General features: G+C 38.7%; 1 long non-coding RNA gene across 1 annotated transcript; it reads left to right on the forward strand.

Moving 5' to 3' along the window:
- Positions 1-57,944: 57,944 nt before the first annotated feature.
- LOC121817520 (uncharacterized) lies at positions 57,945-116,621 on the forward strand. The gene is made up of 4 exons (XR_006057469.2): positions 57,945-58,078; positions 81,531-81,634; positions 114,087-114,174; positions 115,217-116,621. It is a non-coding gene; the product is annotated as an uncharacterized LOC121817520 (long non-coding RNA).
- Positions 116,622-144,179: the final 27,558 nt, after the last annotated feature.

Consider the following 144,179-nt stretch of genomic DNA (forward strand, 5'->3'; position numbering starts at 1 on the left):
TATTTGTCTTTCTGACTTACTTCACTTAGAATAATAATCTCTAGGTCCATCCGTGTTGCTGCAAATGGTATTATTTCATTTTTTTATGGCTGAGTAGATCCGACTGTATATATATACCATATCTTCTTTATTCCTTTATCTGTCAGTCAACATTTAGCCGTGTTTTGGTTGTTGTGAATAGTGCTGCTGTGAACGTAGGGGTGTGTGTATTTTTTTGAATTATGGCTTTATCTGGAAATATGCCCAGGAGTGGGATTGCTGGATAATATGGCAACTTTACTTTTAGTTTTTTGAGGAATCTCCATACTTTTTTAATAGTGGCTGGAGAGATAAGAAAGCCTTCCTCAGTGATTAGTGCAAAGAAATAGAGGAAAACAATAGAATTGGAAAGACGAGATCTCTTCAAGAAAATTAGAGATACCAAGGGAAAATTTCATGCAAAGATGGGCTCAATAAAGGACAGAAATGGTAGCGACCAAACAGAGGCAGAGGATATTAAGAAAAGGTGGCAAGAATACACAAAAGAACTGTACAAAAAAGATTTTCACAACCCAGATAATCACGATGGTGTGATCACCCACCTAGAGCCAGACATCCTGGAATGTGAAATTAAGTCAGCCTTAGGAAGCATCACTACGAACAAAGCTAGTGGAGGTGATGAAATCGCAGTTGAGCTATTTCAAATCCTAAAAGATGATGCTGTGAAAGTGCTACACTCAATATGCCAGCAAATCTGGAAAACTCAGCAGTAGCCACAGGACTGGAAAAAGTCAGTTTTCATTCCAATCCCAAAGAAAGGCAGTGCCAAAGAATGCTCAAACTACTGCACAATTGCACTCATCTCACAGGCTAGTAGAATAATGCTCAAAGTTTTCCAAGCCAGGCCTCAACAATATGTAAATCATGAACTTCCAGATGTTTAAGCTGGATTTAGAAAAAGCAGAGGAACCAGAGATCAAATCACCAACATCCGCTGGATCATCGAAAGAGCAAGAATTCCAGAAAAATATCTATTTCTGCTTTATTGACTATGCCAAAGTCTTTTACTGTGTGGATCACAATAAACTGTGGAAAATTCTGAAAGAGATAGGAATACAGACCACCTGACCTGCCTCTTGAGAAATCTGTATGCAGGTCAGGAAGCAACAGTTAGAACAACAGATTGGTTCCAAATAGGAAAAGGAGTAGGTCAAGGCTGTATATTGTCACCCTGCTTATTTAACTTATATGCAGAGCACATCATGAGAAGCACTGGGCTGGATGCATCACAAGCTGGAATCAAGATTGCTGGGAGAAATATCAATAACCTCAGATATGCAGATAGCACTACCCTTATGGCAGAAAGCAAAGAAGAATTAAAGAGCCTCTTGATGAAAGTGAAAGAGGAGAGTGAAAAAGTTGGCTTAAAGCTCAACATTCAGAAAACGAAGATCATGGCATCTGATCCCATCACTTCATGGGAAATAGATGGGGAAACAGTGTCAGACTTTATGTTTTTGGGCTCCAAAATCACTGCAAATGGTGACTGCAGCCGTGATATAAAAAGATGGTTACTCCTTGCTAGAAAAGTTATGACCAATCTAAACAGCATATTAAAAAACAGACATTACTTTGCCAAAAAACATCCGTCTAGTCAAGGCTATGGTTTTTCCAGTAGTCATGTATGGATGTGAGAGTTGGACTATAAAGAAAGCTGAGCACAGAAGAATTGATGCTTTTGAACTGTGGTGTTGGAGGAGACTCTTGAGAGTCCCTTGGACTTTAAGGAGATCCAACCAGTCCATCCTAAAGGAAATCAGTCCTGAATGTTCATTGGATGGACTGATATTGGAGCTGAAACTCCAACACTTTGGCCACCTGATTCGAAGAGCTGACTCATTTGAAAAGACCATGATGCTGGGAAAGATTGAAGTGGGGAGGAGAAGGGGATGACAGAGGCTGAGATGGTTGGATGGCATCACCAATTCAATGGACATGAGTTTGGGTAAACTCTGGGAGTTGATGATGAACAGGGAGGCCTGACGTGCTGCAGTTCATGGGGTTGCAAAGAGTTGGACATGACTGAGCGACTGAACTGAACTCAACTGTACCAATTTACCTTCCAGTAGCAGTGTAGGAGGGTTCCTTTTTTTTCACACCCTCTCCAGCATTTGTGATTTATATTTTTTAATAATGACTATTCTGACTGGTATGAGATCACCACATCATAGTTTAGAAACAAAATTTTTTTTATTGAAGGATAATTACTTTACAGAATTTTGTTGTTTTCTGTCAAACCTCAACATGCATCAGCCATAGTCATAAATATATGCCCTCCCTTTTGAACCTCCCTTCCATCTGCCACCCCATCCCACTCCTCTAGATTCATACAGAGCCCCTGTTTGAGTTTCCTGAGCCATACAGCAAATTCATGTTGGCTATGTCTTTTACGTATGGTAATATACGTTTCCATGGTACTCTTTCCACACATCTCACCCTCACCTCCCCTCTCCCATGTCCATAAGTCTGTTCTCTGTGTCTGTTTCTCCACCGCTGCCCTGTAAATAAATTCTTAAGTACCTAGATGTCCATCAACATATCATAGTTCTGATTTTAATTTCTCTAATAATAGAGGTCTTGAACACCTTTTCACGTGCCTGTTGGCCATTCTGAAGACATCATATGTTTTCTTTGGAAAAATATCTATTTAGGTCTTCTGTTCATTTTTCAATTGGATTGTTTGTTATTGAGCTGTATGAGCTGTTTGTATATTTGGAAATTAAGCCCTTGTTGTTTGCAAATATTTTCTCCCATTTGGTAGGTTGTCTTTTCATCTTGTTTATGGTTTCCTTTGCTGTACAAAAGCTTGTAAGTTGATTAGGTCCAATTTGTTTATTTTTACTTTTATTTCTATTGCCTTGGGAGTCTAACCAAGAAAACATTGGTAGGTTTTATGTCAGAATGTTTTGCCTCTGTTCACTTTTAGAAGTTTTATGATGTCATGTCTTGTACGTTAGTGTTTAAAGCCATTTTGAGTCTATTTTTGTGAATGGTGTGAGGGTGTGTTCTATCCACATTGATTTACATGTGGCTGTTCAACTTTCCCAGCATTATCTGTTAAAGAGAGTGTCTTTTCTTCATTGTGTATTTTTGCCTCCTTGTCTAAAATTAATTGACCATAGGTGTGTAGGTTTATTTTGGGGCTCTCTCTTCTATTCCATTGATCCATATATATGAACTTTTTTTTTGTTTTTGTTTTTAGATTCTACATATAAGTAAGATCTTACAGTATATATCTTTCTTGGCCTGTATGATCTTACTTATATGTAGAATCTAAAAACAAAAACAAACAAAAAATAAGTTCATATATACGGATCAATGGAATAGAAGACTTATATGCAGAGTATATCATGCAAAACGCTGGGTTGGATGAAGCACAAGCTGGAATCAAGATTGCCAGGAGAAATATCAATAACCTCAGATATGCAGATGGCACCAACCTTATGGCAGAAAGTGAAGAAGAATTAAAAAGCCTCTTGATGAAAGTGAAAAAGGAGAGTGAAAAAGTTGGCTTAAAGCTCAACACTCAGAAAATGAAGATTATGGCATCTTGTCCCATCACTTCATGGGAAATAGATGGGGAAACAGTGGAAATAGTGTCAGACTTTATTTTTCTGGGCTCCCAAATCACTGCAGATTGTGACTGCAGCCATGAAATTAAAAGATGCTTGCTCCTTGGAAGAAAAGTTATGACCAACATAGACAGCATATCAAAAAGAAGAGACATTACTTTGCCAACCAAGGTCCATCTAGACAAAGCTATAGTTTTTCCAGCAGTCATGTATGGATGTGACAGTTGGACTATAAAGAAAGCTGAGTGCTGAAGAATTGATGCTTTTGAACTGTGGTTCTGGAAAAGGTTCTTAAGAGTCCCTTGGACTGCAAGGAGCTCAAACCATTCAGTCCCAAAGGAAATCAGTCCTGAATATTCATTGGAAGGACTGATGCTGAAGCTGAAACTTCAATACTTTGGCTTTCTGATGCAAAGAACTGACTCATTGGAAAAGACTGTGATACTGCGAAAGACTGAAGGCAGGAGGAGAAGGGGATGACAGAGGATGAGATGGTTGAATGGTATCACCAACTCGATGGACATGAGTTTGGGCAAGGTCCAGGAGTTGGTGATGGACAGGGAAGCCTGGCATGCTGCAGTCCATGGGGTTGCAAAGAGTTGGACATGACTGAGCGACTGAACTGAACTGAACTGATAAGTTTCAACCCATCGCACTTTTTTAGGAAAGCTTATATTGCTTCATCATTAACCAGTGCTATCCTCTTCTTATTGACTCCTGAATCCTGCTTATAGCCTCCTTGCTGTCTGGTGTGTTAAGATATTACAGATTCTTCTTGTACATTTTCTCTCTTAGACTTGAGATCAACAATTTCTTTAAGAAACTTTGGTTTCTTTTAATAAGAACTAATTGCATTAACGGGATTTAGCTACCATGCTGATCATTTTCTAGGCTTCTTCAATGGACAGGACATACATAATAACACATGTATATGTATATTTGTGTATGTATACAAAGATATATATTTTTTCTTGAAATAAATACCTCACAGCTATTTCAAGTTTAGTGCTTGCTTCCTGTACACAAGTATTTTTATTGAGGCAAAGTAGAGAATCTGGCTAATACTATGTCAGCTGACTCTGAAACCACTTGATTAAATAATAAGTTCCTAAGGCTTTCAAATATTTGATATAACAATGCAAAATTACCTCAAATATGTGCATAATGCTATTAACAGTATATTATTTCTGTACACTTGAAACTTCCAGGTGTTCAAGTGGAAAATACAGAAAGACTGCAAGGATATTTATAGTAGACTGTGCTTCAGTTTTACAATTCAATTTAGCCTGTGTTGTTATAACAGTATTCTATTTGGTACAGCCCTAAATAAACAGTAATCTGTAAGCTCTCTGGGTGCTTGCTCATCAGTTTATTCCCAGCACCTAGTATAGTGAGCTTAGTGGGCTCATAACAGGTGCTTAACTAATGCTTATAAAATGAATGTTATTGCTGGTAAAACACTGATGAGTAAGTTGGGAGACACTGTCCTTTCTTGGCTCCCTCTCAAAACATTAATCATAAGCATTGGCATTAGTTTTAAGTACTTTATTGGATCTGTCTGACCTATGCTGGCAAGTGAATTGAGAGTTTTAAAAGCTTATGAGATGTTTAACCTAATAAACAATATTAAGAGGTTCTTACTATTACCGTTAGGGTCTGTAAATTTCCTAAATGCAGTCTGTCTGTGGTTTGTACCTTGTATTTTTCACTACATCATACAGGTTAATTTGGTAAAACAGATGATAAAAATGCATTTTAAGGCTAATACTAATTAAAAATTAAAAGAAATAATGTTGATGAATAAATTCTAGAATTGGAGAGAATGTTAACATCTTAAATTTTTCATTAAATGGCTTTTAATTAACTCCTGAAAGATTACTCATTCTTCAAAATCATGTAAAAAATTATCAGTCAGTTATCAGGAATTTTTTCAGAATATTTTGTTCTGCTACTTTTTTCTTCTTTTTTTTTTTTTACCTTTATAACTAAATTATTAAATTTAAATATGAGTTATTCATCTCCCATTTCCCCTTTGGTTATAGTATATTTTGTTTTGTTTTTACTTGGTGATTTCAAGCATTCTGGTCCTATTAATATTGGGAAGCCATAGGATGGCTTGATCCTTTCAGATTTGATAAAACAGAGAAGGGAGGGAAAAGGAGAACAATGTTAGCTTCATTGTATATAAAGATTGAAGGGAAAGGGTAACGACTCCATTTATCTTTCTATTTCAATATTGCCCCAAGTGAACTTACACTGACCCTGGACCAGAGATCTCTGGTTTTGTTGTTTAACTAGGAGTACAGATATTTTTCTGGAGAGTTTTGGAAACCAGTATTTAATTACTTGCTGCTGGAATCCTCTGTTTCTGTGGGAACCTCTTAAGTATTTTAAATTAACTTTGTATTTAATATGGTAACATCAACAACAGAAATACTGAAGCCTTTATTGGAGCCTCAAATGGATCTACTATAGGCTGTCCCTGGCCAGTGATGTGTTTTATCTGAGCTATATTGTATTAGAAAAAAAGTGAATTATTTGCCAACATTAAAATTTTTGAGTTTTTAAAAATCTCAAATGTGTATTTCTGGTGCCTCTTGGAAGATCAAGATATTTCATTATAGTGGACCCACATTTTTATACCATAGCTATTAATTGGAGGTGGATAATGGAGTTGCTCTTCATATAGTCTCTCTGATGTTGAGACTGAGTGTCAGTTACTATTTATAAAGAGAGAAGCAGAACACTTCTTGTATCCTTGTCTCCAGCACCAGAAGCAAGGTAAAAGATAGACCAAGAAGGTTGCCTATGTCAAGAAAAATGGTAGGGAACAAGAGAGAATATTTTGTGTGTGTACATGTAAGAGAAAAATATTCCATGCATTTAACATCAAAGTATGTTTGCTTTGAAAGAATACAACTTAATAAGACCTTAAGGAAGCAACCCATCCTTAGGACTGTGAATGGTAAAAGGTAAAGATAATTGATATTAAAAAAAGAAAATCATAATGGTCTAATAAAGGAACTCACATTTCAGTACAGTTTGTTTTAGAATGTGGACAACATAGGTGCAGATGCTGTAAAACACAGTTAGTTATTAATTGAAAATAAAAAAACTGACCAGGTATCAAAACTTTTTGCAGATGATAAGCTTATATAAGCTTATCTACTGAATGTAGCAGAAATCATGTTCTAAACAGAAGCAAGCCTTTACAGATGTAAACCTCTCTGGAAGTGCTGCTTCTCAGTATGCTATAGTATATAAGGGAGTATTTACAGAGTTTTAAAATTGTGGATGCAGGGAACACAGATATTTGTATTGGAATTAAGGGAAATTTAGATGTGACTGAAGAACTTTTAGATATGGTACCTATGACAACTATAACATCAGGATATGTGATAGTATGTTGAGAATGATATAGATATAATATAGGATGGTCAAAATTAATGGTTGGGACTCTTCAAATGGTCAGGGTTAATCTGTATTTATTATGATTTTATAACATTTATGTCCAAGGTGGCAGCATTTTACAAGGATATGAGACTTAGGTCCATTCATTACAACATCATCAAGAGTCATTTGTAGTAAAAAGTGAAATATGGTGCAGACCATTGACTGAAGGTACTCATGGCATGAACTGTGGACAGCTCAATCAGTGACTGGAGTCCCTGGTCAATGGTCTATTGTGCTTAAAAGATTTGTTTCTGTTTCTGAAGGAAATTAACTGCTGAGGAAGAATCCCTACCTTGACTCATCAAGTAGGAGTGGAATATAGACTTAGCATTTTCGGTTGTTTCTTTGAATATTTTCTGTAAACATTTACATGTAATTGCAATAGTAGGATTTGACCTGCTCATTCTTAGTAAAATTCTGTTTTTGAGAACTGATTAACATCATTTTACTACTCCCTCACATAGAGGGCTTTCCATGGGCTGTGTTGGAAAGCAAGGCCTAGGCCTGAGGCTGAACTAAGTCTTTTCATTAATACTTTCTGCCCCCAAATGTAGCCCTTGGGGCTGCTTGTTTGATGGTCACAGTTGACTCTTGTTCACTCAGTAGCATAGGAGACATGCAGCATGTTTTACATCTCAGTGGCCAGAGAAGCAGAGAAAACCATTGAGAGACAAGAGCCAAACCTGCATTGCCCTTTGTAATTGTTGGTTTTATCATATATTTGATATATATGATATAGCAATATACCAAGAATAAAAGTAAAGCAAGCACCTGTGTACTTCCCATCCAGCTTAATAAAGAGAAATTCTGTACGCTCAGTTCATCCTACCCTTCTCTCTTAGCATCCAGACTCTTGATTTGATCAAGAGATCATCACTCTCTTGATTTTATATTTTCTCAGTCTCTCACTCTTGTCTATAGTTTTAGGGGATGGTCGTGTATCTCTAAACAATATGTTGTTCACATTTCACATTTTTGAACTTTACATAAAGGGGGTCATACTACACATATTCTTTAGTGACTCACTTTTTGCTTAACAATCTGTTGTTAGAACATGTTGATGCATATAGTTCAATTTTTTCGCCATTGCATGATATACATTTGTAGGAATATGCCACAGTTTACCCATTTTAATGTGGGTGGACATTAGGGCTATTTATTTATTTTTTCCTGCTAAGACAAGCAAGACTCTATATTATTTCAGTGGCACATCTACTATATACCAGGTACTGTTCTAGATTCTAGGGATGTGTCAGTGAACAAAGACACCAAAATCCTCACTTTTACTGAATTTATATTCTAGTTGGAGGAAGCAGACAAAATAATAAGTAAATTTTATGTTTTGTCATAATGTGATTAAGTGTTATAGACACATGGCAGAGAAAATGATAAGGAGTACTTAAATTGGGGATGGAATTGGGATTTTAAACAGGATGATCAGAAGGGATCTCATTAAGCATACGAATGAACAGCTGAAAACAGACTTGAAAACGAAAGAACTGTGGTCTAGGGAGAGTGTTCCAGGAAGAGGAAACAGTACAGAGGCCTCAAGGGGGTTGCTTTTCTTAAGTATGTCCTGGTGCACATGTGTAAGAGGTTTCTGAGATATATTACTAGGCATGTACTGTTATGTACATCCTTAATTTTATTTGTGTATTAATTTGTGTGGACTAATGATTGAGACATACAACCCAATCTTTAGTTTCCTTTTCCTCTCATTTCATCCCCTCCGTCTCACATTCGTTTGGAAATTAAACACTCAGTGCTTCTCTGAAAATTATGACTTACACGCTTAACAAGTTTAAAGTTGACCAACAAAATTACTTCATGAATAATGTAACTTTAAATGCAATGATTCAGTAATCCCATTTTATATACATTTCTGTGATATATTTTAGTTCTTAAAAAAAATCGCTAGCTAGACACTATTGCTATTGTTTTGGACAGGTTTATTGTTATTTTCTGCAACAATGCTTATTCACATAAACATTCTAATCTCTTTTACTAATCTCTTTTTTCATCATTTCTTCTCACATCACATACTTCAACCTAGGATCATTTTATTTTTCCTTGTAATTATGTAGAATTTCCAGAATTCTGGCAAAATTTTCCTATTTATTGGATGAATATACCTCCTTTCTCAATTTCCAAATAAGCCATATTTCATTTCTAGCAGTTTTATGATTTCTTTTCAGTGATCATTCAAGTTCGGAAATCTTTTTTCTTGCCAATGAATGCTTGGTGAGGCTGGCAGTTATTCAGAATTGTAGTCAGACATCTGGAGAGCAGGAGGTACTAATAATTTTCTTGTTCTATTTCTTTGTGCTTCTATGTATAAATATTATGTAGATGTGGTCATTAGATAGTGCTTCAAAAATAATAAAATGTTAATTCATAGAGTAAGATTAGATATCATTGTTTTTGAAAAAGCGGAAGTTAGGGCAATGTATTTTAGGACTATTTCATGAATCTGGGTTTATAGGACACTTGTTTTCTTTTTCAGCACATTAGCTAGATTCTTTTAACGATCTTGGGACCAACTTTGCTCGACTGTCATAAATTTTCTGATAATAACTGTGTCAGCACTGGAAAATTCTAGTAAAAGGACTGTATTTTTTAACAGAGATTAAAACAGATTGACTGCATTTTATACTTTTTTATGATTCACTTCATTTTTTAGCATAACTTCTCCACTTGCTTCTGACAAAGCAGATTCCATATTATTGGCGCATTAATTCTTGACTTTTTTTTAAGTGCCAAAGGGAGGAGAGGAGTAATCAAAATTTACATACTTCGGCATTTTCAAGTACCCTTTTTTCACTGCCTTCCTGAATCTTGGCTCTTTTAATTGTAAATGGCATGACCAACTTTGGACAAATTAGCTGAACTCTCAGTTTTCTCTTTTGAGAAATAAATGTAATTAATAATAGTACCTAATTGAGAGTAATACTGTCAGGGTTAAATAAGACCATCACATAAAAATACTAAGGCTATTTCTAGCAAATAGTGAGGGACTAATAAATGAACATGATTTTCGTTACTCTTAATTCTGGAACTGTTGCTGAAGTGATATGAAATTGAATGCATTGGAATTAAGGAAATGAAGGCATTAAGAGGAGAGTGTAATGAGTGGGTTGTCCACATGAATGTCAGAGTCACCCATATGGCAGGAGAAGGCTAGAAGGTCTAAGTTGTCTGCCAATGTCTTTGGTTAATTGGGGAGATGTGGATGGAGGCAGGTAGCAACAGTGATGAGGAGTAAGAAAGTAATGGTCATAAAGATTCAGAGATTTTTACCTGAAGGCAGGGGAGAAGGTCTTCAGACAGCAGACTGAGGAAGGAGGAAAAGGCTGATCCAGATACCTAAATCTGGTGTATATAGGAGTATGGACGTTGGACCCTGAGTGCCTGTGGGAGGGCTGTGTACTTGAAGTGTATCCAAGATTCATGTTAGGCAAGGAATTGAAAGAAGCTGAGGATTTGTAAAGATATTTTTAATCTGAGGAGAGTTTCTCTGAGATACAATAAATAAGTTTTAGAGGGAGAGAAGCATTATGATTGGTTTAGAGGAAAGAAGTGCAAAGAAAAATGGAACTGAGATAGTGGAAGAGAACTGACTAGTGGGAATTTTGATGATGATCAAGAGCAACGTGAGTGTAAGGTCCAAGGTTTTCAGGAAGAATTAAAATGGTTTCTTGGTTCCTGTTAAAATGGAGAAATCAATCTTGAAGAAACTATAAAACGAGGGAGTGGAGCGAAGGTTATCTTGCTTTGGTGAGTGTGGTGGCTGCAGCTCAAGGCAGCAGGTTGCAGAGGCAGTGAGGATGGAAGGAAGCTTTAAGTTATGTTCTTGCCTCTGTTCCATTTCCTTGGGACAATCAGTGCCCACCCTTTCTGCACAGAAATTGGCAGCAAATGCCCAGGGGCAATAGTGAAGTGGCACACAAGTTCCACTGAGGTGAGATGTGGCCAAAAGCAGCCATGTAGAGACCAACTGCCCTTGGACCTTAATTCCTCAGTCCCTTTCCTCTCCAAAGCTCAGGGATGATGGGATTACAATGTAGGAAGACTTCCTTCTTTCACTGGTACTTCTTTCCAAGTATTTATGAGAAACCCAAATCAGAGGATCTGCCTGTGGAGTGACAGCAAAGGGGAGTATCAACAGTAGTTTGTTATGTCTGCAACTCTCTACCCTCTCTTCTCTCAAATAGAGCCTGTCTTTGAAGTGATTCTCATTACACAGTTCCAGACAGAATAGCTAATGCTGTTCACAAGCCACAAAACAGATACTAGGTCCCTGAAGAGTTGACTATGACAAATGAAAGGCAATAAACTGAACAACATATACCATCTGGAGTAGCATTATCAGAAAAGAATGTATCAGTAATTTTAAAAATGCATGGAAATATGCTTTTTAGTAATATGAAGCAAGAAGAAAAATTATAAATAGAATTAAAGGGAAATATTCAGAGTAAAGAATGTGATATTGAAATAAGGTATATAAGCACTAGTATCAGAAAGGATGTAGCCAAGGAATGAATTAGTGAAAAAGAAAAGATTGAGGAACTTACCCAGAGGAAGTAAGATAAAATACAGAGAAAAAAATTAAATAAATGCTGAAAGATAGATAAGGAGGGGAAGTGCAAATATCCATTTGATACAATTCATACAGGAAGAAAAGAAAAAGAGGGGATAAATACTTGAATACATAATGAGGCTTAATTTCCCATTATTGATGATGGAAAAATCTCAGCTTGAGAAAGAAAAGAGAACAGTCATGCACAGAAATTTAATAGTGGAATATAGGAACATGAAAGACAAAGAGAAAATTCTAAAAGCTTCCAGACACAGATTCTTCGCCAAGGAAAATGAACCAGATTGAGACCACGTTTCTCAACAACAATGTTACATGTAAGAGAATAATAATGTTTTTAAGGTATTGAATAAAATTAATTTTGAACTAGAATTTGTTTATTCAGCTAAATTTTCATTCAAATGTGAGAATATAATAAAAAATACTACTTGTTTGTAAGGACTTGTTGTACAAACTCCTCACCAAATACTCTTGGAGAAAAATCTCTAATCAGAAGAGATTGGGGGGTTAAGAGTAATAAAATATCATGTAAATTTGTTGTAAAACATAAAATCCAGTATCAAAGGAATGAAGATAGGAAAGTACAATAGAATAAACCAGGAAAAAATACTTAAATAATTTTATTAACGGACTGTTTGTGGAGGAATTAAAAAGACATAAGTGCATGCCGAAGGACATTTGTTGAAGGGAAAGATGTCAGTGTTGATAACTGAGAAATCAATGGAGACTTCCTTGGTGGTCCACTGATTAAGACTCCATGCTCCCCAATGGTTGGGGAACTAAGATCCCACATGCCACATGGCACAGTAAAAGAAAAAAAGAAGAAATCATCAAGGATAAATAAATGTCTTCTATCGAAAGCAACCACTGTAAGAAAAAAATAGTATGTTTACTTTTTAAACCTATGGAAAGAAACAGTTATATCCAAATAAAAATCATGGAAGGAGGAAAAAAGGGAAAATAAGTAGAAAATATGAAATAAGGTGGCTGAAATATATATGAAAATAAAATAAAATACAAATAGTTTAAGATCATCAATTAAGAATCTACAGTCTCAGATTGGATTAACAAGATCCAATACAAGACTAACATACTGTTACAAAAATGTACCTTGTGTTAGCCCATAAAATTTCAACAAATGTTAAATGAATAATAGGAGCTATGTTCTTTGGTCTCAGAGCAATAAAATTAGAAATTATTAACAGAAAGATAGCTTAAAAATCCAAATTTGTGTTGAAAACTACATAATTACTGTTATTTATTATAGTATAAAATAATTCTTGGATTAAAAAGGAAACTATAATGAATTAAGAAACATTTAGACCTAAATGATAATGAAAAAATTTGACATTTAGATTTTTGGGGCACAGCTGGAGAAGTGCTAACTTGGAGAGAAATGTATAGGCTTAATGGAACTGGTAGGAAATAAGGTTTAAAACAGATAAGATGAGCATTCAATTTAAGGAAGTGGAAAAAGAGCAAACCCGAAGAAACCAGAAGGAAATAATGAAGACAGAAACAGAGAAAGATAGACTGTGTAATAAAAAAGTTTTCTAAAATAAAAAATTGGCTTTTTGAAAAGGTTAATATGACAACTATATTTCAGACAAGACTAAGCAGGAAAGCATCAAAATTCATATAAACATGAAACAAAAAGGCCCATTCAAAACCTTCTTCCCTTTTTCTTCATGTGCCTGGTGGAAGAAAGGATTGCCTGAGATCCACAGAATGGGCCATCTTGCTCATCTAATTCTTAAGATTCTCCTCTGCTAAGAGGACACATATTTACACATTGTGTCCCCAATTGGAGAGATCTGTCAAGATGCTTCCCCCTTCCACACACTCATACCCTCCTAGACAAGTGCGCAGTGAATTAAATGTACACTAAAATCCCAGGCTGGAAGTGGTTTTGAGCTGATACAGGCATGCAGTGTAGTTTGTATATAGAAAAGCCTTTGAGAGTTGAAAATGAATACAGTCAAGAATGATGACAGGCTTGAAGAATTCCTTCCATCCAGCCTGGTCCAGCATGGCTTCCTTAAACACCCCTGCTTGCATCTTTCTTCCCTACTCTTCAGATATATAAAGGGCAAATCCTGTTCAAAGGCAGAAATAGCAAATCTCTTTATGCTCTCATACTTCCCACATTTTCTTTTTGATTATTTAGGGCAGCTATCTCTTCTCTTGCCTCTCTTTGGAGTTGGCCTATAATGCCACTTCATGGGAAATAGATGGGGAAACAGTGGAAAGAGTGTCAGACTTTATCTTTTTGGGCTCCAAAATCACTGCAGATGGTGACTGTATCCATGAAATTAAAAGACGCTTATTCTTTGGAAGAAAAGTTATGACCAACCTAGGTAGCATATTCAAAAGCAGAGACATTACTTTGCCGACTAAGGTCCGTCTAGTCAAGGTTATGGTTTTTCCTGTGGTCATGTATGGATGCGAGAGTTGGACTGTGAAGAGGGCTGAGCACCGAAGAATTGATGCTTTTGAAGTGTGGTGTTGGAGAAGACTCTTGAGAGTCCCTTGGACTGTAAGGAGATCCAACCAGTCCATTCTGAAGGAGATCAGCCCTGGGAGTTCTTTGGAATGAATGATGCTAAAGCTGAAGTTCCAGTACTTTGGCCACCTCATGTGAAGAGTTGACTCATTGGAAAAGACTCTGATGCTGGGAGGGATTGTGGGCAGGAGGAGAAGGGGACGACAGAGGATGGGATGGCTGGATGGCATCACTGACTCTATGGACGTGAGTCTGAGTGAACTCCGGGAGTTGGTGATGGACAGGGAGGCCTGGCGTGCTGTGATTCATGGGGTCGCAGAGTCAGACACGACTGAGCTACTGAGCTGAACTGAACTGATAATGCCACTTTCCCAAATGGGACCCTGGTTGCCCTCCACTGTGAATTCCTCTTGCATCCTGGAAATAGATCCTCAGGTCATCTCAAATGATACCCTACAGGTATTAGCTGCTTCTTCATGACCCAAGTCTATGCATTTTCATCTGACTTTGTCCACTCTTTTAGGGGAGTTTGACAGCTTTATCCAAGTCACCCCAAGGTAGTACATGGGTCTGCTTTCAACAGAAATATATCATTTATTTAGTCTATCAACTGTCATTGAGCACATGGCACCCTTCTATCTAGTCACACTTTTTAAGTGGATTTCTTCTCAATTTCTTGATTGCCAGAAGAATAGAAACCAACTCTATTTGTTTCTTCTGTTTTTTTCCTTAATGTCACAGGGCTTCTAGAAATCTCAAGAATAGAAAAGAACTTTTAGTATATTGACTTCTGGGGACATGAAGACTTCTGTTACTCATGTCAGAGCTGTTTGTTTTGAAGATAAATTTTGTGTCAGAGTTATCAACTATTAATATTTATGGTTTCAAGTTCATGACATTATTTTTAAATAAATGAGACAAAACCAAAGAAGCATTCTATCAGCTAATTAGAATTTATTCCAAGTTGTAAAAACTGTTATCAAGTTGATGCAAGTTAATTTAGAGACCTTCAGAAATGAGTTTGAATTAAGATGTAATAAATCTATTACCATTATCTCATTCTTCAGGTGATCGTGGCTTTGGTAGTTAAAATATGGCTCATAAAATTTATATTTGTAGTAAGGTTAATTGGCTTTGAAACTTTTTAGAAGGACACCTTCAGAAAAATATCAAGTTGGAGTTGATGAATGTAGAAAATATAAACCAAATGAATCAACATAAGACTCAGAAGAGAATCTTAATGATAGGTCAATCAAATGGTACATCCACACTTATTTCAAATGACGTTCTAGATATGAATCATTCATTGGCATAAGATTCTGGGCAAAAATACGTTCTCTCCCAAAAGGTGATTGTAGAGTTGTGGGGGCCCCTTCTTATGGGAGTGGAGGTAAATGTAATTACTTACAAATATGGGTCTTAAAATATTTTCCAGTATGCCAATGGAGCACAAAGCTGGAATAGCTAGGTTACAGCTACCCAAAGACAGATTTCTTCCCCACCCAATATAATTCCTGGAATTACTTAGAAGCATTTAGGCCCTTGTGGCTAGAAACAAGATCTGTTAGGTTTCAGTTAGGGTTCCTCTGAGAAGCCAAACCACCATGAATATTATGGAAATAAAGGATTTATTTTAGGATTAGACCTTACACAAATATGGGAAAAAAGCAGAGAATGTGAAAGTCTAAAAGGGGGAGTTGGAGGATCACTGAGCATCCTTCTGAAGTACTGGAGTGGGTGGAGGAGACTCAGTGTGCAGACAGTTTTGAAAGGCCAAGCATATCCAGCTGTTGAAGTGGGACTTCAAAGTGGGAGAGGTGGAGAGGTCTGTTGCAAATGGTTGCCTCTGTGAATCCACAGCCAAGATCCTGGTGTTAGTCCTAGGGCTGCTGGGTCAGGAGGGCCAGTACTTTGGAAGACAAGCTGAATGAGGAACAGATGAGAGTGATTTACATGCTGGCCGCCTCTGCCTCTGTCCCTCTCTGTGTTTGTGATGAACTTAGAATAATAACTGCTGCTTCACTTCTGCCTTCCAATTCTTGCACAAAAGGTACTAGGAAGAGGATTCTGGCAGTTGTAACTTGCATTTTAAATAAATGCACCTCTTATTTATTGGCATTTATACATACTTTTGACCATGTTTAACACCCAAAAAATTTCAGTACAAAATCATCCTTCAAGCTGATGTGATGCAGTCAGTCATTCCTCATACAAGCAAAATCATGCTAACCTTCTTTATTCATTGGAAACTCCTTTATCTATTTTTAACTTTATCCATTTTTAAACTCCTATCTGTGTCACACTTATCTTTTGATAGTCTATATCTTAAATACTGAAACATAAAACAGTATTATGTTCAGTAGGAGGAAAATAAGAAAGGAAAAAATAGAAACAAAAATACTTTATAACACTCCAGTTGGTCATACTTCATTTGTTAGCATGACTCAAATCTTCCTAATTGAAAGACATGAGCCATTAACAGTCCTGTCTGTATTGAATAGAGATTCCCTGGTGGCTAAGACAGTAAAGAATCTGCCTGCAATTCAGGAGATTTGGGTTTTATACCTGGATATAAAGATTCCCTGGAGAAGGAAATGGCAACCCAGTATTCTTACTTGGAGAATTGCAGGAGAGAGGTGACTGGTGGGTTCCATGGGGTCACAAAGAGTTTGACACAACTGAGTGACTAAGACTTTCACTGTACTGAATTGTTGTTTTCTATTGACTTAGATCATAGATCTTGGAACTCCTAAGATGCACTTCAAGGGAATTCTTGCATTTTATTTTTTAATTTTTATTTATTTTTTAAAGATATTTTTGATGTGAACCATTTAAAAAGTCTTTATTGAACTTGTTACAATGTTGCTTCTGTTTTTTATGTTCTGGTTTTTTGACCCCTAGGCACATGGGATCTTAGCTTCCTGACCAGTGATCAAACCATCACTCTCTGCATTGGAAGGCAGAGTCTTAGCCACTGGCTGGTCACGGAAGAATTCTTGCATTTTAGGCATACTCCTCCCCATTTCCATTTTTGAGTAGCAAGCCAATTTTGATAAGCTAGGATCAGTCACTCCAATTATCTCATTTCTTATTAGTTTACTGGTGTGAGAAACACAAAGTGATCATTTGACAGTCTCAACTCCCACTTTAAAGGAATCATTAATGTGTCACTTGGTAGAAACACTCTTCTTTGGGGAACTGAGCTCTCTAACCCAGCAAAGCTGCAGGAATGGGAAGCAAACTTTTGCTAGTGGATTACTAGAGGTAATAGGGAGAGGAGCCACTCTATTTTCAGCGCTTGATATTTTGACTCATGCATCCTGCCTATGGGAAAAATAGAACTACATATTGATGACTGATTCAGAGAAAATACTGCATTCTGATGGCATCACTGGAGGGGCACTAAGTGCTTCCACATAACTTGCATTGGAACCTGAGTCTTGCTATCTCTGTCTAGCCAGCAATGCCAGGGTGATGGGGAAAATGACAAGAACACTGAACTTCATGAGCATGAGTCACACTTCACTTACTGTGAAATGAGTTCTCTGGTTAGAAGCAATGCAATATGGAATCTGATGATGATGAATAAGGCATTTGTAAATCCATAGATTAGCAAAATTGTTGAGGGCTAGAAGGACAAATTCATATTCACCGTGTCTATTCCAGCGAGAACAAAATTCTGCGTCTTCTTTGATGGAATTAGTCCAAGCTAATCAACCTGCTGCCAGGTGACTGACTAGTTCGCTTGAGGGATGGTACCATATTGTGCATTAGTGGTGGTCTCTGTTCTTGATAGGTTTGGCATTTCTTCAGCTGTTATAGCTAAATAGGCCTTGGTGAGTGAAAGTCCAAATTGTTGAGCTCATGTAGAACTTCCATCCTTTTGTTCTTATACCCGTCATGGGAAAGACTGCCTGAGATCCAGAGAATAGCCATTTTACTAACTAAGATTTTCCTCTGCTGATGTCACTGAAAGAAACTGCTTCTGATGGTCTTCACTAACGGTTATGGAGGAGTAAAATCAACAGATCAATAACTGCCTATTAGAGAGAGTGTTGATTTACTTCAAGTAAAGAAACAGCATCTGGAGCAGTAGCTGGATTTGGAGTTGCCACCTGATTAAGTTTATGAAAACATGCTATCAGTTTCCAAGCTACAGCTGAAGAGGTAAAACAGGTGATTTGAATGGGGATGTGGAGAGAATCTCTGCATCCTTCAAATTCTTTATGATGTAATTAATTTTCAGTTCCTCCAGAAATACCATATTATTTTTTAGAGTACTGCTTAGCTTTTCCATAGTAGCCCTCATCTCATGACATAGAGGACCAAATGTAGGATTTTGCTGGTTGCTGATGATGTCTATTCCAACTATGCATTCCAGAAACTGGGGAAATAAACACAGTGTGAGTTGGGAAGCACTGAGCTCACTGTATAAAGATGTACATTTAATAGAATGACCTACCCCAAGCCAAAACTCTGTTGATCACCTACTCTACATAATCTCCTCCTCTGACAGGTAGACTCCACTGGAATTTGAGCTAGAAGGAATTGTTGCCAATACAGAACCAATGTCCAGTAATACCTCATAAGTCTAATAATTTTTTTTCTCCAATTGCACAGTCACCTCTAAGTCCCTTTGGAGAAGTATAAAATTGGAAGTGTAACTGAGTGTAAAGTGTTCTGACTCACTTTTTTTTAATGTAGAGATGGTATATATTAGTTTTTTTTACTAGAAAAACAGCATTATTCAGATATAATTTACATAACATAAATTTCATCTCTTTAGAGAGTAGAGTTCAGAGTAGGTTTTTAGTATTAATACATTTATAGAGTTTTGAAACCATCACTATGATATAATTTTAGGACATTTCAGCATTGCCCAAGGAAACCATGTATTCACTGGTAAACACTCCACATTCCCTGCTCTCATTTCCCACTTTCACCTCCCAGCCCTAGGCAACCACTAATATATATTTTATCTCTATAAATTTGGCTATTCTGAATATTTTATGTATGATGATGCAATATGTGGTCTTCTGTGACTGGTTTGTTTCACTAAGCATAATGTTTTTGAGATTCAGCCTTGTTGCAGCTACCAGTACTTCATATTTTTAAAAATTCTGAATAATATTCCATTGTCAGGATGTACTATATCTTATTTGTTCAATGGATGAAGGATATTTGGGATATTTCCATTTTGGCTATTTTGAATATACTTCTTTGAAGATTCACGTATATATATATATATACATGGTATCCTTTGAAGCCATCCAGCCATCTCATCCTCGGTTGTCCCCTTCTCCTCATGCCCCTAGTCCCTCCCAGCATCAGAGTCTTTTCCAATGAGTCAACTCTTCACATGAGGTGGCCAAAGTACTGGAGCTTCAGCTTTAGTATCATTCGTTCCAAAGAACTCCCAGGGCTGATCTCCTTCAGAATGGACTGGTTGGATCTCCTTGCAGTCCAAGGGACCCTCAAGAGTCTGCTCCAACACCACAGTTCAAAAGCATCAATTCTTCAGTGCTCAGCTTTCTTTATAGTCCAACACTTGCATCCATACATGACCACAGGAAAAACCATAGCCTTGACTAGATGGACCTTAGTCGGCAAAGTAATGTCTCTGCTTTTGAATATACTATCTAGGTTGGTCATAACTTTTCTTCCAAGGAGTAAGTGTCTTTTAATTTCATGGCTGCAGTCACCAAACCACAATAAGATCCTGCTTCACACCTATTATAATGTTTGTAGTTAAAAAGACAGACAATAACAAGTGTTGGTGTGGAGGATGTGAAGTAATTGCTGGTGGAAACACAAAATGGTGCAGCCACTTTAGAAAACAGACTGGCATTTCCTCAGAATGGAATAGAGTTACCATATGATCTAGAAATTTCACTCTGAAGTATTTAATCATGATGACTGTAACTCCTTGAGAAACTTATTGAAAGTCTTGGTTTAAAGCATCTTTGGAATTAATTGAGCTGGTTCTGGTTCTGGAGCTCATTTTGAGTTTCAAAATTAAGAAGACTGAAAATTTGGAAAATTTTAAAATTATGGCAAAATGTTAATCAAAAAGATGAAGACATCTTTGGAAAAATAGTTGTTTACACTTTTCACTCCAAAAAAAAAAAAAAAAAAAAAGGCGGCGGGGAATAATGTAATCTGAGTATTCTCTAGCCCCAAAATCTAATCTAGAAGTCAAAACTACCACAATAGCAGGTTGGCTAAGGGATGTCAATGTGAGTAATCATGGAAACCAGTCAGTAAAAAACCTCTGAAAAGAGAAATAACTTCAAGATTTCCTTGTGGGCTTTGCCAGTGTTTTCTTTGATGTTGTTGCTGTTTGTTTCTCTGGTTGTCATACTTCACCCTTGTTAGAGGTAGGATTTCATAACATCACTAAATATTTTTCATGTTAAAGCAATAAAAAATTAGAGTCTAATGGCTATAATTATTTTGTTCTTTTGAAGAAAATGCTAATTTGATGCAAAATAGTTAGATTTACAGTGGGTTTCTATTTCAGGCTCCAAGATTTCTTTTGAAATACAGAACAGTAAATTGTTTCTGAATTTATAAAAAATCATCTCATTTAACTAAGTGGTTTATGTTACAGTATTTGCCTTTATGGATGATGATGATGTGGTAGTAAGACTGAATGTTTAAGTTGAAACAGACTGAGTTACTGCAAATTTAAAGTATTTAAAAACATACTGTTTATAAGGTCTCTAGTTTTAGTTCTTAGATGCTTACAAGTGAAGATCAGTTTTACCTTGAGGATAGATTTTAAGTGAAATGTAGCAGAATGTCTTTAATTTTACATTAATTATCTTTGAAGAATGTTTCTTTTTACTGATTTGATAAAGTAATATATTTTGCAATGAAATGTTAACTTCCTGTTATAGCCTTCACTGCTTACTGATAGAATAAGTTAGCAATGAATAATCACATATACCAATCATTTTGATGCAAGAAGAGCAAACCTATTCCAAAGTTAATCTATGACAATTTTTTCCCGTGAAATTCTTTGGGGTAGAAATCTGGAAATACTTCTCTTAAAGAAGGGCACACATAGAAAATGCAGGCCAGTGAAAAGGAGAATATATACTACCAAAGAATCAAATACATTATTAGCATTAAGATTGCATTTTGAAATTCGAAGTTTACTGAAAGGCAATGTCCAAAAGCAAGTGTGTAAAACTAGACAACCATTTAAATTTTTTAGCAAATAAATCTCAAACTCATTCTAGATTCTATTAAACTAAAATTATTTCATAAATCTTATATGTGGACACATGCATTTATCCTGAATGTAGATCCACTAGTCCTCATAAAGTCAATTCTTTTTTTTAATTTTTAGATTATTTATTTATTTATGATTTATTTTGGCTGCACTAGGTCTTAGTTGAGGCATGTGGGATCCAGTCCCCCTCCAATGAGAACTTGGAGTCTTGCCCACTGGACCACCAGGGAAGTCCACATCAGGTCAGCTCTTCACTCTCTTCTGATTTTCTCTCTGCTCTTTTCCTCTTCTTTTTTCCTTTCTCTTTCTCCTATACTCTTACCTCTTTCTTATTTCCTTCTTTTCTCAATGTCTCTTTTACTTTCCATTCTCTTTCTTTCATTTCACTTGTTGTCTCTTCTCTCCCTCCTTCTCTTCTTACTCTCCCCATATCTTTCAGCTTTTATCTCTTTCTCATCTTACCTCTCTTTCTATCTCCTTTTCTCCCTTCTTCCTCCTCTACTTCCCTCCATCTTTCTCTCCCCATTCTCCTCTTCTTCCCTGTCTTTCTCTTCTTTTTCCTTCAATTCTCGTCCGTGTTTGAGTTTGGTGTACTGATAAGATAACATTGCTAGGACTCTATTACCGGAGAAGGCAATGGCACCCCACTCCAGTACTCTTGCCTGGAAAATCCTATGAACGAAGGAGCCTGGTAGGCTGCAGTCCATGGGGTCGCCAAGAGTCAGATATGACTGAGCGACTTCCCTTTCACTTTTCACTTTCATGCATTGAAGAAGGAAATGGCAACCCACTCCAGTGTTCTTGCCTGGAGAATCCCAGAGACGGGGGAGCCTGGTGGGCTGCCATCTGTGGGGTCACACAGAGTTGGACACGACTGAAGTGACTTAGCAGTAGCAGGAGTCTATTGCAGGAGGAAACAGGTGGCCCTGATGTACCCGTTTGTACAGGGGTAACTGAGGAAATTGTGATTCACACAGTCAAAGTCTTTGGCATAGTCAATAGCAGAAATAGATGTTTTTCTGGAACTCTCTTGCTTTTTTCCATGATCCAGTGGATGTTGGCAATTTGATCTCTGGTTCCTCTGCCTTTTCTAACACCAGCTTGAACATTTGGAAGTTCACGGTTCACATATTGCTGGACTGAAAGAAAGCTGAGAGCCAAATAATTGATGCTTTTGAATTGTGATGTTGGAGAAGACTCTTGAGAGTCCCTTAGACTGCAAGGAGATCCAACCAGTTGGTCCTAAAGGAGATTGGTCCTGGGTGTTCATTGGAAGGACTGATGCTGAAACTCCAGTACTTTGGCCACCTAATGCAAAGAGTTGACTCATTGGAAAAGACCCTGATGCTTGGAGGGATTGGGAGCAGGAGGAGAAAGGGATGACAGAGGATGAGAGGGCTGGATGGCATCACTGACTCGATGGACGTGAGTTTGAGTAGACTCTGGGAGTTGGTGATGGACAGGGAGGCCTGGTGTGCTGTGATTCATGGGGTCTCAAAGAGTCGGACACAACTGAGCGACTGAACTCAGAGAAATTTCAGGGTGAGCCATATAGGGATTCAGTTTCCCAAGGGATGAAAGTGCCTCCTTGGAAAAAATCTTTTTGTAAGGAAAATATATATATGAACTCAGTTCAATGTATATAATTAATATTTATGGAGGGCTGTATGGTTCTTAGTAAGCTTTATAAAATAGAAATTCAGAATCTTTACATGATCAGTAATGGAATGACATGAAATATATCAGGACAGTGAGGGGAAAAATAAGAAAGTGAATTATCATTACCAGTATTTTTTCTATTCTTTTTCACAATCAAAGAAGGTTATCTTAATACTCTGAATTCATTAGGAAGCTATTATTGCTTCTTATTCATCAAACTTTTCAGGTCTCTTGTTTGTGTTCTTTCCTTGCCTGGCTATCTTATCTGCCCTTCTGATCTTTTCTTTACCCTTTACCACTCAGCTCTTAATTCGTCTCTTGAAGCCCACTCTAGCTCTTCAGTTCAGTTCAGTTCAGCTCAGTCGCTCAATTGTGTCTGATTCTTTGCTACCCCATCAATCACAGCATGCCAGGCCTCCCTGTCCATCACCAACTCCTGGAGTCTACTCAGATTCACATCCATCAAGTCAGTGATGCCATCCAACCATCTCATCCTCTGTCGTCTCCTTTTCCTCCTGCCCCCAATCACTCCCAGCATCAGGATCTTTTCCAATGAGTCAACTCTTCACATGAGGTGGCCAAAGTACTGGAGTGTCAGCTTTAGCATTAGTCCTTCCAAAGAAATCCTAGGGCTAATTTCCTTCAGAATGGACTGGTTGGATCTTCTTGCAGTCAAGGGACTCTCAAGAGTCTTCTCCAACACCACAGTTCAAAAGCATCAATTCTTTGGCGCTCAGCTTTCTTCAAAGTCCAACTCTCACATCCATACATGACCACAGGAAAAACCATAGCCTTGACTAGACGGACCTTTGTTGGCAAAGGTCTGCTTTTTAATATGCTATCTAGGTTGGTCATAACTTTTCTTCCAAGGAGTAAGCCTCTTTTAATTTCATGGCTGCAGTCACCATCTGCAGTGATTTTGGTTGGAGCCCACCAGATACATGAGTTTCTCCTGGCTTTGTGATTCTGTAACTATTTGCATATACATTTTTTTCTTTTTTTAAGATAAATTTATTTATTTTAACTAGAGGTTAATTACTTTACAATATTGTATTGGTTTTGCCATACATCAACATGAATCTGCCACAAGTATACACGTGTTCCCCATCCTGAACTCCCCTCCCTATCCCTCCCCGTACCATCCCTCTGGGTTGTCCCAGTGCACCAGCCCCAAGCATCCAGTATCATGCTTCAAACCTGGACTGGCGATTCGTTTCATATATATTATACATGTTTCAATGCCATTCTCCCATATCATCCCACCCTCTCCCTCTCCCTCAGAGTCCAAAAGACTGTCTATACATCTGTGTCTCTTTTGCTGTTTTGCATACAGGGTTATCGTTACCATCTTTCTAAATTCCATATATATGCATTAGTATACTGTATTGGTGTTTTTCTTTCTGGCTTACTTCACTCTGTATAATAGGCTCCAGTTTCATCCACCTCATTAGAACTGATTCAAATGTATTCTTTTTAAAGGTTGAGCAATACTCCATTGTGTATAAGTACCACACTTTTCTTATCCATTCATCTGCTGATGGACATCTAGGTTGCTTCCATATCCTGGCTATTATAAACAGTGCTGCGATGAACATTGGGGTACACGTGTCTCTTTCACTTCTGGTTTCCTTGGTGTGTATGCCTAGCAGTAGGATTGCTGGGTCATAAGGCAGTTCTATTTGCAATTTTTTAAGGAATCTCCACACTGTTCTCCATAGTGGATGTGCTAGTTTGCATTCCCACCAACAGTGTAAGAGGGTTCCCTTTTCTCCACACCCTCTTCAGCATTTATTGCTTATAGACTTTTGGATCACAGCTGTTCTGACTGGTGTGAAATGGTACCTCATTGTGGTTTTGATTTGGATTTCTCTGATAATGAGTGATGTTGAGCATCTTTTGATGCGTTTGTTAGCCATCTGTATGTCTCCTTTGGAGAAATGTCTATTTAGTTCTTTGGCCACTTTTTGATTGGGTCATTTATTTTTCTGGAATTGAGCTGCAGGAGTTGCTTGCATATTTTTGAGATTAGTTGTCAGTTGCTTCATTTGCTATTATTTTCTCCCATTCTGAAGGCTCTCTTTTCACCTTGTTTATAGTTTCCTTTGTTGTGCAGAAGCTTTTAAGTTTAATTAAGTCCTATTTGTTTATTTTTGCTTTTATTTCCAATATTCTGGGAGGTGGGTCATAGAGGATCCTGCTGTGATTTATGTCGGAGAGTGTTTTGCCTATGTTCTCCTCTAGGAGTTTTATAGTTTCTGGTCTTACATTTAGATCTTTAATCCATTTTGAGTTTATTTTTGTGTATGGTGTTAGAAAGTGTTCTAGTTTCATCCTTTTACAAGTGGTTGACCTGTTTTCCCAGCACCACTTTTTAAAGAGATTATCTTTAACCACTGTATATTCTTGTCTCCTTTGTCAAAGATAAGGTGTCCATAGGTGTGTGGATTTATCTCTGGGCTTTCTATTTTGTTCCATTGATCTATATTTCTGTCTTTGTGCCAGTACCATACTGTCTTGATGACTGTGACTTTGTAGTAGATCTGAAGTCAGGCAGGTTGATTCCTCCAGTTCCATTCTTCTTTCTCAAGATTGCTTTGGCTATTCGAGGTTTTTTGTATTTCCATACAAATTGTGAAATTATTTGTTCTAGCTCTGTGAAAAATACCTTTGGTAGCTTGATAGGGATTGCATTAAATCTATAGATTGCTTTGGGTAGTATACTCATTTTCACTATATTGATTCTTCCGATCCATGAACATGGTATATTTCTCCATTTTTAGTGTCTTCTTTGATTTCTTTCATCAGCGTTTTATAGTTTTCTATATATAGGTCTTTAGTTTCTTTAGGTAGATATAGTCCTAAGTATTTTATTCTTTTCATTGCAATGGTGAATGGAATTGTTTCCTTAATTTCTCTTTCTATTTTCTCATTATTGGTGTATAGGAATGCAAGGGATTTCTGTGTGTTGATTTTATATCTTGCAACTTTACTATATTCACTGATTAGCTCTAGTAATTTTCTGGTAGAGTCTTTAGGGTTTTCTATGTAGAGGATCATGTCATCTGCAAACAGTGAGAGTTTTACTTCTTTTCCAATTTGGATTCCTTTTATATCTTTTTCTGCTCTGATTGCTGTGACCAAAACTTCCAAAAGTATGTTTAATAGTAGTGGTGAAAGTGGGCACTCTTGTCTTGTTCCTGACTTTAGGGGAAATGCTTTCAATTTTTCACCATTGAGGATAATGTTTGCTGTGGGTTTGTCATATATAGCTTTTATGATGTTGAGGTATGTTCTTTCTATTATTGCTTTCTGGAGAGTTTTTATCATAAAAGGATGTTGAATTTTATCAAAGGCTTTCTCTGCATCTATTGAGATAATCATATGGCTTTTATTTATTAATTTGTTAATGTGGTGAATTACATTGATTGATTTGCGGATATTGAAGAATCCTTGCATCCCTGGGATAAAGCCCACTTGGTCATGGTGTATGATCTTTTTAATGTCTTGTTGGATTCTGATTGCTAGAATTTTGTTGTGGATTTTTGCATCTGTATTCATCGGTGATATTGGCCTGTAGTTTTCTTTTTTTGTGGCATCTTTGTCAGGTCTTGGTATTAGGGTGATGATGGCCTCATAGAATGAATTTGGAAGTTTACCTTCCTCTGCAATTTTCTGGAAGAGTTTGAGTAGGATAGGTGTTAGCTCTTCTCGAAATTTTTGGTAGAATTCAGCTGTGAAGCCGTCTGGACCTGGGCTTTGGTTTGCTGGAAGATTTCTGATTACAGTTTCAATTTCCATGCTTGTGATGGGTCTGTTAAGATTTTCTATTTCTTCCTCGTTCAGTTTTGGAAAGCTGTACTTTACTAAGAATTTGTCTATTTCTTTCAAGTTGTCCATTTTATTGGCATATAATTGCTGATAGTAGTCTGTTATGATCCTTTGTATTTCTGTGTTGTCTGTTGTGATCTCTCCATTTTCATTTCTAATTTTATCGATTTGATTTTTCTCCCTTTGTTTATTGATGAGTCTGACTAATGGTTTGTCAATTTTATTTATCCTTTCAAAAGACGAGCTTTTGGTTTTGTTGATTTTTGCTATGGTTTCTTTTGTTTCTTTTGCATTTATTTCTGCCCTAATTTTTAAGATTTCTTCCCTATACTAACCCTGGGATTCTTCATTTCTTCCTTTTCTAGTTGCTTTAGGTGTAGAGTTAGGTTATTTATTTGACTTTTTTCTTGTTTTTGAGGTATGCCTGTATTGCTATGAACTTTCCCCTTAGCACTGCTTTTACAGTGTCCCACAGGTTTTGGGTTGTTGTGTTTTCATTTTCATTCATTTATATCCATATTTTGATTTCTTTTTGATTTCTTCTGTGATTTGTTGGTTATTCAGCAGCATGTTGTTCAGCCTCCATATGTTGCCATTTTTAATAGTTTTTCTCCTCTAATTGAGATCTAATATTACTGCATTGTGGTCAGAAAAGATGCTTGCAATGATTTCAGTTTTTTTAAATTTACCAAGGCTAGATTTATGGCCCAGGATGTGATCTATCCTGGAGAAGTTTCCATGTGCACTTAAGAAAAAGGTAAAATTCATTGTTTTGGGGTGAAATGTCCTATAGATATCAATTAGGTCTAACTGATCTATTGTATCATTTAAAGTTTGTGTTTTCTTGTTAATTTTCTATTTAGTTGATTTATCCATAGGTGTGAGTGGGGTATTAAAGTCTCCCACTATTATTGTGTTATTGTTAATTTCCCCTTTCATACTTGTTAGCATTTGTCTTACATATTGTGGTGCTTCTATGTTGGGTGCCTATATATTGATAATTGTTATATCTTCTTCTTGGATTGATCCTTGTAGTGGATCTACATTATGTAGTGTCCTACTTTGTCTCTTTTCACAGCCTTTGTTTTAAAGTCTATTTTATCTGATATGAGTATTGCTACTCCTGATTGCTTTTGGTCTCTATTTGCATGGAATATCTTTTCCAGCACTTCACTTTCAGTCTGTATGTGTCCCCTGTTTTGAGGTGGGTCTCTTGTAGACAACATATATAGGGGTCATATTTTTGTATCCATTCAGCCAGTCTTTGTCTTTTGGTTGGGGCATTCAACCCATTTACATTTAAGGTAATTATTGATAAGTATGATCCCGTTGCCATTTACTTTATTGTTTTGGGTTCGAGTTTATACACCCTTTTTTGTGTTCTCTGTCTAGAGAATATCCTTTAGCATTTGTTGGAGAGCTGGTTTGGTGGTGCTGAATTCTCTCAGCTTTTGCTTGTCTCTAAAGCTTTTGATTTCTCCTTCATATTTGAATGAGATCCTTGCTGGGTACAGTAATCTGGGCTGTAGGTTACTTTCTTTCATCACTTTAAGTATGTCTTGCCATTCCCTCCTGGCCTGAAGAGTTTCTATTGAAAGATCAGCTGTTACCCTTATGGGAATCCCCTTGTGTGTTATTTGTTGTTTTTCCCTTGCTGCTGTTAATATTTGTTCTTTGTGTTTGTCTTTGTTATTTGATTAATATGTGTCTTGGGGTGTTTTGCCTTGGGTTTATCCTGTTTGGGACTCTCTGGGTTTCTTGGACTTGGGTGATTATTTCCTTCCGCATTTTAGAGAAGTTTTCAACTATTATCTCCTCAAGTATTTTCCCATGGTCTTTCTTTTTGTCTTCTTCTTCTGGGACTCCTATAATTCGAATGTTGGGGCATTTAACACTGTCCTGGAGGTCTCTAAGATTGTCCTCATTTCTTTTAGTTCATTTTTCTTTTTTCCTCTCTGATTCATTTATTTCCACCATTCTACTTCACTAATCCTATCTTCTGCCTTTGTTATTCTACTATTTGTTGCCTCCAGAGTGTTTTTGACCTCATTTATTGCATTATTCATTATATATTGACTCTTTTTTATTTCTTCTAGGTCCTTGTTAAACCTTTCTTGCATCTTCTCAATCCTTGTCTCCAGGCTATTATCTGTGATTCCATTTTGATTTCAAGATTTTGGCTCATTTTCACTATCATTATTTGGAATTCTTTATCAGGTAGATTCCCTATCTCTTCCTCTTTTGTTTGGTTTGGTGAACATTTATCCTGTTTTTTTACCTTCTGGTTATTCCTCTGTCTCTTCGTTGTGTTTATATTGCTGAGTTTGGAGTGGCCTTTCTGTATTCTGGTAGTTTGTGGAGTTCTCTTTATTGTGGAGTTTCCTTGCTGTTTGTGGGGTTGTACAGGTGGCCTGTCAAGGTTTCTTGGTTAGAGAAGCTTGCATCGGTGTTCTGGTGGCTGGAGCTGGATTTCTTCTCTCTGGAATGCAATGAAGTGTCCAGTAATGAGTTATGAGATGTCAATGGTTTTGGAGTAACTTTGGGCAGCCTGTATATTGGAACTCAGGGCTGTGTTCCTGTGTTGCTGGAGAATTTGCATTGTATGTCTTGCTCTGGAACTTGTTGGCCCTTGGGTGGTGCTTGGTTTCAGTGTAGGTATGGAGGCATTTGATGAGCTCCTGTCAATTAATCTTCCCGGGAGTCAGGAGTTCTCTGGTGTTCTCAGGATTTGGACTTAAGGCTCCTGCTTCTGGTTTTCAGTCTTATTTTTACAGTAGTCTCAAGACTTCTCCTTCTATACAGCACCACTGATAAAACAGCTAGGTTAAAGATGAAAAGTTTCTCCACAGTGAGGGACACCCAGAGAGGTTCACAGAGTTTACATGGAGAAGAGAAGAGGGGGGAGGGAGTTAGAGGTGACCTTAATGAGATGAGATGGAATCAATAGAGGAGAGAGCAAGCTAGCCAGTAATCACTTCCTTATGTACACTTCACAACTGGACCACTCAGAGATGTTCACGGAGTTATACAGAGAAGAGAAGAGGGAGGAAGGAGACAGAGGTGGCCATGAGGATAAAAGGGGGAAATGAAAAGGAGAGAGACAGATCCAGCTAGTAATCAGTTCCCTAAGTGTTCTCCACCATCTGGAACACACAGAGATTCACAGAGTTGGGTAGAGAAGAGAGGGGGTAGGGAGGAGACAGAGGGGACCTGGTGGATAAAAAGGAGAGTCCAAAGCAGGAGAGAGCAGTCAAGCCAGTAATCTCAGTCCAAAGTAAAAATGGGTACTGAAGATTGGGTTCTTAAAGGTACAAAATTGATAACAAATACCAAAAAGCAAAGATTAAAAATCTAGAATAGAGTTTGGAATTTCAAAAATACAATATTAAAGAAAAGAAGAAAAGAAAGAAAGAAAGAAAAAAAAAGTCACAAAAGTTATAAAAAATATATATATATATATATGAAGTCAGCTTTAAAAATAGTTTTTTTTTTGCAAAGTAATAGTAGGTTATAAAAGTGAAAATTAAAGGAGTAATAGAGGACTTAAAAATTAAAAAAAAATTAAAAAAAGAATGATCATAAAAATAGTAAAAATATATCTAGGACTTTCTCTGGTGTTGTGGGTATTGTGGGGTCAGTTCATTTTCGGATATTTCCTTGGTCCGGCTTATATTTCTCAAGATCTATAGGCCCCTTCCTATGTAGTCAGTACTAACAACAGGGTTTTAATCTATTGCACCTGTCACTTCCAAGGCGGTTCCCTCTGTTTTAGCTTCTTCTTTTTGCTGGTCTCCACAGTGTCTGATTTCCACCCTGACACAAAGGAGGTGGTGGATACTTTTTTTAGGCTCACTTGCTCAGTCGTGCTGTGGGGAGGGAGGACGCTGCAAAGAAATAACACTGGCGTGTGCTCGCAGTGCCTCAGCCACACTGGGCCTGCCCCCGCTCCCAGTGCATGTGCCCTCCCTGCCCACTGCTTGCTAGTGGTGGGTGCAGGCGTCTGCGCTGCTTCTCCGCTGGGGGAGTTACCGCTGGGCTCATAGTCTGTAGGTTTTAATTATTTATTTATTTTCCCTCCCTGTTATGTTGCCCTCTGTGCTTCCAAGGCTCGCCACAGACTCAGCAGTGAGAACGTTTCCTGGTGTTTGGAAACTTCTCTCTTTTTAAGACTCCCTTTCAGGGATGGAACTCCATCCCTACCTCTTTTGTTTCTTTTTTTATCTTTTATATTTTTTTCTACCTCCTTTCAATGGGCTGCTTTTCTGGGTGCCTGATGTCCTCTGCCGGCATTCAGAAGTTGTTTTGTGGAATTTACGCAGCATTTAAATGTTCTTTTGATGAATTTGTGGGGGAGAAAGTGGTCTCCCCGTGCTATTCCTCCGCCTTCTTAGGACTGCCCCTTGTATATACATTTTTTTCTGCAGTGATAACTACAATTAGTCTTTTAAAGGTCGAGGTCTGTTTTACTCCTATTTCCCAGAGTTGACAAAACATAAAAGAAAGAACTTGATATTTATCCATTTACATGTGTTTATGGAACACATACTATTCAGTGGAAATTGGGTTAAAAATGTGTATATTTGTGGAAGGATATCAAAAGGCTATTTTTTTCCCTCAAAATGAACTCAATGTCACTTTTGTCTCAATATATCCCAATAAGAATTCAGTGAAATAGCTTTTTACGTATTAATTGCTCTTTTCTCACAGTCTCCCTTCCCCTCCCCAGAAACCCAGGTTTTAATATGTGTGGTCTGAGCCTGATGATAAGCTCAGTTATAAATTCAAAGCCATACTTCCCCATCCCTGAATCGGTATCCCTGGACCATAGAGCTTGAGAGCAGTATTATAGGTAAGAGAAGTCAGATAGAGAAAGACAAATACTATATGATTTTACTTTCATGTGGAATCTAAACAAGCAAAAAGAAAAAAAAAGTAGCAACCCCGCCCCCCCAAACTACACTGATAGGAAAAGAGATTTGATTTGTGGTTATCAGAAGTAGCGGGGTGGGATGGTGAGAATTGGGGGAAGATGGCCAAAAATTACAAACTTATAGTTATAAGATATATAAGTACTTGAAATATAAACATAATGACTGTAGTTAACATGGTTGTATGACAACATGAAAATTGTTAAGACTTCTCATCACAAGGAAAGTATTTTTTCTTTTCTTTCCATTGTATCTATATGAGATGAAGGGTGTTAACAAAACTTACTGTGGTAACCAATTCATGATATATGTAAGTCACACCATTATGGTGTACATTTTAAACTTGTACACTGATGTGTGTTAGTTATTTCTCAATAAAACTGGAAAAAAAAATCCCTGTACAGTTTTGATGTTAACTTGGGATGAGGATGAGTTTTTCTCTAGAAGGCTTCTGCACCTCCTGTGTAAAGAAAATTCTGCTGGATCCACCTAATTTCTTATACACAGTTGAATCCTAAAGTCAACATAATTTGAGTTCTCAAGTTGGGACTCCTGAAATAGCAATCAGAAACATGCTTAGGTCCATGAGAATGCTACAATGATTTTCTTGAGATCTTTTTTGAGAGCAGAACTATGACTTACATCCTCAATGCTAAACCCAGTCTCTTACATAGAGCAGAAACCTACATAACACTTGTTGACTAAATGAATAAAATTATAAGCATTTCCTCACAGTTGTTTTCCTAATTGTAAAATCTATTTTGCTTCCCAACATTTTAATCCAGTTTGTAATTAGAAAGTACTTCCCTTGACCGTCCACTAGAGGCAGCACTGCCTATGTGGAAGCTTTGCTGGGTCATGTTCCCAGCACATTCTTTAAGAGATAAATCAGTCTCATGTGTAAATCTCCACACTTACAGAGATAGCGTTCTATTATACCCTGCATGAAGGACTGGAGAGAGAACTAATATTTATTTTATGGTATTTTGTGCTGAAGGGCCCTTAAATGTATTCCCAGGAATGTATTTCTCCCTCTCTGTATCCAGCACAGACCAGGAAGCTCTAGACTTAGCATTCATTTTAAGAAATCAGTTGACTCCAAGCTTAAAATAATTCTGAATTAAAAAATATCTGTACATTTTGTAATGTATAGAAATATAGGATCACTATGTTGTACACTGGTAGTTAAAATAGTGGTGTAAGACAGTTACACTTCAAAAACAAAGAAACAAACTCATAGAAAAAGAGATCGGACTTGTGGTTACCAGAGATGGAAGAAGCAGCAGGTGGTGGTGGGGGGAGGAATTGGATGAAGGCAATTAAAAATTACAAACTTCCAGTTGTAAGATACAAAATTTCTAGGGATATAATGTACAACATGATTATTGTAATTAATATTGACATATCTTATATGAGAAATTTTGAGAGCAAGTCCTAAGAGTTCTAATCACAAGGAAATATATATTTTTCTTTTTTTCTTTTTTATTTATGTGAGATGATGGATGCTCACTAACCTTATTGTGGTAATCATTTTCTGATGTATATGAGTTTATGTACACCTTAATCTTATACAGTGCTGTATATTAAATCTCAATAAAACGAGAAGAAAAATAAAAACATTTAGTAAATGCCTATAGCTCTGGATAAGAACTATAAGATATAAAGGAAAGATGGAAAGAGGAAGAGGAAACTGAAAGAAAGCAAAAATAAATAATTGGAAAGTAATAATTGCAGACTGATTGAAACCTAGTTTAATTGGCTTTAAAACTAGAAATTGTCTTTCTATGTTGCTGTATGGATTATCATTTTAAGACTTTTGAGACCCAGCAGATGGAGGTGTTGAGAAGTTAATGGTTGCTACTGCATTTTGTATATCATTTCACTGTGTGGTTGTTGAAACTATGCAGTTGGTGTTGAAAGATGTGCAAACGTTTGGTTTAAAAATGTTTTATCTTAACATGTATTTGGGAAAGTCAGTTTCTAATTATGGTAAGGTTAGAGAACTAACGTGGAAAATTCTGCAATTTATTTTCATCATGAAATGAAAAGAGGAAATGAAACAGGATATTAGATCATTAAATCTAATTTTCTTTCTTTTTCAGTTAAAACTGAGACACGAGGTGACTGACTTAATTGATTATGTAGTTGATGTAGTTCATTAGTATAGAACTGGTCTAGTTTCATGTCTCTTGATTCTTGATCTAGTGTACTTAGTAATTAAAGGATATTTCAACTAAAGAATGAAATGTAAGGTACCTTTCAACTAGGATGCAGTTTCTTTATATAATTTCAGATTCAGAATAAAATATTTAAGGTAAATGTAAAAGTTCCTTATATACTGAAAAGAAAGTGACTCTCACTCTTACTCTTTGACTCAAGGATATTCATTAGATTTGCTTCCCTTCCAATCTGGCCTGGACCCACTAATGAATTATTCCAACTATTCTCACAGTGAGCCTTAATTCCCTTAAGACCTTTATTGCCCCTCTCAACCCTTTGTCAGGCCCTCTGCTATGGATCAGTGATCTGCTTTCTTGGTTCTGCCTCTGGGTTTCTGAGAAATGCTGAAGAAAGTTGCATAACCACATTGATGGTGCTATTACCACTGCAAGTGTTCCAAACTCAGTGGGGTGTCTGATGATGCTCAGAAATTCTTTCATTAATCCGTAGCAGGGTTCCTCTTCTAGTCGTATATGAATTTTTTAAGTGTCTGCTCTTTTTTTTTTTTTTTTTTCAGTCCACTGCCTCATCCTTGTTCCTCTGTGAGCAGATGTTTCTTCTACCTTTATTCAGAACATCAGGGCCATCACGTAAGCATTGTCTCAGTATTCTTATATTGATGGCTGAAATCAAATCATTTTTTATCACCTTTCTTTCTTAGGGAAAGCATGGAAGTGGTCAAAAGCAAGGGATCTGGAGTCAGACTGAACATCTTAGTTCTTCAGTCTATTTATTAGGTGTGTCACTTTAGGGAGAGTGCTTACTCTGTGCTTAGGTGTCCTTCTCTGTATATTGGGAGTAATACCAATATCTACCACATGGGCTTGATATAAGACGTAATGAGGGAACGCGCTTGTAGTGCATAGTATGTGGCACAAAGTAAGTGCACAAGGTAGCACAGCCAGTTTTTCTTTTGTTGTTGTTATTGCCTAGGAAAGAAATTGTTCCCTTTTTTCATCTTTCTTCAGCCAATTTCTCCCCAATGCTATACTTTTTCTAGTGTAAAATTATGCTCAAATATTCCATTTCCTGAAAATATCAGTACTGAGATCCTGATTATCTTGTTAGTTAATACCTAACTCTAACCCTATCCTGACCACAGTTCAGTTCAGTCGCTCAGTCGTGTCCAACTCTTTGTGGCCCCATGAATCGTAGCACGCCAGGCCTCCCTGTCTATCACCAACTCCCGGAGTTCACTCAAACTCACATCCATCGAGTCGGTGATGCCATTCAGCCATCTCATCCTCTGTCGTCCCCTTCTCCTCCTGCCCCCATCCCTCCAAGCATCAGAGTCTTTTCCAATGAGTCAACTCTTCGCATGAGGTGGCCAAAGTAATGGAGTTTCAGCTTTAGCATCATTCCCTCCAAAGAAATCTCAGGGCTGATCTCCTTCAGAATGGACTGGTTGGATCTCCTTGCAGTCCAAGGGACTCTCAAGAGTCTTCTCCAACACCACACTTCAAAAGCATCAATTCTTCGGTGCTCAACTCTGTCTTATTTTTGTCTTTCACATAATGCTGGTAATTCTCAGTAGCTTCTCAGCTGCCACTGGAACTCAAGTGCAGAATGCATAGTTGAGTGGGATAGTATTTAAAATCTACCAATCTGAGATACTATGACCAAGACTAAAGATTCTATGACTAATAGATGTAGAATCGTCTCCTCCTTATCATTAAAAATGAATTCAGGGACATTAGAAAGATTGTGGAAGAGGGAGCCATGGACTTTCCTTTCTCTTATGGAAAGGAAAAAATTTATGGACAAATTCAGCAATAATTCATGGATAAATTCCTTTTGTGAGAAATCCAGAAGCTAATTGACTTCAGGAAAACATAAAACTAGATTCAAAGTAGCCAGCAGGAAATTTAAGATATCTTCCTGCTGGAATCTCAGTCCTTAGCACAGTGTCATACAACTGGGAGGAAATGCCCCATCTCAGCTTTCAGCTTCTCTTAAGGGAGGGAAAGAATTGGTCCAAATGTGCAATACTCCAAGTGTTTTGTGAGGTCTCCCCAGGAGACTGACTTCTATTTTTCCAGTCTGAGAGTGCTGATGGGACCAGCACAATCTAATTCCCTATAGAAAAATAAAGATGGTGACTAGGGTTAATAGTCACCATAGCTCTTCCTTTAGCTGAAGCAGAGAATGGAGGAGCATCCCTATCCCCCAGCATCTTCTTAGGGAGGGAAAGAGTGGGTTCATCTGTCTAATGCCTCAACTTTTACAGGAGATACACAGAGGACTGGCTTCTTTCAGACTTTCATGACTCAGAGTACAGATAAAAACAAGGAAAGTCTAGCCAACTAGGGATTAGTGAGAACATAAATAGAGGTTTGAAAAGACCCTGATGCTGGGAAAGATTGAAGGCAGGAGGAGAAGGGGAAGACAGGATGAGATGGTTGGATGGCATCACTGACTCAATGGACATGATTTTGAGTAAACTCTGGGAATTGGTGATGGACAGGGAGGCCTGGCGTGCTGCAGTCCGTGGGGTCACAGAGTTGGACATGACTGATCAACTGAACTGAAATGAACTGAGATAGAGGTTTGGAAGTAATTACAGGCCCTCCCCTGGCTCAGTACAGAATGAGGGGATGAAAAGCTTCAGACCCAACTTCTCTTTGAGGTGGGAAAAAATTGGATGTGGTGTTCAATGATCCAAGTTTTCTGAGAGCTTTCTGAGGGACCAGCTTCCATCTGACTTGTTGTGGTATACTGGATGCTTGGGGGCTGCAAAAAAACAAAGAAAGTGGATTGGACAAGCATGATTGGAGAGGCCCCTAAAGTCTCTGGACAGGCTGACTAGTGGTGGTCTTTCCCTGAATGAAGTCAATCTGTGGAAATGAGGGTAGGTGGCTGATTTGTCTAATGCACTGACACCAATACAGAGAATCAAGCAAGATGAAGAAGAAGGAAAATATATTTCAAATAAACAAGATAAATCTCCAGAGGGTGATCCTAATGAAATGGAGATGTATTGTTTACCTGACAGAGAATTCAAAATAACCATCATAAAGATGCTCACCAAGGTCAGGAGAACAATGCATAGAGAAAGTAAGAATTTTAATAAAGAGATAACAAAGAAGATGTAAAAAAGTACCAAACAGAAGTCATGAACCTAAAGAATACAATAACTTAGCTGAAAAATTCACTAGAGAGCTTCAGTGGCATACTTGACAAAGCAGAAAAAAGAATCAGTAAACTTGAAGATTGTTATCGGAAATTATCCAGTCAGAGGAGCCAAAAAAGAAAAAAGTGGGAAAGCTTAAGGGTCTTATGGAACAACAGCAATAGGATTAATATATGCACTGTGGGAGTCCCAGAAGGAGAAGGAAGAGAGAGAGAGAGAAAGAGGATCAGAAAGCTTATTTTTTTAAAAAATTAAATCTTGACTGGAAACTTCACAAATCTGGGGAAGGAAATGGACATCTAGACCCAGAAAGTATAAAGGATTACAATAAGATGAATTAAAAAAACAAAAAACAGGCAAAGAAACAAAAAACAAAACCCAGACATTCAAATTCTCAAATGTCAAAGACAAAGAGAAAATTTGAAAGCAGCAAAGAAAAGTGGAGCTTCCCCGATGGCTCAGCAGGTAAAGAATCTGCTTACAGTGCAGGAGACATAGGAGACACAGGAGACTGTGGTTCAATCCCTGGGTCAGGAAGATCCCCTGGAGAAGGAAATGGCAACCCACTCCAGTATTCTTGCCTGGGAAACCCCATAGACAGAGGAACCTGGAGGTCTACAGTCCACAGGGTCACAAAAGAGTCAGACTGACTTGGTGACTGAACAACAACAACCTCCTACTTTCAGCAAATTGCTATATTTTTATGCCCCTACTAATGGCTTTAGAACAGACTTAGGAAAGGAAGGGAAGGGAAAGAGAAATGGACAATTGTACTCACTATAATTTACCCATAATCCTAGCTTCTGCTTCCAGTGCAGACCAACCTTAGCCCATCTTGCCTGCTTACTGAATCGTGAATCTTGTTAGTTCATCATAATTTGTTACTGATTCCTGTCTGTGGTTTGTTCTACCCCCATCTGTGCCCAGTGAACGTAACCTTGGCTTAAACTGTTCCAGTGTTGCATCCCCATCCAAGCTCCTAGATAGCAAGCAGTTCAGGATCAAGTACCTTCTGATTCAGCCTGCTTCTGCAGCAATCACACTATTCTCAGGAGGAAAAGGTTGATGAGTGATATCAAACCAAGAATCATCTCTGAAGAGTGGTTGTTGAAACTGTAGGCATGGAGGAGGTTGAGAGTGAGGAAAAAGAAGAGGAAATTGGATACACCTTGGGAAGAATGTTTATGTGTTTTTACTTAGGGAACAGCAAGAGGAAGGAAAACAGAGTTAGAGAAGGGATAACTTTGGCTTAATCTACACCATGGAAAATTTCAAGTAATTGCTCTAAAGTGACTAATTTATTGAGAAGAATTTGACTCAATGCTGTGTCCTTAAACAATTAAAATTGGCAAAGTACTGGTATTATTATAGACCTGGGGTAGCCTAAGAAATATGACATTATAGAATGACTTGTTACAGTAAGAATGACTCAGTGTCTTGAGTCAACCAAGTGATTCATCTATACAGCATGTCATCCATCTGACAACCATTTGGCCTGACTTTGGAGTTCAGGGTCAGTTAGAGGGAGACTTTCCTCTTCTGTTTTAGTCAACTTTTGGGTAGATAATAGTCTTGGGAATGCTTTACAAAAATCTTGTGGGAAAGAGCCCTTGGAAAGCATAGAGCTATCTCTTAGATTGCTTGGCTGAGTTTATTTGTCAAAAGAAGCTTTTTTGCCTAGGTGACCTTGTTCAGATTGGCAAATTCTCTGGAAACACGGATAGCGTGTATGTTCATTTTACTCACCACTATATCCCCAGCACCTAACACAGTGCCTGGGACCCTGCAGAGTTCAGATAAGTACTTGTAAAATGAATGAATGCAGGGAAATTGTTCTTTACTTCTTTGTGAAGTCATCATCTGATGGTGAGAGAAGCAATTACAGAAGTTTTTTTTGAGATAACTTTGGAAAGATGGTCATGGCTTAAAAAATTTCCAAGACAATCCTCAAGCACCGTTAATAGGTAATATATTAAAGATTTTATCTGCAACAATGACTTTACTGTGCATTCCCTTCATATAAATAGATACTATTTTTAAAATTGTGTTTATTATTTAAACCTCTCCTAGAAAGTCAAACAGTAAATCACCAAAGAAACAAGCAACTGGATGAAATACGTTTAGTCGTTCTTTTGGAAGCAAATAGATGCAAGCGGCTGCACACCATCCAGAAAGACAACTGTGTTGATTGGATCTCTCCCAAACTTGTGCCCTGCTCTCACCCCACCCCTTTCAACATACATAGTAAAATTCAAATAACTATGACAATAAATCCATAGCCATTTATAAGAAAATGATTGCAATGATAAAGTAGTTCAGTAATAATATGTCTTCCAGATGAATTAATGAAAATTATTGTAAGATGATATTTCCATCACATATTTGTGTTCACCCCTACTGTTACATTAACCAAACTATTTTTTCAGTAGTTCAGGACTTACCTTTTCCAGAAAGCAGCATTCAAATAAATCTTTCCCAAATGGGAAGAAGGGAATTAACATTTATTTAGCTCATACTCTATTAAATAGCAGAAGGCTATTTAATCTTAAAAGATTTATTTTTCTATTAAATGAAGCATAGATAATAATTAGTGGATATGTTTCATTAAAGGAAACTAGTTGTAAAAAACCCTAATGATTAAGAGCCAGTACTCAATAGCAGACAGATTTGAGTTTAAAGTCTGGCTTCTTTCTTTTCTCATTGGGCTTTTGGGCAAGTTATCTAGTTTCTTAAATTTGCACATATATTTCTGCTTTATTGACTATGCCAAAGCCTTTGACTGTGTGGATCACAATAAACTGTGGAAAATTCTGAAAGAGATGGGAATACCAGACCACCTGACCTGCCTCTTGAGAAACCTGTATGCAGGTCAGGAAGAAACAGTTAGAACTGGACATGGAACAACAGACTGATTCCAATAGGAAAAGAAGTACATCGAGGCTGTATTTTGTCACCCTGCTTATTTAGCTTATATGCAGAGTACGTTATGAGGAACACTGGGCTGGAAGAAGCACAAGCTGGAATCAAGTTGCCAGGAGAAATATCAATAACCTCAGATATGCAGATGACACCACCTTTATGGCAGAAAGTGAAGAGGAACTAAAAGCCTCTTGATGAAAGTGAAAGAGGAGAGTGAAAAAGTTGGCTTAAAGCTCAACATTCGGAAAATGAAGATCATGGCATCTGGTCCCATTACTTCATGGGAAATAGATGGGAAACAGAGGAAACTGTCAGACTATTTTTTTGGGCTCCAAAATCATTGCAGATGGTGACTACAGCCATGAAATTAAAAGACGCTTACTCCTTGGAAGAAAAGTTATGACCAACCTAGATAGCATATTCAAAAGCAGAGACATTACTTTGCCAACAAATTCCTTCTAGTCAAGGCTATGGTTTTCCTGTGGTCATATATGGATGTGAGACTTGGACTGTGAAGAAAGCTGAGCACAGAAGAATTGATGCTTTTGAAGTGTGGTGTTGGAGAAGACTCTTGAGAGTCCCTTGGACTGCAAGGAGATCCAACCAGTCCATTCTAAAGGAGATCAGTCCTGGGTGTTCTTTGGAAGGACTGATGCTAAAGCTGAAACTCCAATACTTTGTCCACCTCATACAAAGAGCTGACTCATTGGAAAAGACTCTGATACTGGGAGGGATTGTGGGCAGGAGGGAAAGGGGAAGACAGAGGATGAGATGGCTGGATGGCATCACTGACTCGATGGATTTGAGTTTGAGTAAACTCCGGGAGTTGGTGGTGGATAGGGAGGCCTGGCATGCTGCAATTCATGAGTTCACAAAGAGTTGGACAATACTGAGTGACTGAACTGAACTGAAACTGGATTTAATCATATTGCATGCTTCACTGAGAGGTTTGGAGCATTCAATGAGATAATGCATATACAGCACTTAGCCTAATACCTGGCACATATTAAATGCTCAGTAAATATTTATGTTCTTTATTATAGAAAGATTTGCTACAAATTTTCTTCAAATACTGTGCTCCATTTAAGTGAATATATTTATGTGGTACTTTCTAGGAATTCATGTATTAGATAAATTATGCACTGTGTGTGGAAGAATTATATTTTTTGTTAAGTTTAACTCATAGACATATGGTTCTCAGTGCAAGTAGAATGGAGAAGAGGGCACTGCTTCCCTGGGGATGGCTTTTGGAAACGTGTATGTAGGTCGTTTTTGGTACTCACATACTAGATAAGGGTCTCTGAGTGAGTAAAGTTTACCTTCCACAATGTAAAGAACAGTGCTATTTAGCATTGTCTTTGTCAAGTGTGTGGAATGATATTTCATAAATGCTCATTTCCAGTTAGACATTAGAGTGAAGCATTGATAAGATTTGGGATATATGTTCATATGAAATTACTATTTTATTCATCATAACAATTTGGAATGATGAAGCGAAAAGCAAAGGAGAAAAGGAAAGATACAAGCATCTGAATGCAGAGTTCCAAAGAATAGCAAGAAGAGATAAGAAAGCCTTCTTCAGCAATCAATGCAAAGAAACAGAGGAAAACAACAGAATGGGAAAGACTAGAGATCTCTTCAAGAAAATTAGAGATACCAAGGGAACATTTCATGCAAAGATGGGCTCGAGAAAGGACAGAAATGGTCTGGACCTAACAGAAGCAGAAGATATTAAGTAGAGGTGGCAAGAATACACAGAGAACTGTACAAAAGAGATCTTCACAATCCAGATAATCATGATGGTGTGATCACTCACCTAGAGCCAGACATCCTGGAATGTGAAGTCAAGTGGGCCTTAGAAAGCATCACTATGAACAAAGCTAGTGGAGGTGATGGAATTCCAGTTGAGCTCTTTCAAATCCTGAAAAATGATGCTGTGAAAGTCCTGCACTCAATATGCCAGCAAATTTGGAAAATTCAGCAGTGGCCACAGGACTGGAAAAGGTCAGTTTTCATCCCAATCCCAAAGAAAGGCAATGCCAAAGAATGCTCAAACTACCGCACAATTGCATTCATCTCACATGCTAGTAAAGTAATGCTCAAAATTCTCCAAGCCAGGCTTCAGCAATACGTGAACTGTGAACTTCCTGATGTTCAAGCTGGTTTTAGAAAAGGCAGAGGAACCAGAGATCAAATTGCCAACATCCTCTGGATCATGGAAAAAGCAAGAGTTCCAGAAAAACATCTATTTCTGCTTTATTGACTATGCCAAAGTCTTTGACTGTGTGGATCACAATAAACTGTGGAAAATTCTGAAAGAGATGGGAATAACAGACCACCTAACCTGCCTCTTGAGAAACCTGTATGCAGGTCAGGAAGAAACAGTTAGAACAACAGATTGGTTCCAAATAGGAAAAGGAGTACATCAAGGCTGTATATTGTCACCCTGCTTATTTCACTTCTATGCAGAGTACATCATGAGAAGCACTGGGCTGGATGCATCACAAGCTGGAATCAAGATTTCTGGGAGAAATATCAATAACCTCAGATATGCAGATAGCACTACCCTTATGGCAGAAAGCAAAGAAGAACTAAAGAGCCTCTTGATGAAAGTGAAAGAGGAGAGTGAAAAAGTTGGCCTAAAGCTCAACATTCAGAAAACTAAGATCATGGCCTCTGGTCCCATCACTTCATGGGAAATAGTTGGGGAAACAGTGGAAACAGCATCACACTTTATGTTTTGGGGCTCCAAAATCACTGCAGATGGTGATTGCAGCCATGAAATTAAAAGATGCTTACTCTTTGGAAGAAAAGCTATGACCAACCTAGATAGCATATTCAGAAGCAGAGACATTACTTTGCCGACTAAGATCCATCTAGTCAAGGCTATGGTTTTTCCTGTGGTCATGTATGGATGTGAGAGTTGGACTGTGAAGAAAGCTGAGTGCCGAAGAACTGATGCTTTTGAAGTGTGGTGTTGGAGAAGACTCTTGAGAGTCCCTTGGACTGCAAGGAGATCCAACCAGTCCATTCTGAAGGAGATCAGCCCTGGGAGTTCTTTGGAAGGAATGATGCTAAAGCTGAAGCTCCAGTACTTTGGACACCTCATGCGAAGAGTTGAGTCATTGGAAAAGACTCTGATTCTGGGAGAGATTGGTGTCAGGAGGAGAAGGGGATGACCGAGGATGAGATGGCTGGATGGCATCACTGACTCGATGGATGTGAGTCTGAGTGAACTCCGGGAGTTGGTGATGGACAGGGAGGCCTGGCGTGCTGCGATTCATGGGGTCTCAAAGAGTCGGACACGACTGAGCGACTGAACTGAACTGAACTGAACTAATAAAATAAATCACTGACCAGAAGTGTTGGCTTCCCAATAGAGGGAAAAAACGTTTCCAAAGTTTTACCTATAAGGCTCAGTTTTTTCATTCATTTGTCACTTATTTATTTAACAAACTTCTATTGAATGTCTGATGTATTTAATCTGCTTTGTTTAGTTAGCATCTAATCCAATGACTGGTGCTTAACAAAAGTAGTTTGCATGATAGACTGAGGAATGGGTTGTTGCTAAATAATAAATACATGGCCTATGCCTTCTAGGAGCTTATATACCAATGCTTTGGAGGATGGAAAGAAAAGTCTCTTTGAGAACATCTTTTATGCCTTTTGTTTTTGCTTCAGACTATTATGTAACATTAATCAGGGCAAATATGTAGATTCTAGAATCTGATACACAGAGATATTACTAATAGGCCTGGAACAAAGCCCTGAAATCTACAGTATTAGCAAGTATCACAGGTAATTGTTGTGCATGTAACAGGCTTTGAGATAATATCTTAGTCCTTGTATTAGATTCAGATAAAAGTATCAAAATTGTTTTCAGCTTACTTCCACATTTCCTTTTCATTTCTACTACCAACAGCAAGAAGGACAGCAAAGCAAAATAAAATACCTTTAGATTGTCCCAGGGAAGGAAAGAGGGAAAAATAATAAAAACGAGTTAGTTGGCATGTGAAAGTATTTCTGAATTCAGGAGAATATGCTCTTAATCTCCTCAGTTAGGTTCCCTGGGGGATGAGAATAGTGACCTATGGGCAAGCCTCATACTGAGCCATTTCTGTGACCTTCTCTGTATTATTTTCTCCATCTTTCTAGGAGGAGAAATTGTTGGTCATATCAGTTTTTACAGAACTGATGGCAAAAGGGCACAAAAGGTGCCAAAGGCTTATCTTAACGTTTTCCTGACTTTCTGTTTCTCTATCTGTGGTTAACACTAAGAGCATCTGGACCTTGATGGTTGTAGATGCTGCAAAGCAGTCCATATAAGATGTGATGTTCTCATAAACAACTTTTGTTAAAGGAAAGAAACATGCTTACACAAAGTGATAGGTTCAGCCATTTGAAGAACAGAAAGTGAAAAAGGACTTTGACTCTTTCCTATCACTTGGTATGATTGTACAGTCTAAGCATAACAATGCTTTTCAGTTTCCAGAGAGCTTGACCACTCAGGAAAAGAATGAAATCCAAAAATTCAGTTTACTCAGGGGCCCCTTTTATTTGAGTATCTTGGAGGAGACACCTAGTCTTGCTTTTTAACTTTTTTTGTGTGTGTGACAGAGTGATTGTAGTGACTTGAATCCCTTGGTGAATCCTGGTTTACAGTGGAGTCAGCCATGAGTGCTAGAACATCTGCCTTACAATAATCTAATCTTTTGGAGGTTAGGCTTCTTACATCCCCAGTGTTATGTTGGATAAAGATGAGGGAGCTTTGGTTGGAGGGGTTAGTGCTGCAGGGCACCACTTTCTGGACAGATCAAAAATACTGTTGTTGTTGTTTAGTTGCTAAGTTGTGCCTGAATTTTTGTGACCCCATGGACTGTAGCCCACCAGGCTCCTCTGTCCAAGGGATTTCCCAGGCAAGAATACAGAGTGGGTTGCCATCACAGTAGATAAATATCTCCAGTGGAAGATATAAGGCTATTCATGGTGGTGGTGGCACTGAGTCTCTCCAGCAGACATGAGCCAAGGAAGACTTCTGCTGAAACCAGTCATAAAGTTGAGGCCAGGAGCGCAATGGCAGAAATTGGATCCTTTGTCCAGCTGCTCCCATAAGCATTGGATGAGGACTAGTGGGAAAAGATATTCCCTCAGTATTACACTTTGTTGTGAGACCCTTGTGCAGTATCATGCAATATCCCAAGGTGTTAGAGTCCTTTCTGTAAGCTTTTTCAGTTCAAAATATGAGTGTTCCAAATTTTCCAAATACTCAGCCAAATTTATTTTCCATCTTTAATATTAGTAATTCTAGTGTTGAAAATGGTATCTCATTGAAGTTTTGATTTGCATTAACCTAATGACTAATGATGCTGAGCATCTTTTCATGTACTTCTTGTCTGTTTGTATATCTTATTTGCAGAGATGTCTACTCAAGTCCTTTGTCCAATTTTTAATTGGATTGTTTGCCTTTTTGCTGCTGAGGTGTAATAATTCTTTATATATTTGGTTACTAGAGCCTTATCAGCTATATTGTTTGCAAATATTTCCTCCTATTCTATGGGATATCTTTTTACATTCTTAATAGTATCCTTTGATGAATAAGTATTTTTAATTTTGATGAAGTCCAGTCTATTATATTTATCTTTTGCATTGTGCTTTTAGTATCATATCTAAGGAACCATTTCCAAATTCAAGGCAGTGAAGATTTACTTATATGTTTTCTTCTAAGAGTTTTGTAGTTTTAACTCTTACATTTAGGTCTTTGATCCATTTTGAGTGAATTTCTGTGTATGGTGTGAGGTAAGGCCTAACTTCATTCTTTTGCATGTGGATGTACAGTTGTACATCACCATTTTTTATTATTTTATTTTGTTTTATATTGGAGTATCATTGATTAACAATGTTGTGTTAGTTTCAGGTATATAGCTAAGTGATTAAGTTATATGTATACATGTATCTGTTCTTTTTAAAATTCTTTTCCCATTTAGGTTGTTACAGAACACTGAGAAGAATCTCCTGTGCTATATGATAGGTTTTTATTGATTGTCTGTTTTAAATATAGCAATGTGTACGTCAGTCCCAAACTCTCAGTCTATCCCTGCCCCTGCTTTCCCTCTCTGGTAACCATAAGTTCATTCTCTAAGTCTGTGAGTCTGCTTTTCTTTGTTGATTGTTTTTTTTTTTTAAATATTTTTATTTTTATTTTTTTTAGTTTTTTATTTTTTAAATTTTAAAATCTTAATTCTTACATGCATTCCCAAACATGAACCCCCCTCCCACCTCCCTCCCCATAACATCTTTCTGGGTCATCCCCATGCACCAGCCCCAAGCATGCTGCATCCTGCGTCAGACATAGACTGGCGATTCAATTCACATGATAGTATACATGTTAGAATGTCATTCTCCCAAATCATCACACCCTCTCCCTCTCCCTCTCCCTCTCCCTCTGAGTCCAAAAGTCCGTTATACACATCTGTGTCTCTTTCCCTGTCTTGCATACAGGGTCGTCATTGCCATCTTCCTAAATTCCATATATATGTGTTAGTATACTGTATTGGTGTTTTTCTTTCTGGCTTACTTCACTCTGTATAATCGGCTCCAGTTTCATCCATCTCATCAGAACTGATTCAAATGAATTCTTTTTAACCGCTGAGTAATACTCCATTGTGTATATGTACCACTGTTTTCTTATCCATTCATCTGCTGATGGACATCTAGGTTGTTTCCATGTCCTGGCTATTATAAACAGTGCTGCGATGAACATTGGGGTACATGTGTCTCTTTCAATTCTGGTTTCCTCGGTGTGTATGCCCAGAAGTGGGATTGCTGGGTCATAAGGTAGTTCTATTTGCAAAGAAGACATACGGATGGCTAACAAACACATGAAAAGATGCTCAACATCACTCATTATTAGAGAAATGCAAATCAAAACCACAATGAGGTACCACTTCACACCAGTCAGAATGGCTGCGATCCAAAAATCTGCAAGCAATAAATGCTGGAGAGGGTGTGGAGAAAAGGGAACCCTCCTACACTGTTGGTGGGAATGCAAACTAGTACAGCCACTATGGAGAACAGTGTGGAGATTCCTTAAAAAATTGTTGATTGGTTTTTGTTACTGATTCAATCCCGTAGCCTTTCATATCACCTTAAAGGGCTATCATTAGCATTTCTTACAGAAAAGTTCTACTATTAATGAACTTCCTCAGTCTTTATTTTTCTGGGGATGTTTTAATTTCTTTACTTTTAAGGGGTAATTTTGCTGTGTATAGAAGTGACACATCTGTTTGTTAGCTTCAGCTTTTAAAAATGCCATCCTATTTCCTTCTGGCCTCCTTTGCTTCTAAAAGAAATTGGTTGTTAACCTTATTGAGAATTCCTTGAATATAATGAATTCCTTACCTCTGGCTGGTTTTAAGATTCTCTTTGGATCTTTCCCTTTGGTAGTTTTATTATAATGTGTCTAGGTATGAATCTCTTTGAAGATTTGCCCTGAGTGGAATTCATTGAGCTTCTTAAATGTGCAGATTCATGTCTTTCATCAAATGTGGGCCATTTCAACCATATTTCTTCAAGTATTCTTTCTTTGATAGAGAATTCTTAAGTATTGCAGTTTAGCAGCTTCTTTCTTCCCTAAGTATTTCCCTGGTTGTTGTAACTTTTTGGTTAGTTTCCAGAGATCCAAACAAGGTGATTGTGAATAGTAATGTTTTGTGGGGGATGGAATTTTGGATTTTCCTACTCTGCCATTTTTTGTTGACAATACATCTTCCTGCATTTCTTTTTAATCATGCAAAGTTATCCACCTCTGTATTAGGCTGAATAATGGCCACCAAATATTGCAGGAAAAAAATGTCTTTGCAAATATAACTAAAAATCTTGACAAAGAAAGATAATCTCGAATTATCCAAGTTATCATGTATCCATAAAACAGGAAGAGAGGGGGAGATTTTAAGGCACATCTAGAAAAGAAAGCAATCTAACCATAGCAACAATGATTGGAGTGTTGTAACCATGAGGCAAGGAATGCGAGCAGTCACTAGAAGCTGAAAGAATCAAAAGCCAAATTTCCCCCTAGATCTTTTGGAGGGAGTCCTGCTCTGCTAACACCTTGATTTTGGCTCAGCGAAACTGATTTCAAACTTCTGGCCTCCAGAACTCTGAAGAAATAAATTTCTGTTGTTTTAAGTCACCAAGTTTGTGGTAATTTTTTACAACAGTGCTTGAAAACAAATACTGTTTCCACCATATTACTGAGCTCCTCTATATGAGCTTTCTCTATGCCCACTTTCCAAAAGATGCTATCTTTAGTAATCCCAAAGTGATTTTTTGGACCTATATATAATTTTGTTTCACACACACACATACACAGACTGTAGCTATAATTGGCACTTCCTATGCTAAATAAATATAAATTTAACTTTTGATTTGGCATTCTTCTCATAGGGCATCCCAGTATATATCCTATAGATTTTCCAAAAACTAGAGGAAGTTGTAAGGTAATTATTTAGTCTCAATGAAAAGAAGCTAAGTTCAAGTCAAGGATTTGTATTTCATTAAGGCAATATGTAAAAAGTTAATTATAATTCAGTGTGGTAACTAGCATAATACAGAAATCTGTGGAGTCACAAGGAAGGAGTTTGATACTTAGAGTAACTATGGTTGACCTCTCAAAGATGTCCAATTTGAGTCGAGTCTAAACAGAGGCCAGGAGTTTGCTAGGCAGGGAATGCCTGAATATGATACACTATGTGCAGAGGCACCAAAGCATGAAAGAATGTGACTTATTTAAGAGATATTTGGCTGGAGGATAGGAGGTAGGGAAAAATGGATGAAATACTATTGGAAAAGTACATTGCCATTACTGAAGAAATCATGTAAGCCCTGATAAAGGATTTAATGATAGCTCTGTAGGAAACTGGTAGCAAATAGAAGTTTCAAAGAAAGAAGGAAGATTTTGGAAGTGATACAGGCAATGGACTGAATTGGAAGGTTAGCATTGAGAAGAGAACAGCTTGAACTTAAACACTGGTATTGGGCGTCGACTTGGGGATTAAACTTGAGAAACAGTGCTGTTTACAATTGACAGTGATCACTTCATGGCAAATAGATGGGGAAACAGTGGAAACAGTGTCGGACTTCATTTTTTTTTCGGGGCTCCAAAATCACTGCAGATGGTGACTGCAGCATGAAATTAAAAGACACTTCTTGGAAGGAAAGTTATGACCAACCTAGATAGCATATTCAAAAGCAGAGACATTACTTTGCCAACAAAGGTCCGTCTAGTCAAGGCTATGGTTTTTCCTGTGGTCATGTATGGATGTGAGAGTTGGACTGTGAAGAAAGCTGAGTGCCGAATAATTGATGCTTTTGAACGGTGGTGTTGGAGAAGACTCTTGAGAGTCCCTTGGACTGCAAGGAGATCCAACCAGTCTATTCTAAAGGAGATCAGTCCTGGGTGTTCATTGGAAGGACTGATGCTAAAGCTGAAGTTCCAGTACTTTGGCCACCTCATGCGAAGAGTTGACTCATTGGAAAAGACTCTGATGCTGGGAGGGGTTGAGGGTAGGAGGAAAACGGGACAACAGAGGATTAGATGGCTGGATGGCATCACCGACTTGATGGACATGAGTTTGAGTGAACTCTGGGAGTTGGTGATGGACAGGGAGGCCTGGCATGCTGCAATTGATTCATGGGGTCTCAAAGAGTCGGACACGACTGAGTGACTGAACTGAACTGGATAGGACTTGGGGTAGAGATAGAACAGAGAGGGTGAAGTTGATAATGCTGTACATTGGCTAGTATGTTACTATAGTCTGAAGGCTTAGGGTTCCCCCGCTCACCGCCCCGTTCAAATGTTGGAATCCAAATGCTTGATGTCATGGTATTAGGAAGTGGGCCTCTGATAGGTTATTAAGTCATGAGGGAACTAATCCCTTATGAATGAGATTAGTATCCATACAAAAGAGATTCCTTAGAGCTCTCTCAACCATTCTACCAGGTAGTTATACAACAAAAAGCAGGGAACCCGGAAGAGGGTCCTCACCTAATGATGCTGACACCCTGATCTCAGGTTTCTAGGCTCCAGCGCTTTCAACCTTGCTGAGAAGTAAATCTATGTTTCTCTAAGATACCCAGTGATATACTATTATAGCAACCCAAATAGACTAAGACATATACAAAACTTAACTACCAATTGTTAGCGATATTTGACATACATGGAAGATGAGGGCTGAGCATGAATTTTTTTGTTCAGCATAACTGAAACTTGAAAATCTAGAGCATGAAAATCAAAGTAATTGTTACGACTGACTGATCCAGTACCAGAGAGTGATAGATAAATACTGCTGTCAGGACTCAATTTTTCTTATCATTCACAGTGTCAAATAATTATGTACTTGGATGTGGGTCAAGGCTATGAAGTAGATTAGGGAGCCAAGGCCAAAGCATTCCAGTTGAAGAACAACTGGTCATACATGTATTTGTCAGTTAAAAGAAGTAATAGTATGCCATTTTGATAGGATGGTTACAAACTCTCAAAAAGTTTTGGAGACGATTTTTACAACACTGGACATAGAAAAAAGAAATATATCTAGTTGTTGAGGTTGTTTGAGTTTTCTCTGTTTGTTATGTATATGGAAAAGTCTGTGAAAATTATATCAGAGTAACTCACATTGGAATATAGTTTCTTTATAGAATAGAATACATATTATTAATAATGTGATCTTACATGGTACTCCTTTTATTACCAAATCTTATAACCTCATAATTATGTTAAAAAATTATTTCCCTTTCCATATCTCTGCAGAGATTTAGCAGTGGAGTGCCTGATTATTGTTTTGTGATACCTGATACTATTGACATTCTATTAGTTTTATAAACTAATCCTCCCTAGGGAAATCAGAAACATTGGCATAAATAAGTAAGATTTAATTGTAATTGATAAATATTAAAAAAAACCCTAAAGGTAAAAAACAGTAAAATAAAGGTATCTTAGTGATTTGTACAATGTGCCCATCCAAAAGTGCCACTCACTTTTATTCAGTTATAGAAGTACTTATATACATGATTGCATTCACATGAGTAGATTCTCATTGTATAATTTCCAGTTGCTGCTATATCAAATACTATAAATTTAGTGACTTAAGCAGCACACATCTATTATCTTATGGTTCTAGCGATCTGAAACCCAAATGGGCATGGATGAGCTAAAATCAAGATGTCAGTAGGGCTGCATTCCTTCTGAAGTTTCTGTTCATAGGGAAGAATTCACTTTCTTGTCATTTCCATCTTCAAGAGGATGCCCGCATTCTTGGGCTCACAGCCCCATTCCTCCATCTTCAAAACTAGCTGATCAAGCACTTCTCAGGATGCCATTTCTCTAGTTCTGACTCTTCCGCTTCATTCTTTCTAGTTTAAGGGCTTTTGTAACTACACTGGGCCCACCCATATAATCTTTCCATTTCAAGGTCAATTGATTAGCAGTTTAATTTCATCTGCAACCTAGTTCCCTCTTGCCATGTAACATAACATCTTCACAGGTTCTGAGGATTAGCATATACACATCTTTGGGAGCCATTATTGTGCCTACCACATTCACCAAAATAGTTTTTAATATAAATTTGGAATAGAAATTATGCAAATTATGCATATGTGTCTATTTACATGTGTGTAGCTACTGCTTAAATTCATATCCTGTTTAAGAAGATGATTGTCTAGCCAATTTAAAAATTAGCCACTAAATTCTGCTGTTAAAAATAATAGGAGAAAACCAAATAGGAAAAAGGTTTTGAAACTACTTGGGTTTTCTAGTTTTGACACCCATATTACAAGTGTTTGTGTTCTTGACTCCACTAGAACTTCTGTGGGGCAGGGTCTGTATTTTACTTCCTTTCCTAACATGTTACATAATGAATGAATTGTATTATTATCTTTTTTCCATTTAAAGTATTGATAATTGTATCATGACATTATGGAGCTTCTCAGGTGGCTCAGTGGTAAAGAATCTGCCTGCCAATGTAGGAAACACAAGAGATGCGGGTTTGATTCCTGGGTCAGGAAGATCCCCTGGAAGAGGAAATGGTAACCAGCTATAGTATTCTTGCCTGGAAGATTTCATGGACAGAGGAGCCTGATTGGCTATAGCCCATGGGGTGGTGAAGAGGTGGACACAACTGAGCACGCGTGCATGTGCGTGCACACACACACACACACACAGTGACATTAAAATGTGTCTCTTTATCTCCCAAATTGTGATTTATTTTGGGGGTCTTGTTAGATAATCAACAGTGTACTACGTGCTAAGGAATAAGGCAGAGGGTGGGCAGAAAACAAAATGATTAGTAACAGTCCCAGACTTAAAGAAGTTCATGATTGAATCAGAGATATAAATGTATAGAGGTGTTTAAAACCTGTATGAGGAACACCACGTGAGGATGTACAGACGGAATCCAAGTGGCCAATTCTCCCAGGGCACTCAGGGAAGTCTTTGCAGGGAGACTGACAAATGATCTAGGTCTTTGTGGGGAAAAGAGCTGGCCAGGCAGAGAATGGGATCAATGACGTTCCAAGCAGATGGAAAATCAAAGGCAAAGGGAGGCAGGTGGGAAACAGCAGCAAATTAAGTTGCATGTAGTATTTGTTGTTATTATTTTGTTTTTGCACGTACTATTTGAATAGAAGTAAAATGATATCTCAACAATGACAATATAATTTATTGTTTATTTAAAGTGTCAAAAATTAAGAAGTCTTATTTAGACTGCTACCAGATATACTATCAATTCTATATAAACTAATAAAAGGAAAATATCCAAATAATACAACAGACAGATATGACAGAACAATAGTAATATAGAACTATCACTTCATTTTGGTACTAATCATTTTGCTTTGACCTAGGGCAAGTTAATTACTTAGTAAACTAAAAGGACTGGAATAGATGAATTTTAAGACTATTTTTCCCCTAGCCTAAAATCCTATGAAGCAAAATAAACAACTGACTCCATGGTTTTCCTCTGTGACTCAGAAGTCTGTGAAAGTTCACTAATCCTTTAGACTAGTTCATGTGTGTGCAAGCAAACACAGACGTTTCATTTATTATTTCCATATGCCCTATGGGTAGCCATCACCAACTCCCGGAGTCCAGCCAAACCCAAGTTCATCAACTCGGTGATGCCATCCAACCATTTCATCCTCTGTTGTCTCCTTCTCCTCCTCAATCTTTCCCAGCATCAGGATCTTTTCAAATGAGTCAGCTCTTCACATCAGGTGGCCAAAGTACTGGAGTTTCAGCTTCAACATCAGTCCTTCCAATGAACACCCAGGACTGATCTCCTTTAGGATGGACTGGTTGGATCTCCTTGCAGTCCAAGGGACTCTCAAGAGTCTTCTCCAACACCACAGTTCAAAAACATCAGTTCTTCAGTGCTCAGCTTTCTTTATAGTCCAACTCTTGCATCCATACATGACCACAGGAAAAACCATAGCCTTGTCTAGACGGACCTTTGTGGGCAAAGTAATGTCTCTGCTTTTGAATATGCTATCTAGGTTGGTCATAACTTTTCTTCCAAGGAGTAAGCATCTTTTAATTTCATGGCTGCAATCACCATCTGCAGTGATCTTGGAACCCCCCCCCCCAAAATAAAGTCTGACACTGTTTCCACTATTTCCCCATCTATTTCCCATGAAGTGATGGGACCAGAGGCCATGATCCTAGTTTTCTGAATGTAGAGCTTTAAGCCAACTTTTTTACTCTCCTCTTTCACTTTCATCAAGGGGCTCTTTAGTTCTTCACTTTCTGCCATAAGGGCGGTGTCATCTGCATATCAAAGTTTATTGATATTTCTCCTGGCACTCTTGATTCCAGCTTGTGCTTCCTCCAGCTCAGCATTTCTCATGATGTACTCTGCATATAAGTTAAATAAGCAGGGTGACAATATACAGCCTTGATATACTCCCTTTCCTATTTGGAATCAGTCTGTTGTTCCGTGTCCAGTTCTAACTGTTGCCTCCTGACCTGCATATAAGTTTCTCAAGAGGCAGGTCAGGTGGTCTGGTATTCCCATCTCTTGAAGAATTTTCCACAGTTTGTAGTGATCCACACAGTCAAAGGCTTTGGCATAGTCAATAAAGCAGAAATAGATGTTTTTTTGGAATTCTCTTGCTTTTTTGATGATTGAGTGGATGTTGGCAATTTGATCTCTGCTTCCTTTGCCTATTCTAAAACCAGCTTGAACATTTAGAAGTTCACGGTTCACGTATTGCTGAAGCCTGGCTGGGAGAATTTGAAGCATTGCTTTAGTAGTGTGTGAGATGAGTGCAATTGTGCGGTAGTTTGAGCATTCTTTGGGACTGGAATGAAAACTGACCTGTGGCCACTGCTGAGTTTTCCAAATTTGCTGGCATATTGAGTGCAGGACTTTCACAGCATCATTTTTCAGGATTTGAAATAGCTCAACTGGAATTCCATCACCTCCACTAGCTTTGTTCGTAGTGACGCTTCCTAAGGCCCACTTGACTTCACATTCCAGGATGTCTGGCTCTAGGTGAGTGATCACACCATCGTGATCACCTGGGTCATGAAGATCTTTTTTGTACAGTTCATTGGCAACCCACTCCAGTACTTTTGCCTAGAAAATCCCATGGACAGAGGAGTCTGGTGTCCATAGGGTCGCAAAGAGTTGGGCACGACTGAGCGACTGAAGTGAAGTGAAGTGAATGAAGCATTTGCCTGGAAATTTCCCCTCAAAATAATGCAGAGGATAAAGAAAACACCTGTGATAAATAAATAAAGTTTTCACGCCTGTGAAAACTCTGATGTATCAAGCCCCCTATCTACTTTCATCCTTTCTTACAGATCAATGTGCTTTCACATGGGAAAGGTTCTTTGCAGTATATTTTTATCTTGCTTGAGTTTTCAATCTAGCTTTCCCCCCTGAGAATCCACGAGACAGGTAGAACACATGGTTGTTTTGAAATCTGGCAGATCTTCATATGTGCAAAATATTCTATCTTAGCTCTTGCTGCTGCTGCTAGGTCGCTTCAGTCGTGTCTGACTCTGTGTGTTCCCATAGACGGCAGCCCACCAGGCTCTGCCATCCCTGGGATTCTCCAGACAAGAACACTGGAGTGGGTTGCCGTTTCCTTCTCCAATGCATGAAAGTGAAAAGTGCAAGTGAAGTCACTGAGTCGTGTCCAACTCTCAGCGACCCCATGGACTGCAGCCCACCAGGCTCCTCCATCCATGGGATTTTCCAGGCAAGAGTACTGGAGTGGGGTGCCATTGCCTTCTCCGCTCTTAGCTCTTTGCTCTTAGCCACTTCCTTTTTCCTTAGTGCCCCCTGCAGGCTTTTGACAATTTTTTTTTTTCCTCTTGGGGCTTTTAACCTTTCATGTTTCTGAACTAGATAGAAAATTTCCACTGAGAACACTGGACAAAGGCTGATGGCCTCACTGGGGCCTATAATATAAGATCTCAAACAGCCATGGAAATAGCTTGGGGGATATTTTCCAAGGAGTCTCTCATAAAGATCTGTTCACTTCCACTGGCACACCTAAAATATAATTTAGTGAAGGAAAGCCCAGAAATGTACTTGTTAATAAACAATAGCCTTATACATTTATTACCACAGATATCATTCATAATAGAACATGTCTTTACTGCTGCAAATAAATAAGACTGAGTTTTATATTTTCCAAATGGAAGGAACTTCTGTTTGTCACTGACTGACCTAGACTAATTTAATTGTACCTTGATTTTAGATTTCTTTGAATTGATGAATGATAGCTGTTGAAATGAAATATATATCAGATCAACCCAGTTCACACAAATAGACATTTGTCAAACAAATCTTTATTAGCTAGCAAGTACAATATGTTTTGTAGATCCTGTGCTGATCTACGTTTCTGATCTTTCTGGGGCTTTGATACCACCTTGCAAGAGTTTTTCTCTGAAGGCAGATGCAATGACATTTATTTTTTAAAGTGGATCTTTGACATATTTGTTTATGACTCTGCTGGATCTCGGTTACTATGAGGGCTTTTCTTTAGTTGTGGTGAGTAGGGGCTACTCTATTTTGCAGTGCGTGGGCTTCTCATTGTGGTAGCTTCTCTTGTTGCAGAGCATGGGCTCTAGGGTGTGAGGGCTTCAGCAGCTGTGGTGTGTGGCTCAGTAGTTGTGGTTCCTGGGTTCTAGAGCACAGACTCAGTAGTGGTGGCACACAGACTTAGTTGCGTCACAGTATGTGGGATCTTCTCTGACCAGGGACCGAACCCGTGTCTCCTGCATTGGCAGGCAGATTCTTTACCACTGAGCCACCAGGGAAGCCCTGCAATGACATTAAAGGCAGGAATTCTGATTCTTTTAGGTTTTTTATTAGTCAATCAAAAGTTCTCTAATAATAGGGCCATTTACAGATCAAGCCATATGTACCATCATGAAGGTGAGGCTAACAGTCTCACTAGATTCTTATACTCTGTTCATTCAAGGTTGGTGAATGTTTCCAAAATATTTTAGCCAGTCCATATATCTTGTATTCTTTGTGTATTCACCAAAGGATGATGTATTTCTTTCTTTCTTTCTTTTTTTTTGTTCATAGTGATATTCTTTGCAGTAATTGTAAATTGGAAACAACATAACCATCAATCAATAGGAGAATTAGCAAGGTAAATTGTGGTACATTCTTACCATTAAAACATGTTTGGAAAGCAAAATACTACAAAATTGAATATATATGTTTTCAAGGCTACCACATTTTTCAGTACATAAAAATATTGTGATAGATAAAAATGGTTACACCACAAGTAAATATGGTAAAATATTTGTAGTGTTGTCTTCCTGAAGGTTAAATGGAGTGACTTTTCTATTTCCCCTTCACACATTTCTGTGCTTTCCCAAGTTTTACAGTGAAAGCTGTGTTTAAGGGGGTTGCAGTGACCATCTGGGCTGTGAGCAGGTGGGCAGGCTAATGTGTACGTGTCTCCCATCTCCTGTCATTTGCAGAAGCATCAATGGCTTTGGATCGATGGAGCCGTGTATATTTACAGATCCTTGTCTGGCAAGTCCGTGGGTGAGAATAAGTACTGTGCTGAGATGAATGCCAAGACCAGTAAGTTCTACCGCATCTCTTCCTGAATCCCGGCTCCTTCTCTTTCCTGTTAAGAGCAAAGCTGGACATTGACTCCTCTTTGCACCATTTCACACCAGCAACTCTACAGGATAGTGGCCTTGCCCCAGACATTACTCACTGACCATTTGTGACCATTTCACAATCTTTGCCATATCAGTGTAGGACGATGTATTTTTAACATTCACTCTGCTAACTAATAAGCCTCTCATTTCACCAGTAAGATCCTATTTTTTGACATGTACTCAGTTGCTAAGTTGTGTCTGCCTCTTTGCAACCCCATGGACTGTAGTCCACCAGGCTCAGAGTTTGTCCATGGGATTTCCTAGGCAAGAATACTGGAGTGGGTTGCCATTTCCTTCACCAATTTTTTTTTGACATGAAGTGTGGAAACTAATAAAACATCTGCTGATAATCAGTGTAATTGGTAACAGGAGGAGTGGTCACATTACCTCAGGAATGTGGCTTTGGGGTGTAAAGCTAGCTGGCCTTCTGTGGAGTCCAAGTTCCTGATTAGAGCATCTAATTGTACCTGGCTCGTAATCAGCCTAATAATGTGGCATCATGTGATACTGATATCACACCGTCTGTGCTCAAGTCCTCTAAGGAAAATTACAGACAACCACTCAGTAGTGCCCTGTGTATTAGTTTCCTGTTGCTGTTGTAACAAGTTCCCACAAACCTAGTGGCTTGAATAATAGAAACTTATTATCTTACAGTTCTGAAGGTCAGAAGTCCAAAATTATCTTGCTAAGCTAAAATCAATGTGTTGGCAGATCTGTGTTTTTTTCAGGAGGTTCAAGGGGAGAATGTTTCCAGCTTCTAGAGGCTACCCTCATTCTTGACTCATGGCATCACTTGACTAAGCCAGCAAAGGTTGGTCCAATCTCTCTCATGCTTCATTATTCTGGTTCTCTGCTTCCATCATCATATTTCCTTTTCTGACTCTTCCGTCTTTTTCTACCCTTGTAAGAGTAGCTGTGATTATGCTGCTGCTGCTAAGTCACTTCAGTCGTGACTCTGTGCGACCCCGTAGACGGCAGCCCACCACGCTCCCCTGTCCCTGGGATTCTCCAGGCAAGAACACTGGAGTGTGGGTTGCCATGTCCTTCTCCAATGCATGAAAGTGAAAAGTGAAAGTGAAGTCGCTCAGTCGTGTCCAACTCTTAGCGACCCCATGGACTGCAGCCTACCAGGCTCCTCCTTCCATGGGATTTTCCAGGCAAGAGTACTGGAGCGGGGTGCCAGTGCCTTCTCTGTGTGATATGGGACCTGCCTTGATAGCCTAGAATAATTTTCCCATCTCAGATTCTTTAACTTATCACATCTGTGAAGTTCCTTTTACTAGTGCTGGGGATTAGGATATGGATATCTTTGAGGAGTCATTATTCTGCCTGTCACACCTGTTAATATTCTAAGCAATTTTCTTAAAGATTTTTAATTTAATATCAATCATGGAATCCTATAGTGAGAATAGAAAATACATGGTCTTTAGGCCTGACACATACTGGTATAAATCCTGTTTCCTTCCCTAATAAGCTGCAAGCCACAGGAAAGGAAATAGAATAATAAATACTTTGCAGAGCTGTCATGAGGATTAGATAAAAATGACGGATGAAAAGGAGCTGGCATATGGGAGACGCTAAATGAAACTGTAGTGAAAGGTAGCTGTCATGATCATTAACAGAATTTTAGAGCTGTAAAGAACCCCAGAGATCATTTTAACCTCTTTCAGCAGCAGAACTACTTTTTTTTATAGTGTCAAAAAAGTCTTATGCAAAGTCTCATGAAGAGCCTTAATCTATAGGAAAAATAAAAGCAATAGATGGACTCCTTAGGTAGAATAAGTTTCCTTCTGCTCTGCATCCTCATCGTCTCTCTCTTCCCTTCCTCTTCCTTCTCCTTTTCTTTTCCTCCCCCTCCTCCTTCTTCTTTTTGGCAGAGAGTACTCTGCTGTTCCCAGAATCCTGGCCTCTGTAGTCCAAGTATAATAGCTTGAAAGCCATAAGTCTGATCTCTCATTTTTCACTGGAAGGAAAAGAGGTTCAGAGAAGTTAAGTGATTTCTAAGTTGCACAGCTATTTAAAGGAAGATGGGATGTCAGAATTCAGTACTCTTGATTGTTAATGTTCTTTCTCTATATCATGTTGGAGGTGGGATAGGATAGAGACATCAGAAAACTTAGAGAAATGAAGAATTTCAGGAAATTTAGTTAAGGCTAAAAATCCTAAATGATGGCAAAAATAAAAGAAACCTTTCTCCCATCACCAGAATCTGGTTTTGTATGTTGCAAAAACAGTAGGCAGAGGTTCAGAATTTGGCACTTTACCAGCAGTGCATAAGAGGAATGTTGTTTGTGAGATGTACTAGATTAGAAACAGCTTCTCTTTGACATAACAGTGTTAGAAACTGTTTGAAGCCTGGGGTTCTCCACAGGAATTTAGAGCTTTGAATTTGGGTTCCAGAGAGCTGGGGCTCTGATGTAATTCACAGGACACATTGTGAGAACCAGGCAAGTGCTAGCAAAGCAGAGTGTGGCTGTCATTAGGGAGACCAGATGTCTTCGTTTTCAATTTCCCTTTCAGTTCTGGGGTCAGGGTTTTCTTTCTACCAGGTGTTCTGGAGTGTTACAAAAGAGACAATCTGGCTGCCAAATTATTCTATAAAAGCAATTTTAGCCCAGCTCATCCCTGAAACACAAAATTTCTTTCTTTTCAGACTTAAAAATTCAACAGTCTAATGAAAGTGTAGCCTTTGTCCAACATTCAGTGAAAAAGTTGGCTTAAAGCTCAACATTCAGAAAATGAAGATCATGGCATCTGGTCTCATCAGTTCAGTTCAGTTCAGTTCAGTTCAGTTCAGTCACTCAGTCGTGTCTGACTCTTTGTGACCCCATGAATCGCAGCACGCCAGGCCTTCCTGTCCATCACCATCTCCCGGAGTTCACTCAGACTCACATCCATCGAGTCCGTGATGCCATCCAGCCATCTCATCCTCGGTCATCCCCTTCTCCTCCTGCCCCCAATCCCTCCCAGCATCAGAGTCTTTTCCAATGAGTCAACTCTTCACATGAGGTGGCCAAAGTACTGGAGTTTCAGCTTTAGCATCATTCCTTCCAAAGAAATCCCAGGGTTGATCTCCTTCAGAATGGACTGGTTGGATCTCCTTGCAGTCCAAGGGACCCTCAAGAGTCTTCTCCAACACCACAGTTCAAAAGCATCAGTTCTTTGGTGCTCAGCCATCTTCACAGTCCAACTCTCACATCCATACATAACCACAGGAAAAACCATAGCCTTGACTAGATGGACCTTAGCCGGCAAAGTAATGTCTCTGCTTTTGAATATGCTATCTAGGTTGGTCATAACTTTTCTTCCAAGGAGTAAGCATCTTTTAATTTCATGGCTGAAATCACCATCTGCAGTGATTTTGGAGCCCCCCAAAATAAAGTCTGACACTGTTTCTACTGTTTCCCCATCTATTTCCCATTTCCGGATGCCATGATCTTCGTTTTCTGAACGTTGAGCTTTAAGCCAACTTTTTCACTCTCCTCTTTCACTTTCATCAAGAGGCTTTTTAGCTCCTCTTTACTTTCTGCCATAAGGGTGGTGTCATCTGCATATCTGAGGCTATTGATATTTCTCCTGGGAATCTTGATTACAGCTTGTGTTTCTTCCAGTCCAGCATTTCTCATGATGTACTCTGCATAGAAGTTAAATAAGCAGGGTGACAATATACAGCCTTGGTGTACTCCTTTTCCTATTTGGAACCAGTCTGTTGTTCCATGTCCACTTCTAACTGTTGCTTCCTGACCTACATACAGATTTCTCAAGAGGCAGGTCAGGTGGTCTGATATTCCCATCTCTTTCAGTCACTTCATGGGAAATAGATGGGAAACAGTGGAAACAGTGTCACGCTTTATTTTGGGGGGCTCCAAAATCACTGCAGATGGTGACTGCAGCCATGAAATTAAAAGATGCTTACTCCTTGGAAGAAAAGTTATGACCAACCTAGATAGCATATTCAAAAGCAGAGACTTTCCTTTGCCGACTAAGGTCTGTCTAGTCAAGGCTATGGTTTTTCCAGTAGTCATGTATGGATGTGAGAGTTGGACTGTGAAGAAGGCTGAGTGCCAAAGAATTGATGCTTTTGAACTGTGGTGTTGGAGAAGACTCTTGAGGGTCCCTTGGACTGCAAGGAGATCCAACCAGTCCATTCTGAAGGAGATCAACCCTGGGATTTCTTTGGAAGGAATGATGCTAAAGCTGAAACTCCAGTACTTTGGCCACCTCATGTGAAGAGTTGGCTCATTGGAAAAGACTCTGATGCTGGGAGGGATTGGGGGCAGGAGGAGAAGGGGATGACCGAGGATGAGATGGCTGGATGGCAACACTGACTCGATGGATGTGAATCTGAGTGAACTCTGGGAGCTGGTGATGGACAGGGAGGCCTGGGGTGCTGCGATTCATGGGGTCACAAAGAGTCGGACACGAGTGAGCGACTGAACTGAACTGAATAGGTTACTAGTTTTAAAATCAGTGTTACTTAACTCTAGGATACACAATATTTAATGATTTAATAAATGAGCATAAAAGCAAACATTGAACTATATTTCTCCCTGGAAACACTTATTGTGATATCTTGGAGTTATACTTTAGTTATACAAATGAAAGTGTGTCTATTATATGGACAGTAAATTCAGTCCACAGTGAAGACTCACAGCAGAATTGCTTAGTTCAGGTTATCCAAAGGCATAAATATTATAGATGATGATTAGAGCCTTCAACAGGAAAACTAATGGTAAGTTAATTTACTTGCCAGAAGAACCTGTTGATTTCATGTTGCTGTTTTTGAGTTGCTAAGTCGTGTCTGACTCTTTTGTGACCTCATAGATTGTAGTCTGTCCATGGGATTTTCCAGGCATGAATACTGGAGTGGGCTGCCATTCCCTACCCAGGGGATCTTCTTGACCCAGGGATCAAACCCGTGCCCCCTGAATTTCCTGCATTGGCAGGTGGATTCTTTACCACTGAGCCACCAGGGAAGCCCTGTTCATTTCATACCACTTATCACATAACCATAATCTACCCACTTGATTGTTCAAGTCTATTTTTTTTCTTACTGATTTCATTGTTTGTGTCATTTACTACTGATGAATTGCCTGGGAGAGGTGGCTAGTGAGAAACTTGAGACTAGGTTTTATCTTTTTAAGATTTATCATTTTATAATATTGATTTTTGTTCAGGAGCACTCTGCTATAGCAATATAATAGCAAAAGAATATAATTTAGTTTCAGTAGGCTTGGTTAGAATTCTAGCTTTAACCCTTGTTAGCTTTAGTGACTTAACAATTTTAGGTAAATTATCTGCAAGATAATATGTGCCTTGCCTGGTTTGGGGAAGGATTAAGTGAAATAATGATGTGAATGTGTTTTGTGAAATATTATGGAATGTTAGTCTTTGTTTCTCTGATATATGCCAGATAACTCTCTAGTCAGCCTTTTTTTCTCAATAGAAAGTGAGTAGCTACCATGACCTGTTACTTTTATAGCAGGATGATGACAATGTTTCTTGTTCTTTTGCTTCCCTGTGTGTGTGTATGTGTGTGTTTGTAGCAGGATTCATGTTTCATGTCGAACTGGCCTTTGCCTCTTTTTGCAAGGTCTGAATTAGTCTTCTGTGGGTAACATTGTATTCTTATTCAGTTACTCCAGTGCTACAGTTTCTTTACTTACTTTAACTTATAATGAAAGTTTCTACTTGACTGAAAAAAGTCAACTTGACTTTGACTTTTGAATCTTGTCTGTCTCCTTGGAATCGTTTTCTTTTGGCTTTCTTTCTCAAATGGTTTCCTTCATCCTAGGAAGAAAAAGATGCATGTGATGCAGAAGGGGAAAAATCATTTCTGTAAAGCTATTAAATGGTTTATTATAGAAATAAAAACAGCTGGAAGGATTATTTGTAGTAATTCATGTAAGAAAATAATTGGTAAAGAAGTTATAAAATAGTTATAGCTCCAATATGTCTAAAAGCATAGCTTACATGCAAAATACATTTGATCTTATGACAAAGGGTAATAAATAGAAAATTATACCTGGTGGGATGAAGAATCTAAAACGAAGAATCTGTCTAATGATTCTGTACCCATTGTCAATGTATGGGGACGGTTCTCCCATACTATCAGGTGGTTCTCAGATCCCGGCTGGCTGTCCTACAACTCAACTCAATTCTGACACCATCTATCTGGAGCTAGCACTTTGTTGTTTAGGTGCTAAGTCATGTCTGACTCTTCGGCAACCTCAGGGACTGTAGCCTTCCAGGCTTCTCTGTTCATGAGATTTCCCAAGCAAGAATACTGGAGTGAGTTGCTATTTCCTTCTCCAGGGGATCTTCCCAACCCAGGGATCAAACGCATGTCTCCTGCATCTCCTGTGTTACAGGCAGTTTCTTTACTTCTGAGCTACCAGAAGCACTAGATCCCACTTTAGGGCCCAGTCCCTGAAGACTGTCTCCCTGTATTCTCCACACCCCACTCACATACCACTTCAGATGCCAGTTGCAAGCCCAGGTGGCCACCTGTGCTTTTGACCAACTGGTTATGAATTACGGTTTCCAAAGACCCACCCCCTCAACCCTCCCTAATCCCCTTGGGTCTGGTTAATTTTCCAGAGTTGCTTGCAGAGCTCAAAGAAACATTCTATTTAGTAGTTTACTGATTTATTATCAAAGGATATACTTCAAGAACAGCCAGATGGAAGAGATGCATAGGGCAAGATATGGAGAAAAGGCACAGAACTTCCATTCCACTCTTCCTGAATCTCCAGGTGCTGTTCAACACAGAAGCAATCCAAATCCTGTCTTCTTGGATTTTTCACTTCAGTTCAGTCACTCAGTCGTGTCCAACTCTTTGCGACCCCATGGACTGCAGCATGCCAGGCCTCCCTGTCCATTGGCAACTCCTGGAGTTTACTCAAACTCATGTCCATTGAGTCAGTGATGCCGTCCAGCAATCTCATCCTCTTTTGTCCCCTTCTCCTCCTGCTTTCAATCTTTCCCAGCATCAGGATCTTTTCAAATGAGTCAGTTCTTTGCATCAGGTGGCCAAAGTATTGGAGTTTCAGCTTCAGCATCAGTCCTTCTACTGAATATTCAGGACTGATTTCCTTTAAGATGGACTGGTTGGATCTCCTTGGAGTCCAAGGGACTCTCAAGAGCCTTCTCCAATACCGCTGTTCAAAATCATTAATTCTTCAGCACTCAGGATTCTTTATAGTCCAGCTCTCACATCCATACATGAATACTGGGAAAACTATAGCTTTGACTAGATGGATCTTTGTTGGTAAAGTAATGTCTCTGCTTTTTAACATGCTGTCTAGGTTGGTCATAGCTTTTCTTCCAAGCAGCAAGCATCTTTTAATTTCATGGCTGCAATCACCATCTGCAGTGATTTTGGAGCCCCCCCAAAATAAAGTCTCTCACTGTTTCCACTGTTTCCCCATCTATTTGCCATGAGATGATGGGACCAAATGCCATGATCTTAGTTTTTTGAATGTTGAGTTTTAAGCCAACTTTTTCACTCTCCTCTTTCACTTTCATCAAGAGGCTCTTTAGTTCTTCTTCACTTTCTGCCATAAGGGTGGTATCATCTGCATATCTGAAGTTATTGATATATCTCCTCACAATCTTGATTCCAGCTTGTGCTTCATCCAGGCTGGCATTTTGCTTGATGTACTCTGCATAGAAGTTAAATAAGCAGGGTGACAATATACAGCCTTGACGTACTCCTTTTCCTATTTGGAACCAGTCTGTTGTTCCATGTCCAGTTCTAACTGTTGCTTCCTGACCTGCATACACATTTCTCAAGAGGCAAATCAGGTGGTCTGGTATTCCCATCTCTTTTATTGAGGCTTTATTGCATGGGCACAGTTGATTAAATCATTGACCATTGGTTACTGAACTCAGATCCCAACCCTTCTCCCCTCCCTAGAGGTTGGACTCCCAGAGTGGGTGTGGGGGTGGAGGGGAGCTAAGATTCCAATCCTCTGTTCACACAGTTGTTTCCTTTTTGAGCAGTTTCCATCCTTACCTGCTTTCTGGAAGCCATATCATCAACATAACAAAAGATATATTTGTTGCTCTCATTCCCAGGAAATTTCAAGAGTTTTAGGAGCTCTTGCCAAAAAAGGGGACAAAGACCAAATATCTTACTATAAATCACAATATCACATTATATTAGAAAAGACACTGATTTTCTTTGGAGGAGAGAAGAGATATCCTATATACAAAGTGCATGCTAAGTCACTTCAGTTATGTCTGACTCTTTGCATCCCCATGGACTGTAGACTGCCAGGCTCCTCTGTCCATGGACTTCTCCAGCCAAGAATACTGGAGTGGGTTTGCCATGCCCTCCTCCAGGGGTCTTAATACCTAGGTAGCAATCCACCATGGAGTTGACACATACTATTGAAAATTATTATTAAGATACAAATAAGAGAATCATAGAAGAATTACAATTTTGAGATTATATTAAGGGACTGTCAAAGCAGATGGAAAAAAGTGATTAACATGCTTCTAGTTCAAAATATAAGCTTGACATTAGGTTGGATATCTTAATTCATGAGGACTTAATCGTCAAGACATAGACTGGAAATTTTCTTAGGCTAAACCAAAAACATTTAATGAGGAGTGTTTGACTTGCATTATTGACAGTTTCATTTGCCAGTAGGTATAAAAATTGACCTGGTAAATGAGTGGCTATAACCAGAACTGCATGACAAAGTAGCACTGCCATCGGTGTCTAGATCTCTGGGTTCATAAGATAAACTTTCACTATAGGAGAAATGAAAGTTTGAAGACACATTAAATAAGATAACGTATATGCAACACTTAGTATAACGTTTTAGGTAAATACTAAATTACTTCTTAGAGCTCTAGTGTATAGCATTATCCACGAGATCGTCAGTACTTCTGGATCTTTGATTTTTAAGAAAGTCAAAGTATTCTGTATTTAACATAGCAAAATACTTTCTCAGTTTGTTAACTATAACATATTTTGTTTAAATCTCAATTTATTTATTAGAATGTGTCATTAAAACAGTGCTTGTTAGGACCACTAGGAACCAGTGTGGGTTCATAAAACCAGCTCATTTTGTATAACAGGCTTACATTAATGATTTATTTTATAAAAAAGTAGAATAAAAATGTTATATTTTTTACAACATCCTCGTAGACATGTAGGAGTAATGTGAGTTGGATGGTTTTTTAACTAGATGAATGTGTAACTGACAGACCATACCCAGAGTAACTATAAATGGATTAATTTGAGCCCAAGGGAAGTAGTGGGAAAATTCTTCCACTGGTTTTGAACTGTCAAATTTTATCAGTAGCTTTAGAATAGATGTTTGATACAGATTTAATTTGCATTAGATAAGTAGTAGGAATATATTTTGTGAAAGAGTTAACATAAATATATAAAGATTTACCAAGATGATATGTGATGAAAATAAACATAATTTTTATATTTTTCACTAAATAAGTTATGCAACTGTTAGATAATGGAAATATGACTAAAAAAGACTTAGAAGATGCCAGCAACTTCTATGCCCACAGAACTGATCCAAGGTGGACCACTAAGATCATAGGTTTCTGCTCAACCTAATGGATTCTATAGAGTTCCTCTGAATTGGAGAAATGAATATCTAAAAGTGGGCTACACAATTAGCAACCAGTAATGTTACAGAAGAGTGAATAGTTTGCCAATCTGACCCTTCCAATGCTGTTCAGTTCAGTGCAGTTCAGTTCAATTGCTCAGTTGTGTCCGACTCTTTGCGACCCCATGAACTGCAGCACGCCAAGCCTCCCTGTCCATCACCAACTCCTGGAGTTTACCCAAACTCATGTCCATTGAATCAGTGATGCCATCCGGCCATCTCATCCTCTGTCATCCCCTTCTCCTACTGCCCTCAGTCTTTCCCAACATCAGGGTCTTTTCAAATGAGTCAGTTCTTCACATCAGGTGGCCAAAGTATTGGAGTTTCAGCTTCAACATCAGTCCTTCCAATGAACACCCAGGACTGATCGCCTTTAGGATGGACTGGTTGGATCTCCTTGCAGTCCAAGAGACTCTCAAGAGTCTTCTCCAACACCACGGTTCAAAAGCATCAATTCTTCTGTGCTCAGCTTTCTTTATAGTCCAATGCTGTAAAGAACAATATTGCATAGGAACCTAGAATGTTCTGCCCATGAATTAGGGTAAATTGGAAGTGGTCCAACAGGAGACAAGGGTGAACATCAACACTCTAGGAATCAGTGAACTAAAATGAACTAGAATGGGTGAATTTAATTCAGATGACCATTAAATCTACTAGTGTGGGAAAGAATCCCTTAGAAAAAATGGAGTAGCCCTCATAGTCAACAAAAGAATCTGAAAGCAGTACTTGGGTACAATCTCAAAAATGACAGAATGATCTCTGTTCATTTCAAAGGCAAATCATTCAGTATCACAGTAATCCAAGTCAATGCCCCAACCACTAATGCCAAAGAAGCTGAAGTTGAATGGTTTTATGATGACCTAAACGAAGATCATGGCATCTGGTCCCATCACTTCATGGGAAATAGATGGGGAAACAGTGGAAACAGTGTCAGACTTTATTTTTTGGGGCTCCAAAATCACTGCAGATGGTGATTGCAGCCATGAAATTAAAAGATGCTTACTCCTTGGAAGAAAAGTTATGACCAACCTAGATAGCATATTCAAAAGAAGAGACATTACTTTGCCGACTAGGGTCCATCTAGTCAAGGCTATGGTTTTCCAGTAGTCATGTATGGATGCGAGAGTTGGACTGTGAAGAAGGCTAAGTGCTGAAGAATTGATGGTTTTGAACTGTGGTGTTGGAGAAGACCCTTGAGAGTCCCTTGGATTGAAAGGAGATCCAATCAATCCATTCTGAAGGAGATCAGCCCTGGGATTTCTTTGGAAGGAATGATGCTAAAGCTGAAACTCCAGTACTTTGGCCACCTTATGAGAAGAGTTGACTCATTGGAAAAGAGTCTGATGCTGGGAGCGATTGAGAACAGGAGGAGAAGGGGACGACTGAGGATGAGATGGCTGGATGGCATCACAGACTCGATGGATGTGAGTCTGAGTGAACTCTGGGAGTTGGTGATGGACAGGGAGGCCTGGCGTGCTATGATTCATGGGGTTGCAAAGAGTCAGACACGACTGAGCGACTGAACTGACTGAACTGAACTGACAAGACCATCTAGAACTAATACAAAAAGAGAGATAGAGAGAGAGAGAGAGAGAGAGAGAGAGAGAGAGAGAGAGAGAGAGAGAGAGAGAGAGAGGGTCCTCTTCATTGTAGAGGACTGGAATGCAAATGTAGGAAGTCAAGAGACACCTGGAGTAAGGCAAGTTTGGCCTTAGAGTACAAAATGATGCATGGCTAAGGGAAAATTTTGCCAAGAGAATGAACTGGTGATAGCAAACACCCCCTTCCAACAGCAAAAGAGACAACTCTACACATGAACATCATCAGATAGTCAACACCGAAATCAGATTGATTATATTCCTTGCAGCCAAAGATGGAGAAGCTCTGTACAGTCAGCAAAAACAAGACTGGGAGCTAACTGTAGTTCAGATCATGAACTCCTTATTGTAAAATTCAGATTTAAATTGAAGAAAGTAGGGAAAACCACTGGACCATCCAGGAATGACCCAAATCAAATACCTTATGATTATACAGTGAAAGTGAAGTCGCTCAGTTGTGTCCGACTCTTTGTGATCCCATGGACTGTAGACTACCAGGCTCCTCTGTCCGTGGGATTCTCCAGACAAAAGTACTGGAGTGGGTTGCCATTTCCTTGTCCAGGAGATCTTCCCAACCCAGGGATAGAAGCCGGGTCTCCCGCACTGCAGGCAGATGCTTTACCATCTGAGCCACCAGGGAAGATTATGATTATACAGTGGAAGTGACAAATAGATTCAAGTGATTAGATCTCAGAATGCCTGAAGAACTATGGATGGAGGTTTATGACATTGTATAGGAGGCAGGGATCAAGACAATCCTCAAGAAAAAGAAATTCAAAAAGGCAAAATAGTTGCCTGAGGAGGCCTTACAAATAGCTGTGAAAAGAAGAGAAGCTAAAGGCAAAGGAGAAAAGGAAAGATATACCCATCTGAATGCAGAGGTCCAAAGAATAACAAGGAGAGAAAGAAAGCCTTCCTCAATAATCAGTACAAAGAAATAGAGGAAAACAGTAGAATGGGAAAGACTGGAGATCTCTTCAAGAAAATTAGAGATACCAAGGGAACATTTCATGCAAAGATGGACACACTATAGCACAGAAATGGTGTGGACCTAACAGAAGCAGAAGATATAAAGAAGAGGTGGCAAGAATATACAGAAGAAGTATACAAAAAAGATCATCATGACCCAGACAACCACAATGGTGTGATCACTGGGCTATAGCCAGGCATCCTAGAGTCTGAAGTTAAGTGGGCCTTAGGAATCATCACTATGGAAATAGCTAGTGGAGGTGATGGAATTCCAGCTGAGCTCTTTCAAGTCCTAAAAGATGATGCTGTTAAAGTGCTGCACTCAATATGCCAGTTAATCTGGAAAACTCAGCAGTGGCCACAAGACTGGAAAAGGGCAGTTTTCATTCCGATCCTAAAGAAAGGCAATTTCAAAGAATGTTCAAACTACTGAACAATTGTAGTTATCTCACACGCTAGCAAAGTAATGCTCAAGATTCCCCAAGCCAGGCTTCAACAGTATATGAACCAAGAACTTCCAGATGTTCAAGGTGGATTTAGAAAAGGCAGTGGAACTAGAGATCAAATTGTAAACATCCATTGGATCATAGAAAAAGCAAGAGAATTCCAGAAAAACATCTATTTCTGCTTTATTGACTATGCCAAAGCCTTTGACTGTGTGGATCACTACAAACTGTAGAAAATTCTTCAAGAGATGGGAATACCAGACCACCTGACCTGCCTCTTGAGAAATCAGTATGCAGGTCAAGAGGCAACAGTTAGAACTGGACATGGAACAACAGACTGGTTCCAAATAGGAAAAGGAGTATGTCAAGGCTGTATATTGTCACCCTGCTTATTTAACTTCTATGCAGAGTACATCAGGCAAAATGCCAGCCTGGATGAAGCACAAGTTGGAATCAAGATTGCCAGGATAAATATCAATAACCTCAGAAATGCAGATGACACCACCCTTATGGCAGAAAGTGAAGAAGGACTAAAGAGGCTCTTGATGAAAGTGAAAGAGGAGAGTGAAAAACTTGGTCTTAAAACTCAACATTCAAAAAATGAAGATCATGGCATCTGGTCCCATCACTTCATGGCAAATAGATGGGGAAACAGTGGAAACAGTGAGAGACTATTTTGGGGGCTCCAAAATCACTGCAGATGGTGACTGCAGCCATGAAATTAAAAGATGCTTGCTCCTTGGAAGAAAAGCTATGACCAACCTAGACAGCATATTAAAAAGCAGAGACATTACTTTGCCAACAAAGATTCATCTAGTCAAAGCTATAGTTTTTCCAGTATTCACATATGATGTGAGAGTTGGACCATAAAGCAAGCTGAGTGCCAAAGAATTGATGCTTTTGAATGTGGTGTTGGAGAAGACTTTTGAGAGTCCCTTGGACTGCAAGGAGATAAAACCAGTTAATCTTAAAGGAAATCAGTCTTGAATATTCATTGGAAGGACTGATGCTGAAGCTGAAGCTCCAATATTTTGGCTACTTGATGTGAAGAACTGACTCCTTAGAAAAGACCATGATGCTGGGAAAGATAGAAGGCAGATGGATAAGGGTATGACAGGGGATGAAATGGTTGGATGGCATCACCGACTCAATGGACATGAGTTTGAGCAAGCTCTGGGAGTTGGTGATGGATAGGAAAGTCTGGTGTGCTTCAGTCCGTGGGATTGCAAACTGTTGGACATGACTGAGCGACTGAGCTGAACTGAACTGACCCTTCTAAATCTGAGATTTCAGTAATGATCTTTCAGTTTTTCCAACACACAAATGCATTGAGAGGCATTCCTTAAGCTTTCTACTTTCGTCTAATAAGAAAGCAGTAGTATTTACAGCATACGTGACAGGTCACCTTGGGCAGCGTCTCTGAGTAAGCTATCCAGAGTAGTTCCCTGGAACTAGCCCATACTGCCCAGATCTTTAGGTCATGAGATAAACTTTAGCCTTTTGTGGCTGCTTCTGTAACCACATCAATTTGAAACATGACAATTAGAGGCCAGTAGTTAAGTTTTGCAAATTAGTACGAGTATGACAGGTCTGGAAAAATAGCTAGAAGGAACAAGTTTATGTTCTGAAATACTGCAGCCTGAAGCAATGTTAATCTCTGTTTATGGTTTTAGTGACTGGAGCTTTGTCATCAAAGTTATAAAATCATTTCAAATACCATAGTCTGTTGAACAAAAAAGTATATGCTTTTGTGCCTTCTGTGTTTTTATACTGAATCTGTAATGACTGAGAAGGATCATTGCTAGTTCATCTTGGCCTCTTAAGAGCCCAGTACCCAGGAAGGCTAGATGGAACATAGCTCAACTTTCATGATTATTATTATTCAGAGAATAACACTGCGTAGGAGGGTGGAGGTAAGGACAAAAGATGACAGCATCACTGTGAATGATGGAATAAAGAGAAACTAGCAGGGTTTCTCTTCCTGTTTTGGTGCAGAGAAGAACAGTTAGGAATCATTACCATTTGAGAGTTAATGGTAATTTGTGAAGACTGAATGAAAGAATGTGTATAACACAAGACTTAGCAAGTGCCTGCCACATAGGAAGCAGTCAGTAAATGATGGCTATTATTAGGATCGTGATTGTCACTTTCTAACCAGATGGTGTAGGATCACAGCCCCTTAGAATGACTTGGCTGCTTGAAAGGGTTACCTTCTTCAGAGAGTACAGAGTGACCTGATTAGGGCTCTAGCCTGAACATTTTTCTAAGAAGTGGAGGCTATTTTCCTATCAGGGTTCTCTAATCCTCATCTGCCCTGCCAGTTCAATCATTCCGGTTCTTAACCTTTGAAAACTCATAGATTAGTGGTGCAAACAACTATCTATCCTTATATTAATAACATACTAAATGGGTGCTGTCTCTCTAAGCCCAGTTACTTAACCAACCTTTCCTCCCTGTTTGCCTTTTCATGCTATAACATTCACATTGTCAATATAATTAGAGAAAGGAGTGCTGTTATGGTTGAATTATGTTCTCCCAAAAGATATGTTGAGGTCCTAACTCTGGCACCAGTGAATATGATGTTATTTGGGAATAGGATGTTTGCTGATGTGGTTAGGTTAAAATGAGGGCCTACTGGACTAGGGTAGGCCCTAATTCAATATAGCTGATGTCTTTACAAGAATGGGAGGATTTGGCCACAGACAGACACAAACTGATGGCCATGTAAAGACAGAGGCAGAGACTGGGGTTTTGCTCCCACAAGTCAGGGGCTGCCTAGAACTTCTAGAAACTGGAAGGAAGGGAGGAAGGATTTTCCTATAGAGATTTCAGAGGGTGCATGACCCTGCTGACACCTTGATTTTGGATTTTAGTCTCAAGAATTGTGAGAGAATCAATTTTAAAGCTACCCAGTTTGTAATATTATTTATAAGAGCAGCTCCAGGAAACTAATACAGGTTAAGGAATACAAAATAAGCAGAGAAGAAAGAGGTAGAAATAGAATTTCATAGCTAATAAAAAACAAGTGTATTAGGGCTGAAGGTATTTTAAAAATTAGTACTACTTTTTAAGCCAAAAGTTCTGCTTGTGGATAATGAGTACTTTAATTTTTAGGTGGGATAGTAAAACTAACATGATTCTTGGCATTTGAATTTTGAATTGTCCTGCATTAGAACAACCGTTCCAGTGATTCTAACAACAAGGCCTATATGCTTCAGAGTGGAACTTCATTATTTCAAGAAATGGATGCCAACAGAATTTATTTAATATATACTGCTTGATACAGGCATGATGACAATGCTGAAATTAGTCCAGTTAGAAATTTCTTGTACAAAAATTTGGTAGTGGGTGGTTAGTCCTAACCCTCTTTCATTTGGCAGTGGAAAGATAAAACTTCAACTGATTGAGTCCTGAGTAGGCAACATTTTCAAAGAAGGTACCTTTGATTCATGATCAGAACCAGCTGGCTCACTGCACACCAGAAGTAGGCCAGAGCTTCTTGCTAAGACTCAATGGTCTGATTCTTCCCCAACATTTTGGTGATGGTTTATTGGCATGTGGAAAATTATGAATGCCCACGAAGGGAGGGGTGGGAGCACTCTCATGAGAATGCTCATCTGTTGTGGTTGGTTAGAGAAGAGACATCACCAGGACTGGAGAGCAATCCTGATTTTTACTACAGAGCATTGTCATTCTTCAGTTCGAGATGGCTGAGGCCACATTTTTTTTTTTTTTTTGTTCCCAATCCTTAACCCCGCTCCCCCCTCCCACCCCATATCATCTCTCTGGATCATCCCCGTGTACCAGCCCCAAGCATCCTGTATCCTGTATTGAACATAGACTGGTGATTCGTTTCTTACATGATAGTATACATGTTTCAATGCCATTCTCCCAAATCATCCTACCCTCTCCCTCTCCCAGAGTCCAAAATTCCGTTCTAAACATCTATGTCTCTTTTGCTGTCTCGCTTACAGGGTGCGAGAGGCACATTCCTCATTGCTCCTAGCTGTTAATGGAGCTAAGCCACAGTGATGTTGTGTTTTGGTTGAAATCCAACCACTGATATTTTGCTCTGTTTTGCAAATTCTAGTTAATGGCCTAGACTCAGTCTTGGAAACAACCTGAGAAAATATGCAGTGCGGTGTCTTAATCTGACAGATGAGAAATCCGAGGCCAAGGAGATGGTTTGGCCAAGTTTAGGCTGTCCCAGTGCTGTGTTTAGAAGTTGAGTCTCTTAGCTTTTAGAGCGAGCTTTATCTATTATGCAGTGTCCCTTACTTTTCCTTCATGATTGCGAAGTCTCCGTATTCTGTCAGTTAACCGTATTATCATGTTATATGGACACAAGTGTGAAAATATATCACTTTGGGGAAAATCTTACTGTTATTAATTAATATTATTAATTATGATTGACCTTAAATATGTAAAAGTTAATTCTAGTTGTATCACTTACCTACTTGTGTGATCTAATTTTTCTTGTTGTTTAGTCATTAAGTTGTGTCCAACTCTTTTGCGACCTCATGGACTGTAGCCCACCAGACTCCTCTTAGGAATTTCCCAGGCAAGAATACCGGCATGGGTTGCCCTTTCCTCCTCCAGGGGATCTTCCTGACCGAGGGATCGAACCTGAGGCTCCTGCATTGGCAGGAGGATTCTTTACCACTGAGCCACTAGTGAATCCTAGTATTTGGTATCCCATATGTGATCAAAATACATTAATCGAATCTGAATGTGGTGGTTAAATTTGTTATTTGTTTTACTTTCTTCTTACAAGTAGTAAATTTCATAGTATCTATTGAGCTGATGTGTAGACTTTTCTTAATGATGATAAACAAAGAGTAAAATTTATTGAAGACTTGGTATGAGGTGGGTATCATGTAAACACTTAATATATGATGCCTCATTTAACACTCATCACAATCTGATGTATAGATATGATAAAGACCCGTGTTTTGATAATGATGTAACTGAGGTTCAGATTTGACTTACATTCTAGGAGAATGTAAGTGATGAATCCAGAATTTGAACTATTCTGTACTTCAAAGTCCTTGATGGTACTTGTTCTACCATATTGCCTCTTGTGGATCAGAAAAATTGTATGAGTTATACACTAAAATTATTTTCTTTCTTTAAGGTTAGTATCATAATAGCTTTAAGTTAAAATTTTCATTTCTGGGAACTAACCCTTAGGAATAAGTTGATATGGTTCTTGAAAGTGAAAGTGAAAGTCACTCAGTCATGTCCAACTCTTTGCAATCCCATGGACTGCCAGACTCCTCTGTCCATGGAATTCTCCAGGCAAGAATACTGGAGTGGGTAGCTGGGTAGCTGTTCCCCTCCTCCAGGGGTGTCTTCCCAACCCAGGGATTGGACCCAGGTCTCCCTCATTGCAGGTGGATTCTTTATTGTCTGAGCCACCAGGGAAGTCCAAGAATATTGGAGTGTGTAGATATCCCTTCTCCAGGGGATCTTCTCTACCCAGGAATCAAACCAGAGTCTCCTGCATTGCAGGCAGATTCTTCACCAGCTGAGCTACCAGGGAAACCCATTATTAAGTCATGTCAATTCATGATTTACTTTCTAACAAAGTCATTTTCAAAGATTCTTCATCTAGTTACATACAAACATCCTCATATACACATATATACATAGCTAACTCAAACAAACTTTAAATTCTTTCTCTTTTTAAAATTCTTGTGAAGATAACATTATGGCATATACATTTTTCCTGCTAAATGTAAAGAAGTTATTTTGATAAAATTATATGTATTATTAAAATGAAGACGTTTATTCATTTGTGGGTCAATAATTATGTAATTTTAAAAAGTTTTATAATTAACACATATATTTGATAATATAGAACCCTAACAAAGGTTTTTAAAAATTATATTCTAAAAATGAGGATAAATTTTACATTTTCATAGTCAGACATTAAGACTGTTTTGTGCCTAAAACATTTTTATAGGCTTATTATCTTATTCAAATGTATATTTACCTATCATAAAACAAAATAACAGCTATATTAAAATGTGCTTTTGTGGGCAAAGAAATGATAAAAAAGAGTTGCTGTGCCTTTCTATTTATCTTAATGGTTGCTATTGTCAACATAATCTAATGATTAGAAACTTTTCTTTATGAGGGTCAGGAGAAACATTTTGTTTGAAAAATACTTTTGGGGAGAACCTGAAAATAGACATGGTCTTCATGATTTAAAGCAGAAGAGGGCTTTGGCAAACATTTTATGGGCGGGTGTTCCACAGAAATTTTGGAGTGTCCCTTTGGAGAGTAAAACTTGCAAATTTTACTTTATGGTTTTTGTATGAAATCTGACTGCAAGTAAAACCACTTTAATCCTTGCATTTAAAATTTTTGGTTTCCTGTGAACAACCTTATCTTGTTTCATCAAAAACTTGCCAAACTTAGAGGAAATATCTTCTTTCATGTAACTTCTTTTGCAGTTTTTGACACTAGAATTTTATCAGTGTGTTTCTTTTACATTGTTTTCTTTCAATCTATACTTTCATTGTTAGATCCCGTCTAAGGAATAGGAGTTCTTATCTTTTCTTTCTGCCTTGTGGTTGAATTATTAGGATACACTTTTCAAAATCAGAACAACAAAAGTTTAGGAGAACTGATAATCCTGGAAGTGACTGAAGAGATACTTAAGTGCAAGCATTCTGTGTGCATGCTCAGTCACGTCTGACTCAAAGCCGTAGGGGTCCCCAAAACTTGACAGGATCCTCTGTCCATGGAATTTTCCAGGCAAGAATACTGGAGCAGGTTGCCATTTCCTGTGCCAGAGGATCTTCCTGGCCCATGGATGTACTGTGTCTCCAGCACTGGCAGGTGGATTCTTTACCACTGCACCACCCATAAGTGTGCAGTGTAAGCATATCATGTGGTTAAATTATTTATCATTTAGATGCCTTTAAAAGGCTATTTTCTGCTGACTGTTTTGATTCTCTTTTTTTCTACTTCCCCAAAGATAGCCCTTATGGCATATACTTTTTTCCTACTAAATCTTGAGCTTAATTTGATAAAAATATATATCATTAAAATAAAGTTATTTATTTGTGGGTCAATAATTATATAACTTTTGAAGTTTTAAACATGATGATGTGATCACTAATCTAGAGCCAGACATCGTGGAGAGTGAAGTCAAGTGGGCCTTAGAAAGCATCACTATGAACAAAGCTAGTGGAGGTGATGGAATTCCAGTTGAGCTGTTTCAAATCCTGAAAGATGATGCTGTGAAAGTGCTGCACTCAATATGCCAGCAAATTTGGAAAACTCAGCAGTGGCCACAGGACTGGAAAAGGTCAGTTTTCATTCCAATCCCAAAGAAAGGCAATGCCAAAGAATGCCCAAACTACCGCACAATTGCACTCATCTCACATGCTAGTAAAGTAATGCTCAAAATTCTCCAAGCCAGGCTTCAACAATACATGAACCGTGAACTCCCTGATGTTCAAGCTGGTTTTAGAAAAGGCAGAGGAACCAGAGATCAAACTGCCAACATTCGCTGGATCATCGAAAAAGCAAGAGAGTTCCAGAAAAACATCTATTTCTGCTTTATTGACTATGCCAAAGCCTTTGACTGTGTGGATCACAATAAACTGTGGAAAATTCTGAAAGAGATGGGAATACCAGACCACCTAACCTGCCTCTTGAGAAGTCTGCATGCAGGTCAGGAAGCAACAGTTAGAACTGGACATGGAACAACAGACTGGTTCCAAATAGGAAAAGGAGTACATCAAGGCTGTATATTGTCACCCTGCTTATTTAACTTATATGCAGAGTACATCATGAGAAACGCTGGACTGGAAGAAACACAAGCTGGAATCAAGATTGCAGGGAGAAATATCAATAATCTCAGATATGCAGATGACACCACCCTTATGGCAGAAAGTGAAGAGGAGCTAAAAAGCCTCTTGATGAAAGTGAAAGAGGAGAGTGAAAAACTCAACGTTCAGAAAACGAAGATCATGGCATCTGGTCCCATCACTTCATGGGAAATAGATGGGGAAACAGTGGAAACAGTGTCAGACATTATTTTGGGGGGCTCCAAAATCACTGCAGATGGTGATTGCAGCCATAAAATTAAAAGACGCTTACTCCTTGGAAGAAAAGTTTTGACCAACCTAGACAGCATATTCAAAAGCAGAGACATTACTTTGCCGACTAAGGTCCGTCTGGTCAAGGCTATGGTTTTTCCTGTGGTCATGTCTGGATGTGAGAGTTGGACTGTGAAGAAGGCTGAGCGCTGAAGAATTGATGCTTTTGAAGTGTGGTGTTGGAGAAGACTCTTGAGGGTCCCTTGGACTACAAGGAGATCCAACCAGTCCATTCTGAAGGAGATCAACCCTGGGGTTTCTTTGAAAGGAATGATGCTGAAGCTGAAACTCCAGTACTTTGCCCACCTTATGAGAAGAGTTGACTTATTGGAAAAGACTCTGATGTTTGGAGGGATTGGGGGCAGGAGGAGAAGGGGATGACCACGGATGAGATGGCTGGATGGTATCACGGACTCGATGGATGTGAGTCTGAGTGAACTCCAGGAGACAGTGATGGACAGGGAGGCCTGGCGTGCTGTGATTCATGGGGTTGCAAAGAGTTGGACGTGACTGAGTGACTGAACTGAACTGAACTGAACTGATAGTTAACAAATATATTTGATAATATAGAAACCCATCAAAACCCATCATTGAAATGATATTATAAAAATGAAGATAAGTTTTACATTTTCAGAGTCATATATTAAGATCATTCTTTTAAAAAATTTATTATTATGATTTTAACAATGTTGTATTAACTAACAGTTTCAGGTGTACAGTAAACTGATTCAGATACACACACATACACGTATATATATATTCTTTTTGAGTTTTTTTTCCTTTTAAGTTATTACAATACATCATATTGAGTTGAGTTGCCTATATAGGCTTCCCTGATGGCTCAGATAGTAAAGAATCTTCCTGCAATGTGGGAGACCTTGGTTTGATCCCTGGGTTGGAAAGATCCCCTGGAGAAGGGAATGGCAACCCACTCCAGTATTCTTGCCTGGAGAATCCCATGGACCGAGGAGCCTGGTGGGCTACAGTCCATGGGGTTGTAAAGAGTCAGACATTACTGAGTGACTAACACTTTACATACAGTGGGCCCTTGCTGGTTATCTTTCGTTCTATTAATATGTGCTAGATGCTCAACATCACTCATTATCAGAGAAATGCAAATCAAAACCACAATGAGGTACCATTTTACACCAGTCAGAATGGCTGCTATCCAAAAATCTACAAGCAATGCTGTAGAGAAAAGGGAACCTTCTTACACTGTTGGTGGGAATGCAAACTAGTAAGCCACTATGGAGAACAGTGTGGGGATTCCTTAAAAAACTGGAAATAGAACTGCCTTATGACCCAGCAATCCCACTGCTGGGCATACACACCGAGGAAACCAGAATTGAAAGAGACACGTGTACCCCAATGTTCATCGTAGCACTGTTTATAATAGCCAGGACATGGAAGCAACCTAGATGTCCATCAGCAGATGGATGGATAAGAAAGCCGTGGTACATATACACAATGGAGTATTACTCAGCCACTAAAAAGAATACATTGGAATCAGTTCTAATGAGGTGGATGAAACTGGAGCCTATTATACAGAGTGAAGTAAGCCAGGAAGAAAAACACCAATACAGTATACTAACGCATATATATGGAATTTAGAAAGATGGTAATGATAACCCTGTATGTGAGACAGCAAAAGAGACACAGATGTATAGAACAGTCTTTTGGACTCTGTGGGAGGGGGAAAGCGTGGGATGATTTGGGAGAATGGCATGTAAACATGTATAATATCATATAAGAAATGAATCACCAGTCCAGGTTCGATACAGGATCCTGAGATGGTATGGGAAGGGAGGTGGGAGAGGGGTTCAGGATGGGGAACACATGTACACTCTTGGCGGATTCATGTTGATGTGTAGCAGCACCAATACAATATTGTAAAGTAATTAGCCTCCAATTAAAAAAAAATCCCACAAGCCTGAATAAACCTTGGAGAAGGATATATGTGGCAAGAGAAATTGGCTGATTATAGTGAGCTTGAATTTTACATCAGTACAAAAAGCTTATGGAAAAAACAACCAATAAAATAATATCAGATAGTGATGAGTTGAGCACATGAAACCAGAGGATTTGATGGAATGTGACTGGCATTGCATTGGATATACTTTTTATTTGATGGTCAAGGAAATAGGATTGCCATATAAAATACAGTAATCTCAGTTAAACTTGAATTCAGATAAACAACAAATTTTTAGAAATAATGAGTATGTCCCAAATATTGGATATATATACATACCTATACTTAGTATTGTTTAATGTTTATCTGAAATCCAAATTTACTTGGAAGACGTGTATTTTTGCTAAATCTGACAACTCTACAAGGAAGGCCTCTCTGAGGAGGTGATGTTTGAACTGAGATCTGGATGATAAGGAACCAACTATCAAAGCATGAGCAAGGAAAGAATTGCAAGCAGACAGAACTGAGGTTAAGAGTCAGGAAAGAGCTTGATGGATTCAAGAGAAACACAATTTACTGTAGCTGGGTATCTGACAAAGATGACCATGGCATGAGATGAGCAGGGAAAGTAGGTGAGAGCAGACCAAATACTTGTTATGCTGCACCCTGCAGACCTACAAGGCTTGCCCAGCTTCAAGACAGAAGAAAGAGTCCAGGGTCAACAACAGAGACATCAGCGGCTTAATGGATGAGGGCCAATTGCTGAAGCCAGGTCCTGGAGTGGCACCCCATGTGTGTGGCAGAAGACAGGCAGGACGTGATGGCAATCTTAGCTGTGGGAGGGGAAGGTTGGGGTGAGGGGAAGGGGAGATTACCAGTTATAGGGGAACCGATGTCAGGTGGGCTCCTTAGTTACCAGGGAAAGCAGTAGAGCGGCATGGCCCTCACCACCTCTTTGGTAAGAACAGTCAGTCTGGGGCCTGGGGCAAGAATGTAGGAAGGTTAGTCGTGTGCTTAGGGTATATTAAACAGGTAGTAGTTGGGTAGGGATGTACACGGAGCAAGAGAACAGCCATCTCCAGTGGACTGACCATTTAGAATGGGGAAAATTTAGATTTTATTCTAAGTGCTGTGGGGCTTACCAGTGGCTCAGACAGTAAAAAATCTGAGGTTCAGTTCCTGGGTAGGGAAGATCCCCTGGAGAAGGGAATGGCTACCCACTCCAGTATTCTTGCCTGCAGAATCCCACAGAGGATCCAGGCGGCTATATTCCATGGGGTTGCAAAGAGTTGGCCATGACTGAGCAAGTACGCACACACCCATGCTAACTGCCATAATTAGCCACTTGAGGATTTTCAGCCAGGGTATTGTGTGTGTGTTGTGTATGTGTAGGGAGGCTTGTGTATGTGTAGGGAGGATGGGGATGATGTGTGTGGCATAATACTGATTTACGGCACAAAAATGGACCCTAGAGAATGGATTGTAGAGCATCAAGCGTGGAGGCAGGGAGGCTGGTGAGGATGTTGTCACAGTGGTCCACGCTGGAAGGCATGGAGAGAAATGAAATAATTCTGTGTCTGTTGTAGGTAGAGCCATCAGAGCTTGCTAATGGACTTGCTGTTGAGCAGTGATGAAAAGAGAACTCCATCTTCACTTAGCATGAAAGCCTATGGTTCAGTGTCTGACATCTGTAAGTACTCAATAAATATTGGTTTTACTAGGCTTATTGTATATAGGGAATTAAATTTATTTATAGTAAAATCGATAATGGAAATGCCATGGGCTTATTAAGATCTTTGGCAGTTTTAAGTTAAGAGAAATTCTTCAAGTAATGTCTTTCTCTAGTCTCAAATTTCTAAGGCTTTAAGTCAGATTCATAAAGTAATACATTTCAAGATACAAGAGCTGATTATCTTTCTGAGCAGTGATTCACAATCATGGAGCAATAACATCAGACTCTGTGGGGAGATACATGTATGTCTTTAAAAAGTATGTTCAGTACATAGAAGTACTTAGGTTTACATCTGAAAATTAAAAGAAACCTGTTACTTTAATAACACAAATTATGAAAAAGTAAAATTCAATAGAATCTTAGTTTGTTTGGTTATAGAGAAGTCATAATGACCCTCAGTTGGGATATTCTTTACCAAGAAGGACAATATTACAACTTCTGGAGACGAAAATGTTCAATCAGCTGTGCTGCAAGGGGAGCTCAAGGCATTCCTACTTTACTATCCAAGATACAGTAGCTGTGGCCTGGTCAAGGACAAAATGGAGCTGTCAAGGGCACATCACGAATTTTTTAATTCATACAATACAGTCAGAGTTCATTCTTTCCAAGGTTCATTCTGTTGCGTTTCTTCTCTCCCATGCCCTTGTTGTCTCGGGAGCCTTCCGGTTCCTCTTGCTTGTGATGATCAGAGTGAAGTGTTAGGCATAAGGGTGCTCTCTTTCTTTCTCTTCTTAATATTAGAGCAAAAAGATTCTAATTACCAAGAACTGTGAGATATGGTGAGGGTATAGGGGTCATGGGCCAGGTTTCTAAAAGTCTTTTAGTCTAGATCTTATTCTAAATGGGCCAGAGAGATTCTTGAACCCTACAAGGTACAGCTTGGCTCAATGAAGAAAAGGAGCAGATAGTAATTTGGAATTGAAATCTTAGCTAAATAGAGAATTTATTTACACAGAAAGCCCTTAAGTAGTTTGTAAAGTAGACTGTAGGATTTAGAGTCTGTCCTGATTCTGAGTTCCAGCTTAGTCACATTTAACTGGGGCATTGAACAAATTATCCAGTTCTCTGAGCCTTAGTTTGATCATTTATGAAATGATAATAAAAATGAGCATCCTCAGGACTGTTGGGAGAATTTAATAGAAAATGAGTGTGGTGGCTCTTAGCGCAGCTCTGCCTGTTCCATAACCTACACTCCATAAATTGTTGCTATTATTATAATTTACCTGAGTTCCTGAATTTCTTAGTGTCATAAGAAAATGAGACTTTCAGAAGTTGGTTGGAAGAAGAGATTTCATAAATCAGTTTAGGGGTAGCATATCTTGCAGAAAATAGGAAGGCTTTTTTGGAGTGACCCTCTTGGGTCACATTTTATGGTTGATGGAGGGAGTGTTAGAAACATAACTTTGAGGTAGAATCAAGAATTTCAACAACATACCTGTTTTTTTGTAAACTGCCTCATGATCTTAAGAATAACCATAAAATGACCTTAGGGGACAGTTCTATTATAGGAAGAAATAAAGAAATATATTTGAATGTCAAGACATTTGATACTGCTTGTAGTTTAAGATCCTGGAGCATCCTAGAAGACATCACTGCGATGTTTCAGTTCAGTTCCATTGCTCAGTTGTGTCTAGCTCTTTGCGACCCCACGGACTGCAGCACGCCAAGCTTCCCTGTCCATCATCAACTTCTGGAGCTTGCTCAACCTCATGTCCATCCAGATAGTGATGCCATCCAACCATCTCATCCTCTGTCATCCCCTTCTCCTCCTGCCTTCAGTCTTTCCCAGCATCAGAGTCTTTTCAAATGAGTCAGCTCTTCATATCAGGTGGCCAAAGTATTGGAGTTTCAGCTTCAGCATCGGTCCTTCCTATGAATACTCAGGACTGATTTCCTTTAGGATTGATTGGTTTGATATCCTTGCAGTCGAAGGGACTTTCAAGAGTCTTCTCCAACACCACAGTTCAAAAGCTGCAATGTTTAGTACAGTTTTATTTAGTACAATTTTCAGTGGAGTGGCCGTTTGGGTATTGTAGCAGAAAGTACCAGATGCTTACCAAAAGTCCTTCCACTTCTAGTAGCAGGACGCAGAGCAACACAGCTACCTGTGCTTTCCAGCCTGTGGTTAGGCCGGGCCATGTGACCATGTTGACTCCAGTGTAATCTGAATAGAAGTCGAGTGTGACACTTCTAAGCTTGCCCATAAAATCTTTCCTAAGTGCTTCTCCATGATTTTATTTCCCCTGGGATCCCATGGGATGGCAACATCCAGAGTGATTATAGAAGGTTTATGAAGGCAGCAGTGATTCTGAAAGCTAAGGTCCCTGAATGACTGGATGGAAAACCCCTAACATGTTGCTTATCCTTCCAACCTGTCATCCTGAACTTGAGGGAGAAAATAAATAAGAAACAATGACAAAAAAGTCCACTGTGGTTGAATTATTGTATTCTGGGTTTATTTGTTTTTACTTTCACCTACTGTAAACTTTTGGTCAAAATGATGTGTTAAGTTCATTCTTTGGAATTCATTATCTGTTCCAAATGTATAACAAAGATAGGGAAACTTTATTGAAAATATAAAAAATACAGAACTTGAAGCAAAATAGGCAAAAATGAAAAAGAAGAACAGGTGAATATAGAGAAGAACCAACAGGAAATATTGGGAATAAAAAAATGTGATTGTTGAAATGAAAATCCAACAGAGAAGATGACGTCTACATTGGTCTTAACTGACAAGCAAATAAATGGTTTGGAATATAACACTAAGGAATTAAACCAGAACTTAGCAAAAAGAAATGATGAGTTATAAAAATATAAAAAACATTTTAAGAGAAATGAAAGTTAGATTGAGTGACTTCAATATACATCTAACAGGAGTTTCAGAAGAAGATGGTTGGGTGAATGATAAAGAAGCATTGATTAGATAAATTGTGGCTGAGAATTTTTAAGATGTAATGAAATATATGCATCTTTACACTGAAAGTGCAATCTGAGTACTGAATAGGGTAATTGCTATTGCTAAGTCATTTCAGTCATGTCCGACTCTGTGTGACTCCATAGACAGCAGCCCACCAGGCTCCCCCGTCCCTGGGATCCTCCAGGCAAGAACACTGGAGTGGGTTGCCATTTCCTTCTCCAATGCATGAAAGTGAAAAGTGAAAGTGAAGTAGCTCAGTCATGTTCGACTTAGCGACCCCATGGACTGAAGCCTTCCAGGCTCCTCCATCCATGGGATTTTCCAGGCAAGAATACTGGAGTGGGTTGCCATTGCCTTCTCCAGAATAGGATAATAGTAGCAAGTAATCTGTGGGCTTCCCAAGTGGCACAGTGGTAAAGAATCGCCTGCCAGTGCAGGAGATGTGGGTTTGATCCCTGGGTCGGAAAGATCCCATAGAGTAGGAAATGGCAACCCACTCCAGTATTCTTTCTTGGAGAATCCCATGAACAGAGGAGCCTGATGGACTACAGTCCATGGGGCCACAAAGAATTGGTATGACTGAGAGATGGAACATTCACACATGCAGCAATTAGTCCACGCTGGGAGACAGTGAGATGAAACCACAGAAGGCTGAATAGACAGAGAAAACCTCAAGATCTATCAAAGAGAAAAGATAGTTTACTTATAAAGAACAATTACATTCCTAGCAGATTTCTTATCAGCAACAGGTTTCCAGATGAAAATTAACTAATATCTCTAAAAGAACTGAGAAAAAATTACTGTCAACCTTTATTTCATACTGGCTTTTTTTTTAAATTTTTTAAATTATTTTTTATTTTTTATTTTTTTAATTTTAGTTTTTTATTTTTTAAATTTTAAAATCTTTAATTCTTACATGCATTCCCAAACATGAACCCCCCTCCCACCTCCCTCCCCATAACATCTTTCTGGGTCATCCCCATGCACCAGCCCCAAGCATGCTGCATCCTGCGTCAGACATAGACTGGCGATTCAATTCACATGATAGTATACATGTTAGAATGTCATTCTCCCAAATCATCCCACCCTCTCCCTCTCCCTCTGAATCCAAAAGTCCGTTATACACATCTGTGTCTCTTTCCCTGTCTTGCATACAGGGTCGTCATTGCCATCTTCCTAAATTCCATATATATGTGTTAGTATACTGTATTGGTGTTTTTCTTTCTGGCTTACTTCACTCTGTATAATCGGCTCCAGTTTCATCCATCTCATCAGAACTGATTCAAAGCTATCCCTCAGGATAGACATTAAAGGAAGAAACTATTTACACCTTAATGGTAGGAAAATAAACCCACAGAAAGCATGTAGGATGTAAGAATCAATTGCGAAGCAAAATTTCCTAAAAATATGTGAATAAATGCAATTAATTCATGACTGTGAAAAAAACACAAGAAGAAGAATGTGAAAAGAAGCTCTAAGTAATAATATGATGATGAAAGAGAAGTCCAGTGGGTAGTCATATCATGTTAATCACTTGTTCAAGTGCCAGTCAGAGGTACTAAATAAGTCTGATTTTAAATGAACATTTATAGTGAAGTAATAATTTAAGGGAAAATTTTATGCAAGGATGGGCATGATAAAGGACAGAAATGGTAAAGACCTAACAGAAGCAAGAGAGGTTAAGAAGAAGTGGCAAGAATACACAGAACTATACAAAAAAGGTCTTAATTACCCAGATAACCATGATGATGTGGCCGTTTACCTAGAGCCAGACCTCCTGGAGTGTGAAGTCAAGTGGGCCTTAGGAAGCATTACTCCAAACAAAGCTAGTGGAGATGATGCAGTTCCAACTGAGCTATTTCAAATTCTAAAAGATGATGCTGTTAAAGTGCTGCATTCAGTATGTCAGCAAAAATTGGGAAACTCAGCAGTGACCGCAGGACTGGAAAAGGTCAGTTTTATTCCAATCCCAAAAAAGGACAATGCCAAAGAATGTTCAAACTATCACACAATTGCACTCATTTCACATGCTAGTAAAATGAAATCCTTCAAGCTAGGCTTCAGCAGTGCATGAACCAAGAACTTGCAGATGTGCAAGATGGGCTTAATAAAGGTAGAGGAACTGAGACCAAATTGCCAACTTTCATTGGATCATAGAGAAGACAAGGGAATTCCAGAAAAACATCTGCTTCTGCTTCATTGACTTCTCGAAAGCCTTTGACGGTGTGAATCATAACAAACTGTGGAGAATTCTTAAAGAGCTGGAAATACCAGACCACCTTACCTGCCTCCTGAGTAACCTGCCTCATGTTGCAAGAAGCAACAGTTAGAACCTTACATGGAACAAAGGACTGGTTCAAAATTGGGAAAGGAGTATGACAAGGCTGTATATTGTCACCTTGCTTATTTAACTTATATGGAGAATACATTATAAGAAATGCCAGGCTAGATGAAGCACAAGCTGGAATAAAGATTTTCAGGATAAATATCAACAACCTCAGATGTGCAGATGATACTACTTTAATGGCAGAAAGTAAAGAGGAACTAAAGAGCCTCTGATGAGAGTGAAAGCAGAGAGTGAAAAAACTGGCCTAAACTCAACATTCAAAAAATTATGATCATGACATCCAGTTTGATCACTTCATGGCAAATAGAAGGGGAAAAGGTCGAAGCAGTGACATTTATTTTCTTGGGCTCCAAAATCACTGTAGACAGTGTTTGCAGCCGTGAAATTAAAAGACACATGCTCCTTGGAGGAAAAGCTATGACAAACAAGGACAGTGTATTAAAAAGCAGAGACATCACTTTGTCAACAAAGGTTCATCTAGTTAAAGTGAGATTTGGACCATAAAGAAATCTGAGTGCCGAATAATTGATGCTTCCTAATTGTGGTGCTGGAGAAGACTCTTGAGAGTCCTTTGGACTGCAAGGAGATCAAATCAGTCAATCCTAAAGGACGTCAATCCTGAATATTCATTGGAATGACTGGTGCTGAAGCTCCAATACTTCGTCCACCTGATGTGAAGAGCAGACTCATTGGAAAGGACCCTAACGCTGGGAATGACTGAAGGCAAAAGAGAAGAGGGTGGTAGAGTATGAGATGTTTAGATAGCATCACTGACTCAATGAACATGAATTGAGCAAACTCAGGGAGATAGTGAAGGACAGGGAAGCCTGGCATGCTGCACTCCATGAGACTGTAATGAGCTGAACACAACTTAGTGACTGAATAACAACAACAACTTTAGCAGTGGAAACTCAATGGTGCAACACAATTTATTTCTTGATAATCTATATTCCAGTTAGGGGTAGATATGGTTCATGGTGATGTCTCTGTTCCACGTTGTCATTCAACAAACCAGATTCATAAATTCTTTACCTTCAACAGAGGCTTTCTAAAACTTCCCTAGGGCATTGACACATAGCTGGTGAGGGGTGGAGGTGGGGGGAAATGGAGGTTCTAATGGACCAGACTTAGGAGTGGCATGCCTCATATCTATATACATTCTATCTGCTTAGCTAGAGCTCAGTCCTATATCCCTGTCTTCTCAACTTCAGAGGAGGCTGGCACAGATAGTTTAGCTGTGTGCCCAGGAGAGGAGCAAAATAAGTTTTATGACTGTTAGCAAATCTCTGTCACTGTATTTATTTCAACAATTAAAAGTAACACCCAGAGGAACTTCCAAACTTGCAGAAGAAAAAAAAGGATCATAGAAATTTTTATTCACTCAATAGAAGGGCAGGAAAGGGGGCAAAAAGCAGCAAGGAAAGAGGATGGCAAACAGAAAATACAAAATAAAACAGGAGAAATCACTCCAAAGATATCAGTAATCACAATACATATAAATACAGTAACAAGCCAATTCAAACAATCCAGCACCACTGGATTCTTACAAGGCAAATTCCTAAAACAAACCCACACATGAAGTTTGAAAATTAGAGGCATGCGTGGAAAAGGTGTCTCAGTCAATGATAACAGAAGGAAAGTTCAAGAAGCATTATTAATAGTACACAAAACAGAATTTGAGACAAGTTTTATAGAAATAGAGAAAAATTTGTTGAACTAAGTATTTTCACTTTTTTCCTTAATAAAAATTATCTCTGAAAATTCTGACTTCTAAGAAGGGGAATTACCTTTTTGGAAATAGAATTTTCTTAATTGAAAACTTCTGAAATTTTAGTGTTCTCACACATTTTGGCAATAATCTCTATGACCTATAAAAGGTGAGGGCTGCCAGGTGGCGCTAGTGATTAAGAACCTGCCTGCCAATGCAGGAGACATAAGAGACTTGGGTTTGATCCCTGGGTCGGGAAGATCCCCTGGAGGACGGCATGGCAACCTCCTCCAGTATTCTTGCTGGAGAATCCCGTGGACAGGGGAGCCTGGCGGGCTACCAGTGCATAGGGTCGCACAGAGTCGGATATGACTGAAGCGAATTAGCACACACGCACCACGTGCATGGCAGAAGCTAACACTACATGTAAAGCAATTATCCTTCAATTAAAAAAAAAAAAGAAAAGCTCCTTTCATTTCTCCACTAGAAGAAATGGCTGCTCATCTGTGGGCAAGTTTAAGCTACATTTAACTATGCATGTTAGTTGTTTTCCTAAGTAGATCATTTACAAATGCATATTGAGCACTTACTTTAATACATGCTGTTGAGAGCTGGACTTAGGAAGACGGTGAGGCCTGACTCTCTCCAGGCACACGTGGACCAGTGAGGGAGATTCGCACCCGGCCGAGCAGCGTGGGAAATGCAGCGCTTGCACTAACTCGTGATGTGGGCGAAGAGCAATGGTGGTGTCTACATGCAGAAACCAAATAGGCTGTTGAGTGGATTTACCAGATTAGCTTGATTCCTATTGTCTTGTTGCTGCTTTTCAAACTGATAACGAATAAAGAAAACAAAGCAGGCCATGCACGAATGTATAGAAAGTTGCTCCTAGAAAATTATTTTGACCAGCTCTCGAGAATCAAGGTCAGTTTAAATGTCCTCTGTCAGTTAAGACTTTTCTGAAGAATACAGCTACAAATGGCAAACAGGCATCCTGGGAACAAACTGACTAGTACATGTGAGCCTTGCTTTACTTGTTATCTTAGTCATTGTTTCTCATGTTTTGAGGTCTCAGACGGCCATGTGAGTCAATGAACCACATGTAACCAAGGACAGAAGGTTCTGGTTGAAGGCTTTTTTTTTTTTTTTTTCTTTTCTTTCACAATATTAAAACAAAAGATTGAAGGACGGGACCTTAAAGATGAGAGAGACAGAGAAAATATTTCTTCACCTCATCTGGATACTAAAATGTCCTTTCTCTTGCAAGCTTTATCTACTTTCAGAGATGCTTTGTTGACTTGAAATGTACTTATTCTGCTGGCGGACCATCTAGTTATTTAATGCTCTGTAATAAACCACACCAAAGCGTAGTGGCTTAAAACAACACTGTTCACTTTGCTTACAAATCTGCCATTGGGGCAGGCCCTGGCAGAGATGACTGTTCTCTTTTCCACATGATGTCAGCTGGGGCAGTTTGCGGCTGGTGGATCCGCTTCCAAGATGGATTGTTCCATGGCAAACAAGCTGGTGCTGATTGTTAGCTTGTAACTCAGCTGGGGAATAAGGCTGGGGGTCTTGTTTCCTTTCTGTTTGGGCCTCTCCCTTGGGATGCTTGGGTTTTCTCAAAACACGGTATCGGGGTTCCAAGAGCAAATATTCCAAGAAGCAGGAAATAGAACCGTTAGTCTATTAAGGTCTAGGCCCAGAAACTGTCACAGCTTTATTTCCAGAATCTATGCATCAAAGTAGATACAGAGCCCATCCACCTTTGAGAGAGAGGAATATAGACCCCACCTCTCTATTGGAGGAGTGTCAAAGTATTTGTGGATGCTTCTAATAGACCACGAACGCCAGGCCCTGTCTTGTTTCTGTCACTGCTAATCATGATACAAGTCTTGGGGCCAAACACATTGGAAGGGCAGAGACATACAAAGGAATACAGCAAGCTTTTGCAACCATAAATAATTCTTGCTGCAGTTTGATTAACAATGCTGTCCCCTAAGGAATGCTTTTGTTGTTGTAAGGATGTAGCTGCACGGGTAACGGGTTTCAAAGATTTCTCTCAAGTCAGTTTCAGTGAACGCATCATCTAGAAGTTACTACCTTTGACCTGTCTTTCTTTCTACACTCGTATCTGCTAATTTCAGATTCTAATTTTGTTTCCTCCTATTCATTGCTCTGTGCTCATTTCTCAGACTTGGATGATTATTTTTTTTTCCCCCTTCTGTTTATTTAGTCTGCACAGCCAAATCTCCCCACCCCCCTTTTCTTAAAAGTCTTCTCTTACGTCTATTACTCTGTGATTTAAACAAATTACAGATGTGGTGAAAATATTTGGCCTCCTAATTTGACTCTCAAAGAACATATTGAGAAGAAAAATGATTGATTTAAAATGTGATATCATAGGAAAAACTAAAGTGAATGGGAATATCTTAGCATCTTGAGCCAAGACATTTTTTATTCGAATCATTTATTTGTTCAGGCTGCTGGATACTACTGTATACCTAAACATACTTTCAACTGTTTATTTGTATCTTGAAGATTCATGTCAATTATAAGTTTATCAAGACCATAAGGAGTATTTATTTATCATTTATTGAAGTATAAGTTGATTTACAGTATCATATATAGTTTCATGTATATAGCATAGTGATTCAGTTATGTATTATATATATGAATATATATATATGATCCCCATAGTGATTCAGTTATATATTATATATATGAAAAAATACATGTATATATTTTCATATTCTTTTCCATTATAGGTTTTTTACCAGATATTAAATATAGTTTTCTTGCTATACAGTGGTGGTAATGGTGGTTTAGTCAACAGTAAATCCTTATCTATTTTATATACAGTAGTGTGTATCTATTAATCCCACACTCCTAATTTCTCTCTCCTTCTCTACCATTTTGCTTTGGTAACCATAAGCTTGTTTCGGTCTGTGAGTCTGTTCTGTTTTGTAAATAAATTCATTTGTATTGTTTTTTAGGTTCCACATATAAGTGGTATTTGTCATTCTTTGTCTTACTTACTTCACTTAATATAATAATCTCTAAGACTATAAGGAGTTTTGTTCAATTGTATCAGAGCCCTTGCCCACATGGGGATCTTAAATTAGTCTAAATGTAAAATTAAGCTGCTCTTAGTCTAAAAAATTTTAAAAAGTCTTAAAAATACTGAATGACTATCTTAAAGCTTTTCATTGATGACACATTCATTTCTGGATACTTACTTTGGTCTTAATTTGCCAAAATGACTTGATAATTCATTTCCAAAGGAAAAAAAGAGTAATTTTCTTCATGTCATTGTCCTCATTTTTTTCTTAAATAATAAATATCACAAAAGCAAAACGGTAAAAATATAATAAGGTTATTTTACATTATTATTTGCTGAAGGTCAGGTTCTAGAAGTACCTGTTCCTATCTTCTTGCTACTTATGTTCAAAGTAGAAATCCTTAGATTGGAATTTTATAATAGAGATAAGATTCTTATTAGCTAAAAACACACTTGTATTATTTTTCTGTGGACCGCTCACACTCTGGCAGCACATGAGACTATACTTAATTGGCTGTATGGGGGAACAAGTATCCGTGGTTAAATCTATTCCACAGGGAAAGACTGGAGTTGGTCCTGGGTGCTAATTAGATCTAGCACTGAGCACTTGCTTTGCGACTTCATGTTAAAGTTTAACATTCGCTTTAGCTAAATCAAGCTGTTATGTTAAAATATAGGAAAAAATATTACCTTAAACCATGTATCTTTTCAAATATAATGAACAGGGTGAGATTTTTGCAAATAGATAGAAGTTGTGATTGGTGAGAAGATCATTCATTCATTTAGCACACATTTATTAAATGCTTATTTGAGGTAGTTTTGGAACTTTTAATGGGAACCAATAGATAGTATTCCCTCTCTTGATGAGGTTTTAACAGGTTAATAGTCAAGTATTTACTGATTGCCTAAAAGGGCTTCCCAGGTGGCGCTAGAGGTAAAGAACCAGGCTACCAATGCAGGAAACCTGAGACATGGGTTCAGTCCCTGGGTCAAGAAGATCCCCTGGAAGAGGGCATGGCAACCCACTAGAGTATTCTTGCCTGGAAAATCCCATGGACAGAGGAGCCTGGAGGGCTATGGTCCATAGGGTCACAAAGAGTCAGATGTGACTTAGCACACACACTGTTCTAAAAGCTGGGATACAGTCATTAAAACTGACGTATTCCTGGACATACAGTTGGTTACATTCTAATAAAACAGATTGAATACTGAGGATGATCTTTATTAATAATAAAGTTAGAAAAACTTGGTTAGTGTGAGACTGAAATCGTCCATTAAATCCTGAGATTCATCAGACTTTCCAACACACCCAGTCTCAGACAGTGCCAGACCAAGATAGGCCTCCTCATGTGGAGGCAGACCTGTGCCTGAACCTAGCTCCTAGAAGAAGAAATGGGGAGAATGCCCAATTATTCCCGAACTCACCATTCCAATAAGCCATTCTCTCTCCCTTGGGGTGAGGTGAGTCAAGGCGAGAAGTGAGGTACATTTTAGGGAGTCTTATAGGTGTAGGGCACCCACATGTGTGCCTGCCTGCTTAGTCACTCAGTGATGTCCGACTCTTTGTGACACTTTGGACTGTAGCCCCTCAGGCTCCTCAGTCCATGGGATTCTCCAGGCAAGAATATTAGAGTGAGCTTGCCATCCCTTCCTCCAGGGGTTCTTCCCAACCCAGGAAGTGAACCCTTCCTCTCTTGTATCTGTTGCATTGCAAGCGTATTTTCATCCACTGAGCCACTGTGGAAACCCACTCCCCCTAATTCTATTTGTTGGGGGTCTGTGGTCTTAATTGCTCATGATAGACTCTGAGAGCCCCAAGGCCAGGGAAAAGCACAGGGCACCAAGTTTCCACTGCAGTGAACCACACGGGTAATAGCAATCTTCAACAAAACATCTCATTTTTCTGGGCAGATCAAATCTACAATGTTTACTAAGTAGCTGTGACATGTGGGTTTTGTGCTGGGTGACAGTACACACTGCAGCCCTCAAGGAGCTTCCTCCAGGGCAAACGCAGACAGACATTTACCAATAATAAGGCTACAGCAGAATTTGGAAAACATGCTTCTGGGAAGTATTTTAACAATAGGAATTGTGAAGCCTTCAATTAGGAATGCATTCACTCTAGGCCTTGAAGTTCCAGAGAAAATGTTTTATTTTCCATGGAGACTCCTTTGATTCCCATGGCAGAAATCAAAACCCCTTCCCTCTAAGTTCCCACTGTGTTCTCGTTAACATCTCTTATTGCATTTATTCTTCTTATACCTTATCTGCTAGTTGATTATCATGAACCTGTTATTTCTCCTTTACATCATAAGCTCATTATAGCCAGGCAGCATGCTTCTAACACAGGTTATATTCAAGAAATGTCAAGTGAATAAACAGTATACCTACAATGGAGACAATCTGTTGAAATGGTTATGAATATCTCTCTGGTTCTTTTTTTTTTCTGATGGAAAATTGAGGTGGTAACATCTTCACACCTCACCTTGTGTGTGAAGAAGTTATTCCAATGACTTGTCTGCCTAGTCCATGCATTTAATGTTCATTTACCCACCCTGGTTGTTTGCTGTTTTTTGAGTATCTGTCATTTGTGGCTCTTCATATACGATAGGAGAATTTCTGCTGGAATGATTATATAGACTTTGATCCAGAAGGAGACAAATAAGAGCTGTTTATTTTTGCAGTTGCCTTCTACGATTTGGAACTAGGAAACTCCATTATGCTTTTTCAACTCTTGTTATTTGTGGCTCTTTCTGTGATTTTATGGGCTATGCATGATTTGAATAGCACAAATATAATGAGAAACAGATCATAACAGTGCAACTAAATTTTTTAGAGAAAAATTATCTGTAGCTATCTGTTCCAAATTCTAAAGTCTATTTCCATTAAGATAACTGTGAAAGATTTGCTGCAGTATTTACTCAGTGTCTAAAATCACAAATAAACAATGTATGAATGGCACTGTAGAATCCCAAAGGTTTCTAAGTTTTCAGGGACTTGAATGTGTGATTGAAGACTTGGCAAGTTCGATAACCAGTGCTGGCAAATGCAAAAATGCTGAAAACCCCATTTTCACACTAGCTTTCTTACTGGTCTGGTCATCTTTGTAAAGTGTGGCTCTGATCTGAGTTGGCAAAACTTGTCTGGGTTTCATTTTACTTCTGAAATTCAGTGTTTCAATAGTGTGGTTTGGCTCCTGCTAAACTGCATTGAGAATTTTGGATGAAACTCCTTAGGTTTGAGGCTATGTGAATCACATCTGATGAAAAGGCATATTGACAGTGCTTAGCTCGTTTCAAGTTCCGCAGCCCTGTGGCAACTGTAATCCCTGCTACGCTCAGTATAGCCATCTGTTCTCCCTTTCATTCACTACTTGAGTTCTCATTAGAGATTTTTAATTGATTATATATGTGCAGCCTCTTTTATAGATGCCTAAGTTATGTCCTCTATGTCCTGTTAGCATGGAACTCAAATATCACTTTCCAATGTAAAGTGTACATTTCCAGGATAACTTGGAATCCTGGATAATTCTGTGGGACACCTAGGAAAACTCACTGGAGTGCAAATTATGAACTAAAGAGTAAATTTAGTAGACCTGTGGTTTGATTAAGTTCAGTTCAGTTCAGTTCAGTTCAGTTGCTCAGTCGTGTCCAACTCTTTGCGACCCCATGAATCGCAGCACGCCAGGCCTCCCTGTCCATCACCAACTCCCGGAGTTTACTCAGACTCACGTCCATCGAGTCAGTGATGCCATCCAGCCATCTCATCCTCTGTCATCCCCTTCTCCTCCTGTCCCCAATCCCTCTCAGCGTCAGAGTCTTTTCCAGTGAGTTAACTCGTCACATGAGGTGGCCAAAGTACTGGAGTTTCAGCTTTAGCATCATTCCTTCCAAAGAACTCCCAGGGCTGATCTCCTTCAGATTAAGTTAAGCTGCTCCAAATAATGAACCCAAAGAAATACATACACATCAGTGTTCCCAGGTTTCCAAGGAATCCCCAGGTCTCTCTTGCATGTATAATATTAGTGTGAATCATGTGTGCCTGAGGTTTGCTGTGCTCTAGACAGTGCTTCTCCACCCAGCAGAACACAGAATAGTCTTCCTCCTAATCCCCCAAGTTATCTGACCCGATTTGTCAGTACTAAACTGAGAATAACCTTGGTCTAGAGCTATTTACCAAGTAATCTTGAGTCTTGTTAATGAGTTCTTAGAGGGAGAGAGCAAAAGAGAGCGAGACAGAGAGAGGAAAGAAGAATTGGAGGACATTTTAAGACGTAGTAATTGCAGTTAAGTAACTGCAGATATTTCTCTGGGAGAGAATGAGCAAGGAAGTTACTTGGGTCTGACTGATGCCTGCACCTTAGTGAGGTTATAATGAGTTCAGGCTAGTCCTCATGTTTTAAGTTAAGAAAATTAAATTTGAGCAGTTCATCAAGGGTGATCAGATATCTGCAAGAGCTTTCACTTTGCTGCAGTGATCAGTCATTTAAATTGGACAATCTTCAATGTAAAAATGCCTTTCCATGTTAAGTGCCATTTCAGTTGAAGAAGTCCTATGAAGGGAGAGAATTCTACCAAATGGGATAATTACCAAGTTGAGAATATATTTTTCAGATCTCAGCTCTCAGGCTACATAACTTATTGCCTGATATTCAGAAATATTTAACACACATTTTGTGGCATTTACAGTGGGTCAGACACTGCAGGGGTTCCATTAGATTTTAAATATGTATGTTTTAATGATAGGTACACAGTAAATCTCTGCCTTGATCGAGCACCGTGGCACTAAGGAGCAGGTGCTGCAGGAGGGGTATAACTGGGAGAGCTCCATCCTGCTGGCTGCGTAAGGCTGAAGGGGTCCACTCCACAGTTCTTACCTTCCATCTCCTCTTATTCCCACCACTGTCCCTCCCCAAGTCTTGCCTCTTAGCAACTTTCATTTGCCACTAGAGTTCTGGTTTGCTTTTTGGTTCTCTATAGAAATGAAAGTGTTAGTCACACAGTAGTGTCCGACTCTTTCTAATCCCATAGACTGAAGCCCTCCAGACTCCTCTGTCCATGGAATTCTCCAGGCAAGAGGGAGTGGGTTGCCATTTACTTCTCCAGGGAATCTTCCAGATCCAGGGATTGAACCCAGGTCTCCTGCATTGCAGGCAGATTCTTCACGGTACTTACTATAAATTAATCATCTTCTTCCTCTGGCTGTGCTGCTCAGCTTGTGGAATCCTAGTTCTCCAAACAGGAATCAAACCTGGGCCCTTGGCAATGAAAGCATGGGGTCCTAACCACCAGACTGCCAGGAAATTCCCTACATTGACTTTCTTAAATGTTAGTTATGAGCTCGAAGCCCTTCGACTATAGAGCACTGCCTACTCAATAAAGTCCTAATTTCTGTCATCCAATTAATACTCTATCTGTCCCTAATTTTTCCTTGAAGCATGTATTTACATTGCTTTCCACATGCCGTAGGCTCCAGCCAGACGGAACCACTTGCCTGTTTTACACACTCCCACTGTGGGTTTTTTCCTGTTCCTTGTGTAAAGGTCACCCTGTCCCCCGTCACTGCCTGTACATGTCCTACCCTTTCTTCGAAGATCAGGTCAAACACACCATCCCCAGATCTCTTCAGCTGGAAGTTCTTTAACTCCTCTGAACTCTCCCTCCTGAAATTCTTTTTCCCCCCATGATACAAAATACTTTTTGCTTTTGATTTATGAGCAAGGAATCTGTTATTCCTTTAGAAAAGAAAGAAATTCTGTGGGAAGGGAGAGAGGCAGCATACAGAACAGTGGTCTCCAAGTGTAACATACATACAGATCACCTGGGAATCTTCTCAAAACTGGGTTCTGATTCAGGAAGTCTGGGTTGGGGCCTGAGAGTCTGCATTTTTAATAAGTTTCTGGGGTTGTTGCTGTGGTTGCTCCATGGGCCACAATGTGAGTAGCAAAGGTGAATAGGATTTGGAATTATTGTTGTTGTTGTTTAGTCGCTAAGGCGTGTCCGACTCTTCACAACCCCATGGACTGCAGCATGCCAGGCTTCCCTTTCCCTCACCATTTCCTGGATTTTGCCCAAGTTCATGTCCATTCAACTGGTGATGCCATCCAACTGTCTCATCCTCTATTGCCCTCTCCTCCTTCTGCCTTGTCTTTTCAGCATCAGGGTCTTTTCCAACGAGTTGGCTCTTTGCATCAGGTGGCCAAAGTTTTGAAGCTTCAGCTTCAGCATCAGTCCTTCCAATGAGTATTCATGGTTGATTTCGTTTAGGATTCACTGGTTTGATCTCCTTGTTGTCCAAGGAATAATAACTAAGAACAAAAGAACAGTTATTGTCTAAGCCTGCAGTAGGTTAGCTACAAGTGACTAGCAGGTTCCATTGTGCTGAACAAATCATTTATTTTATTTATTTTTATTTTTACTTTATTTTACTTTACAATACTGTATTGGTTTTGTCATACATTGACATGAATCCACCACGGGTGTACATGAGTTCCCAAGCATGAAGCCCCCTCCCACCTCCCACCCCATATCATCTCTCTGGATCATCCCCGTGCACCAGCCCCAAGCAAAATCTTTTAGAGTTTGAATATTACAGTTCTGGGTTGCATTTTTGGCCCCCGTCATTTCCTGGCTATTTTGCACAAGGTGGTAAATTTCACTAAGCCTGCTGCTGCTGCTGCTGCTGCTGCTGTCATTTCAGTCATGTCCAACTCTGTGCGACCCCATGGACTGCAGCCCACTAGGCTCCTCTGTCCCTGGGATTCTCCAGGCAAGAACACTGGAGTGGGTTGCCATTTCCTTCTCCAATGCATGAAAGTGAAAAGTGAAAGTGAAGTCGCTCAGTCGTGTCCGACTCTTAGTGACCCCATGGACTGCAGCCTACCAGGCTTCTCCATTCATGGGTTTTTCCAGGCAAGAGTACTGGAGTGGGGTGCCATCACCTTCTCCATTCACTATGCCTAAGCTTCATCATCTGTGAAATGAGGGTAGTAACTTGGTTATCCATCTCTGCTGTCTCTCGTTTGGCCCAGCTGCTACTAGTAATTTGCTATCTGGTGGCTCAGTCCCCTAAAGCCACTAGCCAGTGAGAAGTAATACTAGATCTTGGTTTGGGGCTCTCTCTCAGTTATCAAGAGTGGCTCAGGAGACTTCCTTGGTGGTCCAGGGGTTAAGAATCTGCTTTGCAATGCGGGGTATATGGTTTGATTCCTGGTGGGGGAACCAAGATCCTACATGCCTTGGAACAACTAAGCCGGTGCACCACAACTACTGAAGCTCATGCACCACAACTAGAGAGTCCGAGTGCCACAGTGAAAGATCTCACACGGCGCAAAAATGATCCTGTGTGCTGCAACTAAGACCCAATGCCGCCAAATAAATAACTAAGTTTTCTTTTTAAGAGTGGTTCAGCAACGGTGCTTTGTGGTTTCTACGGGTTGGGGGTTGGGGGAATCTTCACAGTTGGGTGAGTTTTGGATTTCAGCCTTCCTACCTAAGCTTTATCATGGGTGGTCAAGTTTCAGATGGTTTTCTGTCTTGTACCTGGTTTTCACTTAGTCACCTGCTGGATGACTGATCTCTAATTTTTGCTACCTAGTTTTGGCCAATCCCTTACCTTTAGGGCTAGCCCTGCTCCTGTTCAAATTGGTATCAACTGAAATGAATCTCCCTGGTATTAGTCTAAGGTCTTAGTTGCCTATCCTTTCCTGTGTCAAACTGTTCTAAATGTTTTGTATGTATTTACTCACTCGATTATCACAGTAATGACATAAAGGAGGGTCTATTATCCCCATTTTACGGGTGAAGAAGTTTCAGAGGTTGAGTAATTTGCTCAAAGTCATGCAGTTAATAAGTAGAGTAGGCAGAAGTTGCAAAATACACACTTTCCAGTTAAAAATTCATATTGATCCTCTCACTAACATCCCTGGCAGCTGCTACAGAGGTCCCACTGTATATCCTTGAGGAATCAAGATTAGTGTTTCTTCTTTGATCGAGAGAAAGGTTGATAGAAGCCACCTTGAACTCCTTCAGGAGATTATGTAGCTGGTGGACTGTGCAGTGTTGAAGTATGTTGCCACAGACAGACTGAGGAAGAAGCAAGTGTTTCCTTTTCCCTGATGTTTGGGGAATAGCAACAGTTTCTTGAGAACTTCCAATTCTACACTCAATTTACACTGGAAAAATGTATATTCAAGGTAATGCTAAAAGTATACTTATTTTACTTAATGCTCTAACAGGTGGTTTTTATCAAGGACAACACACAATTGCATCAATTAGTACTTTTTTCCCCTTCATCTTTCTTCTTTCGCCTTTCTTGCCATTGCTCTCTATTCTATGGACATCTGTATAAAATAGGGTTGTTTCATAAAAGAACTGACTCCTAGGCTTTTAAGTGCAAGCTGTCCCACTTAGTAATTTTTCATTTAATAAATCATTTATTTCTTTGTGGTTTCTAATAAATTGATGCTAATTTTTTCAGCTCAATTTTCAATTATGGTAAAATATACTTAAAATTCATCCTTTTAACCATTAAAACTAGTGTACAATTCAATGGTGTTTAATACATCACCATTTGTACAACCTTACACTATTATGTAGTTCTGTAACATTTTCATCACCCCAAACGGAGACCCCATGAACCAGTCACTTTCAAATCCCTGTTCCTCTTGGCTCCTGGAAAACACTTCTCTTCTCTTTGTCTTTATGGATTTACCTATTCAGGATATTCCATATAAATAGAATCATGCACTGTGAAGCCTTCTGTGTCTGGCTTCACTTAGCTTTCATGCAGCATGTTTGCAGTTCATGCATGTTGTAGCACATATCAATACTTCATTCCTGTTTATGAGATAACTGTAGTTCATTGTATGGATATCCCAGCTTCTCAGGTGGCTCAGTAATAGAGACTCTACTTGCAATGTAGGAGATTCAGGAGACACAGTCTGATCCCTGGATCTGGAAGATACCCTGGAGGAGGAAATGGCAACCCACTCCAGTATTCTTGCCTGGAAAATCCAGTGGACTGAGGAGCCTGGCAGTCTATAGTCTGTGCGATTACAAAGAGTTGGACATGATTGAGCATACAGGCATATGGGCATGTATGGATATCCACATTTTGTTTATTCATTAATCAGTTAATAGAAATTTGGATTGTTTCCATCTTTTGGCTACTGTGGATAGTGCTGCTATGAACATTTGTGTACAAAAGGTTGTGTTTGAGCATCTATTTTTAATTCTTTTGGGTATCGACCCAGGTTTGGATTTGTTGAGTCATATGGTAATTTCATGTTGATTTTATTGAAGAATCACCGATTGTTTTTCATAGCAGCTGTAACATTTTACATGCCCGCCAGCTATGTATGAGTGTTCCAATTTCTTCACCTCTCCCAACACTTGCTATTTTTCCTTTATTTTATTGTAGTTTGTCCTAGTTGGTGTGAAGTGGTATTTTGTGTGGTTTGAATTGCATTTCCCCAATGACTAATAGCACTGAGCAAATTTTGATGTGCTTGTTGATCATTTGCAAATGTTTTTTGGAGAAATATCTCTTCAAGTCCATTATCTATGTTTAACTGGGTTTCTCTTTTTGTTTGCAAGGTGTAAGGGTTTTGTATACACTCTGGATACTTACCAAATATATGATCTGCACACATTTTCTTGTATTCTGAGGGTTGTTTTTTTTTCACTTTCTTGGTTATGTCTTTTGATGAACAAAGTTTAAAAATTTTGGTCTAATTCATCGATTTTTCCTTTTTGCAGTGTCATATCTAAGAAACCATTATCAAATTCAAGGTAATGATGTATTCCTCTGTTATTTTCTAAGATTTTTATAGTTTTAGCTCTCATATTTGATCCATTTTGAGTTAGTTATTGTGCATGGTATGAGAAAGGGGTCTAACTTCATTCTTTTGAATGTAGTTGTCACAAACTACCATTTATTGAAAAGACTACTCTTTTCATAATAAAAAATCAACTCAAAGTGGATTAAAGACTTATTCATAGATGTGAATCTGTGACACTTTTTTAAAGTATAAATTTATTTATTTTAATTGGAGGTTAATTACTTTACAATATTGTATTGGTTTTGCCATACATCAACATGAATCTGCCACAGGTATACATGTTCTTAGAAGAAAACAAAGGGTTTGACACCAAGGGCATAGGCAAAGCAAAGCAAAACAAAACAAAAAGAAATAAAAATAAACAAGTGGGACTATAAACAAATACTACATAATTCCACTTATATGAGGTATCTAAAATAGTCAAATTCTTGGAAGTAGAGAGTAGAATTGTTGTTGCCAGGGTAAGGAGGATTCATATACTGTTATTTTGCTAGTATGGTAGCTGTTTTGATTACTGAAGATTTGTAGTAAGTTTTGAAATTAGGGGATGATACTGTTTTAGTTTTTTGCTTTCTCTTACTGAATAAATTTGTCTTTCTTCAGATCCTGTCTTCCTTTCTTAGATTGTATGTGGTAGCCCCACAAAACTGTCCCTGTCTGTCTGAAAGGGTTGTTGGTGTAGGTATGTGGAGAAAGGAGGCTATTTGTGATATTACTTGCAGTTCTTCATGCTCCAAATTTTTGAGCTAAAATTAGATATGAGAACTTTATGTTTAAACATGCAATACACTGCACATTTTTTGTTCATGTATGTTTATTAAGCCATGATCCTATTTCGGTTAAGATGAATTTCTTGAAAAATAATGGCTGAGTCATAATACTTGCATATTTAAAAGTGTGATAGGACTTCCAAAATACTGTTATCAGCTTTTACTTGGACTAATGATACACCAGAGTCTAACAACAAGGCCAGCAGTGATGTCTTGAAGGATTTTATATAGAGAATACAGAGTTACTGAGTGATGGAAAGAACAAGGTTGTCAGCAACGATGTAGCAATCAGTTCCACATATGGTGCTATTTTAACTCACAAGTGATAATTGAAGCCATGCTTTGGCTCATGTTTCCTCTCTTCCTCTCCAGTGTCCTGGTGAAGAGTGACTTACCTGGAGTAGGTCTTTTTCTTCCGTTAAATATTCTCATTACCTCTAAGTGGTCTTTCCTGACACTTTTCCAAGTCTTACCCTGGAAAGAAGGATACCCGCTTCTGTGGTACTTCCTGCCTCTGTCCAGTAGGCTTTAGAGATGTCTAGCAGAACGCTTCTCTTATTTTGTTCCAGTAACTTGCTTACAGACTTGTCTGTAAGTAAGAACACAGGTTTGTGTGTATTATTTAAATGCATTTCTAAAGAAAGGAAGATTTGCCTTTCTCAGAAATGGATTTAGTTTAGAAATTTTGTGGTTTTTAAGGAGTGGAAAGGTAACTGAAGAAATAGAAACATTAGTCAAGAGATAAGATAAAAAGATTATTTATTTTTTAATTAATTAATTTATTTTTTAATTTTTTAATTTTATTATTTATTTATTTATTTATTTTAATTTTAATATCTTTAATTCTTACATGCGTTCCCAAACATGAACCCCCCCTCCCACCTCCCTCCCCATAACATCTCTCTGGGTCATCCCCATGCACCAGCCCCAAGCATGCTGTATCCTGCGTCAGACATAGACTGGCGATTCAATTCTTACATGATAGTATACATGTTAGAATGTCATTCTCCCAAATCATCCCACCCTCTCCCTCTCCCTCTGAGTCCAAAGGTCCGTTATACACATCTGTGTCTCTTTCCCTGTCTTGCATACAGGGTCGTCATTGCCATCTTCCTAAATTCCATATATATGTGTTAGTATACTGTATTGGTGTTTTTCTTTCTGGCTTACTTCACTCTGTATAATCGGCTCCAGTTTCATCCATCTCATCAGAACTGATTCAAATGAATTCTTTTTAATGGCTGAGTAATACTCCATTGTGTATATGTACCACAGCTTTCTTATCCATTCATCTGCTGATGGACATCTAGGTTGTTTCCATGTCCTGGCTATTATAAACAGTGCTGCGATGAACATTGGGGTACATGTGTCTCTTTCAATTCTGGTTTCCTCGGTGTGTATGCCCAGCAGTGGGATTGCTGGGTCATAACGTAGTTCTATTTGCAATTTTTAAGGAATCTCCATACTGTTCTCCATAGTGGCTGTACTAGTTTGCATTCCCACCAACAGTGTAGGAGGGTTCCCTTTTCTCCACACCCTCTCCAGCATTTATTGCTTGCAGATTTTTGGATCGCAGCCATTCTGACTGGTGTGAAGTGGTGCCTCATTGTGGTTTTGATTTGCATTTCTCTGATGAGTGATGCTGAGCATCTTTTCATGCGTTTGTTAGCCATCCATATGCTTCTTTGGAGAAATGTCTGTTTAGTTCTTTGGCCCACTGTTTGATTGGGTCATTTATTTTTCTGGAATTGAGCTGCATAAGTTGCTTGTATATTTTTGAGATTAGTCATCTGTCAGTTGCTTCATTTGCTATTATTTTCTCCCATTCAGAAGGCTGTCTTTTCACCTTGCTTATATTTTCCTTTGTTGTGCAGAAGCTTTTAATTTTAATTAGATCCCATTTGTTTATTTTTGCTTTTATTTCCAGCATTCTGGGAGGTGGATCATAGAGGATCCTGCTGTGATTTATGTCGGAGAGTGTTTTGCCTATGTTCTCCTCTAGGAGTTTTATAGTTTCTGATCTTACATTTAGATCTTTAATCCATTTTGAGTTTATTTTTGTGTGTGGTGTTAGAAAGTGATCTAGTTTCATTCTTTTACAAGTGGTTGACCAGTTTTCCCAGCACCACTTGTTAAAGAGATTGTCTTTACTCCATTGTATATTCTTGCCTCCTTTGTCCATTCACCATTGCAACGAAAAGAATAAAATACTTAGGAATATATCTACCCAAAGAAACTAAAGACCTATATATAGAAAACTATAAAACACTGATGAAAGAAATCAAAGAGGACACTAATAGATGGAGAAATATACCATGTTCATGGATCGGAAGAATCAATATAGTGAAAATGAGTATACTACCCAAAGCAATTTACAAATTCAATGCAATCCCTATCAAGCTACCAGCCACATTTTTCACAGAACTAGAACAAATAATTTCAAGATTTGTATGGAAATACAAAAACCTTGAATAGCCAAAGCAATCTTGAGAAAGAAGAATGGAACTGGAGGAATCAACTTGCCTGACTTCAGGCTCTACTACAAAGCCACAGTCATCAAGACAGTATGGTACTGGCACAAAGACAGACATATAGATCAATGGAACAAAATAGAAAGCCCAGAGATAAATCCACACACATATGGACACCTTATCTTTGACAAAGATTATTTCTTAAGATAGGACTTAAGGAATATTCTAGAGCTTAAGTTCAAAAGACATCAAGACATCTGGAAATTTGCTAGTGGTGTTGAAAATGGATGGGACAGACTTAAGTGTAGTTTGAAGCAAACTTTAATGAAAATGAAGCAAGAGAAAATAGTTAAAAGTTTTTTGTATTATTTCTATAGTGATAGAAACCAGTCTTCTCTATTATCTGATTTTATGTATGTATGTATCAAAATAGGCTCTATAACTTTATCTTTCTCGTTAATTTTCTCCTCAACTCACACACTAAAATATGATATAAAAGACATGATAATATGATATAAAATTTTTGTTAACAAATTGATAATATATCATTACTGATTTACATTTTTCCAGAAAATCTTTTCGTTCAAGTCACCCAATTCCCTGACTGCCTTGTCATAGCTGCCATCATTTTTAGCTGTATGTTAATGCCATCTAGCTGTATGTTAATGAATTGGTTGAAAATTGGTACAGAACTTCTTTGAACTTTAATGTAAAAGTCACAATTGCTAACAGTGGGTGCTGAGATAGTCAAATGACAAGTTTCCCATCAGACTGAGTACATCTGTAAATGGGTGGGGGTAGAAGCTTACGGAAACAGGCACACCATTTCTCATCAGAAGCCTCCTATCCTTCTGTCTAGCTGAGCAGTGTGAAAGGCACTAAGAAAAGGAAAAATTTAACACTGAAACTCAGCCCTAAGGTAGAAAACAATTTTACTGGGATGTAAAGAGTTATTTAAGTAAGTAAAGTTAAGGACAGTACCTCTTATATTTGCCAACTTTCATTAGAGTCATGGTCACATTAATTTCATTTTCCCAGTATGTTATTCTTGACTGAGGCTGCTGCTGCTGCTAAGTCACTTCAGTCATGTCCGACTCTGTGCGACCCCATAGACGGCAGCCCATCAGGCTCCCCCATCCCTGGGATTCTCCAGGCAAAAATACTGGAGTGGGTTGCCATTTCCTTCTCCAATGCATGAAAGTGAAAAGTGAAAGTGAAGTTGCTCAGTCGTGTCCAACTCTCAGCGACCCCATGGACTGCAGCCTACCAGACTCCTCCGTCCATGGGATTTTCCAGGCAAGAGTACTGGAGTGGGGTGCCATTGCCTTCTCATGGTGTATAACAGTTTCTCTGAATTACTGAAACAAGTCACGGCTCCAGGACTGCTGTTGTTTGAATTTAGGACACGATCTTGTTAGTCTGGTCCCATCCCTGAGGCAGGAACGATCCCTCTGTCTGTGGTGTGTGACTCTCTGAAGCGCTAGAAGTTTGTGTTATATATTTCAGTGCTGAGGCCTAAGCCAGCTTGACACTGGCTCTCTTAACCTCTGGGGTAGTTTGGCTGCCATCCCATGCTAATTTTCCTTAACTGTTTTGGATTTCTTGTTGATTATGCAGTTTGGTGTCCTCATTAAATGGAAATTTCTCTTGACAGATGGATACAGTTTTATTGGTGTTGACCCAATTTTTATCTTTTAAGAGCACTTGATAGGAAATGTGGAATTGGCAGCAAAGTTAAAGAACTGGCATTCAAACGACTAAGACTACTCAAAACTGTTTAAGATAGTTCAAGCCCATGGAAGGAGGGAAAGATGCTGTTAATTCTTTGACAGATTAATGATTATCTAAATAATATTAAAGCTTCTACTAGTGCTGTTCCATTGGTTCAGACAGTACACATCGCCATGCAGATGACTAGAGTCTCATGTCCTTAAAAAAAAGTTCGTCAAACCTTCTTCCCGGGATCGTTTCTGAATATTTTGATTCCCACTGATCCTTACCTATTCCTACACCCATAGCACCTACTGTGCCTATTATTATACTCTTGCTCTGGATAGGCAGGTTATTTTGTTGTTTTCTGGCTGCTTTGTGATTGTGTCTCATGTCCTCAGTAAAGGATAGTGAATGCTTCTTGAAAGCAGCATTTTTACTTTGACATCTCACCACACATAATGTGGTACAAAACGTAAAGTAAGAAATACCTGTTGAATTGATTCATCCATTTGGACACATAGCAAAGTCTGTATCCTCACATGACATTTTTGACAACACAAAACCTCTTCCAAACTTCAGTTTCTTTGAGGGAATATGGAAGAAAAGATACCTAAACAATAAGACTTCAGTGAATTTGGATCTTTGTGAGATAGAATTCATTGATAACCCTGGATGATCTACTGAAAACCATTTTGTTGAACATCTTTTAAAAATGTGCTAATTAGCTTTTCTGCCTTAATACTTGTAATACTGTGTGTATAAGTGAATCTATCTTTGATCATTAAAATTATTTTTTAAAGTTCATTTAGTCCAATGCCCATGAGGAAACTGAAGCTCTCAGAATTTAAATTCAGATATATCCTGTAACTTAAAGAAACTATGTATCATTGAATGCTTATCATTAAGAAATTAAGAGGGATATTTTCATTCATTCATTTAACAAATATTTGTTGAGAATCTTCTATAAGTTCTAGGCCTTTGCTATCTAGTCCTTTGTAGAGCTACATCCTTGTCAAGGAGTGAAAGTGAAAGATGGTCAGTCGTGCCCAACACTTTATGACCCCATGGACTGTAGTCCATGGAATTCTCCCAGGCAGAATACTGGAATGGGTTGCCTTTCCCTTCTCCAGGGGATCTTTCCAACCTAGGGATCAAACCCAGGTCTCCCACATTGTCAAGGAGAACAGACCAATAAATGATACACACCTTTAAGTAAATTATCTTATGCATTAGGAGATGAGTCACAGAAAAAGACAAAAGTTAAGATGTAAAAGCATATTTGTACCTCTAGGGGTGAGATACAGTGTTTAATAGGTGATTTGGTTTAGGTAATATTCTGTTATGGTTACAGACTATGGGTTAAATATAATCATTCTTTCAGTAACTTCACAAATATTTACTGAGTTTAAAAAAAAAATTAAAAAAAAAAATGCATGTTGTGGGAGAGGGGCCTGGTGTAGCTCTCTCAGTCTTGAGGTGTTTTGTTTTTTTTTTAATCTGATTAGCAGCTTGCTAACAGGTATAAAACACCTTGCTAAAAACTAGCAAGAGGGCACTCTTTCTGTCCCCTTCTGATGTCTATGTCAAAATCTTTCTCTATCTCTTTTATACTTTAATAAAACTTTGCTACACAGAAAAAAAAAATTAAAAAAAAACTAATTTTATTCTGACTGTGCTGAATCTTCATTGCCACATGTGGGCTTTCTCTAGTTATGGCAAGTGGAGCTACTCTCTATTTGAAGTGTGTGGGCTCTTCACTGTGGTGGCTTCTCTTGTTGAAGAACACGGGTTCTAGGTCTTGCAGGCTCAGCTGTTGGGGCCCCCTGGGCTCTAGAACACAGACTCAATAGTGTGGGGCACAGGCTTTGTTGCTCCACGGGATGTGGAATATTTCCAGACCAGAGACTGAACCCTTGTCCCCTGCATTTGCAGGCAGATTCTCAACCACTGGATTGCCAGGGAAGTCAGAGTACCTACTGTATTTAGTCACTGTGTCAGGAGCTAGGGAAAAGGGACCAAAGTTTTTGGTGGAGCTTGCAATTTAATGAGAGACAGATGCTAAATAAACTTACAGGTACATATGTATTTACATACTGTGTTAAATGCTATGGAGGGAGATAACTGGAGGTGCCCTTTTTATGTTGGGGGTTGGGGAGAGCCAGGCTTTCTGAGACAGAAACATGAGCTTATAGGACATAGAAGGTGGAGCAGAACTTGAGCGGTGCCTAACGGAGCAGAATTCAGATGTGAAGGGCTGCTTGTTTGTGTCTGCGGCATATTTGAGTGGTTAGCACCGAGGACAACTTAATTTGCAGGATAGAGAGTTTATTCATCTGCACGGTGCTTCCCTCTGTCTTCCTTTCACCCAGAGCTCCTACAGAGTCTGACATGTGGAGGATAGATATGTGATCTCTCTGGAGATCAGCCACAGAGGAGAATTGAACCATATGGTATCTTTATGCTCTATCTAGTGGGAGCACAGCTTGTGAGGAGGCAGATGAGGGCTGGGGCTCACTCCCTACAGGACTTTGGGCTGGTGCCTACTCTATGAACCTCAGCCTTCTCTTCAGAAAACAGAGGGATAACAGAATGCCCAGTCATGAATATAAAAGCTGTCTTCTGCTGAATCTCCAGCAATTGACATGGTATCTGGTACATGGTTGAGATGCTTAGTAAATAGTCCTTAAATGAATAAATCTATCTGTGTAGCATGTTGAGGAGAGTGGTTGGGTTTATGTTTTATCTTCAAACACAGCAAGCTCAGTGGCTTCCTTTCTCAGCCTTAAGCACCCGTAATGGGAAATGGGTGGTTTGTCTGACCAGCTGTCTGGTTTTGTTTTGACCTATGGTGAGGTGTCATAAAAAAGGCAAAGAACTCTTTGTTTCTCTTTCCACTGCTATTAAAAGAACTTGAAAAATCTAAGTCCTTGGTCTTTAGGATCTTATAAAGAATCCAAGTGACTTAACAGATGTGAGGAGCTCTGGAAAATTTTAAACACTTGGGTAAAATGGTGTGTTTGACTTTTTTCCTCAACACCCTTCTCAAGCTGCAACTGCCTTATGTACCATCAAGGGCCTCCCCTTTCTAGGTAGTAAAATCTATACCCCAAACATCCTCTAATCTCACTTTTTATAAGAACCAAAGTGAAAAAGTGTTAGTCACTCAGCCGCGTCCTACTCTTTGCGACCCCATGGACTGAAGTCCACCAGGCTCCTCTGTCCGCAGAACTGTCCAGGCTTGAATACTGGAATGGATAGTCATTCCCTTCCCCAGGGGATCTTCCCAAATCAGGAATCAAACCCAGGCCTTCTGCATCACAGGCAGATTCTTTACCATCTGTGCCACCAGGGAAACCCTTTATAAGGACTAAGGAACTATGTAAGAACTTATAAGAACTATAAGCCCTTTATAAGAACTAAGGATCCTTATTTAAAGGCTCCTAGAGGGGCATGCATTTTAAAATTTCTCTTTTCTAATAGTCTTTGTTAGTCCACGTGAAGTTTGTGAAGGATATAGAAAAGTGTAGCTGACTCTACTTGATCCGACTTTTGCTTATATAATTCATAAGGCCCATCCTATTGCCTCTTGGCACAGTTTTGTGTTACTGTCAGTCAGTATTTATGTAATGCTTTATAATGGGAAAGTGCTTTCCAGTCATTTATTATGGAAGCTTCTGTTATCAGTGACGAATAGTGCCAAGATACTGTTCATCACACAGATCTGTCTGCTTTCTGGTGTCAACTAAAACACTAGACTTTGCCAACACACTCTAAAAGGCATTTTTAGGACAATGACTTTTTTTTTTGGTAGTCATGGGATTTTCAAAACTTTTGGTAAAGAATTGGTCCTTTTGGTATGTGTTTTTGTACGGGGCAAGAAATGATGTGCAGGTGATACTGGAGGATTGGAGTAAATCTAGATAGGAAAGTGATGAAGTCTATTTTAAAGTCAAATATCTGATAAATTATGGAAGTTTCTAGAATTAAATGATTATTTCCCAAGGCAGCCCACTGTGACTGATCAGAAAAGCAAAAATATTTAAGCTTTGAAGTCAGATAAGCCTGGGTTCAAATTCTTGTTCTAGTCACTTACTAGATGACTAAGTGAGAAGGAAGCAGTTGAGCTAATGACACTGGACTTCTCACTTTAACCTTGGACAATCAGTCTACTTAAGGCCCTAAGTCTGAATTTCCTCAGTTGTAAAAGAGGATGATGTGCCCTTCCATGAAGAGTGATCCCGATGGGGATTAAACAAGGGAAAGCCAGAACAGTGCCTGTTTGTAGTACTCATTGACTCAGTGCTTTCTCTTCTCCTCCTCTTTTTCTTCTCTTATAATCTCTGCTGTCTCACAAAGAAATAGCAATAGAAAAGGTGAAGGAGGTCAAATGGTTAAAAAAAAAAAGAGGAGTCTTCTGTCTGGAAAGCTTCCCAGACCCCCAACTTTCTTGCTTACAATGCATTTCTTCTTTCCTCTCCTCACTGAGGAGCCTGTCCTTTGTTCTCTGAGTGACAGGGAGCCACTGAAAGGTTTTGAGGAGTAGTTTGCTTGGGTTTTCATTTTCACAAGGATGCTCAAAAGGGGTTGTTAGTAAGCTGGTTGAGTTAGACTCATCATGGAGGACCCCAGCCTTACTTGACCCATGAGCACCCCATCCCCCCACCTCTCCCTGCTACAGTGCTGATCCTCACGTAGGGTCACCTGTTCTGTCCTTTCCCTTGCTAGAAGGGCAGGCACTAACTCGCTCATCATTCTCTCTCCGGTGTCCAGCATGGAACCTGGCACACTTTCGGTGCTCACTCCATGTACACATACATTTTAAAAAAAAAAAATGTGAATGGAACCGTTGCAGAAGTACAGGAAAGAGAAAATCAGGGTCTGGATGAGCTAGAACCGTGGCAGTGGGAGGATGGGTGGCGGGAAAGCAGGGTGGTGGGCAGACCCAGCAGCAGGTCAGTGGCTTCCTATTCCTCTCTGTTTTCTCATCTGTATAGTGAGGGTGTTATCGCCTACTCACGGAGATGTTGTGGAGATGAAACCAGAGTGTGAGGTGGAAGCTCTGTGCCAGTGTGACGGCTGGCCGCGGGCTGCCTGGCTTTCCAGGGCGATCAGTCTGTAGACTACTGGGAGCTGAGGAAAGAGGGAAAGTTCAATTTGAAGGAGGTAAAGTTCTCTTTTCTACCGTCTGTGTCTCTGTGTCTAAGAGAGCAGTTGCTGTCCTAGGAGACCATGCCAATGAAATACATGTTCTTTCCACTCACAAGCTTTCATATTTTCTAAAAGATGACAGATTTATCCTAAAATCAATTCTGAAAAATTCCAAGTACTCTATGAATGAATAAAGTGAACAAATGGCATTTAGTCTGAGCTCTGTCATTTATCGTGACCTAGAACACCCTCCCTTCCCGAGCCTTAGTTTCAATTCTGTTCAGTCGCTCAGTCGTGTCTGATTCTTTGTGACCCCATGGACTGCAGCACATCAGAATTCCCTGGCCATTACCAACTTAGTTTCCTCTAAATGGGCATTAGGCTGTGTTCCACACAGGTTGTTTTTAAGAATTCAGTTAGTTAATGGATGTGTGAGCACCTCCAAAATTCTAATGTGCAATAGGAATGTCCTTTTATCATCTCATATAATATCCCCCATAGAGTGTGCACAGAGAAGGTCATTGGCTGAATGTTGAAAGGGTAAATGGTGTCTATTTGATGTACTTATTGTCTTGTATCTTGTTAAATAAAGAATTTGCAGGCCAACAGATACTTGTGGAGTGGTGGGTCACAAAGAAGTGGGCAGTATTACTGTCTTCAATGGGCTGCCTCCTTTTGGCCAGTTTGACTTTCCTTGATTTTCACGTTTGGATCCTGACACTAATCCTGCTGGAGGAGGCATTTTCCTTCCACTTCCCCATCCTGAATGGCAGAGCTGGGATTTAACAGCTGGGCCCATCTTTGTGCAGGCCATATATCCTTATCCCCATTCAGCATCCCCATTGTACCAGGAAATACCAGTTCATTTCCATGCAGGGATATTCAAGAAATGGTACTCAAGTGACGGTGCAGTGAAAGCCAGCTAGAATAACACAGCAGCTGAGGTGTCTCAGATGGGGTGACAAGCATGACTCCATTGCTCCTGGCTGCTGGAGGAAGTAGTGGGGCGGGGTTCCTGAATTTCTGATGACACATCAACACCTACTGATTTGAATGTCATTTGTTTATGTCAAATTCTTCTTTTAAAATGCAGATATCCTTGGAGGGTAAATTCTAATGGTCAGTCACCATTACAGATGGTAATTTGTATGCATACAAATATGAGGTTTTAGCTTAGCAATAGAATTTAAGGTAATTTGGCTGCAATATTTGCTACTGCATGGCTCACCAGGGCGAATTTGTCTGATCTGGACAACTGTGTTTGTATCCTTCTCCTCCTCCCTTTCTCTATTTGCACACCTTACAAAGTCTGTGTTCAACATACTAGGTACTCAACCCTAAAGGGAATGACCTTTCAAATAAGAAAAGTACCTTTCTTTGGCCTTGTGTATGAAAAGCTGTGTTCCCGTGTTAGAATTAATGAACAACCCAATATGAAAACAAATAGAGTTGTTTATTAATTCTATTAATGGACAAGAGGACATTTTGCCAAGGCAGGAAGAAGGAACTGAATGAGCATTATAATCTATACTGGGACTGGCAGAAATGAATTCTGACAGCTCTGGGCTGGTGAGACTGGTGAGGAGGGTGGAGTTGTAAAGAAATCAGACTCAAAGGGAGAGAGAGAAACTTGGAGAGAGTCTGGGATAGACTGGTGAAGACCAGGCACTCAGATAACTTCTCACAATTTGTTATAATTAGTTGTATAATAAATAACTGAATTGTTTGTGACAGAGTGTAAGAAATATCATATTATTCTTTGTTAAAAGTCTAGCTTTCAGTTCCTTTTCCAAGGTTGGCAAGAGATGTAATTTCAGACAGTTTTTGAGATCTATCCTCCTCCTTTGGGTTGAATCAGGGCCCTGATTCAATCCAGTCTTATGTAGTCCAGGACTAATGTGGGAGGGGTTGGGGGTTTGTTAAGGTCACCCTTGAGAGGCTCTGGTCCTTTCAAAGGCAGAGACTCCACTGGTTACCCACTTACTCTGTGCTATGCTGTTTTTGAAGCCAAGACATCATTGCTGGCATTTTAGGCATTCTTGTATCTTCCTCCATCTAGGAGTTTTGCCACATCCAGGGTGTTGGGTATGAACTGCTGTAATAATCTCCTTTATTCCCTCCATGGCCAACCCCTACTCTGAACTGTGGGTTTGAACCATTACCCCTTCAAGCATCACTTTCAGTGTCTATGACCCTGTCAGCTCACTTGGCTTGGTTTTTTTGTTTACTTGACCTACACATTCAAATAAACATCAGTCAAGCTCCTTAGACAAACAGCTACAAACTCTGGAACACAGAGCCTTGCTCCCGTAAAAGGAAGATCAATGTAAGTTTTGTTGATGAATCCACAGAAATAAAATTAAGGCATCAATTAATTTCTCAGTAACTCACTTTTTAAAATTTGTTAATTGTACAACTTTCCTATTACTCTTAGGTCTGCTAAGACAGCAGCTGTGTCTCCCAAGCATACCATGTACTGAGCATATGGCTCAACAAATATTTGTTTAAAGAAGAATACTCAGGTAAGCCTGCTTCAGAGGATCTTTCTGACTTGGGGTTCAAACCTGCATCTTTCTGTCTCCTGATTTGGCAGGCAGACTCTTTACCACTGTGCCACCTGAGAGGAGAACTTTGACTGGGGTTATAAGGTCATGAAATAAAGAATCTTCTTAGGAAGTGTTAAGGAGAATTAAAGTTCTATTGAGTTCTAGAAGTTTAGAACCTAAAATAACAAAGAAGGATCTCAGGACCTGGCCAGAATAAGAAGAGAACTCTGCTTCTCCACAAACCTGGAAAGCTGAAATTAAGTGTGATCTATATATGGGGCAAAAGAATGACCCAGCTTTGAGGCTTAAGGAGATCAATCATGGGCAAGACTGAAGATCAGGGAAAGGTTGAAAGACAAGCACACTCATTTCAAACATTTACTCAGCTGAGTGAGTTGTTTTCATGTGTGCATCTGCTCTATGGCTCCTCTCTACAGAAAATTTGCCGTCTCTGTTCATTCACCCTAGTAAAGTGAAGTACACTCCTAAGGCAGGTATAGGACTACTGGAGAAACCACTCCCTGAATCCCTTCATGATTAATAGTAACTTAAAAGTGACCATGATCACAAAAAATTGCTATGAGAACTATTTTTCCTAAAGGAATTTGTTTTATTTGTTAAATAGCAAAAGAATGTGTGCATTAAAATATTTCATCAGTTTACATAAAAAAATTTTGTCAGTATTTACTATGTTCAAGCACTATAAAAGCTTTTAAAATGTCATAAAAGCTTATGAGATGTCAGTGCTGCAGTCTAATATTGATGAAGGTGGCAATGGTGGTATTGGTGTGTGTGATAAGAAGGAGGGATTAAACCAAGTGTAGACACTGTTGGTGGGAATGCAAACTAGTACAGCCACTATGGAGAACAGTGTGGAGATTCCTTAAAAAAATTGCAAATAGAACTGTCATATGGCCATATGACCCAGCAATCCCACTGCTGGGCATACACACTGAGGAAACTGGAATTGAAAGAGATACGTGTACCTCAATGTTCATTGCAGCACTGTTTATAATAGCCAGGACATGGAATCAACCTAGATGTCCATCAGCAGACAAATGGATAAGAAAGCTGTGGCACATATACACAATGGAATATTACTCAGCCATTAAAAAGAATACATTTGTATCAGTTCTAATGAGGTGGATGAAACTGGATCCTATTATACAGAGTGAGGTAAGCCAGAAAGAAAAACACCAATACAGTATACTAATGCATATATATGTAATTTAGAAAGATGGTAATAATAACCCTGTATGCGAGACAACAAAAGAGGCACAGATGTATAGAATAGTCTTTTGGACTCTGTGGGAGAAGGCAAGGGTGGGATGATCTGAGAGAATAGCATTGAAATGTATATACTATCATATGTGAAACAGATCACCAGTCCAGGTTCGATGCATGAGACAGGGTGCTCAGGGTGCACTGGGATGACCCTGAGGGATGGGATGGGGAGGGAGGTGGGAGTGGGATTCAGGATGGGGAACACATGTAAACCCATGGCTGATTCATGTCAATGTATGGCAAAAACCATTACAATATTATAATTATCCTCCAATTAAAATAAATAAATTAAAACAAACAAACAAATGAAAAACCCATAAAGTGTACAGCACCAAGGCTGAACTCAAATGTAAACTGGGGATTTTGGATGATAATGACATGTCCACATAGGTGTATTGGTTGTAACATACATGCTAGTGGGCTGCAGGATATTGGTGAAGAAGACTGTCTGTATGTGAGAGGGCAGATGTCAAGGAATACTCTGTAAAGATTCTGCTTGATTTGAGCATAAACCTAGGGCTTCCAAAAATAAACTCTATTTTTGATAAAAAACAAAAACAAAAAACCAAGTGTAGAAAAAAACTATAAAATAAGGTTCTATGATATGCTCACATAGGCAGGATACACAATAAGGCATTCCCAAGAGGAGAGATTGTATTTAACAGAGTGATCATGAACAATTTGATGGAGGAGGGGGCAATTATCTGAATATTGAATGTTTTTAATTGGTGGAGGTAATATTGAAAGATTGACGGCAAAAGGAGAAGAGGGTGACAGAGGATGAGATGGTTAGACTGACTGACTAGTCTAACTAGTCCATCACTGACTCAATGGACATGAATTTGAGCAGACTCTGGGAGTTAGTGAAGAACAGGGGATCCTGGTGTGCTTCATGGGGTCACAAAGAGTTGGACGTGACTTAGTAACTGAACAACAGCACCAACAGGGGAGAAGGCAGAAAGATATTTCAGATGGAAAAATAAAATGGTGTTATTTCTAAAATAGCTTTGTCTTCTTCCTGGTAATCAATTGAGTAAGCATATTGATAGTGGTGTGTGGTTGCCCCAGTGTGATTATTATCTTGTATTTGTATATTGTGAATTTCAAAGTTGGTTGGCATAATTTCTCTACTATTATGAAGGCCTAGAAGTGGTTTGTGGTCTTGGGGTATGGCAAGATTTCCCAGAAAAAATAGTGGTGAGATTCTTAGATTTGGAAAGTACTAGACATGCATTTTTCTCTGGTTTTGAGTGATTCCTTTTAGTTAACTGATTGATCTGGGAAGATGGCTGTTATTCTATTCCATGCTTTGGACTCTTCTATTTGAGCCTGATCCTGCAGAGGTTATATCTTAGGGTTTGTTACCCTTTTCTAGTAAACAACAACAACAACAACAACAAGGTCTCGCATTACATATGTCAAGACCATGCCTTTAATTTTTTTTATCCCAAAGGAGCTGGGGGTAAGGTATTTTCTTTTTTTGAAATATATTGTGCCAGAAAATGGGAAGTTTTATTCAAATATTTGAATGCACAAATATTTAAAATATCTTTATGTACTTAAAGAACATAATAAAAAGTTAAAATAAATAAAAATTAGAGGTTATAATAAATATGATAAAGTAGTATTATTTTTAATATATATAGAAATAGAAATTGTATATAGAAATTATTGATGAAAGTTCTGAGATCTCAAGATAGTTAAAGGGAATAATTAGAAAAAACTTAAAAGAAGAAGCATGAATAACATATGGAATATGTTATTCCACAATAAACATATGGAATAATTTTTGGTACAGCTAATAATCAAATAAATAAAAACTAAGACAAGAATGAGACTTCATTTTCACTTATTAAATACACAAATATTAAAAAAGTGATAATATTCTAATATTTATGGAGACAGCAGAAGAGGCAATTGCCTATATTTTTTGAAAGACAACTTCCCTAGTGACTCAGATGGTATAGAATCTGCCTGCAGTGCAGAAGATCCGGGTTAGATCTCTGTGTCAGGAAGACCCCCTGGAGAAGGGAATGCAACCCACTCTTGTATTCTTGCCTGGAAAATTCCATGGACAGAGGAGTCTGGTGGGCTACAGTCCACGGGTTACAAAAAGTTGGAGATGACTGAGCAACTAACTTCCTCTTCCTTTCTTTTGAAAGACAACTTAGTTATACGTATCATGTTTGGACCAGTTTTTTCTCCTTGGCCCACTTCTGGCTTCATGTTCTCCCTCTCTTGGAAATATAGCTGAAGGAAAAAATATTTAAAGAGCAAACAGTAGAGAAAAATAAAGTTTTATGCATATTTACTGCAATGTTGTTTGACTTCAGATTCAGAAAAATCTGGACTCGTTTATATTTACAATTATAGATAGGGAAAAACCCAATGGAAACACATTGAAATGTTAGCTCTAGTTATCTTTGATAGGACACTTTGGATGAATATTCTTTCTATGTTTTATTTATTTTTAATTGAAGTATAGTTGCTTTATAGTGTTGCATTAGTTTCAGATATACAGCAAAGTCAGTTATTCATATATATGTATTAATATATATACACACATATATATTGTTTTTCAGATTGTTTTCCTTTGTAGGTTATTATAAAATATTGAATATAGTTTCTGTGCTTCACAGTAGGTCCTTGGTGGCTATCTATTTTATACAGAGTAGTATGTATATGTTAATCCCAAACTCCTAATTTGTCCCTCCTTCCCTTTCCCCTTTGGTAACCATAAGTTTGTTTTCTATGTCTGTGATTCTATTTCATCATTTTAAAAGTTTTATAGTTTTCAATTTTCAGCTCTATTAAAAAAATGAAAAAAAAATCATGCTATATTACCAGAGAAATTCAAGAGTATGAAAAGTGGTTTGCTGAGGAAGTAATTTTCACATTTTTAATGGTAAAGTATCTGATTTTATTCATATCTCATGCTGGAGTTCACAAAGAGTCATCCAAGATGGGAACACAGGAGGCTCCTGAGCTTCAGTCTTCCTGAGCACACAGGGAATGTACAGCCCCACATGGAGCAATTCCTTCTAAGGGGAGCCAGAAGCTAGCTGGGCGACTCTTACACATCTGACAGCTGAGGAAATACTCGCATAGAAACATATAGACAAGGCTGAGGCACACTCTTGCCATACGCCCGCTGCCGGTGGAGCACTGTGCAATTGGGAGGGAACCCTCAACTCCAGGCTTCTCTCTGAGGAGTGAAGTTTGGACTTCACATTCAGAGCTCCACTTTTTAAAATTCCTGCCAGGAAGGCAGACTTTCCAAACACCTCACTCTGAAAGCCAGTAGGGCTTGTGTCCTTGGGACCTATAAGACCAAAGTAAACAAAGAAGCAATTCCTAAGGGTGTGCACTTAGTCAGAAGATAGACCATATTGCAGATTCCTCAAATTCCTGAGTTACATAATGCATTGTTTAGGAATTGGTTGGAATAGTTTGGGTAGATGTTGTGTTTATGATTTATCAGTGTAGATGATGGGAAGTCAGTTCATAGTACTCAGTGACCCCAAGTTTTCTTTCTGTGCCAGCTAGCATTTCACTTCTGTGACCCTAATGTAGACACTTTGTGTTCTCATATATAGCCTCCAGCCTCTTCCAGGTAGGATATTATCCTTTCCAGGGATAATATTTCTTAGAGGACCTCTAGCCGGAAGGCACTGGAACTTAACATGACAGAAAGAATTGCTACTGGTGAAATTTAGGGATTTATGGGTGTTAATGGACTGAATGTTGTGTTCTTGCAGAATTTAAATGTTGAAGCTCTAATCCCCAATGGGATGGTATTTGAAGGTGGGACCTCTGAGAACTAATTCAGTTTATATTAGGATGTCATGAGGAGAAGGCGATGGCACCCCACTCCAGTACTCTTGCCTGGAAAATCCCATGGACGGAGGAGCCTGGTAGGTTGCAGTCCATGGTGTTGCTGAGGGTTGGACACGACTGAGCGACTTCACTTTCCCTTTTACTTTCATGCACTGGAGAAGGAAATGGCAACCCACTCCAGTGTTCTTGCCTAGAGAATCCTAGGGACAGGGAAGCCTGGTGGGCTGCCATCTATGGGGTCGCACAGAGTCGGACACGACTGAAGCAACTTAGCAGCAGCAGCAGGATGTCATGATGGAATCGGTGGCCTTAAGAAGAAGAGTGTGATCTTTATCCCTTTGTGTGTAGGCACTCAGGAAAGACCATGTGAAGACATAGCTAGAAGGCTGCCATTTCCAAGTCAGGAAGAAGGACCTTACTAGACACTGAATCTAAGCTATTTTGTTGTAGCAGCCTGACAGACTAAGACAGAGGGGAAGATACCTTTTGGCTAGGGTCATTTTTGCTTACCTTTTGTTCCTTGGGGTTGTATATGCTATTTGTTTGCTCTTATTTTCTTTTGTTTAACATGTGTCTTCCTGAATGCTGGAACTACTTCTTGTAACCAACCAAAGTCTTCTTTCCCTGGCTTGTGTTTGTATTTTTTGACTGATGGGTTGTTCTTTGTTCAAGCAGCAACTCTTGGACTTCTAAGCTCTATTTGTTTATGAATTATCTTTTTTTCCAAGTCAATTGCCTTCTGGGGCAACCCATTTTAATATTCAGTAAGTCTTGATTAATATAATTTGCAAGTCTCTGCCACAAAATGGTTGTGTCCACACATGCAAATAAATTTGAATTCAGCAAATTGGATTTCATTTTTCCATGTAAAGGTGAATCACCGATTTGATGGCATGTTCAAATTTTTGGTTGTTGGATTTTGTCCTTGTAGAAGTAACCTATCAGAATCATTAGTTTATGTAAATATTTTATTGAAAGTTTTAAAAAGTTAAAAAACACTTTATCACAAATAAAATTTGTCTTGGCATCTTATTTTACCTAACATTGCCAATAAATTTTAGAATTTTATCCGTAGTAAGCTTCTTAAGATAGTTTTGTTTCACACATAGAGCTAAAAAAGACCAGTGTCTTTTTTTTCCTTGTCTTTGAGCTTATTTGGACACGTTGCCATGAAGTTATTTTAAAAAACATGATAGACTGTATACTGAAGCACAGACATTTCTCCAAAGAAGACATACAGATGGCTAACAAACACATGAAAAGATGCTCAGCATCACTCATTATCAGGGAAATGCAAATCAGAACCACAGTGAGGTACCATTTCACACCAGTCAGAATGGCAGCTATACAAAAGTCTACAAGCAATAAATGCTGGAGAGGATGTGGAGAAAAGGGGACCCTCTTACACTGTTGGTGGGAATGCCAACTAGCACAGCCACTATGGAGAACAGTGTGAGATTCCTTAAAAAACTGGGAATAGAACTGCCTTATGACCCAGCAATCCCACTGCGGGGTATACACACAGAGGAAACCAGAATCGAAAGAGACACGTGTACCCCAATGTTCATCGCAGCCCTGTTTATAATAGCCAGGACATGGAAACAACCCAGATGTCCATCAGTAGATGAATGGACAAGAAAGCTGTGGTACATATACACAATGGAGTATTACTTAGCCATTAAAAAGAATACATTTGAATCAGTTCTAATGAGGTGGATGAAACTGGAGCCTATTATACAGAGTGAAGTAAGCCAGAAAGAAAAACACCAATACAGTGTACTAATGCATATATATGGAATTTAGAAAGATGGTGATGATAACCCTGTATGTGAGACAGCAAAAGAGACTCAGATGTATAGAATAGTCTTTTGGACTTTGTGGGAGAGGGAGAGGGTGGGATGATTTGGGAGAAGGGCATTGAAACATGTATAATATCATATATGAAACGAATCGCCAGTCCAGGTTTGATGCAGGATACAGGATGCTTGGGGCTGGTGCACTGGGATGACCCAGAGGGATGGTATGGGGAGGGATGTGGGAGGGGGGTTCAGGATGGGGAACACGTGTACACCTGTGGCGGATTCATGTTGATGTATGGCAAAACCAATACAATATTGTAAAGTAATTAGCCTCCAATTAAAATAAATTTAAATTAAAAAAAATTAGAAAACATGATAAACTTGTACTGAACAACCCTTAGCTTGATTTATGTGAAATTACTATTAGGTTATTTTTTACTTATAAAAATGGCAACAAATATTACTAATAATTATTTTCATAGGCTCACTGATTTTCTCTCTCTGAATTTAATGCTTTCATCACAATTTGGAAATTAAAGCACTGTGCTCACTCATTATTTGAAGTCCTCGGTGTCAGTAATGGGCTTTTGCCATTATCTGATTAATTGATTTTTTCACATTTGTCATAGTATATGCATATTGGTAAAAACATATATATGGCTTTTGGAGGGTGTCTATTTTACTTTTTAAGAATGGATCTACCTGTTTTGCAAATTCAGGTCAGGATGAAATGTGCCAGTAATGATTTGAACACCCTAATTTTGCTAAAGATTGTTAGTACTCACATTCCCTGTGCCTGGCAGGTCTTATGAATGATCTTGTGTTCAGTCCATTTCATGAGGATTTATTAGCTCCTATTGTATGCTGGAGAGTGAGTCAGGTGTTAGGAATACAAAGATGACTAGGATATAAATATGTGAAAAGTGTCATGAATTGCAGCATTGAGGGTTAAATAAGGTTAGAGTACATCTGTGAAAAATCTCCATGGTCATTTCAATAGCAATGAATTAATTCAACAAATATTTATTAAGGCAAGCCATAAGCCAGGCACCATGTTAGGCTCTGTGTATACAATGAGATAAACAAGACTCACTCTTCCTGGCCTCCTGGAGCGAAGCACTTAAGAGATACATATTTGGCAGTACATAGAAGACCCTTTGTAATTGTCTCCAATTTGTTTTGCTCTCTGCTGCTGGAGTGAGTGCTCTGAAACAGAAATCTGATTATGTCACTCTCCTTGCTTAACAACCCTGAGTGACGTTCTTATTGCCTAATGGAAAAAGGTCAAATTCCTTAGTATGGTTTTGCACGCTGATCCTCGATTAATTTTCCAGTTTCTGCTCCTTCTCATGTGTCTTAGGCTGTGGCCAAATAAGAATACTGCAGATCCCCAAACATATCGTGTGCTCTCATGTGTCTCTGCCTTTGCTCACATGGTCCCTTTTGCCTAGAGGGTCCTACCCCCACCCCTCCCCCAACCACCTGCTCACACACATCCTCCACACTTATTCTGTTGGCAAACTCCTACTCATACATCACATCTTCAGTGATCTCCCAAGCATAACTCAGTGTGTTTCGTAGCAATTTGTCTTCTCATCTAAACTACATAATTTATTATAGTTATTTTCATGTCAGTCTCCTGGACTAGATGCTAAGGTCTTTGAGGGTTCTAGACTGGATGTATGTTTTAATGCTGAAGCATCCTCCATCCTACTTCCTAGTCAATTGCTTTTGTTTCTCAAAATAACAACAAAACCATATGTCCCTTTTTAAGAACTTCTAAGTACATGATCTCATTATAAACTTAGAACTACCTTGTGGAGCATTTAGGGCAAGTAGAATTGTATTCAATTCATAGTCAAGGGATCTGAAGCTAGGATCTGTGAAGGGCTTGTTTCAAAACTAAAGTGCTGGAATCAGGACTGTTTACAATTTTAGCCCTGTCCATTCATCTATACCAAAAATTTCATAGAGTTACTTCCCTTTTTATAAAATTGTAGCCATATCAGAAGTGGAACCCAAGCCATGGTTTCTATACTGGACTGAATAAATACTGACTGAACAAAGTAGGATTCCTCTCTGGAGTCCTTATTTGCAAGTAAACCGAAAGCATGGGTAATCATAGCGGTGGTTTGTGCTGATTCTATCAGGTGGTATTCTCGGTCATTGACTGCAGCTGAGGGGCCCTGAGCACTCTTGGCCGTGAGTTGCAGCTTCTACGATTGCTGCAGCTCTGTTTTTCTTGCCTTAACTCCAGGACTGTTGTCTGTCAGGGTCTCCTCTTCTACCGTGGCTCTTGGAGCAGTGTTGATGGCCCAGTTCTCAAAACTGGGGGATATTCTTTTCCAGGGAAGAAGATTTGGGGCCCAGAGAAGGTAGCCAAGGACACTGGATGGACCTCACACCTGTGGAGCTCAATCATCATTCTCTGGTAGTGATCACTGTAGGGCAGCATCTGAATCTTTTGGCATCCTTTTACTTTAGAGTGAGCTTCCTATATTTTGGTGAGTATTTCCTACCGAGATTGGGGAAACTCTTTGTTATGGTTAGTGTATTAATCTTGAACATCATACCACAGACCTCTTGATTATTTTTAAAGGAACTTTTGGGGTCTGATACATGTAGATTTTTCTTTTGAATTTATTTTAACCATCATTTATTGAGCACTTATATGTCTCAGGCACTATACTAGATTGCAGAGTGTTCCAGTTAATTTTCTTGAAATTACAGGGTTATCCCTACTGGCCCTCTGTTACAGATGAGGAAACCTAGGATTGGAAAGCTCAGTAATTGGTCCAAAGGAACAAAACAGAGTTTGGATCGAAACTCAGGTCTGTCTGATGCCACTGTCTTTTGCTTCCTGGTATGATTGCCACCAGGATCCGTAGTCACTTCAGATTTCAGTGAACTTAACAAGCAAGAATGACATTATGCTAAAGCTACCATTTGAAGAAATTACTGGGGAATGGGCTTTCCTGGTGGCTTAGATGGTAGAGTCTGCCTGCAGTGCAGAGACCTGGGTTCAATCCCTGGGTCAGGAAGATCTCCTACAGAAGGAAATGGCAACCTACTCCAGTATTCTTGCCTGGAAAATACAATGGATGGAGGATCCTGACAGGCTACAGTCCATGGGGTTGCAAAGAGTCAGACAGGACTGAGTGACTTCTTTCTTTTCTGCTGGGGTATACTCTGGCTACCACTGCAAGTGCTAGTAGAATATATAAGATTTATAAGGCAGGATAAATGCCAACAGAAGACAGCTCCCTGTGTGTATTTAATTTTGTTATCCCTGTTTAACTGCAAATGTAGGAGAGAAAAAGACTATTTTTTTTACAACTTAACTTTCTAAATGACTTAGACATTCTTGGGGGGCTTTTTATTTTCTCTACTCTCATGAGTCCTCTAAGGACTAACATGTTAAAAATTAAGATTATTCTTTCCAGATGTTGGAGTTTTGATTGCAAGTAGAATATGAGTAGCTAAGTGGTGGCAGAGTTGGCGTTGCTTAGTGGAAAATGTTCAGACAACACTCGAAGACCTGCCAAGTCTCTTGCGATGTTTTATTTGTATTGATACGTGTTTGGCTCTGTCAGCTTGGATTGAGGTTCTGAGGCTGATTGGAATGACCAGACAAAAGAGCTCTGAGGGTGTTCCTCCCCATTCCACTATGATTCCCAAGTCCTGAGCAGATTAAAGATAGTAACAATTCTGCAGTTTGGTAAGAGATTGAACAAAATATATACCATTGGTGAATCATGTTAAGTATCTTAAGAAGTTGCTTAAATCAGAAAGTAAATGAAAAATCAGATTGGAAGGAAATTCAGAGTATTTAAATGAGTGTTTGTCTCTAAAATTATCACTGTGTGATTAAAGAAAATCACAGATTCGCTATGAAATCATTTAATTTTATCTTCTGCCTTGAAAAAGTACCTCAGGTCTTGTTCATTTTTGTACTTCATGGAGATTCCTTATTCCTTGTCTGTCCTAAGAAAATGCTTCTGTTTATTTCAAGGGTAACTGCTCAGCTTGCCTTTCCATCTGTCTCCTAATGGGAACTAACTTTTGAACCATCCGTGTTTGCCCTGAGAGTTACCTTGTCAGTCTATAAGCTGACATGGATCAGTAAAGCTGGTGACAATTTTGACCATGACTATATCCCCATTTTTAAGTAAAAGGTGTTTTGTACTTTTCATTTGTTTGTCACTCGATTTTGATCTGGTTTCCAAGGTTGCCATAGTTTTTCAACCATTAGATAAGAGAGCAGGTGTCACAAAGTGGTGTGGATGTGTTTGGTTGATGCCCAGAGAGGGAGTTTCTCTGTGAGATTCCTGCATTTTGTTCTTTGGTTTCTGTTATACAAGAGACAAAGTGGGAGAGAGAAAGGAACACTGTATGTGATCAGTCCAAACCTTAAACTGTCAAGGTGAAGCTTTTGTTATTCTAAAGTTTACCTTTAATTTTTTATTTCATTTTTTATATTGGGAAATTATTCTGTGTGACAAAATCAAACTGCAGAAAAAGTTTTTGGTGTATGGTTTTGTTGGAATACTGGTTAACAAATCCCAGACATCTTTTTGGAGTCTCTAGGAATTCTGGACTCAAGGAGAAAGAATAGTTTGAAAAACAAGTTTATGAATTCAATTTTATTAACAAAAGTCTTCCAGTAGAGGCAAATGGAAAGACTTTGGAGTCAGAGAAGTCTATGTCTGAATCCTGGTTCTGCCACTTACTAATCTTGTAGACTGGGCCAGATGATTTCTCATCCAGAACCTTACTTTCCTTGTCTGTAAAACATCGAAATGAATTCATACCTTTCAGAATTATTATGAGGAAGAGATGTATTCAAATATAGATCAGAGAAGGTCTCCTAATAACTTAGAAATATTTAAAAATAGAATATGAAAGTTGTTATCATACAGGTTTAATTTGTGCTACGAAGCATACTATTCACACAAGGCAAGAGATTACTGTGCCACAGCCTAAAATGTGGATTTGATTCTTCCTCCTTGTTGCTATAGCTATGAATAAAGATGTTAATGGCGGTCATTTATTGCATTCTATCTCTGTCGTATAAACATTATGTCATTTAATTTTCAGAACTATCCTATGTGGTAGTTTATGTGATTCCAAACAAAAAGCTTAGCTGAAATAAAAATTAAAAATGTAATTTACTTTGTCATTATACAGATAGGGCCACTGGCTTTTTATCAGTATCAGTATCAGTTCAGTTCAGTTCAGTTCAGTTCAGTCACTCAGTCATGTCCGACTCTTTGCAACCCCATAAACTGCAGCACACCAGGCCTCCCTGTCCATCACCATCTCCCGGAGTTCACTCAGACTCGTGTCCATCAAGTCGGTAATGCCATCCAGCCATCTCATCCTCTGTCGTCCCCTTTTCCTCCTGCCCTCAATCCCTCCCAGCATCAGAGTCTTTTCCAATGAGTCAGCTCTTCACATGAGGTGGCCAAAGTACTGGAGTTTCAGCTTTAGCATCATTCCTTCCAAAAGAAATCCCAGGGCTGATCTCCTTTAGAATGGACTTTTGTCAGTATAAGTTAGGCTAAATCACTACTCCTCATAGACTTTAGAAATTGTGATTCTAGTCCTGTGGGGAAAACTCCAGGAAAAACTGAATAGTAAATAGAACCCAAATGTTTTATTTATTCATTTTTAAAGCAGAGATTTGTTTGAAAAGATAAATCCTAGAACCTATCCATCAACTTTGTTGGGACTATGAACTCTATGAGCTGAATGGTGTTAGTGAGCTCTGTAAGGAAGCTGGAAACTGCTTCCATCCGCTTGGTGCAGAGCATAGATGCTTGAACTAGGTGCTTAATACCTACTTAGTAGGTATTTCACATAGTAGGTGGGCTTCCCTTGTGGTTCAGCAGTAAAGAATCCACCTACAATGCAGGAGACACAGATTTGATCCCTGGGTGAGGAAGGTCCCCTGGAGAAGGAAATAACAACCCACTCTAGTATTCTTTGCCTAGGAAATCCCATGGACAGAGGAGCCTGGAGGGCTATAGTCCATGTGACTGCATGAGTCAGCCATGACTTAGTGACTAAACAGCAACAATAACATAGTAGATACTTATAATGCTTATTAAATGAAATTTTAAAAATAAGTAAATTTTTAGTATGGAAAAGTATACCTCCTTAAGATAATTTTTTCTCCACATGGGCAATTTTAAAGTTTTAAAAAACATTTTTTTGAGGGCAAACATATTATTTTGTTAAAAAAAACCCTTTTAAGTACTTATATTTTATAGCAATTTTGAGTCTTCCCACATAAAACATTCTATTTTGTCATTTTCCCCCCTAATGATTTATTTATTTAACATGAGGAAAACAAAATATAACAAATAAGGAAAATATTCACATGTACAATTGTGAAGTAGGTATAGGGAATATAGCTTTTTTAATTGGAGGATAATTGCCTTACACTGTTGTGTTGGTTTCTGCCATACAACATGAATCAGCCTTAAGAATACAAATTCCCCTCCCTCTTGAACCTCCCTCCCATCTTCCCTCTCACCCCACCCCTCCCTCTAGATATTGATTTTGTCATTTTTTTTAAATTTGAAAAAATTGTAATACATGAAAAAATGCATATGTAAGAAAATCTCATATTTAAATCTTAAATATATGAAATGCTATAATTTCTAAAACTATTTTGAATAGCCAAAGGAATAGAATAATGAATTTAAAACATTTCAATGAGCTAAAATTTTAAATTGAAAAAATACTGCTTTTATGTTTTCTATTAGTGTTTTCTGGACAGTAAAATAAAAAGGATAATAAAATAGCTAATATTACAGTATATAATATTCTAAACCTTGTAAAGTGCTTTGTATACATTACATTTCTTAATCTTCATAACAATCCTGTCAAGCAAATATTGCTATCCTTCCCATTTTAGAGATGAGAAAACTGAGGCATGAAAGTCAAATGACTTGCCCGTATACCCAGCAGATGGCAGAAGCAGGTTTAGAGTACATCTCTTTGACTCTACATCCTACAATTCTGCTCGTCTGTTGTGGTCAGAGCTCAGCCTGAGCTTGGTGGACACATCTGTAGAAACTGGTCCCCACAGAGCAGAGGGGAGGTTATTGAGCCCAACTGGCAAATAGCTTGATCCCCCTAAAGTATCAAAATTATTTGCTCTGGACAAAAGATTATCCACACCCCTTCTCAAGAGAATCAGAAGAGGGAACTCTGGGCTTAAAAGAAAGATGTGTGCAGAAAACAAAAGCTCCATTTTTAAACTGAAATTAAAAAAAAAATTTAAGTGTTACAGAGTCAAGCTGAATCCTGAGGAGCCTCATAAACTGTGGAATTCATTTCCTGAATTAACACTATCACTCAGTCCAGGAGTTAGCAAGAAATATGACTGTTTGGTTATTTTCCCTTTGTATAACTAGACCAAACTATAGTGCGATGTAGCTGGGAACCTGCACCTGAAAACCATTCAGGAAGATTCTTTCTTCCAGGTTAATTAATGCAGAATTTTGATTCTGTTTGTCTTATCCCCAATGAATCTTGTGTTAAGAGCAAGGAAATTTAAATGCAAAAATGATTTTTTATGCAATGTTAGGATGAGATTTTTATTATACCAAAGCAAACATTAAAATTAAAAGGACTGCACAGTAATAGTAATATATGAATTTCTCCCTCACTGAATTTATAATGTCTTTCTTTATACTACTTTACCCTCTATAATATATTTCAAATAAAAAACAATAATAGGATAGTGAGGAGAGGAAATTCTTCTTTTTGCCAATGTGAGAAAGGTTAATTTTGAAAAGCCTAAGTAAATGTCTGCTTATTTAAGTATATTTTTTTCTAAATGTATTCATTTAGCTAAACCTGATTGCCTATCTTGTGTCTTTGCACCATATTTTTATAACAATATGAATGGAGTCAACACCTTATCGTAGTACTTTAAAAAGTCAAAACTAAGTAGAATAACCAAAAGAACTTACAGTATTGTAATAACTGCTGTCAAAAATGGTATCTATGTTTATTTGGCTATGTGATCTTCAGAGAGAACTAAATGGGTTTACAAACTTTCCAAAACAAGCACACACACACACACACAAATGGGAAACCAATCCAAAACAAAAAAAATGTTACCCTCAGGATTAGCAAAAACATGAGACTTCAAGCCTAGTAGGTAATTATTTTGGAAATTTATGTTTCTAAAAAGAGTGAGTGAAGACGCTCAGTCATGTCTGACTCTTTGCAACCCCATGGACTGTAGCCTACCAGGCTCCTCCGTCCATGGGATTTTCCAGGCAAGAATACTGGAGTGGGTTGCCATTTCCTTCTCCAGGAGATCTTCCCGACTCAGAGATTGAACCCAGGTCTCCCGCATTGTAGGTAGATGCTTTACCGTCTGAGCCGCCAGGGAAGTCTAAAAAGAGGAGGGGGGCAAAATGCAAACACTATCGCAACCTAATTAAAAACAGTTGGCAAATGAGCTGATTTTGGCAAAAAGCACTGAGTTGCAATAGTTGAAGTGACTAGTGTAGAACTTAGAAAGAAGTCCAGGAAAGTAAACATTTCTTTGCTTTTTGGGCAACTTACTTTAACCAGATAACACTGAAGGATGGTAGTATCCAGAAGGTTGTTCTCTTTGAGATAAGGAGATAACCAGCCTTTTGAAAACAAACAAACAAATAAAACCCCCTGGAGCTCAAAAGATATTGACCCTCTAAGCAAAATTTTTTTCTCAAGGAGTTGTCTACCCAATTAGGTACTGAAGTGAAATATTACCACACTTCAGTACTGGAACTGAATAGTATCACACTGAATACTAGTCAAGAGGAATTAAATGGCCTCTTGATGAAGGTGAAAGAGGAAAGTGAAAAAGCTGGCTTAAAATTCAACTTTCAAAAAACTAAGATCATGGCATCTAGTCCCATCCCTTCATGGCAAATAGATGGGGAAACGACAGAAACAATAAGAGACTTTACTTTTTGGGGGCTCCAAAATCACTACAGATGGTGACTGCAGCCATGAAATTAAAAGATGCTTGCTCCTTGGGAGAAAATCTATGACCAACCGCCGCTGCTGCTAAGTCGCTTCAGTTTTGTCCGACTCTGTGCGACCCCATAGATGGCAGCCCACAAGGCTCCGCCGTCCCTGGGATTCTCCAGGCAAGAACACTAGAGTGGGTTGCCATTTCCTTCTCCAATGCATGAAAGTGAAAAGTGAAAGTGAAGTCGCTCAGTCATGTCCGACTCTTGGCGACCCCATGGACTGCAGCCTACCAGGCTCCTCCATCCATGGGAGTTTCCAGGCAAGAGTACTGAAGTGGGGTGCCATTGCCTTCTCCAATGACCAACCTAGACAGTATATTAAAAAACAGGGACATTGCTTTACTGACAAAGGTCTGTATAGTTGAAGTTATGGTTTTTCCAGTAGTCATGTATGGATGTGAGAGTTGGACTATAAAGAAAGCTGAGCACCAAAGAATTGATGCCTTTGAACTGTGGTGTTAAGAAGACGCTTGAGAATCCCTTTAACTGAAAGGAGATCAAACCAGTCAATCCTAAAGGAAATCAACCTTGAACATTCATTGGAAGGACTGATGCTGAAGCTGAAACTTTAATATTTTGGCTGCCTGATGTGAAGAACTGACTTATTGGAAAAGACCTTGATGCTGGGAAAGATTGAAGGCAGGAGAAGAAGGGAATGATAGAGGATGAGATGGCTGAATGGTATCACTGACTTGATGAGCATGAGTTTGAGCAAGTTCTGGGAGTTGGTGAAGGGTAGGGAAGCCTGGCATGCTACAGTCCATGTCGTCGCAAAGAGTTGGACATGACTGAGCAACTGAACAATAACAACAATACTAGGAAGGGGGAAGGGAAGAAACTCATGGGAGGACAACTTGTAAAAACTTGGGAAGGCAATTTGCTTTTGTATCATTTTATATTTAAGAATTTTTTATTGGAGTATAGTTAATCTATAATATTGTGTTAGTTTCAAGTGTACAGCAAAATGAACCAGTTATACATACACATATATCTGCTCTTTTTTAGATTCTTTTTCCATATAGGTCATTATAGAGTATTGAGTAGAGTTCCAGGAGGGCAATTTGTTAGTACCGTGTGTGTGTGTGTGTGTGTGAGTCGCTTTGGTCTTGTCCAGTTCTTTGTGACCCTATAGACTGTAGCCCTTCAGGCTCCTCTGTCCATGGGATTCTCCAGGTAAGATTGCTGGAGTGGGTTGCCATGTCCTCCTCCAGGGGATCTTCCTGACCCAGGGATCGAAACTTGTCTCTTACGTTTTCTGCATTGGCAGGTGGGTTTTTTTTTTTTTTTTTTCCTCTAGCACCACCTGGGAAGCTCTTGTTAATACTATCAAAGCCTTAATGTGTTTACACATTTTGGCTCAGTGATTTCACTTTTAACGAATTATGTAAAGGAAACAGTCAGAGGTTCATATACAAAACATCAGCTTTTGTCAACTCTATGTCAACTAACAAGGTCAAAAAATAGGATCATCTGTTTAGCAGAATTCTATGCAGCCTTGTTCTGAAAAAAATTTCTTGACAGGAGAAATAATTATAATATTGTGATATACTGCTAAGGGCAGAAGAAACAGACCAAAGACACCACTTAAATAAAAATAAAATGAATATATCCCCTGGTATGGGGGAGCTTGATAGGATACAAACCACAACAGGAAAAATATGACTAATTTTGATACCTGGGATGGGTTATCAGCTCCCTGCTGGGGTTGTGAGCCTGTGTTGAAAGTAGAACTTCTGAGTTGACTTAAAGGTGTGTGTACATCTGGGCAGTGGTTACCTGTAAATTCATATTTGGAGTGGTCCAAACCTAGTTTGAGAAATGTTTTGTATCAGATTATAAAATTAGATTAATTTAGAACACTTCTAATGAAAACTCTCAAATGATTAAGTGCTAGAGTCATTAAGTCCAAGAAATGTATGTCTTGTATGTTTACACTGTGGGCTTTTCCACTGTATAAATAATGTCACCATTGCTGACCATTATATACAAACTTAGGCTGTGTATTTACTGCTTCTGGCCATCAACTTGTCAGCCACTTTGGTTAGGGTACCTGGCTCTCTTTAATGGCACATTCTTAAAACCACACATGTCACAGGCTGTCTGGAACTCACCTGTGGAGTGCCAATCCTGGTTTTTAAAAATTAGCTTGGATATGAAATCATGATGGGTTTTCCATGGCAGTAGGTAAACAAAGACATGAGCTGCCCTGATGAATTTCAGCATTTCAAACTAACATGGAAACTTACTGTGTTCTTACTAAAGAGAGAGTCACTTTTCTGCTCTAGTGCCTATTCTGTGTGTGCCACTTGAAAAACGGTGGCAGAATCAGCATTGCAAGCCAGACATCCAGAAGTGAAATGGCCATGCAGTGAACAATTGATAGGTTTTATTTTACAAACCTTCGCATAAAACTTATCAGGTAGCTTGCAGAGACCATTGCCTTGTTCTGATATCTCTGCTTCTATCTTTTTATGATGTGTTGAAGGTTCTTGTACTTCACTGCATTTAAGTCAGTATTTTTATAAAAAAGATATTTTACATTGAAGCAGTCTCAAATTTACAGAAAAATTGCTGGAAGAGTACAAATAAATTTTTTCCTATACTATTTGAGAGCAAGTTGCCCATAACCCCTGCATAATTAGTGTATTTCCTTCTACTGCCAACATTCTCCTAATGAATCACAGTAAAACCATCAGATTCAGAAATCAACACTGACACATTACTACCATCTAACCCTCAAACACCATTTGAGTTTTGTGAATTATCTTGAGAATACCCTTTGTAACAGAACGATCCATGTCAAGATCCCATGTTGCATTCAGCAGTCAAATATGCCTCTTTAGTCTCCTTCAATCCTTTTCCACTCTTATTTTGACTTTCATGACCTTGAAATTTATAGGGCGGTTATTTTGTGCAAATTCCTCAATGTATATTTTTGTTTTCTATTGGTTAGAGTAAATTTATGTGTCTTTGGCAGAAATATTACAAAAGTGGTGCTAGGTTCATCTCCTTGTAATGCATCAGGATTTCTATTTGCTCCATTATTGACAATGTGTTCATCAATCATTGAATGATTTGTGATTGTTTGATTAAAATGATTAATCTGTAAACTGGTGTATACAAGTTTATCTTTGTAATTACTCTTTGTTATTAACGAATGTTTTTTAAAGCAGTCTTTTGAGAATAGCTAGACATTCCATTCTTAAACAAACGTTTGCTCTTTCTTCCTTTCCTTCTTTCTCTTTCTTTTTTCCTTTCTTTCTTCCTCCTCCCCCGTCCCTACCTCCCTCCCTTCCTCTGTCCCCCCTCCTATCTATCTATCTACCTACCTGTCATTTTGCGCTTTGTTACTCATGACTCATGAATTCCTAGTTTATTCAACAGTTATCTATTTCTATAACTATTTAGTTTGAACTTAAATTATATACTCACTTGATTGGGGAAATCTTCTTCAAGGTGGCTCCTATGTCCTTTTGACATAGCTCATCCTTTGAACACATCTGTACTTTCTAGCACAAGAAAAGGTTCTGGGATCATTTTTTATTTTCCTTGCCTCAGTCCTGGATTAATCCATTTCTCCAAGGATCTCTAAGTCCTTTCATTATAGAATGATATTAAGAAACCAAGATCTTGGTGCCATATAAACATTGCTGCTATTGTAGTATTACTGCTTCCAGGTCACTTGAATGCACAAAGCAGGGGAATATATGTTATTATGATTATATATTATTTATTTATTATATAAAATGTATAATTATATTATATATTCTTTATTTGTTATTATATAAATGTATGTATAATTATATATTCCCCTGCTTTATCTGCTCAAGCACCCATCCAGGAGTAGCAATAGAAAAAGTAATATATATTTTTTACATCCATATTTTTCACATCCATATTTTTATGTTTCTATCTAAATGTTGAAACTGTGAGGTCACAGAGATATCTCCAGTTCCAGTCTAATACCACAAGATTCAGTCTAGATTTTTTCCTTTCCACATTTTTAACTCCCTTCACCAACTGTGAAAAATCTAGCTCCCAAATCCTCAATATGTTTCTTTTTTGCTCAGTTCTCCTGTGTGTAACCCATCTCCCACTGTGAACACCCCTTGCGTTGATGCTCTATGTATCTTCCTTAGACTTTGAAACCAAACACCTCAGTCTGCTTGGGCTGTGACACCTCACGCTGTCACGTGCGTAGAGACCTTTCTCACTCCACTTGGACTGCCTGCACCTGGCCATCCCTCCACATCAATAACCTTCCTCACTCTGCTCAGGCTTTGGCAATCCACTCTGGGATGTCTCTTGACCAGGATATTCTCTTCACTCATTTCAGGGCTCCCCCACCCCTAACTGGATGCCACTATCAGTTTGTGAACATGCTCCTCTTTCTGCTTGGGCTCCAACCAGTTTTTTAGCTGGGATGCCACCGTGAACCCACAGTCCCCGGTCTGATGCTTACCTTGCTCAGCCCCACCTAAAAGCTTTCAGACTGAATTGTTTAGGAAGGAAATGGGAAGGAAAAAAGAAGAGTAAGAAGAAAAGTTGGTTTATAAAGTTTGCCTTACAGACAATGCAGTGGGGCAGAAACTGTGAAATGAGAAAGACTTTGTTAGATGATCTTAAGAAATAGGTTTGGTAATGGCATGGGATGAGCACTGGTTAGTAGTCAGGCAAAGGCCTGCCAGAATGAACATAAAAAGTGGCCAAGGGGCATTCTGACTCTGGACCACCCTGACTTTTTTTATTAGATGAAGGGGGAAAACAATGTGGGTGGCTTGACCAAGCAAGTTCTGAGGAAGATGACCCAAGAATAAGGATTCTGTGGATAATTTCATAGCAAGTTAAAAAGAATAATGATTCATATTTATTGTGTACTTATTATGTGTTGGGAGCTCAAGTTTATTATTTAGCAATTTTCCTGATAGATGGGCCTTGTCGTACCCATTTTACAAAACAGGAAATAGGTTTGTAAAGATTCATCAGCTTGCTAATGATCAGCAAGGGTCTGAGCCAGGACTCTAAAGCTGACAGACTTCTATAATCATTCTTTATTTCACTGAACATGATTGAGTGTGTTAATTTAGGAGAAGTGAGGAAGATACTTTAAAAAATTATTTAACTTTGACATGGGTTTGTGTACAGGTGTATCTGAGGTTCGTAACTCTTTCGACCAAGTCATTCTGGAAAAGTAGATTCAGGAGTTGCTGGGAAACTTCTTAGACTTGACTTCACCTGTTCCATTATGGGAGGGTGAGAAGGTTGCATAGCAACTCTAAGGGGAGAATGACCCAGAAACACAGTGGGGAGGAGTGGGGCCCAGGAAATGAAGCTTTACTTAGCCTGGTTTCTTAGGACAATCAGTCTGCATGTGAAGGACATTTATCCTCAACATGTATCCGTCTGTAGAAAGGAAGAGCTAATAAATATTTGCATCACTGCCTTATCTCCATTCCAAAGACCCCTTCCCCCTTTTAACTTCTATTGGACAGGAGACAAGTGAGATCGTGACAATTTCAACAAGTATTTGTGTCTAGGTTAGGCATAGTTAGGTAATATCTCTTGGGGCATCAAGAAACTGCCATTTTGTCAGTGATTTATCTGTATCTGCATTGAAGCTGAGTATAAAGTATGTCGCATAGTATCACAGACTCCGTGAATGCTCTTCGGTCATCAGCATCCCAATGGGGAATGCATCCTTTGGTTTCCAGAATCTTGCTATTCTCTGTTGTTGGTATCTTTTGTTGCAATCATTCAATTATCATGCTTTAATCAATAGAATAGAGGTTGCATTTTTTAATTGCCCTTATATATCTGTAAGTGTTAGTCGCTGTGATCCCAAGGACTGTAGTGCACCAGACTCCTCTGAATTCCATGGAATTCTCCAGACAAGAACACTGGAGGGGGTAGCTATTCCCTTCTCCTTATAGGGTCTTATAGAGCCTTTGAGCCAGGAGACATAGAAGAGGGCAGTCAGTATGACTTTGGCTCCAGGGGGAGGGAATAAAAACTAATGGCAGCTTCTCAGGGCTCCTTTTTATTTGCTGTGTTCACTCAGTGACCTTTTTTTCTAATGATGTAATGGCACTTAGTATTTACATTTTCTTTTTATATGAGGCAATTTTTGCTTTTCAACACCAACTCATTAATTTTCACTCTGTGCCAGGGTAGGTGAGCAGTAAACAGCATTGCCCACCTTGTGCAGCTAGAGGAATTGGACCTTGTTTGTATGAAGGGATGTGGGGAATTGAGCAATTAACTGCTGTATTTCCCCCAAGTTAGAAAGTTAAATCACTTCTCTAGTAAAACAAGCTAAGGCTATTTATTTGTAGGACTCTATTAAGTTTTCTGTAAATTACACAGTTCTAATGTGGTTATTTCTTTAGCCAGAGGGCTGAACCCTGCTATGAAGATGGGGTGAATTTTTTGGCTGAGCTTCATATTGGTTATAAACTGTTGGACCATTTAATGTTAAGCATAAAAATAGGTTATTCAGCTGCTTGAAGAAAATAGTATGACTGCATGGTGAAAACAGGTACTTATTAAGTAATTATAATATATTCTAGAGAAGTGGGAGATAGGGCCACCAGTTAGAAAAAATAAGATTATGTTCATATTTTGCTTTTTTATTTAGCAAATTATTTTGTATCCTGCTAAGTTGCTTCAGTCATGTCCAACTCTGTGCGACCCCATAGACGGCAGCCCACCAGGCTCCCCCATCCCTGGGATTCTCCAGGCAAGAACACTGGAGTGGGTTGCCACTTCCTTCTCCAATTTTGTATCCTAGACACAAAGATAGGTTATTAAGGAGTTAAACTAAACTATTTCAGGAATAGAAAGAATTTTAGATTATTAAAGGGTTTAAAATTATTAATATAGGGAATAAATAATTATTATATGAATTATATATAATATAATTATATGAATTATTAATTATATGATTATATAATGTAATTATTATATTATATGAATTATATATAATTATTATATGAATTATATTCTATAAATTATATGAATTAGTATTAATTACTTACATTCTTAAGTGAATTAAGAGATTCTACTATTATTGATATTAATAAAACATGGATTGATATAGTCATAGTTACTTTGGTTTGAATCTCACACATACTATCATATTTAATTCATGGCATAGTTCTATGCATATATAGAAGTTTAACATTTCTTGAGTTTCAGTATACATATATATCCAGTTACTATTTAGACATCTGAATGAAGGTTAACTTGAAAATGTATGCCTGAAGTTTGATCACTGTCAATGAGAATTCACTTTAAAAAATGTTACCAAGTCTGAAATCAAGTATTTTTAAGTAGAAAGGTAGAGGACCCGCATTATTTTAATGAATTAGAAGTTAATATGTGTCTTAAGAAATAAAAAAAAATATTTTATAAATATTAAGAAAACTTTTTATAGAAAAGTTTTGTAAGTATACAAATATGTTGCCAAACAGGAGTATAAATCCAATTGTATAGACAGAAAATCCATCTAACCTAATGTTTGAATATGGTGGTTATAGGAAGAAAAGTCTACAGAAAAAGAAAAAGGAAAACTAATAGGTAATTCTCATGGGCTGCAGAGCTCAGAATGGAAATAGTACCATGGACTGAAACTTCAGAGCAGCAATGGGTGGAGAGTTGTTGTTGTTACTAACACTCTGATTCTTCAGGGTTCACCTGTGGACACATTTATGCTGTGAACCAATGACTCAGAATTCAGTGATGTATGTGAAAGAAAACAGTAAGAACTGCAACAGTTAAATAACTCAAGGCATTTCCATGGTGTTGTCCCAGCTCCTTGCAGGAGGGCTGCAGTCTGGTGTCCAGGGGAGGATTCTTTAATCGCCTCTTTCGGGCTTTTTCTTCAGTTCCTAACCAACCAAACTATGTACATTTCCCTTTCACATAAAAGGAAAAAGAATGTAGATAGTCAACTGTTGTCCTTAATGCATTCAACAGAATGAACAATAACAGTTATTGAAAGGGTAGGAGAAAAGAGGAAGACAAGCCCATTCCCATCTTTATGAGGACTAGTATTCTTAAATGCTGAGATACCAAAAGAAAGGCAAGTACTGGAATGTGATGTAACTAAACTCACTTTCATCTTTACAATAAGCCTTGCTGCTTTTAACTTGTGAAAGGATAGAAAAATCTTGTCTGAAGAGTAGAAAGTGGGGGACCTACACTTCACAGCTGTCTCTTAGTGATCCAAGAATTGAGTGTAAACAGGATGAATGGAGTTTACTAAGACCGAGACAAATATTAAATAACTAAACAACTGTATGTCTACACATTTTATTCACGTTACGCATACAAGGGGCTTCATGCACTTGAATGCATTGTGAGAATGGAACTAACTTATGAGTGTTTGTTTGTGGCCTGGTTCTATGGCAGACATTTTATTTAAACTATTTCTTCAATTCTAAAATACCTGTTCGATTATGACAGCTTATTGAATTGTTTCAGGATTGTTGTGAAGATTCAATGAGACATAACTGGTAGTATCTGGTACATTTGATTCTCACAACAACCCTATAAATCTTGAAAAGGTTAAAGTGACCCAGTCAATGTCACACTGCTAGAAAGTGGTCAAGATAGTGTTCTGATCCAGAACCGACCCCTTAGCTCTCCTCCCTGCTGTTGCACTATATGACCATAAAATAGTGCATTTGTTGGGGTGATTGTCTATGACTCATGTGATAACAGGGATCTTGGGCCAGAAATTTCAAGCAAAGTCGTATGACTGTTAAACAAAATCTATCCTGAGGAATAATTCGTAGTTACTGGGAGAAGTGTATTTTTCTGCTTCTTCTGCTCTTGAAGTACAACGGTTAACAAATTGCTTAATTTCCTCTGTAAGCTGAGTGCTGCAGGCAGGCTTTGTTTTCCCACTGGCAACGTATTTCCCAATCTGTATCCATGGAGATGAAATTTGAGGAAATTTAACATCCCAAACTTTGGGTAGTGTATATGACACTTATTTGAGAACTTTGCGATCTTATGATGATAATATAATGTCTCTAAGTCTTCAAAGGTGGAATACTTAAAATAGTAGTTTCTTGATCTGAAAGACTGATATGCACCACAGACAGAAATGTAAATAGAATTTGCTATTCATAGAACTGTCAGGGCTGTGGTTTTTAGTCCTGATATCTATTTGTGATATTTTTTTGATGCAGACATTGGGGTAGGTGCACAAATATCAGATACAATTGTAAAGAGTTTAAGGATGAAATACTTATAATGACACAAGTGATGGTTAGGCAATTGTTAAAGCACTGAAGTATATCCTTAGTTACAACATTTAATTTTAAGTTATCTGACTACCATCTATCCTTTCAAGTTAATTTTATGATGCTAACATATTCTGGAATAAAAACTCCATATGGACAGAGATTTTTGTCCGTTTTAGCCACATATGTAACCTTAGAACTTAGAAGAGTGCCTGGTTTATAGTAAATGTCCAGTAGATAATATTGAAAAAAGAATGAAATATTTAGTAAAGGGATAGAAGATTAAGAAGTTGAACTCTAGTATTGTAGAAATAGAAGGAATTGTGCTCAGAGGAACAAACTATTAAAAGGATAAGCTATTTTTAAAATTTAATTAATGCTATTGAAGCCTAGTTGATTTACAACATGTTAGTTTCAGATATATAGCAAAGTGATTTGGCTTTATATATATATTATTTTTCAGATTATTTTCCATGATAGGTTATTACAAGATATTACGTATCTGTGCTATACAATGGGTCCTTGCTGTTTTTTGTATGCATGTGCATCTGTGTTTAGTTGCTAAGTCAAGTCTGACTCTTGTGACCCCATGGACTGTAGCCCACCAGGCTCCTCTATCCATGTGATTTCCCAGGCAAGAATACTAGAGTGGGTTGCCATTTCCTTCTCTTGTTAATCTTCCTGACCCAGGAATTGAGCCTGCACCTCCTGCTTGACAGGTGGATTCTTAGCCACTGAGATACCTAGGAAGCCCATTAGTAGAGTGTGTCTATTAATACCAGTTAATTATTAATACCAGTTTTATTTATTTACTTTACAATATTGTATTGGTTTTGCCATACATTGACATGAATTAGCCATGGGTTTACATGTGTTCCCCATCCTGAATCCCCCTCCCACCTCCCTCCCCATCCCATCCCTCTGGGTCATCCCAGTGCACCAGCCCTGAGCACCCTGTCTCATGCATCAAACCTGGACTGGCAATCTGTTTCACATATGATAATATACATGTTTCAATGCTATTCTCTCAGATCATCCCACCCTCTCCCTCTCCCACAAAGTCCAAAAGACTGTTCTATACGTCTGTGCCTCTTTTGCTATCTCACATACAGGGTTATCATTACCATCTTTCTAAATTCCACATATATGCATTAGTATACTGTATTGGTGTTTTTCTTCCTGGCTTACTTCACTCTGTATAATAGGCTCCAGTTTCATCCACCTCATTAGAACTGATTCAAATGTATTGTTTTTAATGGCTGAGTAATACTCCATTGTGTATATGTACCACAGCTTTCTTGTCCATTCATCTGCTGATGGACATCTAGGTTGATTCCATGTCCTGGCTATTATAAACAGTGCTGCGATGAACATTGGGGTACACGTGTCTCTTTCAATTCTGGTTTCCTCGGTGTGTATGCCCAGCAGTGGGATTGCTGGGTCATAAGGCAGTTCTATTTCCAGTTTTTTAAGGAATCTCCACACTGTTCTCCATAGTGGCTGTACTAGTTTGAATTCCCACCGAAGTGTAAGAGGGTTCCCTTTTCTCCACACCCTCTCCAGCATTTATTGCTTGTATTGGATCAAAGCCATTCTGACTGGTGTGAAATGGCATCTCATTGTGGTTTTGATTTGCATTTCTCTGATAATGAGTGCTGCTGAGCATCTTTTCATGTGTTTGTTAGCCATCTGTACGTCTTCTTTGGAGAAATGTTTGTTTAGTTCTTTGGCCATTTTTTGATTGGGTCGTTTATTTTTCTGGAATTGAGCTGCAGAAGTTGCTTGTATATTTTAGAGATTAGTTGTTTGTCAGTTGCTTCATTTGCTATTATTTTCTCCCATTCTGAAGGCTGTCTTTTCACCTTGCTTATAGTTTCCTTTGTTGTGCAGAAGCTTTTAATTTTAATTAGGTCCCATTTGTTTACTTTTGCTTTTATTTCCAATATTCTGGGAGGTGGATCATAGAGGATCCTGCTGTGATTTATGTCGGAGAGTGTTTTGCCTATGTTTTCCTCTAGGAGTTTAATAGTTTCTGGTCTTACATTTAGATCTTTAATCCATTTTGCATTTATTTTTGTGTATGGTTAATACCAAACTCCTAGTATTTCCCTCCCTTCTAGCCTTTTCCTTTGATAACCATAAGTTTTTTTATGTGGCTCTATTTTTATTTTGTGAATAAGCTCATTTGTATTATTTTTAGATTCCTCAAATAAGTGATATCATACAATAGTGTCTTTCTCTGTCTGACTACACTTAGTATGATATTATCTAGGTCCATCATGTTGCTGCAAATGGCATTATTTCATTTTTATGGCTGAGTAATATTCCATTGTGAATATGTACCACATCTTTATCCACTCATCTGTTCATGGATACTTAGGTTGCTTTCATGTCTGGCTATTGTAAATAGTGCTGCAATGAACACTAGGGTGCATGTATCTTTTTGAATTAGAGTTTTTGTCTTTTCCACGTATATGACCATGAGTGAGTGGGATCACTGAATTGTATAATAACTCCATTTCTAGTTTTTTGAGGAACATCCCTACTGTTTTCCAGAGTGGCTGCACCAATTTATATTCCCACCAACAGTGTAGGAAGTTTCCCTTTTCTCAACATCCTCTCCAAGCATTTATTGTTTGTAGATTTTTTTCATGACGGCCATTCTGTCTGTTATGAGGTAATACCACATTGAAGTTTTGATTTACATTTCTCTAATAATTAGTGATATTGAGCATGAGCTATATGAGTTTGTTTGTACATTTTGGAAATTAATATAAAGGGATAAACTATTAATGTAGGAGTAGAAATAATATTATAGACTTAACTCTTCAAATTAAATGTACACATTTTAATGTTATTGGTATTTATGTTATCGAGCTATTAGTGATTGCCTTCCACTCTTCCTCAGTAGCCTATTAGACACCCTCAGACTTAGGGGGCTCATCTTCCATTGTCATAACTCTTTGCCTTTCAATACTGCTCATGGGGTTCTCATGACAAGAATACTGGAGTGGGTTGCCATTTCCTTCTTCAGTGGACCATGTTTCGTCAGAACCCCTCACTATGACCTGTCTGTCTTGGGTGGCCCTGTATGGCATGGCTCATAGCTTAATTGAGTTAAGCAGGCCCCTTCACTGGAATCTGTCACTGCTTCCACTTTTTCCCCTTTGAAGGGGTAAAAGTGGAAGCAGTGACAGATTTTATTTTCTTGGGCTCCCAAATCACTATGGGTGGTGACTGCAGCATGAAATTAAAAGACACTTGCTTCTTGGAAAAATGAAAAGCTATGACTTAAAAAGCAGAGACATCACTTTGCTGGTAAAGGTCTGTATAGTTAAAACTATGGTTTTTCCAGTAGTCATGTACGGATATGAGTGCTGGATCATAAAGAAGGCTGAACACCAAAGAACTGATGCTTTCAAATTGTGGTTCTGGAGAAGACTCTTGAGAGTCCCTTGACCTGAAAGGAGATCAAACCAGTCCATCCTCAAGGGAATCAGTTCTGAATGTTCATTCATAGGAAGGATTGATGCCAAAGCTGAAGCTCCAATACTTTGGCCCCCTGATGTGAAAACCCAACTCCTTAGAAAAGACCTTGATGCTGGGAAAGAAAGACTGAAGACAAAAGGAGTAGGGGGTGGCAGAGGATGAGATGGTTGGATAGCATCACTGACCGAATGGACATTAATATGAGCAAACTCCGGGAGATGGCGAAGGACAGGGAAGCCTGGTGTGTTGCAGTCCATGGGGTCGCAAAGGGTTGGACATGACTTAGAGACTGAAAAACAACAACTGTTATAAAGAGGCAGTCTTTTCAAACAATCAAGGATAGTTTGCTTAATTCTAGATTATTCGGAAGAAAAGATAAAAAGGATCATACCACAATGTCAAATGTTACATTTTAATGTCTCATTTTAAAAATGTGTGCTTTTGTATGATAGGGCAGCTGAAGAGAATGGAGGGGCAAAAGGATACATAAAATATTTTAATTTGCTCCCTTGATTGCATCTTATTTCAGGGAACTAGTTATCAATAAGGGCTGTTTGTCGATTTAGTCTAGTGTCTCTTTGGTTTTTAGCATTATCAGTGAAAATGTGGTGCTGCCTGTTATTTCTTCATTTAATTATTGTTTATCTTTGTTTCTGCTCCATACACTTTACCAAAGTTGTCACTTTTCCTCAGAGATCAAATTCTTTCTTTACAACTTATTTATTTTTAATTGGAAGATAATTGCTTTACAATATTGTGTTGGTTTCTGCTATATATCAACATGAATCAGTCATAGGCACATGTATGTCCCTCCATCTTAAACCTTCCCACCACTGAACCCACCCCCTCCAACCCCTCTAGGTTGTCACAGAGCTCCGGATTTGAGCTCCCTGCGTCATATAGCAATTTCCCACTGGCTATCTCATTTTACATATGTTAACGTATATGTTCCAATGCTACTCTCTCAGTTTGTCCCACCCTCTCCTTCCCCCACTGTCCACATGTCTCTTCTTTATATCTGAATCTCCATTGCTGCTCTGCAAATAGATTAACCAGTACCATCTTTTTAGGTTTCATATATATGCATTAATACACAATATTTGTTTTTCTCTTTCTGACTCACTTCACTCTTTATAATAGGCTCTACGTTCATCCACCTTATTAGAACTGAGTCAAATGCGAGATCAAGTTCTTTAAACATTAAGCATACATAGTTTTTTCCACAAATAACATGTGGAACAAAGGAAATAAAAAGACTGTGAAAAAGTAGAATAAGGGAT

This window comes from Ovis aries, chromosome 1 (assembly GCF_016772045.2).
Source record: "Ovis aries strain OAR_USU_Benz2616 breed Rambouillet chromosome 1, ARS-UI_Ramb_v3.0, whole genome shotgun sequence".
Classification (NCBI taxonomy): domain Eukaryota; kingdom Metazoa; phylum Chordata; class Mammalia; order Artiodactyla; family Bovidae; genus Ovis; species Ovis aries.